Genomic DNA, 144,179 nt, shown 5'->3' with positions numbered 1-144,179 from the left:
CTTGAGTTATAAAGAGAGATTGGACAGGCAGGGTCTGTTTACCCTGGATCGAAGGAGGCTGAGAGGGGACATGATCGAGGTATATAAAATTATGAGAGGCATAGATAGGGTAGTTAGCCAGAGTCTGTTTCCCATGGTAGGGGTGACTAAAACTAGAGGGCATAGATTTAAGGTGAGAGGGAGGAGGTTTAAAGTGGATCAAAGGGGTACATTTTTCACACAATGAATAATGGGTATCTGGAATGAGCTGCCTGAGGAGGTGGTGGAGGCAGGAACAGTAGCAACATTTAAGAGGCTTCTGGACAGGTACTTGAATGAGCAAGGCATAGAGGGATATGGAATTAATGCAGGCAGGTGGGATTAGTATAGATAGGCATTATGGTCCGCATGGACGTGGTGGGCCGAAGGCCCTGTTTCTATGCTATACGACTCTATGACTCCATTTTCACGACGACTGACGTCAGGTTAAATGGCCTGTCATTCCGTGTTTTCTCTTTCCCTCCTTTCTTGAATAGTGGAGTTATGTTTACAAACTTCCCATCTGCTTGAATCGTTCCAGAACTATGGAATTTTGGAAAATCATAACCAGCGCATCCACTATCGTTGCAGCTATCTCTTTTACAACCCGAGGATGTAGGATATCAGGTCCTGGGGATTTGTCAGATTTTAGTCCCTTGTGTGTTTCCAGTACTTTTTCTTTGCTGCTCTTATTTGCCTTAATTTCTTCACTCTTATTAACGGACTGATTTAGGAAGGGAATTCCAAAGCTGCGGGCCCAGGCAACTGGAGACACGGCCAACAGTGGTGGGGCGATTAAAATATGGTTGCAAAAAAGGCTATTGATGGAGTGCAGAAATCTTGGAAGACTGTCTGGGATCGCAATGCTCTCCACAAACTCCCACATACTGAAATTACAGCATGCCACTAGTCGGCCATGTGGATCTACACATAGTTCTTTATTGAAAAGATCCATTAACTCGTGGAGCTTATTCAAGGAGCAGCGACTGCGTGTCCTTGATAAGTATGTACCTGTCAGGCAGGGAGGAAGTTGTCGAGCGAGGGAGCCGTGGTTTACTAAAGAAGTTGAAGCGCTTGTCAAGAGGAAGAAGAAGGCTTATGTTAGGATGAGACGTGAAGGCTCAGTTAGGGCGCTTGAGAGTTACAAGCCAGCCAGGAAGGATCTAAAGGGAGAGCTAAGAAGAGCAAGGAGAGGACACGAGAAGTCATTGGCGGATAGGATCAGGGAAAACCCTAAGGCTTTCTCTAGATATATCAGGAATAAAAGAATGACTAGACTTAGATTAGGGCCAATCAATGATAGTAGTGGGAAGTTGTGTGTGGAATCAGAGAAGACAGGGGAAGCGTTAAATGAATATTTTGCATCAGTATTTACAGTAGAGAAAGAAAATTTTCTCGAGGAGAATACTGAGATTCAGGCTACTAGGCTAGATGGGATTGAGGTTCACAAGGAGGAGGTGTTATCAATTTTGGAAAGTGTGAAAATAGATAAGTCCCCTGGGCCAGATGGGATTTATCCTAGGATTCTCTGGGAAGCTAGGGAGGAGATTGCAGAGCCTTTGTCCTTGATCTTTATGTCATCATTGTCGACAGGAATAGTGCCAGAAGACTGGAGGATAGCAAATGTTGTCCCCTTGTTCAAGAAGGGGAGTAGAGACAGCCCTGGTAATTATAGACCTGTGAGCCTTACTTCGGTTGTGGGTAAAATGTTGGAAAAGGTTATAAGAGACAGGATTTATAATCATCTTGAAAAGAATAAGTTCATTAGCGATAGTCAGCACGGTTTTGTGATGGGTAGGTTGTGCCTCACAAACTTTATTGAGTTTTTCGAGAAGGTGACCAAACAGGTGGATGAGGGTAAAGCAGTGGATGTGGTGTATATGGATTTCAGTAAGGCGTTTGATAAGGTTCCCCACGGTAGGCTATTGCAGAAAATACGGAAGTATGGGGTTGAAGGTGATTTAGAGCTTTGGATCAGAAATTGGCGAGCTGAAAGAAGACAGAGGGTGGTGGTTGTTGGCAAATGTTCATCCTGGAGTTTAGTTACTAGTGGTGTACCGCAAGGATCTGTTTTTGGGCCACTGCTGTTTGTCACTTTTATAAATGACCTGGAAGAGGGTGTAGAAGGGTGGGTTAGTAAATTTGCGGATGACACGAAGGTCGGTGGAGTTGTGGATAGTGCCGAAGGATGTTGTAGGGTACAGAGGGACATAGATAGGCTGCAGAGCTGGGCTGAGAGATGGCAAATGGAGTTTAATGCGGAAAAGTGTGAGGTGATTCACTTTGGAAGGAGTAACAGGAATGCAGAGTACTGGGCTAATGGGAAGATTCTTGGTAGTGTAGATGAACAGAGAGATCTTGATGTCCAGGTGCATAAATCCCTGAAGGTTGCTACCCAGGTTAATAGGGCTGTTAAGAAGGCATATGGTGTGTTAGCTTTTATTAGCAGGGGGATCGAGTTTCGGAGCCACGAGGTCATGCTGCAGCTGTACAAAACTCTGGTGAGACCGCATGCAGTTCTGGTCACCGCATTATAGGAAGGATGTGGAAGCTATTGAAAGGGTGCAGAGGAGATTTACTAGGATGTTGCCTGGTATGGAGGGAAGGTTTTTTATGAGGAAAGGCTGAGGGACCTGAGGTTGTTTTCGTTGGAGAGAAGGAGGAGGAGAGGTGACTTAATAGAGACATATAAGATAATCAGAGGGTTAGATAGCGTGGATAGTGAGAGTCGTTTTTCTCGGATGGTGATGGCAAACACGAGGGGACATAGCTTTAAGTTGAGGGGTGATAGATATAGGACAGATGTCAGTGGTAGTTTCTTTACTCAGAGAGTAGTAGGGGCGTGGAACGCCCTGCCTGCAGCAGTATAGACTCGCCAACTTTAAGGGCATTTAAGTGGTCATTGGACAGACATATGGATGAAAATGGAATAGAGTATGTCAGATGGTTTCACAGGATGGCGCAACATCGAGGGCCGAAGGGCCTGTACTGCGCTGTAATGTTCTAATTCTAATTCTAGTTGTATTTGTTTATACATTGAATTGTTTATTTTGTTTTCATTAATGAATTGGTTTATCTATTTTAAGTTATTTACGTAATAAAGAAAATGCTGAGGTCAGACGTCACGTGAGGAGAGAAGGGAGCAGTTAATGTCGGAGGTGTGGATCCTGCTGAAGGAGCAGCTGCTCAGAAACCTCAGGCCCTCTGTTCTCTGCCTGAAACATGAACTCTTCAGTTCTCTCCCCGGACGCCGTCAGACCTGCCAAGTGTTTCCCGTTTTATTTTTGTTTTCAAATCCCAACTTCAATTGCATTTAAATTTGATTCTGTTCATATATGTGACGCTGTTGAGACAAACATCACCGGATGGTGTTCGGGTTAAGGTTTAATTTTGATGCATCAATGTGCAATGATGTAAGTGGAGTATAGAGAAGTGAGTCGTTGGCTGCAGAGCAGCAGTTCAGGACACTTTTAAAACACTCAATGAATGGTGAACTATGCAATATAAATAAATGAGGATTCTGGAGCGCGACTATTTGCACCGATTTGCATTCGTTTGTAGTACACAAAGGTTCCAACACACTCTGGAAAACGGCCGCAAAAACTGCCTTCTGTAAATAACGGTTCAGCGTCGAACTCACTGAGATCGCTCCGCCCGATGATGGGGTCTTGTTATCGGAGAGACGCAGGGTCATAAGTGACCACTGCAGAATCGGGGAGTTCAGCGCCCAGGTCATCAAGACTTCGCTTCCGGACGGCAGTGACTGTGCACACTTCTGGAGAGGAACAGGGTCACAAGAGACTACTAAATAATAGGCCCTCATCTTTCACGCAGAATCTACTTTGAGAGGAGGGTCGAATAACACTCTTTGGTAAAAGTAAAATCAATACCACGTATTTCATCAAGAGAAATGACCAAACTACTTCACTTCATGCTCACATGGTGTCTGAGTGTTTGACCTGGAGTGTAACAATGGACGTGTCTTGGTTGGTAACTGGCCAATCATTACTCATTGTCCTTCCTGTTCATTAAACCCATGTGACTTTGCGAATTTCCCCTCGCTCCCCCCAGAATGACAAAGATATCAGGGAAGGACACAGCGATCGACTCGGAAAGGGGCGATTAATCAAGGAAATTAAACATGGAATGAATGACATTGTTATGAAGCAATAAATGGCCCGCTGTTCACAGAATGAACCAGCCATTTCTAGGAGGAAATCAAATGTTTGACAGAAGCAAAATACTGCAGATGTTGGAAATCTGACATCAAAATAGTCAATGCTGGAAATAATCAGCAGGTCAGGCGACATCTGTGGAGGGAGAAACAGAGTTAATCATTCAGGTCATTATTCTTTCATCAGAATAGGCACTGCACCAAACAAAAGATATGTGGGCCATGGAGGGAGTGCGACAAATATTCACTGAAATGACATCGTGGTTGCATTATGAGGATTGGTTGCATCGGCTAGATTTGCATTTCCTTGCATATAAAGGTCTAAGTGATGAACCAAATGCTTAAAGGATTTGATGGGACAAAATGGAGATAAACTATTTTCTCAGGCTGTGAGTTCAGAACAAAGGGACCTCACCTTAAATTTAGAGCTCGGGCATGAGACATGTTGTCAGAAAGTACTTTTTCACAGAACGTCGTGCAAATATACACTTCAGCATCCCCCAAAAGGCACTTGAAGCGATTTTAAAGCTATGGGATATGGAACCAAGGTGGGTGAATGAAGTTGACATGACAATCTGCTATGAAGGAACTGCATTTCGGAACAGGATAAAGTGATGAATGACTTCGAACTGTTACTATTTTCCGATGCAACGCCAAATATGACGGTATCCACAACAAATTCACACGTCATTCCCCAGTTAAATACCATATCCTCTATATTTGAAAAGAGTTAAGGCCTCTGTTAAAGCAATGCTCGACCGCATCTTCCTGGGGTCAGGATCACAATCACTGCCAAGTTAGCTGTAACAGAGAGAGAAAAGGCTGACAGAAAGCAGGAGATTGTATGCGTGTGAGCGAGCAAGAAAAGGACAGTTTTTGGTTCAAACCCAGCAAAATTTGCCGTTTTACAGGATTCTGTGTGAAATTCACAACTTTGATAAGTGATCTTGAGTTGGGCCCTGCTGCTTTAGCTACAGGCAATTATTTCTGTATCTATATCAATCAAGCAGATTAAAAACAAGACAGATCAATGACATCAGAATGTAACATAATTTAATGAAGCAGAATGGAAAGAAGGCATCGAAAACACCTGGACATCAAATAGACAGGAATCTGACATCAGCAACACGTCAGAAGACACAAAAGAGGATAAATAGCACAAAAACCGTGGAAAAGAGTGGGAACTAACAGGAGAGTAGGGCAAAAAACTTGCATTTGAAATAGGCTGTATCCCAATAAGGACCAAAATTGCCTCAACACATCCTCAGTACTGCACTGTGTTATCAAGAAATGTAATCGGCTTTGTCATATAGGAGGAATTGAACTTCAAAACTTTAGACTCATTAGAGATGACATCGGATCAATGGCCTCACTCACTGTGAAGAAAAGTGTGCAGACGGAAACACTGGAGCACACTGTCAGGTTCCAGGAGCAGAAGAAACACTTGGACTCAGCAGCAGTCACTCTAGAACAGTCAGCAGCAGCTAATATGGAAGATGAGAGCTGGGGTGAAACATTGAGAGTTAGTGACTGAGAGCAGAACTCTGTGAATTTAGGATAAATGCAGGCCACTCTGAATGGGGAGGGTGAACAGCCAGAGGCCATTGTCCATATTGGTACCAATGACGTAGGTTGAAAGAGGGATGACAGTGTTTAATCTGATTTGGGGAGCGAAGAATGAGACTAGCAAGCAGAACCTCAAGGGAATCAGAGTCATTGAATATTTTTAAGGCAGAGGTAGATAGATTCTTGATAAGCAAGGGGGTGAAAGGTTATCAGGGGTAGTTGCAAATGTGGAGTCATTATTTCAGCCATGTACTTATTGAATGGTGGAGCAGGCTCGAGGCTTCGAGTAGCCTATTCCTGGTCCTAATTCGTATGTTTATATGTTCGAAGACAGAGCAATGGCAAACCAGCAATAGATGCTTTAACCTATGAGCATTATTAAGACGTGGTTGCATGGTGATCATGGTTCGGTAATACGTATTCCAGGGTACTTGGTATTTCGCAAAGACAGATAAAATGAAAAATGTGTTAATTAGCCCTGATAATAAAGGACCACGTCAAGGCGTAGTTAGGAAGGATCTTGGCTCAAAGAGTGGGACATAAAATCAGTATGCGGAGAGTTACAAAATAGCTTGGAGAAGCTAAGACATGTGAGAAGAATTTGCAGGCGTCCTAGTAGCAGATATACTGTTGGATATGATATTATTCTAAGACAATTAGGATGGGCAACAAAAATGTCTGCCTTACCAGCGATGCACATGAAGAAATAAAAGGACTCTGTAACAATGGTTGATATTCATCAGCCAACACCTAACTGGACCAGCCATATAAATACTGTGGCTACAAGAGCAGGTCAGAGGCTGGGATTTCTGTGGCGAGTAACTCACCTCCTTTCTCCCCAAAGCCTGTCCAGATTGAATGCAACCTCACCTAACTGGATCTCTACATACTAAATGTAAGCATGCTGAACTAGTCCTGTTCACACTGAATGACACCGTTAGACATTGACTGTTTCTGCAGTAAATGTATTGCTGAAGAACTTTACTTCTCCAAATTGAAAGTAATGTATAGTACCGGATCTGCACACGCCAGTAATAACCGTGCTCATCTAGCCATCTGCATGTGAACATAAGCACGTTGACCCCCTGAGCAAGATCACTTTGGCAATAACCGTGTTGATTGTAACTGTCCACATTCACTGGAACCGGTGGAACTGAAGCTGCCGTCACTGAAAGTAACAGTGCAAAACTGGATCCATCCACTCAGAATTTGAGTGTGTTGAACTGGAACTTTTGACACTGAATATTATCGTGCAGATGTGAACCAGTCCACACTAAGTATCACCGTGCTAATTGTCCTTGTCTCTACCAAACGCAACTGCACTGAACTTGACCAGTCAATACTGAATGCAAATTGGACCCGTGTACGTGGAATGTAACTGAGAAGAACACGTTATCAATGAAAGTAACTGTGCTGAACTAAACTTCTGTACCCTGAATATAACCGTGTTTAATCAAACCTGTGCACACAGATTGTGACCGGGTTCAACCTGACCTGATGACACTGCATATAACTGCGTCACCCTCCACCAGTCCACACGAATTTTAAATGCACCCAAATGAACATGTCTCCACTGCAGATAACAGTACTGAATTTGACCACGAATACCGAATGCAAGTGTGCTCAACTGAACGTTTCCACACAAAACGTTAGCATGCACAGGTGCACCTATGCACACTGAAAGTACCATGATGATCTCGAGTGGTTCGCACTGAATACAGTCAGCTGCGTTGAAGTGAATGCACCATCGAGAGGGATTTGGAGTCAGGTGCATGTGCTCTGGGATCACAGACTGGAGGTGCATACTGATCAGAAGTGAGGTCTTGACTGCAGGTTCCTTCAGGCCAAGAGTATCTCTGGTCAGTTATGCCTTGTGCTGAGGGCATTTAACTCAGCATTAAAGGGTTTATAACTGGAGATTCCTGTTGCACAACGTTTACTTTCACCATTGCAACCAATCTTAAACTTTTCATTAACATAGCTGTAACGAGGATCAGATTGTATTCTCTGGGTATTTCACTTTACAGCTGTGCCAGTTCCCTTGAAAAATATTTCATTCCATCAAAACAAAAACACGAGTCCAGCAGCAGCTGTACAAATCTGTTTCAATTAATATAATTCATGTAAACCACCAAACCATCTAATTATCTCCCTGGAGCCTGACATCAGGTACAAATATGTCAATCTTTCACAGTAGTTCAGGGCATAATCAGAGCTTCTGATAGAAATGCACGCAACAGCCAAAGGTCTGGTGTTTGCCATTTACTATCCCGTCCTTGCAGCTATTGGGGTTCCAGGTAAAGTATTTTACTCAGATATTTGTTCGGGAAATCATTGATTAGCTTTGTCACTGTTCTCATTTACCAATAGCATGCCTCCATGTTTTGGAAACCTTTTCTCTTGTTTAATAGGACATTTTCTCTACTGGAATGGGCCCCTCCAATTGTTATAAATTCGCCCCTTTTAACATATCATTTTTTCTCTTTATATTAATTCTCCATTTTAATAACATAGTTTCTTCCATTTACTGATAATTTGTCGTCAAAATTTATAATTTATTCCTTTTAGAAGTATCATTGCTCCCCATAACTGTCATAATTTCTTTGAATTTGCAGTGTAATTTTGCCCACTTTCCAATATCACTTTCCACTTTGGCGGCATAATTTCTGCTCTTCAGTGATAACACTTTAGCATTGACTGGTGTAATTTATTCTGCTTGAAAGTGTAACTTACGGCTTCTAACTGTATAATTTTACCCCTTTATTTGTGCCACTTCATGATGTAAATTTAGATATGCTCTGTTATTGACACTGTCGGTGTGTATGAATTATCGCACTGTTATACTGGTAGAAATGTAATTCTATCGTGTTATTGACACTCTTAATGTTGGTGAATTATCGCACTGTTATGCCAGTGTAAATGTAGTTATATTGTATTATTGACACTTTTACTGTGAGTGAATTATCACACAGTTATCACAGTGTAAATGCAGTTCTATATAGCTATTGAAAATGTTACTGTGGATAAATTATCGCTGTCCCCACAGTCTACACGGAGGTCCACTGTGTTAATGACATTGAAAGCGGCTGTCTGATTTTCACAAATGATTCAGAGATTGAAATTATTCAATAATTAAGTAATTCCTGACTGAATTTAATGATTGAATTTATTGATGGGACATTATTAGGAATCGAGTTATTAACAGAAATATAAGCAATGCAACAAGTGGACATTGTATGACTGAATCTGGATTTACCCTAAACCCAGAGGGCAGTGCTTCTGCTGTCAGCTTCAAACTCTAACTGCTTCAGCCAGCTCTCCTCTCAAAGGTTAGATACTGCGAACTGATTAGCAGTGAAGTTTGCTGAGTCTGAATGTTTCTTCTGTTCTACGCCCCTGGTAATCCTCTGGATTGTTCCCACCATCATTCTTTTCTCCATATTTTGTGGCCTCTCTCATATCTGAGTCAAAGCGTTTTAATTTCAATACCCACTATAGGGCTAAGCTCATCATCTGTGCTGAAAGTGCAGTACTGAGGAAGTACTGCATTTTAGGAGGGACCGCTCCTCAAATGAGACGTGAAAATCTGCCACTTCCGCCAGCACTGTTCCACACAGAAATTCCCAGCTGACCTATTGGAGACGTGATAGGAATTATCTCCGCGTCTTCAACAACATCCCCTCCGTAAAGTCAGAAAACACTAATTGTCCATTCAGTTCTCTCTATTAGTGGATCTTTTCAAACATTTTGACAGTAGAATTTCCCAAAAGTGAATCATTTTACAGTAATTCATCGGATCAGGGCCTTTTTGTTCCCCAGCAGGATATAATCCGCTCTAAATGCAAGTGTTTTCTAATTGACTGTTAGTTTATATTTTTATTGTCAGTTGTTGTATTATTTACCCTCTTAAATATCGTCCAGAAGATGTTACTGAGGTTATTTTTCTTGTCTGGTGGATGTTCCCATTTTGGTTTCAATGGGTTTCTGATGCCTTTTTGTTCTCCATTATCTTTTATTAAAAGATTTTACATTCCAATGATAATGAACAATCTTATTTTTAATTCAAATTATCTTAAACACAGAAACAAGTGACCGGAGGTTAAGCAGTCATTTTCCACTCAGGATCAGGTTTCAAAGCTATGAGTTTCACACAGACTTCTGTAAAACAGCTGAGTTCGTCAGGAGTCAGACCAGTAATTTTTATGTTTTGGTTCGATAACACACATACACTCTCCCTCTTCCTCTGAGTCTCTCTGTCTCTATTACAGCTAACCTAGCAGTGATTGTGATCCTGGCCCGAGGAAGATGCGGTCTCTCCAGATGTATTACTTGCTACCTGATGTCCATGGCAGTGACGGATCTTCTGGTCGTTATCGCCGTTGTGATACTAAACCGGATCGTTGATATTTATTTCCCAGTCAGTTTCATGTTCATCACACCGGTATGCAGCCTCCGTTCTGTCCTAAGCTTTGCGATTCTGGACTGTTCTGTCTGGTTAACGGTCACTTTCACCTTTGATCGATTTATGGCCATTTGTTGCCAAAAGCTGAAAATAAAATATTGCACCAAAATAATGGCGATGCGGATTATAGGAACTGTGTCCACACTCAGCTGTTTAAAAAATACCTTCCGGTATTTTATATATGAACCTTTGCATATAATTAACAATGTACCCTGGTTATGCAGCATAAAACCAATATTTTATACGTCACCTGCATGGGTGACATATGATTGGATTCACCGCATTTTAACCCCTTGTCTCCCATTCATTCTGATTTTACTGCTCAATGCTCTGACTGTCAGACACATTCTAGAGGCCAGTAAAGGCCGCAGGAGACTCTGGGCTCACAGCAATGGGGAGACTCAGAGCGACCCAGAGATGGAGAAGCGGAGAAACTCCATTGTTTTACTCTTCTGCATCTCAGGCAGTTTCATCCTGTTATATTTGGTACTTCTTATAAATTTCCTTTATATCCGAATCGCAAAACTTAAGTATTTCTCTGGTTCCAATTTCAATGAATCAAATTTTATTCTCCAGGAAGCCGGATATATGCTTCAGCTTTTGAGTTTCTGCATCAATCCGTTTATTTATGCAGGGACCCAGAGAAAATTCAGAGAGGAGTTAAAGAATGGAGTGAAATATTCACTAAGTCTAATTGTTAAATTGTTTAAGTGTTGAAAAAATACAATCCAACATGAACTGCACGTTATCTTGCATGCATTGTTGTTCTTGTCCATGTCACACACCGCCTCGACTCTGAGAAAAATAGTTACTCGCTTGGAGATCCTTACCCATTGCGTGAAACAAAGAATACATAAGCAGCACTGCATCACTGCACAATCCAGTGTTGCAGCATGCTCTCATTCAGTTTTCAGTTCTCTTCTCCATGCTGATTTATGCTTGGTACATTCCCATTAGCACGGAGGGCCCAGCAGTATCCTTACATTCATATGGGTGACAGAGTGACCGACCTCTGATCTGTTATTAGATAGCAATTTTAAGTGTTCAATGAACGGACATCAATATCCCTGCTGGGAGTGATTTGTTCATAAGGGTAGAATAGGCTCTGAAATGGAAACCAGTAATGCCCCATGCATTATTCTCCAATCCATGGGCACCGCACTACAGCTGCAATCTTGTGCCCATAAACGTAGGAACAGAGGAAATGCTCGAGGAAAAAGACAAAAACTAGTTCGTCTTCTACTTTGTTCATTGACTAAATTAGGACAAAAACCACTGTGTCATCAAACAAAATAAAATTACTCGAGCAAAAGTGCCCTCTTTTTAAAATAACCAATAAGCACCCAAATCATAAAAAAGAAACTTATCAAAGGAGGATATTATCCTCGCTATCGACTATGCACTTCAGTCACTTTGCCGAACACCATCCTGGTAGTCCCATGATACAACGTTAGTGGAGTCTTGGACTGATCACAGCAATCGCTAGAAACTAGACTACAACAGACCGAGACATGAGGCGAGGAAAACGTTAGTGACAGAGACTTTTAAATGCTCCAGGATATGCTCTATCTCCAGGGCTGAAATATTCTATTTAGTCATCACAGCTACATATTCTCCTTTCTTTCCATTCGAATCTTGACTGAATATTTTGGATCCAGTAATATTTGTTTCCCAGTCCTCCCTTTTTGAGTCAGGTCATAGAGTTATCGAGTCATTTACAGCACAGAAGGAGCCCATTCGGTCCACGGAGTCCATGCTGGCTCTCTACGGAACTATGCAGTCAGTCTTATTCCCTGGCTCGTTCCTCTTTGCCCTGCAAGTCGATTTCTCTCGGATGGTCATCCAACTTCCTCTTGAAGTCATTTATCATCTCTGCATCCACTACCCTTGTGGGCAGCTGCTTAAACATTGCTTCCTCATATTCCCTCTGCATCTTTTGCCTAAACCTTTCAATCTGTGTCTCCTAGTCCTTGCAACATTTGTTGATGGGAACAGTTTTTCCTTGTCTTACTTATCTGAACTTGTCATAATCTTGTATACTTCTATTAATCTCCCCTCAATCTCCTTAATTCTAAGGGGAACAAACCCAGATTTTCCAACCTAACCATGTAACTAAAATCCTTCATCCCTGGAACCATTCTGGTAAATCTCCTCGGTACCCTCTCCTTTGACATCTTTCCTGAAGTGTGGTGACCAGAACTGGACAAATACTCTCGTTGGAGCCTAACCAGGGCTTTATAAAGGTTTTGCATAATTTCCCTGTTTTTATACTCAATCCCTATATTTATGGATCTCAAGATCCCATATGATTTACCACTATCTCAATACATCCAGCCACCTTCAAAAATTGATGCGCATGCACTCACAGGTCCCTCTGTTCCAGCACACTCTTTAGAACTGTGCCATGAAGTATATGTTTCCTTTCCCTATTCCATCTGCCAAAATGCATCACCTCATATTTGTCATTGCTAAATACATCTGCCACCTCTCTGCCCATTCTGTTAGCCTATATACATCCTGTTACAGGTGCTTCATACCATACTCACTATTTACCGCACTTCCAAGTTTGGTTTAGTCAGTAAATTCTGAGAGTCTACTCTGTTTCCAAGAGTGATCCCAGCACTGCCCATTGGGGAACACCACTGTCTACCATCCTCCAATCTGAAAAGCAACCATTTACTACAACTCGCTGTTTTCTGTCCATATGTTTTTTTTACTTACTCAATTTTTATCCATTTCATTGTTATCGCCACATCATATTATCATATGTCTCTTTGCACCTGCAATTTTATGAACTAATATACCATGCTCCATGGGACCGATAGAGGCCGGATGGGTTGCAACTCCACAGAGCCGGGATCACAGCTCTGGAGATTGACGTACAAGCACAGTAAACATAAATTAGACCATATTGCATTGCCTCTTACTCTGCCCACATCTAATGCCTTGTCGTTTCTTACTCTCGTGTTATCTGCTTCTCCTAATCCTTTGTGCACCTTGTTTATCAGACCCAATGCTACATCGTGGTTCCCAACTCCCATACCAATCTAGTTTAAACCCTCTCCAACAGCATTAGCAAACTAAAACTTCCAGTTCATTTACCCTGGCTCTGTGAAGATACAACCTATTTGGTCTCTAGAGCTCCCACTTCCACCAGAATCAGTCCCAAGGTGCCAGGAATCTAAAGACCTTCCTCTTCAACACCTCCAGCCACACATTCATCTGCTCCTTCCTCCTATTTCTATACTCACCAGCGCAATACACCTGAAGCAATGAGGAGATTCCTTCCTTTGCGGTTCTGTTTGCTAGTCTCTTTTCTGTCTCCTTAAAATCAGACTGAAGGACGTCATTCCCCTTGCAGCCTCCGTCGTTGGTACCAATATAGGCAACAACTTCTAGGTGTTCATCCTTCCCATTCAAAGTTGTCTGCACTTACCCTAAAGTTACAGAGTGCACTGCTTCTACTCTCAGTCTCTAACTCTCAATGGTTCAGCCTGGCTCTCCTCTTCCACATTAGCTTCTCCTGACGATTCTACAGTGACCACTGCCGAATTCAAGTGTGACTTCTGCTCCTGACATCTGACAATGTTCTGGAGTGTTTCCATCTTCACTCTTTTCTCCACAGTTTGACAAAACTGTTCGAGTTTTTGAGGATGTAACTGGCAGAACAGATAAGGGGGAACCAGTGAATATGGTGTATTTGGATTTTCAGATGGCTTTTCAGAAGGCTTTCGATAAAGTTCAACACAGGAGCTGAGTAAGCAAAATTAGAACACATGGGATTGGGGGTAATATTCTAGCATGGGTTGCGAAATGGTTAATGGGCAGAAAAGAGAGAGTCAGGTTGACAGACTGTGACGAGTGGGTGCCACAAGGATCAGTGCTTGGGCCCTATCTATTCACAGTCTATATAAATGGTTTTGATAGGGGGAACAAATGTAATGTTTCCAAGGTTGCTGAAGAAATAAAACTAGGTGGAAATGTAAGTTATGAGGAGGAAGCAAAGAGACGTCTAGGGATTTAGACAGACTAGGTGAGTGGGCAAGTGCATGGCAAATGGAATATAATGTGAACAAATGTGAAATAAGCTACCCTGGTAGGTAAAACAGAAATGCTGAGAATTTCTTAAATGTTGAAATATTGGGAAGTGCTGATTTCCAAAGGGATTCGGATGTCCTTGGACTGAAAGCTAACATGCAGGTGCAGCAAACAATTAAGAAATCAAATGGTACTTTGGCCGTATTGCAAGCGTATTTCAGTACAGGATTAAAGAACTCTTGCTACCAGTACAGAGCGCCTTGGTGAGACCGCACCTGGAGTACTGTGTAGTTTTGCTTTCCTTACCGAAAGAAGGATGCCCTTGCCAAAGAGGAAATGCAACGAAGGTTCACCAGGCTGATTCTGGGATGGCGGGATTGCCCTATGAGGAGAGATTCAGGAGATTCTATCTATATTCTCTAGAGTTCGGAAGAATGAGAGGTGATCTCAATGAAGCATAGAAAATTCTTACTTCTGAGACCTACCCAGACTATATACCCCCGTTATTTCTCTGGACTCTAATTTGACCAGTCTCCCCTTCCCCACTCTGTAAACAATTTGTATGTATGTGTGTGTATGTGTGTGCGTGTGTGTGAAAGTCGGAGCATATTTTATTATGTTACTTAGTTCAGTTTAAGTCCAACCAAGATAACCCATTTCCTTGTTGAGCTCAAGAAAACCTGTTCGATTGGTTTGTTTTATCATCACAGCGTGTAAACAGTTATTGGCAAGCATATTCTTTTCAAAAAGAAATAAACCTGTTGCGGTCAAAAAAGGAGAGGGATAAGAGGGGAGCGCTTCGACACCTCCTCACCTGATCGTAACACATGCCATTTTTAAAAAAAAAACTTCTTTTCTATTCTTACGTCCAACATGAATTAACCCCACTTTATAAACCATATGTCATCATGTTGCTCGCTCACTTAACCTGTCTATATCTCTTTCAGCCTCTTTGTGTCCTCTTCACAGCTTGCATTACCACCTACCTTTATAGCGACATCAAACCTGGACAGATTACTGTCTGTCTCTTCCTCTAAGTCATTAATATAGATTGTAAATAGCTGAGGCCCCAACGCTGATCCTTGTCTCACTCCACTAGTCACAGCCTGTCAACTTGAAAATGTCCCATTTATCCCTTCTCTCTGCTTCCAAAATGTTAAGCAATACTCAATTCATGCTAATATATTACCACTGGCTCCAAGAGCCTTTAGCTTGTGTATTAACCTTTTATGTGGCGCCTTATCGAATTTTTTACTTGGAAATTTAAGTATACTACATCCGTTGCTTCCCCTTTATCTCCCCCACCAGTTACTTTTGTAAACCTCCAATGAAATTGTCAAGCAGGATTTCCCTTTCGTAAAACCATGTTGTCTTTGTGTACTCACACAATGCTTTTCGAAGTGCATTTGTAATGCTTCCTTAATAATACATTCCAGCATGTGGATGGCCCTACTAGAGAAGGGGCTACACTCGACCTCGTCTTAGGAAATGAGGAGGAGCAGGTGGTTGATGTGTCAGTGGGGAAGCACTTTAGGACCAGTCACCATAACTCTATTAGCTTCAAGATAGTTATGGAAAAGGATAGGACTGGTCCTCAGGTTGAACTCCAAAATTGGAGGAAGGCTAAATTCGATGACATCAGACAGGAACTCTCAAAAGTTGAACGGGAGAGGCTGTTTACAGGTAAAGGGACATCTGGCAAATGGGAGGCTTTTAAAAGTGAGATAGGAAGAGCTCAGGGCCAGTATGTTTCTGTTTGATGGAAGGGCAAGGCTGGCAAGTTTAGGGAACCTTGTTTGATGAGGGATATTGAGGGTCTGGTCAGGACAAAGACGGAGGCATATGTCAGGTAGAGGCAGCTGGGATCAAGCGAGCTCCTCGAGGAGTATAGGGGATGTAGGAGTACACTTAAGAAGGAAATTAGGGGGGCGAAAAGGGGCCATGAGATTTCGCTGGCAGATAAGTTAAAGGAGAATCCTAAAAGATTCTATAAGTATATTAAGAGTAAAAGGGTAGCTAGGGAGAGAGTAGGTCCCCTCAAGGATCAGTGTGGCAATCGATGTGTGGAGTCACGGAAAATGGGCGAGGTCTTAAATGAATACTTCTCGTCAGTATTTGCCATGGAGAAGGTCATGGAAGATAGTGAGTTCAAGGGAGGGAACAGCGATAGCCTGGAGCATATCAACATTACAAAGGAGGAGGTGTTGGAGGTTTTGAAGTGCATTAAGGTGGATAAATCCACAGGGCATGACCAGGTGTATCTTAGGATGCTATGGGAAGCAGGGGAGGAGATTGCTGAGGCCCTGGCAGAGATTTTTGTATCATTGCTAGCCATGGGCGAGGTACCAGAAGACTGGAGTATAGCTAATGTGCCTTTATTTAAGAAGGGCAGCAGGTATAAGCCATGGAACTATACGCTGGTGAGCCTTACATCAGTGGTGGGAAAATTATTGGAAGGGATTCTGAGAGACAGGTTTTCTATGCATTTGGAAAGGCATGGTCTGATTAGGGATAGTCAGGTTGGCTTTGTGCATATGAAATCATGTGTGACGAATTTGATTATTTTTTTCGAGGAGGTGACCAAGAGGATTGACGAGGGCAGGGCGATGGACGTTGTCTACATGGACTTTAGCAAGGCATTTGACAAGGTCCCGCACGGTAGGCTGGAGCTGACGGTTTGAACACATGGGATCCAGGGTGAGCTAGCAAATTAGATACAAAATTGGCTTGGTGATAGGAGGCAGAGGGTGATCGTGGATGGTTTTTTTCAGATTGGAGGCCGGTGACCAATGGCGTGCCACAGCGATCGGTGCTGGGCCCTCTGTTGTTTGTCATACATATCAATGACTTGGATGTGAATGTGGGGGGCATGATTAGTAAGCTTGCAGATGACACCAAAATTGGTAGTTTAATGGACAGTGAAGAAGGTTGTCTGAGGTTACAACAGGATATAGATCAACTGGGAAAGTGGGCAAGGGATTGGCAAATGGAATTTAACGCAGACAAGTCTGAAGTGATGCATTTTGGGAAATTAAACTACGGCAGTACATATACAGTGAATGGCAGGGCCCTGGGGAGTGTTGATGCGCAGAGAGACCTTGGGGTACAAGTACATAGTTACCTGAAAGTGGCAACACAGGTAGACAGGGTGATGAAGAAGGCATATGGCATGCGTGCCTTCATCGGCTGTGACATTGAGTACAAGAGTTGGGATGTCATGTTACAGTTGGACATAACGTTGGTTCGGCCGCATTTGGAGTACTGTGTGCAGTTTTGGTCGCCACACTGCAGGAAAGATGTGATTAAGCTAGAGAGGGTGCAGAAAAGCTTCACAAGGATGTTGCCTAGTTTGGAGGGCTTGAGTTATAAAGAGAGATTGGACAGGCAGGGTCTGTTTACCCTGGATCGAAGGAGGCTGAGAGGGGACATGATCGAGGTATATAAAATTATGAGAGGCATAGATAGGGTAGTTAGCCAGAGTCTGTTTCCCATGGTAGGGGTGATTAAAACTAGAGGGCATAGATTTAAGGTGAGAGGGAGGAGGTTTAAAGTGGATCAAAGGGGTACATTTTTCACACAATGAATAATGGGTATCTGGAATGAGCTGCCTGAGGAGGTGGTGGAGGCAGGAACAGTTGCAACATTTAAGAGGCTTCTGGACAGGTACTTGAATGAGCAAGGCATAGAGGGATATGGAATTAATGCAGGCAGGTGGGATTAGTATAGATAGGCATTATGGTACGCATGGACGTGGTGGGCCGAAGGCCCTGTTTCTATGCTACACGACTCTATGACTCCATTTTCACGACGACTGACGTCAGGTTAAATGGCCTGTCGTTCCGTGTTTTCTCTTTCCCTCCTTTCTTGAATAGTGGAGTTATGTTTACAAACTTCCCATCTGCTTGAATCGTTCCAGAACTATGGAATTTTGGAAAATCATAACCAGCGCATCCACTATCGTTGCAGCTATCTCGTTTACAACCCGAGGATGTAGGATATCAGGTCCTGGGGATTTGTCAGATTTTAGTCCCTTGTGTGTTTCCAGTACTTTTTCTCTGCTGCTCTTATTTGCCTTAATTTCTTCACTCTTATTAACGGACTGATTTAGGAAGGGAATTCCAAAGCTGCGGGCCCAGGCAACTGGAGACACGGCCAACAGTGGTGGGGCGATTAAAATATGGTTGCAAAAAAGGCTATTGATGGAGTGCAGAAATCTTGGAAGACTGTCTGGGATCGCAATGCTCTCCACAAACTCCCACATACTGAAATTACAGCATGCCACTAGTCGGCCATGTGGATCTACACATAGTTCTTTATTGAAAAGATCCATTAACTCGTGGAGCTTATTCAAGGAGCAGCGACTGCGTGTCCTTGATAAGTATGTACCTGTCAGGCAGGGAGGAAGTTGTCGAGCGAGGGAGCCGTGGTTTACTAAAGAAGTTGAAGCGCTTGTCAAGAGGAAGAAGAAGGCTTATGTTAGGATGAGACGTGAAGGCTCAGTTAGGGCGCTTGAGAGTTACAAGCCAGCCAGGAAGGATCTAAAGGGAGAGCTAAGAAGAGCAAGGAGAGGACACGAGAAGTCATTGGCGGATAGGATCAGGGAAAACCCTAAGGCTTTCTCTAGATATATCAGGAATAAAAGAATGACTAGACTTAGATTAGGGCCAATCAATGATAGTAGTGGGAAGTTGTGTGTGGAATCAGAGAAGACAGGGGAAGCGTTAAATGAATATTTTGCATCAGTATTTACAGTAGAGAAAGAAAATTTTCTCGAGGAGAATACTGAGATTCAGGCTACTAGGCTAGATGGGATTGAGGTTCACAAGGAGGAGGTGTTATCAATTTTGGAAAGTGTGAAAATAGATAAGTCCCCTGGGCCAGATGGGATTTATCCTAGGATTCTCTGGGAAGCTAGGGAGGAGATTGCAGAGCCTTTGTCCTTGATCTTTATGTCATCATTGTCGACAGGAATAGTGCCAGAAGACTGGAGGATAGCAAATGTTGTCCCCTTGTTCAAGAAGGGGAGTAGAGACAGCCCTGGTAATTATAGACCTGTGAGCCTTACTTCGGTTGTGGGTAAAATGTTGGAAAAGGTTATAAGAGACAGGATTTATAATCATCTTGAAAAGAATAAGTTCATTAGCGATAGTCAGCACAGTTCTGTGACGGGTAGGTCGTGCCTCACGAACTTTATTGAGTTTTTCGAGAAGGTGACCAAACAGGTGGATGAGGGTAAAGCAGTGGATGTGGTGTATATGGATTTCAGTAAGGCGTTTGATAAGGTTCCCCACGGTAGGCTATTGCAGAAAATACGGAAGTATGGGGTTGAAGGTGATTTAGAGCTTTGGATCAGAAATTGGCTAGCTGAAAGAAGACAGAGGGTGGTGGTTGATGGCAAATGTTCATCCTGGAGTTTAGTTACTAGTGGTGTACCGCAAGGATCTGTTTTGGGGCCACTGCTGTTTGTCACTTTTATAAATGACCTGGAAGAGGGTGTAGAAGGGTCGGTTAGTAAATTTGCGGATGACACGAAGGTCGGTGGAGTTGTGGATAGTGCTGAAGGATGTTGTAGGGTACAGAGGGACATAGATAGGCTGCAGAGCTGGGCTGAGAGATGGCAAATGGAGTTTAATGCGGAAAAGTGTGAGGTGATTCACTTTGGAAGGAGTAACAGGAATGCAGAGTACTGGGCTAATGGGAAGATTCTTGGTAGTGTAGATGAACAGAGAGATCTTGATGTCCAGGTGCATAAATCCCTGAAGGTTGCTACCCAGGTTAATAGGGCTGTTAAGAAGGCATATGGTGTGTTAGCTTTTATTAGCAGGGGGATCGAGTTTCGGAGCCACGAGGTCATGCTGCAGCTGTACAAAACTCTGGTGAGACCGCACCTGGAGTATTGCATGCAGTTCTGGTCACCGCATTATAGGAAGGATGTGGAAGGTATTGAAAGGGTGCAGAGGAGATTTACTAGGATGTTGCCTGGTATGGAGGGAAGGTTTTTTATGAGGAAAGGCTGAGGGACTTGAGGTTGTTTTCGTTGGAGAGAAGGAGGAGGAGAGGTGACTTAATAGAGACATATAAGATAATCAGAGGGTTAGATAGCGTGGATAGTGAGAGTCGTTTTTCTCGGATAGTGATGGCAAAAACGAGGGGACATAGCTTTAAGCTGAGGGGTGATAGATACAGGACAGATGTCAGAGGTAGTTTCTTTACTCAGAGAGTAGTAGGGGCGTGGAACGCCCTGCCTGCAGCAGTAGTAGACTCGCCACCTTTAAGGACATTTAAGTGGTCATTGGATAGACATATGGATGTAAATGGAATAGTGTAGGTCAGATGGTTTCACAGGACGGCGCAACATCGAGGGCCGAAGGGCCTGTACTGCGCTGTAATGTTCTAATTCTAATTCTAGTTGTATTTGTTTATACATTGAATCGTTTATTTTGTTTTCATTAATGAATTGGTTAATCTATTTTAAGTTATTTACGTAATAAAGAAAATGCTGAGGTCAGACGTCACGTGAGGAGAGAAGGGAGCAGTTAATGTCGGAGGTGTGGATCCTGCTGAAGGAGCAGCTGCTCAGAAACCTCAGGCCCTCTGTTCTCTGCCTGAAACATGAACTCTTCAGTTCTCTCCCCGGACGCCGTCAGACCTGCCAAGTGTTTCCCGTTTTATTTTTGTTTTCAATTCCCAACTTCAATTGCATTTAGATTTGATTCTGTTTATATATGTGACGCTGTTGAGACAAACATCACCGGATGGTGTTCGGGTTAAGGTTTAATTTTGATGCATCAATGTGCAATGATGTAAGTGGAGTATAGAGAAGTGAGTCGTTGGCTGCAGAGCAGCAGTTCAGGACACTTTTAAAACACTCAATGAATGGTGAACTATGCAATATAAATAAATGAGGATTCTGGAGCGCGACTATTTGCACCGATTTGCATTCGTTTGTAGTACACAAAGGTTCCAACACACTCTGGAAAACGGCCACAAAAACTGCCTTCTGTAAATAACGGTTCAGAGCCGAACTCACTGAGATCGCTCCGCCCGATGATGGGGTCTTGTTATCGGAGAGACACAGGGTCATAAGTGACCACTGCAGAATCGGGGAGTTCAGCGCCCAGGTCATCAAGACTTCGCTTCCGGACGGCAGTGACTGTGCACACTTCTGGAGAGGAACAGGGTCACAAGAGACTACTAAATAATAGGCCCTCATCTTTCACGCAGAATCTACTTTGAGAGGAGGGTCGAATAACACTCTTTGGTAAAAGTAAAATCAATACCACGTATTTCATCAAGAGAAATGACCAAACTCCTTCACTTCATGCTCACATGTGAAGAGTGTAACAATGGACGTGTCTTGGTTGGTAACTGGCCAATCATTACTCATTGTCCTTCCTGTTCATTAAACCCATGTGACTTTGCGAATTTCCCCTCCCTTCCCCAGAATGACAAAGATATCAGGGAAGGACACAGCGATCGACTCGGATAGGGGCGATTAATCAAGGAAATTAAACATGGAATGAATGACATTGTTATGAAGCAATAAATGGCCCGCTGTTTACAGAATGAACCAGCCATTTCTAGGAGGAAATCAAATGTTTGACAGAAGCAAAATACTGCAGATGTTGGAAATCTGACATCAAAATAGTCAATGCTGGAAATAATCAGCAGGTCAGGCGGCATCTGTGGAGGGAGAAACAGAGTTAACCATTCAGGTCATTAATCTTTCATCAGAATAGGCACTGCAACAAACGAAAGATATGTTGGCCATGGAGGGAGTGCGACAAATATTCACTGAAATGATATCGTGGTTGCATTATGAGGATTGGTTGCATCGGCTAGATTTGCATTTCCTTGCATATAAAGGTCTAAGTGATGAACCAAATGCTTAAAGCATTTGATGGGACAAAATGGAGATAAACTATTTTCTCAGGCTGTGAGTTCAGAACAAAGGGACCTCGCCTTAAATTTAGAGCTCGAGCATGAGACATGTTGTCAGAAAGTACTTTTTCACAGAACGTCGTGCAAATATACACTTCAGCATCCCCCAAAAGGCGCTTGAAGCGAGTTCAACTGAACATTTTAAAGCTATAGGATATGGAACCAAGGTGGGTGAATGAAGTTGACATGACAATCTGCTGTGAAGGAACTGCATTTCGGAACAGGATAAAGTGATGAATGACTTCGAACTGTTACTATTTTCCGATGCAACGTCAAATATGACGGTATCCACAACAAATTCACACGTCATTCCCCAGTTAAATACCTTATCCTCTATAGTTGAAAAGAGTTAAAGCCATGCTCGACCGCATCTTCCTCGGGACAGGATCACAATCACTGCCATGTTAGCTGTAACAGAGAGAGAAAAGGCTAACAGAAAGCAAGAGATTGTATGCGTGTGAGTGAGCAAGAAAAGGACAGTTTTTGGTTCAAACCCAGCAAAATTAGCCGTTTTACAGGATTCTGTGTGAAATTCACAACTTTGATAAGTGATCTTGAGTTGGGCACTACTGCTTCAGCTACAGGCAAATGTTTCTGTATCTATATCAATCAAGCAGATTAAAAACAAGACAGATCAATGACATCAGAATGTAACATAATTTAATGAAGCATAATGGAAAGAAGGCATCGAAAACACCTGGACATCAAATAGACAGGAATCTGACATCAGCAACACGTCAGAAGACACAAAAGAGGATAAATAGCACAAAAACCGTGGAAAAGAGTGGGAACTAACAAGAGAGTAGGGCAAAAAACTTGCATTTGAAATAGGCTGTATCCCAATAAGGACCAAAATTGCCTCAACACTTCCTCAGGACTGCACTGTGTTATCAAGAAATGTAATCGGCTTTGTCATATAGGAGGAATTGAACTTCAAACCTTTAGACTCATTAGAGATGACATCAGATCAATGGCCTCACTCACTGTGGAGAAAAGTGTGAAGACAGAAACACTGGAGCACACTGTCAGGTTCCAGGAGCAGAAGAAACACTTGGACTCAGCAGCAGTCACTCTAGAACAGTCAGCAGCAGCTAATATGGAAGATGAGAGCTGGGGTGGAACATTGAGAGTTAGTGACTGAGAGCAGAACTCTGTGAATTTAGGATAAGTGCAGGCCACTCTGAATGGGGAGGGTGAACAGCCAGAGGCCATTGTCCATATTGGTACCAATGACGTAGGTTGAAAGAGGGACGACAGTGTTTAATCTGATTTGGGGAGCGAAGAATGAGACTGGCAAGCAGAACCTCAAGGGAATCAGAGTCATTGAATATTTTTAAGGCAGAGGTAGATAGATTCTTGATAAACAAGGGGGTGAAAGGTTATCAGGGGTAGTTGGAAATGTGGAGTAATCAATTCAGCCATGTACTTATTGAATGGTGGAGCAGGCTCGAGGGGTCGAGTAGCCTATTCCTGGTCCTAATTCGTATGTTTATATGTTCGAAGACAGAGTAATGGCAAACCAGCAATAGATGCTTTAACCTATGAGCATTATTAAGACGTGGTTGCATGGTGACCATGGTTAGGTAATACGTATTCCAGGGTACTTGGTATTTCGCAAAGACAGATAAAATGAAAAATGAGTTAATTAGCCCTGATAATAAAGGACCACGTCAGGGCATAGTTAGGAAGGATCTTGGCTCAAAGAGTGGGACATAAAATCAGTATGCGGAGAGTTACAAAATAGCTTGGAGAAGCTAAGACATGTGAGAGGAATTTGCAGGCGTCCTAGTAGCAGATATACTGTTGGATATGATATTATTCTAAGGCAATTAGGATGGGCAACAAAAATGTCCGCCTTACCAGCGATGCACATGAAGAAATAAAAGGACTCTGTAACAATGGTTGATATTCAACAGCCAACACCTAACTGGACCAGCCATATAAATACTGTGGCTACAAGAGCAGGTCAGAGGCTGGGATTTCTGTGGCGAGTAACTCACCTCCTTTCTCCCCAAAACCTGTCCAGATTGAATGCAACCTCACCTAACTAGATCTCTACATACTAAATGTAAGCATGCTGAACTAGTCCTGTTCACACTGAATTACACAGTGCGACAATGACTGTTTCTGCAGTAAATGTATTGCTGAAGAACTTTACTTCTCCAAATTGAAAGTAATGTATAGTACCGGATCTACACACGCCAGCAATAACCGTGCTCATCTAGCCATCTGCATGTGAACATAAGCACGTTGACACCCTGAGCAAGATCACTTTGGCAATAACCGTGTTGATTGTAACTGTCCACATTCACTGGAACCGGTGGAACTGAAGCTGCCATCACTGAAAGTAACAGTACAAAACTGGAACCATCCACTCAGAATTTGAGTGTGTTGAACTGGAACTTTTGACACTGAATATTATCGTGCAGATCTGAACCAGTCCACCCTAGGTATCACCGTGCTAATTGTCCTTGTCTCTACCAAACGCAACTGCACTGAACTTGACCAGTCAATACCGAATGCAACAGTGTTGAATTGGACTTTTCAACACTGATAATTAGCGTGCAAAATTGGACCCGTGTACGTGGAATGTAACTGAGAAGAACACGTTATCAATGAAAGTAACTGTGCTGAACTAAACTTCTGTACCCTGAATATAACCGTGTTTAATCAAACCTGTGCACACAGATTGTGACCGGGTTCAACCTGACCTGATGACACTGCATATAACTGCGTCACCCTCCACCAGTCCACACGAATTTTAAATGCACCCAAATGAACATGTCTCCACTGCAGATAACAGTACTGAATTTGACCACGAATACCGAATGCAAGTGTGCTCAACTGAACGTTTCCACACAAAACGTTAGCATGCACAGGTGCACCTATGCACACTGAAAGTACCATGATGGTCTCGAGTGGTTCACACTGAATACAGTCAGCTGCGTTGAAGTGAATGCACCATTGAGAGGGATTTGGAGTCAGGTGCATGTGCTCTGGGATCACAGACTGGAGGTGTATACTGATCAGAAGTGAGGTCTTGACTGCAGGTTCCTTCAGGCCAAGAGTATCTCTGGTCAGTTATGCCTTGTGCTGAGGGCATTTAACTCAGCATTAAAGGGTTTATAACTGGGGATTCCTGTTGCACAAAGTTTACTTTCACCATTGCAACCAATCTTAAACTTTTCATTAACATAGCTGTAACTAGGTTCAGAGTGTATTCTCTGGGTATTTCACTTTACAGCTGTGCCAGTTTCCTTGAAAAATAGTTCATTCTATCAAAACAAAAACACGAGTCCAGCAGCAGCTGCACAAATCGGTTTAAATTAATATAATTAATGTAAACCACCAAACCATCTAATTATCTCCCTGGAGCCTGACATCAGGTACAAATATGTCAATTTTTCACAGTAGTTCAGGGCATACTCAGAGCTTCTGATAGAAATGCACTCAACAGCCAAAGGTCTGGTGTTTGCCATTTACTATCCCGTCCTTGCAGCTATTGGGATTCCAGGTAAAGTATTTTACTCAGATATTTGTTAGGGAAATCGTTGATTAGTTTTGTCACTGCTCTCATTTACCAATAGCGTGCCTCCATGTTTTGGATATCTTTTCTCCTCTTTAATAGGACATTTTCTCTACTCGAATGGGCCCCTCCAATTGTTATAAATTCTCCCCTTTTAACATATCATTTTTTCACTTTATATTAATTCTCCATTTTAATAACATAGTTTCTTCCTTTTACTGATAATTTGTCGTCAAAATGTATAACTTATTCCTTTTAGAAGTATCATTGCTCCCCATAACTGTCATAATTTCTTTGTATTTGCAGTGTAATTTTGCCCACTTTCCAATATCACTTTCCACTTTGGCGGCATAATTTCTGCTCTTCAGTGATAACACTTTAGCATTGACTGGTGTAATTTATTCTGCTTGAAAGTGTAACTTACTGCTTCTAACTGTATAATTTTACCCCTTTATTTGTGCCACTTCATGATGTAAATTTAGATATGCTCTGTTATTGACACTGTCAGTGTGTATGCATTACCGCACTGTTATACTGGTAGAAATGTAATTCTATCGTGTTATTGACACTCTTAATGTTGGTGAATTATCGCACTGTTATGCCAGTGTAAATGTAGTTATATTGTATTATTAACACTTTTACTGTGAGTGAATTATCACACAGTTATCACAGTGTAAATGCAGTTCTATACAGCTATTGAAAATGTTACTGTGGATGAATTATCACTATCCCCACAGTGTACACGGAGGTCTACTGTGTTAATGACATTGAAAGCGGCTGTCTGATTTTCACAAATGATTCAGAGATTGAAATTATTCAATAATTAAGTAATTCCTGACTGAATTTAATGATTGAATTTATTGATGGGACATTATTAGGAATCGAGTTATTAACAGAAATATAAGCAATGCAACAAGTGGACATTGTATGACTGAATCTGGATTTACCCTAAACCCAGAGGGCAGTGCTTCTGCTGTCAGTTTCAAACTCTAACTGCTTCAGCCAGCTCTCCTCTCAAAGGTTAGATACTGTGAACTGATTAGCAGTGAAGTTCGCTGAGTCTGAATGTTTCTTCTGTTCCAAGCCCCTGGTAATCCTCTGGATTGTTCCCGCCATCATTCTTTTCTCCATATTTTGTGGCCTCTCTCGTATCTGAGTCAAAGCATTTTAATTTCAATACCCACTATAGGACTAAGCTCATCATCTGTGCTGAAAGTGCAGTACTGAGGAGGTACTGCATTTTAGGAGGGACCGTTCCTTAAATGAGACGTGAAAATCTGCCACTTCCGCGAGCACTGTTCCACACAGAAATTCCCAGATGATTTATGGGAGAAGTGGTCGGAATTATCTCCGCGTCTTCAACAACATCCCCTCCGTAAAGTCAGAAAACACTAATTGTCCATTCAGTTCTCTCTATTTGTGGATCTTTTCGAACATTTTGACAGTCGAATTTCCCAAAAGTGAATCATTTTACAGTAATTCATCAGATCAGGGCCTTTTTGTTCCCCAGCAGGATATAATCCGCTCTAAATGCAAGTGTTTTCTAATTTACTGTTAATTTATATTTTTATTGTCAGTTGTTGTCTTATTTACCCTCTTAAATATCGTCCAGGAGATATTACTGAGGTTATTTTTCTTGTCTGTTTGATGTTCCCATTTTGGCTTCAATGGGTTTCTGACGCCTTTTTGCTCCCCATTATCTTTTATTATAAGATTTTACATTCCAATGATAATGACCAATCTTATTTTTAATTCAAATTATCTTAAACACAGAAACAAGTGACCGGAGGTTAAGCAGTCGTTTTCCACTCAGGATCAGGTTTCAAAGCTGTGAATTTCACACTGACTTCTGTAAAACAGCTGGGTTCGTCAGGAGTCAGACCAGTAATTTTTATGTTTTGGTTCGATAACACACATACACTCTCCCTCTTCCTCTGAGTCTCTCTGTCTCTATTACAGCTAACCTAGCAGTGATTGTGATCCTGGCCCGAGGAAGATGCGGTCTCTCCAGATGTATTACTTGCTACCTGATGTCCATGGCAGTGACGGATCTTCTGGTCGTTATCGCTGTTGTGATATTAAACCGGATCGTTGATATTTATTTCCCAGTCAGTTTCATGTTCATCACACCAGTATGCAGCCTCCGTTCTACCATAAGCTTTGCGATTCTGGACTGTTCTGTCTGGTTAACGGTCACTTTCACTTTTGATCGATTTATGGCCATTTGTTGCCAGAAGCTGAAAATAAAATATTGCACCAAAAGAATGGCGATGCAGGTTACAGGAACCGTGTCTACACTCAGCTGTTTAAAAAATACCTTCCGGTATTTTATCTATGAACCTTTGCATATAATTAACAATGTACCCTGGTTCTGCAGCATAAAACCAATATTTTATACGTCACCTGCATGGGTCACATATGATTCGATTCATCGCATTTTAACCCCTTGTCTCCCATTCATTCTGATTTTACTGCTCAATGCTCTGACTGTCAGACACATTCGAGTGGCCAGTAAAGGTCGCAGGAGACTCTGGGCTCACAGCAATGGGGAGACTCAGAGTGACCCAGAGATGGAGAAGCGGAGAAACTCCATTGTTTTACTCTTCTGCATCTCAGGCAGTTTCATCCTGTTATATTTTGTACTTCTTATAAATTTCCTTTATGTCCGAATCGCAAACCTTAAGTATTTCTCTGGTTCCAATTTCAATGAATCAAATTTTATTCTCCAGGAAGCCGGATATATGCTTCAGCTTTTGAGTTTCTGCATCAATCCGTTTATTTATGCAGGGACCCAGAGAAAATTCAGAGAGGAGTTAAAGAATGGAGTGAAATATTCACTAAGTCTAATTGTTAAATTGTTTGAGTGTTGAAAAAATACAATCCAACATGAACTGCACGTTATCTTACATGCATTGTTGTTCTTGTTCCTGTCACACACCGCCTCGACTCCCAGAAAAATAGTTACTCGCTTGGAGATCCTTACCCATTGCGTGAAACAAAGAATACATAAGCAGCACTGCATCACTGCACAATCCAGTGTTGCAGCATGCTCTCATTCAGTTTTCAGTTCTCTTCTCCATGCTGATTTATGCTTGGTACATTCCCTTCAACACGGAGGGCCCAGCTGTATCCTTACATTCATATGGGTGGCAGAGAGTCCGACCTCTGATCTGTTATATTTAGCAATTTTAAGTGTTCAATGAAGGGACATCAATATCCCTGCTGGGAGTGATTTGTTTTTAAGGGTAGAATAGGCTCTGAAATGGAAACGAGTAATGCCCCATGCATTATTCTCCAATCCATGCAGCACTACAGCTGCAATCTTGTGCCCATAAACGTAGGAACAGAGGAAATACTCGAGGAAAAAGAGAAAATCTAGTTCGTCTTCTACTTTGTTCATTGACCAATTAGGACAAAAACCACTGTGTCATCAAACAAAATAAAATTACTCGAGCAAAAGTGCCCTCTTTTTCAAATAACCAATAAGCACCCAAATCATAAAAAAGAAACTTATCAAATGAGGATATTATCCTCGCTATCGACTATGCACTTCAGTCACTTTGCCGAACACAATCCTGGTAGTCCCATGATACAACGTTAGTGGAGTCTTGGACTAATCACAGCAATCGCTATAAACTAGACTACAACAGACCGAGACATGAGGCGAGGAAAACGTTAGTGACAGAGACTTTTCAATGCTCCAGGATATGCTCTATCTCCAGGGCTGAAATATTCTATTTAGTAATCACAACTACATATTCTCCTTTCTTTCCATTCGAATCTTGACTGAATATTTTGGATCCAGGAATATTTGTTTCCCAATCCTCCCTTTTTGAGTCAGGTCATAGAGTTATAGAGTCATTTACAGCACAGAAGGAGCCCATTCTGTCCATCGAGTCCATGCCAGCTCTCTACGGAACTATGCAGTCAGCCTTATTCCATGGCTCATTCCCCATTGCCCTGCAGGTCGATTTCTCTCGGATGGCCATCCAACTTCCTCTTGAAGTCATTTGTCGTCTTTGCACCCACTACCCTTGTGGGCAGCTGCTTAAACATTGCTTCCTCATATTCCCTCTGCATCCTTTGTCTAAACATTTCAATCTGTGTCTCCTAGTTCTTGCAACATTTGTTGATGGGAACAGTTTTTCCTTGTCTTACTTATCTGAACCTGTCATAATCTTGTATACTTCTATTAATCTCCCCTCAATCTCCTTAATTCTAAGGGGAACAAACCCAGCTTTTCCAACCTAACCATTGAACTAAAATCCTTCATCCCTGGAACCATTCTGGTAAATCTCCTCGGTACCCTCTCAAGGACAGTCAGATCTTTCCTGAAGTATGGTGACCAGAACTGGACAAATACTCTACTTGGAGCCTAAACTGGGCTTTATAAAGGTTTCACATAATTTCCCTGCTTTTCTGCTCAATGCCTATATTTATGGATCCCAAGATCCCATATGCTTTACCACTATCTCAATACGTCCAGCCAACTTCAAAAATTGATGCCCATGCACTCACAGGTCTCTCTCTTCCTGCACACTCTTTAGAACTGTGCCATGAAGTATATGGTTCCTTTCCCTATTCCATCTGCCAAAATGCATCACCTCATATTTGTCATTGCTAAATACATCTGCCACCTCTCTGCCCATTCTGCTAGCCTATATACGTCCTGTTGCAGGTGCTTCATACCAGATTCACTGTTTACCGCACTTCCAAGTTTGGTTTAGTCAGTAAATTTTGAGAGTCTACTCTGTTTCCAAGAGTGATCCCAGCACTGCCCATTGGGGAACACCACTGTCTACCATCCTCCAATCTGAAAAGCAACCATTTACTACAACTCGCTGTTTTCTGTCCATAAGTTTTTTAAAATTACTTAATCAATTTTTATCCATTTCATTGTTATCGTCACATCATATTACATATGTCTCTTTGCACCTGCAATTTTTTGAGCTAATATACCATGCTCCACGGGACCGATAGAGGCCGGATGGGTTGCAACTCCACAGAGCCGGGATCACAGCTCTGGAGATTGACATACATGCACAGTAAACCTACCTTAGACCATATCGCGTTCCCTCTTACTCTGCCCACCTCTAATGCCTTGTCGTTTCTTACTCTAGTGTTATCTGCTTCTTCTAATCCTTTGTGCACCTTGTTTATCAGACCCAATGCTACATCGTGGTTCCCAATCCCCATGTCAATCTAGTTTAAACCCTCTCCAAAAACATTAGCAAACCAAAACCTCCGGATCATTTACCCCAGCTCTGTGAAGATACAACCTATTCGGTCTCTAGAGCTCCCACTTCCCCCAGAATCAGTCCCAATGCGCCAGAAATCTAAAGACCTTCCTCTTCACCACCTCCAGCCACACATTCATCTGCTCCCTCCTCCTATTTCTATACTCACCAGCGCAATACACCTGAAGCAATGAGGAGATTCCTTCCTTTGCGGTTCTGTTTGCTAGTCTCTTTTCTGTCTCCTTAAAATCAGACTGAAGGACGTCATTCCCCTTGCAGCCTCCGTCGTTGGTACCAATATAGGCAACAACTTCTAGGTGTTCATCCTTCCCATTCAAAGTTGTCTGCACTTACCCTAAAGTTACAGAGTGCACTGCTTCTACTCTCAGTCTCTAACTCTCAATGGTTCAGCCTGGCTCTCCTCTTCCACATTAGCTTCTCCTGACGATTCTACAGTGACCACTGCCGAATTCAAGTGTGACTTCTGCTCCTGACATCTGACAATGTTCTGGAGTGTTTCCATCTTCACTCTTTTCTCCACAGTTTGACAAAACTGTTCGAGTTTTTGAGGATGTAACTGGCAGAACAGATAAGGGGGAACCAGTGAATGTGGTGTATTTGGATTTTCAGAAGGCTTTCGATAAAGTTCAACACAGGAGCTGAGTAAGCAAAATTAGAACACATGGGATTGGGGGTAATATTCTAGCATGGGTTGAGAAATGGATAACGGGCAGAAAATAGAGAGTCAGGTTGGCAGGCTGTGACGAGTGGGTGCCACATGGATCAGTGCTTGGGCCCCATCTATTGACAGTCTATATAAATGATTTGAATTTGGGGAACAAATGTAATATTTCCAAGGTTGCTGAAGAAATAAAACTAGGTGGAAATGTAAGTTGTGAGGAGGAAGCAAAGAGGCGTCTAGGGATTTAGAAAGACTAGGTGAGTGGGCAAGTGCATGGCAAATGGAATATAATGTGAACAAATGTGAAATAAGCCACCCTGGTAGGTAAAGCAGAAATGTTGAGAATTTCTTAAATGTTGAAATATTGGGAAGTGCTGATTTCCAAAGGGATCTGGATGTCCTTGGACTGAAAGCTAACATGCAGGTGCAGCAAACAATTAAGAAGGCAAATTGTCCTTTGGCCGTATTGCAAGCTTATTTGAGTACAGGATTATAGAAGTCTTGCTACAAGTATATAGCGCCTTGGTGAGACCGCACCTGGAGTACTGTGTAGTTTTGCTTTCCTTACCGAAAGAAGGATGCCCTTGCCAAAGAGCAAATGCAACGAAGGTTCACCAGGCTGATTCTGGGATCGCGGGATTGCCCTATGAGGAGAGATTCAGGAGATTCTATCTATATTCTCTAGAGTTTAGAAGAATGAGAGGTGAGCTCAATGAAGCATAGAAAATTCTTACTTCTGAGACCTACCCAGACTATCGACCCCCGTTATTTCTCTGGACTCTAATTTGACCAGTCCATCCTTCCCCACTCTGTAACCAATTTGTATGTATGTGTGTGTTTGCGTGTGTGTGTGTGTGAAAGTCGGAGCATATTTTATTATGTGACTTAGTTCAGTTTAAGTCCAACCAAGATAACCCATTTCCTTGTTGAGCTCAAGAAAACCTGTGCGATTGGTTTGTTTTATGATCACAGCGTGTAAACAGTTATTGGCAAACATATTCTTTTCAAAAAGAAACAAACCTGTTGCGGTCAAAAAAGGAGAGGGATAAGAGGGGAGCGCTTCAACACCTCCTCACCTGATCGTAACGCATGCCATTTTTTGTTTTAATTCTTCTTTTCTATTCTTACATCCAAAATGAATTAACCCCACGTTATACTCCATATGCCATCTTGTTGCTCACTCACTTAACCTGTCTATATCTCTTTCAGCCTCTTTGTGTCCTCTTCACAGCTTGCATTACCACTTACCTTTGTATCGACATCAAACCTGGACAGATTACTGTCTGTCTCTTCCTCTAAGTCATTAATATAGATTGTAAATAGCTGAGGCCCCAACGCTGATCCTTGTGTCACTCCACTAGTCACAGCCTTGAAAATGTCCCATTTATCCCTTCTCTCTGCTTCCAAAATGTTAACCAATACTCAATCCATGCTAATATATTACTTCTGGCTCCAAGAGCCTTTAACTTGTGTATTAACATATTATGTGGCGCCTTATTGAACGTGTTTTTATGGGAAATTTAAGTATACTACATCTGTTGCTTCCCCTTTATCGACCCCACCAGTTACTTTTGAAAAACTCTGATGAAATTGTCAAGTAGGATTTCCCTTTCGTAAAACCATGTTGTCTTTGTGTACTCATGCAATGCTTTATGAAGTGCATTCGTAATGCTTCCTTAATAATAGATTCCAGCATGTGGATGGCCCTACTAGAGAAGGGGCTACACTCGACCTCCTCTTAGGAAATGAGGATGGGCAGGTGATTGATATGTCAGTGGGGGAGCACTTTAGGACCAGTGACCATAAATATATTAGCTTCAAGATAGTTATGGAAAAGGATAGAACTGGTCCTCAGGTTAAAGTCCGAAATTGGGGGAAGGCTAAATTCGATGGCATCAGACAGGAACTTTCAAAAGTTGAATGGGAGAGGCTGTTTACAGGCAAAGGGACATCTGGCAAATGGGAGGCTTTTAAAGTGAGATAGGAAGAGTTCAGGGCCGGCATGTTCCTGTTAGATGGAAGGGCAAGGCTGGCAAGTTTAGGGAACCTTAGTTGAGGAGGTATATTGAGGGTCTGGTCAGGACAAAGAAGGAGGCATATGTCAGGTATCGGCAGCTGGGATCAAGCGAGCCCCTCGAGGAGTATTGGGGATGTAGGAGTACACTTAAGAAGGAAATTAGGGGGGGCGTAAAGGGGCCATGAGATTTCCCTGGCAGATAAGATAAAGGAGAATCCTAAAAGATTCTATAAGTATATTAAGAGTAAAAGGGTAGCTAGGGAGAGAGTAGGTCCCCTGAACGATTAGTGTGGCAATCTATGTTTGGTGTCATGGGAAATGGGCGAGGTCTTAAATGAATATTTCTCGTCAGTATTTGCCATGCAGAAGGTCATGGAAGATAGTGAGTTCAAGGGAGGGAACAGCGATATCCTAGAGCATATCAACATTACAAAGGAGGAGGTGTTGGAGGTTTTGAAGAGCATTAAGGTGGATCCACAGGGCCTGACTAGGTGTATCCTAGGATGCTTTGGGAAGCAAGGGAGGAGGTTGCTGAGGCCCTGGTAAAGATTTTTGTATCATTGCTCAGCACGGACGAGGTACCAGAAGACTGGAGGATAGCTAATGTTGTGCCTTTATTTAAGAAGGGCAGCAGGGATAAGCTAGGGAACTACAGGCCGGTGAGCCTTACATCATTGGTGGGAAAGTTATTGGAAGGGATTCTGAGAGACAGGATTTATATGCATTTGGAAAGACATGGTCTGATTAGGGATAGTCAGGTTGGCTTTGTGCATGGGAAATCATGTGTCACGAATTTGATTAAGTTTTTCGACGATGTGACCAAGAGGATTGACGAGGGCAGGGCGATGGACGTTGTCTACATGGACTTTAGCAAGGCCTTTGACAAGGTCCCGCATGGTAGGCTGGTCCAGAAAGTTCGAACACATGGGATCCAGGGTGAGGTAGAAAATTGGATACAAAATTGGCTTGGTGAGAGGAGGCAGAGTGTGGTAGTGGAGGGTTGTTTTTCAGATTGGAGGCCAGTGACCAATGGCGTGCCACAGGGATCAGTGCTGGGCCCTCTGTTGTTTGTCATATATATTAATGACTTGGATGTGAATGTGGGGTGCATAATTAGTAAGCTTGCAGATGACACCAAAATTGGTGGTTTAGTGGACAGTGAAGAAGGTTGTCTGAGGTTACAACAGCAGAAAGATCAACTGGGAAAGTGGGCAAAGGGATTGGCAAATGGAATTTAACGCAGACGTGTGAAGTGACGCATTTTGGGAAATTAAACCACGGCAGGACATTTACAGTGAATGGCAGGGCCCTGGGGAGTGTTGTTGTGCAGAGAGACCTTGGGGTACAAGTTCATAGTTCCCTGAAAGTGGCAACACAGGTAGACAGGGTGATGAAGAAGGCATATGGCATGTGTGCCTTCATCGGCTGAGGCATTGAGTACAAGAGTTGGGACGTCAAGTTACAGTTGTACATAACGTTGGTTAGGCCGTATTTGGAGTGTTGTGTGCAGTTCTGGTCACCACACTACAGGAAAGATGTGATTAAGCTAGAGAGGGTGCAGAAAAGATTCACAAGGATGTTGCCTAGTTTGGAGGGCTTGAGTTCTCAAGAGATATTGGATAGGCAGGGTCTGTTTACCCTGGAGCGAAGGAGGCTGAGAGGGGACATGATCGAGGTATATAAAATTATGAGAGGCATAGATAGGGTAGTTAGCCACTATCTGTTTCCCATGGTAGGAATGACTAAAACTCGAGGGCATAGATTTAAGGTGAGAGGGAGGAGGTTTAAAGTGGATCAAAGGGGTACATTTTTCACACAAAGAATAGCGGGTATCTGGAATGAGCTGCCTGAGGAGGTGGTGGAGGCAGAAACAGTAGCGACATTTAGGAGGCATCTGGACAGGTACTTGAATGAGAAAGGCACAGAGGGATATGGAATGAATGCAGGCAGGTGGGATTAGTATAGATAGGCATTATGGTCGATATGGACGCGGTGGGCCGAAGGGCCTCTTTCTATGCTTTACGACTCGATGACTCTATTTTCATGAGAACTGACGTCAGGTTAACTGGCCTGTAGTTCCGTGTTTTCTCTTTCCCTCCTTTCTTGAATAGTGGAGTTATGTTTACAAACTTCCCATCTGCTTGAATCGTTCCAGAACTATGGAATTTTGGAAAATCATGACCAGCGCATCCACTATCGTTGCAGCTATCTCTTTTACAACCCTAGGATGTAGGATATCAGGTCCTGGGGATTTGTCAGATTTTAGTCCCTTGTGTGTTTCCAGTACTTTTTCTTTGCTGCTCTTATTTGCCTTAATTTCCTCACTCTTATTAACGGACTGATTTAGGAAGGGAATTCCAAATCTTAGGGCCCAGGCAGCTGGAGACACGGCCAACAGTGGTGGGGCGATTAAAATATGGTTGTAAAAAAGGCTATTGATGGAGTGCAGAAATCTTGGAAGACTGTTTGGGATCGCAATGCTCTCCACAAACTCCCACATACTGAAGTTACAGCATGCCACTAGTCGGCCATGTGGATGTACACATAGTTCTTTATTTAACTAGTTATTTTTGTTTATACATTGAATCGTTTATTTTGTTTTCGTTAATGAATTGGTTTATCTAGTTTAAGTTATTTACGTAATAAAGAAAATGCTGAGGTCATCAAGACTTCGCTTCCGGACGGCAGTGACTGTGCACACTACTGGAGAGGAACAGGGTCACAACAGACTACTAAATAATAGGCCCTCATCTTTCACACTGAATCGACCTTGAGAGGAGGGTCGAATAACGCTCCTTGGTAAAAGTAAAAGTAAAATCAATACCACGTATTTCATCAAGAGAAATGACCAAACTCCTTCACTTCATGCTCACATGTGAAGAGTGTAACAATGGACGTGTCTTGGTTGGTAACTGGCCAATCATTACTCATTGTCCTTCCTGTTCATTAAGTCTTTGCTCGAGTCGCTCTGAACAGGCTCCAGAAGCTGGCCGAGCGCGTCTACCCTGAGGCACAGTGTGGCTTTCGTGCAGAGAGATTGACTATTGACATGCTGTTCTCCCTTCGTCAGATACAGGAGAAATGCCGTGAACAGCAGATGCCCCTCTACATTGCTTTCATTGATCTCACCAAAGCCTTTGACCTCGTCAGCAGACGTGGTCTCTTCAGACTACTAGAAAAGATCGGATGTCCACCAAAGCTACTAAGTATCATCACCTCATTCCATGACAATATGAAAGGCACAATTCAACATGGTGGCTCCTCATCAGAGCCCTTTCCTATCCTGAGTGGTGTGAAACAGGGCTGTGTTCTCGCACCCACACTTTTTGGGATTTTCTTCTCCCTGCTGCTTTCACATGCGTTCAAATCCTCTGAAGAAGGAATTTTCCTCCACACAAGATCAGGGGGCAGGTTGTTCAACCTTGCCCGTCTAAGAGCGAAGTCCAAAGTACGGAAAGTCCTCATCAGAGAACTCCTCTTTGCTGACGATGCTGCTTTAACATCTCACACTGAAGAATGCCTGCAGAGTCTCATCGACAGGTTTGCGTCTGCCTGCAATGAATTTGGCCTAACCATCAGCCTCAAGAAAACGAACATCATGGGGCAGGATGTCAGAAATGCTCCATCCATCAATATTGGCGACCACGCTCTGGAAGTGGTTCAAGAGTTCACCTACCTAGGCTCAACTATCACCAGTAACCTGTCTCTAGATGCAGAAATCAACAAGCGCATGGGTAAGGCTTCCACTGCTATGTTCAGACTGGCCAAGAGAGTGTGGGAAAATGGCGCACTGACACGGAACACAAAAGTCCGAGTGTATCAGGCCTGTGTCCTCAGTACCTTGCTCTACGGCGGCGAGGCCTGGACAACGTATGCCAGCCAAGAGCGACGTCTCAATTCATTCCATCTTCGCTGCCTTCGGAGAATACTTGGCATCAGGTGGCAGGACTATATCTCCAACACAGAAGTCCTTGAAGCGGCCAACATCCCCAGCTTATACACACTACTGAGTCAGCGGCGCTTGAGATGGCTTGGCCATGTGAGCCGCATGGAAGATGGCAGGATCCCCAAAGACACATTGTACAGCGAGCTCGCCACTGGTATCAGACCCACCGGCCGTCCATGTCTCCGTTATAAAGACGTCTGCAAACGCGACATGAAATCGTGTGACATTGATCACAAGTCGTGGGAGTCAGTTGCCAGCATTCGCCAGAGCTGGCGGGCAGCCATAAAGACAGGGCTAAATTGTGGCGAGTCGAAGAGACTTAGTAGTTGGCAGGAAAAAAGACAGAGGCGCAAGGGGAGAGCCAACTGTGCAACAGCCCCAACAAACAAATTTCTCTGCAGCACCTGTGGAAGAGCCTGTTACTCCAGAATTGGCCTTTATAGCCACTCCAGGCGCTGCTTCACAAACCACTGACCACCTCCAGGCGCGTATCCATTGTCTCTCGAGATAAGGAGGCCCAAAAGACAAAAGAAACCCATGTGACGTTGTGTATTTCCCCTCCCTTCCCCAGAATGACAAAGATATCAGGGAAGGACACAGCGATCGACTCGGATAGGGGCGATTAATCAAGGAAATTAAACGTGGAATGAATGACATTGTTATGAAACAATAAATGGCCCGCTGTTTACAGAATGAACCAGCCATTTCTAGGAGGAAATCAAATGTTTGACAGAAGCAAAATACTGCAGATGTTGGAAATCTGACATCAAAATAGTAAATGCTATAAATAGTTTGCAGGTCAGGCGGCATCTGTGGAGGGAGAAACAGAGTTAACCATTCAGGTCATTAATCTTTCATCAGAATAGGCACTGCAACAAACGAAAGATATGTTGGCCATGGAGGGAGTGCGACAAATATTCACTGAAATGATAATCGTGGTTGCATTATGAGGATTGGTTGCAGAGGCTAGATTTGCATTTCCTTGCATATAAAGGTCTAAGTGATGAACCAACTGCTTAAAGGATTTGATGGGACAAAACGTCGTGCAAATATACACTTCAGCATCCCCCAAAAGGCACTTGAAGCGAGTTCAACTGAACATTTGAAAGCTATGGGATATGGAACCAAGGTGGGTGAATGAAGTTGACATGACAATCTGCTATGAAGGAACTGCATTTCGGAACAGGATAAAGTGATGAATGACTTCGAACTGTTACTATTTTCCGATGCAACGCCAAATATGAGGTATCCACAACAAATTCACACGTCATTCCCCAGTTAAATACCTTATCCTCTATATTTGAAAAGAGTTAGGGCCTCTGTTAAAGCCATACTCGACCGCATCTTCCTCGGGACAGGATCACAATCACTGCCATGTTAGCTGTAACAGGGAGTGAAAAGACTGAGAGAAAGCAGGAGATTGCACGCGTGTGAGCGAGCAAGAAGAGGACAGTTTTTGGTTCAAACCGTGCAAAATTAGCCGTTTTACACAATTCTGTGTGAAATTCACAACTTTGACACGTGATCTTGAGTTGGGCACTACTGCTTTAGCTACAGGCAATTGTTTCTGTATCTAAATCAATCAAGCAGATTAAAAACAAGACAGATCAATGACATCAGAATGTAACATAATTTACTGAAGCATAATGGAAAGAAGGCATCGAAAACACCTGGACATCAAATAGACAGGAAACTGACATCAGCAACACGTCAGAAGACACGAAAGAGGATAAATAGCACAAAAACCGTGGATAAGAGTGGGAACTAACAGGAGAGTAGGGAAAAAAACTTGCATTTGAAATAGGCTGTATCCCAATAAGGACCAAAATTGCCTCAACACCTCCTCAGTACTGCACTGTGTTATCAAGAAATGTAATCGGCTTGGTCATATAGGAGGAATTGAACTTCAAAACTTTAGACTCATTAGAGATGACATCGGATCAATGGCCTCACTCACTGTGGAGAAAAGTGTGTAGACGGAAACACTGGAGAACACTGCCAGGTTCCAGGAGCATAAGAAACACTTGGACTCAGCAGCAGTCACTCTAGAACAGTCAGCAGCAGCTAATATGGAAGATAAGAGCTGGGGTGGAACACTGAGAGTTCGTGACTGAGAGCAGAAGCAGTGCACTCTGTGAATTTAGGATAAGTGCAGCCCACTCTGAATGGAGAGGGTGAACAGCCAGAGGCCATTGTCCATATTGGTACCAATGACATAGGTTGAAAGAGGGACGACAGTGTTTAATCTGATTTGGGGAGCGAAGAAGGCAGCATTTGACTGAGTATGGCATCAAGCAGCCCCAGCAAAAGTGAGGTCAATGGGAATCAGTGGGAAACCCCTCCGCTGGCTGCAGTCATACCTAGTGCAAAGGAAGATGGTTGTGGTTGTTGGAGGTCAATCATCTGAGTTCCAGGACATCACTGCAGGAGTTCCTCAGGGTAGTGTCTTAGGCACAACCATCTTCAGCTGCTTCATCAATGACTTACCTTCAATCATAAGGTCAGAAGTGGGGATGTTCGCTGATGATTGCACAATGTTCAGCACCATTCATGACTCCTCAGATACTGAAGCAGTCTGTGTAGAAATGCAGCAAGACCTGGACAATATACAGGCTTGGGCTGATAAGTGGCAAGTAACATTCGTGCAACACAAGTGCCAGGCAATGACCATCTCCAACAAGAGAGAATCTAACCATCTCCCCTTGACATTCAACGGCATCACCATCGCTCAATCCCCCACTATCAACAGCCTAGGGGCTACTGTTGACCAGAAACTGAATTGGAGTAGCCATATAAATACCGTGGCTACAAGAGCAGGTCAGAGGCTTGGAATCCTGAGGCGAGTAACTCACCTCCTGACTCCCAAAGCCTGTCCACCATCTACAATGCACAAGTCAGGAGTGTGATGGAATACTCTCCACTTGCCTGGATGGGTGTATCTCCAACGACACTCAAGAAGCTCGACATCATCCAGGACAAAGCAGCCCGCTTGATTGGCACCCCATCTACAAACATTCACTCCCTCCACCACCGACACACAGTACCATCTACAAGATGCACTGCAGCAATGCACCAAGGCTCCTTCGACAGCACCTTCCAAACCCGTGACCTCTACCACCTAGAAGGACATGGGCAGCAAATGCATGGGCACACCGCCACCTGCAAGTTCCCCTCCAAGTCACACACCACCCTGACTTGGAACTATATCGCCGTTCATTCACTGTCGCTGGGTCAAAATCCTGGAACTCCCTTCCTAACAGTACTGTGGGTATCCCTGCTCCAAATGGACTGCAGCAGTTCAAGAAGGCAGCTCACCACCACCTTCTCAAGGGCAATTAGGGATGGGCAGTAAATGCTGGCCTAGCCAGTGACACCCACATCCCTGAATGAATAAAATAAAAGAAAAAAAATAAAAGAAAGAGACTAGCAAGCAGAACCTGATTACTTGCAATACCATATGCTGTTGAGTGTAGAAATAGGAGGATAGAACAGATGAATGTGTGGCTGGAGGTGGTGAAGGAGGATGGTCTTAAGAATCCTGGGACATTGGGACCGGTTCTGGGGGAGGTGGGACCTACACAGGCTGGACTGATTACATCTCAACAGAGCCAGAACCAATTCCCTCGAGGTGCAGTTTGGTAGTGCTGTTGGGAGGATGTAAAGTGGTTTGGCGTTGGGGGCGGGGTGGGGGGGGGTGGTGCGGGTGCGGGGGGTGGGGGGGTGAAGCTGGAGCGAGGTCGGTGTGGGTCAAGATGTAGCACTAGGAGTGACAGACAAGGTGCACAAAGAATTAGGAGAAGCAGATAGCACTAAAGTATGGAACAGCAAGGCATTGCTGGGCTGGGAGTAAGAGGGACCACAATAAGATCTGAATTAAGTTTACTGTACATGTATGTGAACACATGGACCATGGTACATTGGGTTGGAAAGTTGAAAGTAGCCAGATGGGAATATGATGTCATGACGATCCGAAAACCTGGCTCAAAAAGGGGCCGGGGCCGGGGTCTGTGGGGAGGTAGTGGGAAGGAACTGGTCACCAAATATTCCTGGATACAAAATATATAGCAAAGATAAGGATGGTGAGAAAGGAGGATTAGTAGCTGAAATTAGTAAGGAGAGTATTTCATACCTGCAGAGAGAGTATGTCTTGGAGCATTTAAGCTCTCCACTACTAACGTTTTCCTCGCCTCATCACTTAGTCTGTTGTAGTCAAGTGTATAGCGATTACTGTGATTAGTCAAAAACTCGATTAACATTGTATCATGGGACAACCATGATGGTAGAAGGCAAAGTGACTGGAGTGCATAGTCGACAGTAAAGATAATATCCTCATTTGATAAGTTTATTTTTATGATTTGGGTGCTTATTGGTTATTTTTAAAAGGGGCATTTTTGTTCGAATACTTTTATTTTGTTTGATGACACAGGGGGTTCTTTTCATGTGGACACAGTTATGGGAAGGGGAAACGCTGGAAGTGGATATAATTCATCTTGTTTTCTTGGATCCCCTTGCTGTCATGGGGCATCTCTGCCAGAGGCAGTTCCAATAGGCAATTGCCTAGGAAGCTCCTAGATGTGAGCAGCGGCAGCCACCAAAGCAAAGAGGAGTCCAGATGCGCCAGCGAGTCTATAGGATTCATATGACATACCGGCAGATGTCTGAGCGCCAGTGCCATCACACACCTCTGCACACTGCTGAATGTTGATCTGCACCCAATGTGTTTTGGTGGTCACCCTATGCCTGTGGCCCTCAAAATTACGATGGCCCACACTTTTATGCCTCTGGATCATTCCAGGGATCGACTGGCGACATGTGTGCAGTCTCTCCATCTGTAGCACATCATTGCAACAAGGAGGTGACTGGTGATCTGTTCAAGAGCGCCGGCGACATGTCCACTACAGGACAGATCCTGAGAGTCAGGCCGAGAGGGCCATTGGGTTTGCGGCCAGAGCAGGATTCCCACACATCCAAGGTGACACATATGCGGCCATCAAAGCTCCCATGCACAAACCAGTCACCTTAAAAAAAACAGAAAGAGGTTTCATTCAATCAATGTCCAAACAGCTTGCAGCAAGAGAAAGCGCTTCTTGCAAGTGTGTGCTCGCCTCCCGGGCAGCTCCTACATACTTCACTAGTCCCAGGTGCCACTGCTTTTCATTCTATCCCGCTCACCTTCATGGGTGGATTTATGGGGATAAGGGCTACCCCTCGATGACATGGTTTCTGACACTAGTGAGAAACCACACCAATGATGCTGAAGAGCATTACAATGCCTGCCATGGCTCCACCCAAGCAAGCAATGAGCAAGCCATTTGGTATGTTGAAGATCCAGTTCTACTACCTCGATAGATCTTATATGTCCTACAATATGCACCAGAAAGGGTTGCACGCATTGTTGTAGTCTGCTGTCGTCTGCACAAAATTGCACGACAGACAGAGGGGGGAGGCCTTGCAAGATGAAGAAGTAGGGGAGCATGAGGCATCATCTGACAAAGAAGTCGCAGAGGGCACACAAGGCCAACCCTTTCAACAGACAGAATAATGAGCGAATGTGTATATTGGCAGAACAGGAATACTCCCACGCCATTTAAAATTATCAATCACTTTTTAAAGTAAGCTTCCTGTTCACAATGATCAAGTGAAAAGATGTTTCTCTCTATTTACCCTACTAATTTATTTTCTAATCCTAAAATACTCAATCAAATCACCCATTAACTTCTTATAATCCAAGGAATGCAGGCCTACTTTAATTAATCGCACCTCACAGTTTAACTATTAGAGCCTTGGCTACGTTCAGGAGAATTTTCACTGCCCTGCTTCCAGGGGGGGAAGGAGGTGTGGGAGAAGGGGCTGCAGGGGGAGGGGTGGGGGAAGGGGTTGCAAGGGGGAAGGGGGTGGGGAGAAGGTGGTGAGTGGGGGAAGAGGGTTCGGAGGGGTGGGGTGGAAGGGGGTGCGAGGGGGAAGAGGCTTGGGGAAGGGGGTGCAAGGGGGAGGGGGTGCGGGGAAGGTGGTGAGTGGGGGAAGGGGGTTCGGAGGGGTGTGAGGGGGAGGGGAAAGGGAGTGCAAGGGGGAGGGTTTTAGGGGAACAGGGTGTGAAGGGGAAAGGGGGTGCGGAGGGTTGGGAGGAAGGAGGGGAAGGCGGGTGCGAGAGTGGAGGGGGTGGGGGGAAGGAAGTGCGAGATGGGAGGGGGTAAGGGGTGCAAGGGTGGAAGGGATTGGGTGCAAGTGGGGAGGGGGTTGGGTGCAAGGGGGAGGGATTGGGGGAAGGGAGTGCAAGAGGGAGAGGCGGCGGAAGTGGGTGCGAGGGGTCGGGGCTGGAGGGAAAGGGGTGCAAGGGGGAGGGGGTGGGGGAAGGTGGTGAGTGGGGGAAGGGGGTGTGGACGGGTGCGGGGAGGTAGGGGAAAGGGGTGCAAGGGGAAGGGTGCTTGGAGAAGGGGGTGTGGGAGGAAAGGAGGTGCGGAGGGTTGCGAGGATAGAGGGGGAAAGTGGGTGCGATGGTGGAGGGAGTGAGGGAAGGGGATGTAAAGGGGAGGGAGTGGGGGAAGGGCAAGGGGGGAAGGGGGTGCATGGGGGGAAGGTGGTGCGAGGACGGTCTCCTTGATGTCATCGTCCTCCAGGACCTCTGGGCTATCGCTGTGCTCGTGGTCACCATCTAAAGGTTTAGGGCCTAGGAAACATGCTCCGGCTGGTGTCGGGATTCTGGCTCACAATCTGCCGCCTGGCGAGGAATACCAGTCCCTTACCACCCTGCAGGTCCATCCGATTAATGTAGAGTCTTAGTGATTGACCCATTTTATAACAATGGAAGCACCTTTGTATGTTGGTTCATTCATGTTGGTTTTAACAATGAGACAGCCAGAGTTCACTGTTGGAAAGGGGGAGCAGTCCAGACCAAGGTTAAGGGAGTGAACCCAAACAGAAAATCCGGAGTGGAACCCCTATGGCGGTCATGTGTCACCTTTGGCATGTTTCTGGCAGTTCCTGCAGCCAAAATGGTGCCAAACGTCATGCTCTGCATTCCTTTGGACCCCACTAGGAAGGCTGAGAGGGGGTTTTTGATGATTGGGCAAGTCACAACCTCCATACATTCCGCCCAGGCATGCATCATGGAGAGGTCACTACATAGTCGCCTCACAGCGACCAAAACAACACAGAAGGCAGCAGTTACGGGTTATAAGTCCAGCTCAATTGGCATAGAGATTGGGTGCCACGGGTTGCCTTTGTCGGTGGGAGAGGTCATCGCATCTCACCGGACAGTTACCTCCCGCCTCAAACCGGGCAGCCGCTGGTCAGTAAGGTTCTGGCCCGCCACAGTCCACCTGTTTCAATGGGTGGTTGCAAGTCAGGGTCGTTGCCCGACAAGTGGACTGTAACACCGCACCAAACAGCATGACAAAAAAAGGAAAGAAGGTACCAGCCCTTCGTTTTGCAAGTTGGAACATCAGAACTATGTGTCCTAGCCTGTCAGAAGACCTTACACAAATCAACGACTCTCCGAAGACCACCAACATTAACAACGAGCTCAGTAGACTCAATGTAGACATTGCAGCACTTCAGGAGACATGCCTCCCTGTGTGCGGATCTCTAAGAGTGCAAGACCTCACCTTCTACTGGCAGGGTAGGGATCCTGAAGAACCAAGACAGCATGGAGTAGGCTTCACCATCAGAAACTCTTTGCTCAGCATGATAGAGCCACCTTCAATTGGCTCAGAACTCATATTGTCCATCCGACTGCTCACTGCTCTGGTCTAGTACACCTACTCAGCATCTATGCTCCAACACTCTGCTCCCCATCTGAAGTTAAAGACCAGTTCTACGAGGAACTCCATAATATCATCAGTAGCATCCCCAATACTGAATACCTGTTCCTACTGGGGGACTTTAATGCCAGGGTTGGGGCCGACCATGACTTATGGCCCTCCTGCCTTGGGCGCTATGGCATTGGAAGGATGAATGAGAATGGACAGAGACTGCTTGAGTTGTGTACCTATCATAACCTCTGCATCACCAACTCGTTCTTTCACACTAAACCCTGTCACCAGGTTTCATGGAGGCACCCAAGATCACGTCGTTGGCACCAACTGGACCTCACTGTCACAAGGCGAGCCTTTATAAACAGTGTCCAAATCACACACAGCTTCCACAGTGCGGACTGCGACACCAACCACTCCCTGGTGTGCAGCAAAGTTAGACTCAAACCAAAGAAGCTGCATCACTCCAAGCAGAAGGGCTGCCCGTGCATCAAAACTAGCAGGATTTCCAATCCACAGCTGTTGCATAAGTTTCTAAATTCACTTTAAAAAGCCCTTCAAAACATTCCTACAGGGGATGCAGAGACCAAGTGGGCCCACATCAGAGACGCCATCTATGACTCAGCAATGACCACCTTTGGCAAACGTGAGAAGCAGACTGCAGACTGGTTTCAATCACACTTTGAAGAGCTGGAACCTGTCATAGCTGCTAAGCGCACTGCACTGCTGAACTACAAGTAAGCCCCCAGCGAGTTAACATCCCTAGCACTTAAAGTAGACAGAAACGCTGCACAAAGAACAGCCAGGCACGGGGCAAATGACTACTGGCAACACCTATGCAGTCGTATTCAGCTGGCCTCCGAAATCAGAAACATCAGAGGAATGTATGATGGCATTAAGATAGCATTTGAGCCAACCATCAAGAAGATCGCCCTCCCTGAAGTCTAAATCAGGGGAAACAATCACTGACCAATACAAGCAAATGGACCGCTGGGTGGAACACTACCTAGCACTATACTCCAGGGAAAATCTTGTCACTGATACTGCCCTCAATGCAGCCCAGTCTCTGCCAGTCATGGATGAGCTGGACGAACAGCCAACAAAATCAGAACTGAGTGATGCCATTGATTCTCTAGCCAGTGGAAAAGCCTCTGGAAAGGACGGCATTACCCCTGAAATAATGAAGAGTGCCAAGCCTGCTAAACTCTCAGCACTCCATGAACTGCTTTGCCCGTGCTGGGATGAGGGAGCAGTAACACAGGTCATGCGCGATGCCAAAATCATCACCATCTATAGGACAAGGGTAACCGCGGTGACTGCAACAACTACCATGGAATCTCCTTGCTCAGCATAGTGGGGAAAGTCTTCGCTGGAGTCATTTTAAATAGACTCCAGAAGTTGGCTGAGCATGTCTACCCTGAGGCACAGTGCGGCTTTCGTGCAGAGAGATCCACCATTGACATGCTGTTCTCCCTTCGCCAGCTACAGGAGAAATGCCGTGAACAACAGATGCCCCTCTACGTTGCTTTCATTGATCTCACCAAAGCCTTTGACCTTGTCAGCAGACGTGGTCTCTTCAGACGACTAGAAAAGATCGGATACCCACCAAAGCTACTAAGTATCATCACCTCATTCCATGACAATATGAAAGGCACAATTCAGCATAGCGACATCTCATCAGACCCCTTTCCTATCCTGAGTGGCGTGAAACAGGGCTGTGTTCTCGCACCTACACTTTTTGGGATCTTCTTCTCCCTGCTGCTCTCACATGCATTCAAGTCTTCAGAAGAAGGAATTTTCCTCCACACAAGATCAGGTGGCAGGTTGTTCAACCTTGCCCATCTAAGAGCGAAGACCAATGTACGGAAAGTCCTCATCAGGGAACTCCTCTTTGCTGACGATACTGCATTAACATCCCACACTGAAGAGTGTCTGCATAGACTCATCGACAGGATTGCGGCTGCCTGCAACAAATTTGGCCTCACCATCAGCCTCAAGAAAACGAACATCATGGGGCAGGATGTCAGAAATGCTCCATCCATCAATATCGGCGACCACGCGCTGGAAGTGGTTCAAGAGTTCACCTACCTAGGCTCAACTATCACCAGTAACCTGTCTCTAGATGCAAAAATCAACAAGTGCATGGAAAAGACTGCTATGTGCAGACTGGCCAAGAGAGTGTGGGAAAATGGTGCACTGACATGGAACGTAAAAGTCTGAATATTTCAAGCCTATGTCCTCAGTACCTTGCTCTATGGCAGCGAGGCCTGAACAACGTATGTCAGTCAAGAGTGACATCTCAACCCATTCCATTTTTGCTGCCTCCAAAGAATCTTTGGCATTAGGTGTATCTCCAACGCACAAGTCCTCGAGGCGGCCAACATGCCCAGCTTATACACCCTACTGAGCCAGCGGTGCTTGAGATGGCTTGGCCATATGAGCTGCATGGAAGATGGCAGGATCCCCAAGGACACATTGTACAGTGAAATCATCACTCGTTTCAGACCCACCGGCCGTCCATGTCTCTGCTTTAAAGACGTCTGCAAACGCGACACAAAGTCCTGTGATATTGAACACAAGTCGTGGGAGTCAGTTGCCAGCGATCGCCACAGCTGGCAGACAGCCATAAAAGCGGGGCTAAAGTGGCAAGTCGAAGAGACTTAGTAGTTGACAGGAAAGAAGATAGAAGTGGAAGGAGAGGGCCAACTGTGTAACAGCCCCGACAACCAATTTTATCGACAGCGCCTGTGGAAGTGTCTGTTACTCTAGAATTGACCTTGATAGCCACTCCAGGCTCCGCTTCACAAACCATTAATCACCTCTAGGCACTTACCCATTGTGTCTCGAGACAAGGAGGCCAAAGAAAGAGGAAAGAATAGAATCATAAAATTGATAAAGCAAAGAAGGAAGTCCTTCGGCCCTTAGTATCGGTGCCAGTCCAACATTTACTGCCCATCCCTAATTGCACTTGGAATGGTGCTGGTGAGCTGCCTTCTTGAACCACTGAAGTCTATACAGTGAGGCACACACACAGTGCTATTAGGGAAGGAATTCCAGCATTTTGACCCAGCAACATAGTTCCAAGTCAGGATGTTGTGTGACTTGGAAGAAGGTATGCAGGTGCCGGTGTTCCCATGCATCATTTTTTTATTCATGCAGGGATGTGGGCGTCACTGGCCAGGCCAGCATTTATTGCCCATCCCTAATTGCCCTTGAGAAGGTGGTGGTGAGCTGCCTTCTTGAACCGCTGCAGTCCATTTTGGGTAGGTACACCCACAGTGCTGTTCGGAAGGGAGTTCCAGGATTTTGACCCAGCGACAGTGAACGAACAGTAATATAGTTCCAAGTCAGGGTGGTGTGTGACTTGGAGGGGAACTTGCAGCTGCTGGCGTTCCCATGCATTTGCTGCCCTTGTCCTTCTAGGTGGTAGATGTCGTAGGTTTGGAAGGTGCTGCCTAAGGAGCCTTGGTGCATTGTTGCAGTGCATTGTGTAGATGGTACACACTGCTGCTACTGTGTGTCACTGGTGGAGGGAGTGAATGTTTGTAGATGGGGTGTCAATCAAGCGGGCTGCTTTGTCCTGGATGATGTCGAGCTTCTTGAGTGTTGTTGGAGCGGCACCCATCCAGGCAAGTGGAGAGTATTCCATCACACTCCTGACTTGTGTCTTGTAGATGGTGGACAGGCTTTGGGGAGTCAGAAGGTGAGTTACTCACCTCAGGATTCCAAGCCTCTGACCTGCTCTTGTAGCCACAGTATTTATATGGCTACTCCAGTTCAGTTTCTGGTCAATGGTAGCCCCTAGGATGTGGGTAGTGAGGGATTTCGCGATGGTAATGCCATTGAACGTCAAGGGGAGATGGTTAGATTCTCTCTTGTTGGAGATGGTCATTGCCTGGCACTTGTGTGGCGCGAATGTTGCTTGCCACTTATCAGCCCAAACCTGGATATTGTCCAGGTCTTGCTACATTTCTACATGGACTGCTTCAGTATCTGAGGAGTCACGAATGGTGCTGAACATTGTGCAATCATCAGCGAACATCCCCATTTCTGACCTTATAATTGGAGGTAGGTCATTGATTTAGCAACTGAAGATGGTTGGGCCTAGGACACTACCCTGAGGAACTCCTGCAGTGATGTCCTGGAGCTCAGATGATTGAACTCCAACAACCACAACCATCTTCCTTTGCGCTAGGTATGACTCCAACCAGCAGAGGGTTTCCCCCTGATTCCCATTGACCTCAGTTTTGCTAGGGCTCCTTGATGCTATACTCAGTCAAATGCTGCCTTGATGTCAAGGGCAGTCACACTCACCTCACCTCTTGAGTTCAGCTCTTTTGTCTGTGTTTGAACCAAGGCTGTAATGAGGCCCTGGCGGAACCCAAACTGAGCATCACTGAGCAGGTTATTGCTAAGCAAGTGCCACTTGGTGGCACTGTTGATAACATCTTCCATCACTTTACTGATGATTGAGAGTACGCTGATAGGGTGGTAATTGGCCAGGTTGTACTTGTCCTGCTTTTTGTGTACAGGACATACCCGGGCAATTTTGCACATTGCAGGGTAGATGCCAGTGTTGTAGCTGTACTGGAACAGCTTGGCTAGGGGCGCGGCAAGTTCTGGAGCACAGGTCTTCAGTACTATTGCCGGAATATTGTCAGGGCCCATAGCTTTTGCAGTATCCAGTGCCTTCAGTCGTTTCTTGATATCATGCAGACTGAATCGAATTGGCTGAAATCTGGCATCTGTGATGCTGGGGATTTCAGGATGAGGCCGAGATGGATCATCAACTCGGCACTTCTTGCTGAAGATTGTTGCAAATGCTTCAGCCTTATCTTTCGCACTGATGTGCTGGGCTCCGCCATCATTGAGGATGGGGATATTTGTGGAGCCACCTCCTCCAGTTAGTTGTTTAATTGTCCACCACCATTCACGGCTGGATGTGGCAGGACTGCAGAGCTTAGATCTGATCCATTGGTATTGCATGCTGCTTACGCAGTTTGGCATGCAGATACGGGTGTAGCAGGGACAAGAGTGATTACTGCAGCAGAGTCCTTAAATAGTGAGGGAGAGCACGGGTGGGGGTTATAGTGGACTATGGACAGTCTGTTAAGCTGTCTGTTTGATGTGACCAGTTTTCCTTCTGTTAAGAAATAGCCTCCTGTAGCCCAGTGACACAAACAGCTCATTAAGCTCCACCAATGTCCTTTGGTCTGGTAAGGTCTCCCTTTTTGAAACATCGACTGTTGTTAAAGCTTTTCATTTTGACACACTCACATTGTGAAATGAGCTGCAGAACTGCCGACATCATCAGCTTTAAGAAGTTGTTTCCCTTTGGAGATTGCTCATTGAGTTTGATGAGGGGGATATTGGACAGGAAGCACACAGCACGGACATAATACTGCAGCTGGGATATGTGAGAATGTTACAGTGAGGCTTTCAGGCACTTTATTAAGCACACACACAGCAGACGCACATTAATCTAATAAGAGATCACTTGCACATGAGCAGCCAGCGGTGTGGAGCCTCCTGAGAGTCTGATCTCTTCACAGTCAGTATTTACAGCAGCTGGAACATGGAAAAGAGTCTCAGTAATTCAGGGATATATTTGTTCACACAAACCAACCTCCCAAAAATACTGAGTTATTTCTCCTTCATTTACAGAATTGCTGACTGCCGTGTGATTGACAGGAGCGCTGGACCAATAGGAAGAATAGGATGGGGCTGGAGGACCGAGCAGAAGGTTGGTCCTCCAGATTAAGGGGTGGGGCCTGAGGCAAGTGGGCGGGGCTGAGTCCAGACCTCTGTCATTGGCTGAAACTCTTCATCGTTTTGAAAGTTGATTTTTCTCAAGCTCCAGGAGTAAACTCGCCCTTTCAGTTGTGACAGGACAGGTTCAGAGCACAGTCAATAAAGCAGTTCACATCCAGCTGCTTTATTAATAGAAGGTTAGAGTACAAAAGCAAGGAAGTTATGTTAAACTTGTATAGAACACTGGTTCGGCCGCACCTGGAGTACGGTGTCCAGTTTTGGGTGCCATACTTTAGGAAAGATATGAATGCATTAGAGAGAGTGCAGAAAAGATTTACGAGAATAGTTCCATGGATGAGCAATGTCAGTTATATAGATAGATTGGGGAAGTTGAGACTGTTTTCCTTGGAGAAGAAAAGATTGAGAGGAGATCATGAGGGGTCTGGACAGAGTCGATGGGGAAAAACTGTCCTCATTGGTGGAAGGATTGAGAACAAGAGGCCACCGATTTAAGTTAATTGGAAAAAGAAACAATGGCAACCTGAGGAGAAACTTTTTCACACCGGGTCTGGAATGCAGTGGCAGAGAGTGTGGTGGAGGTAGGTTCGATCGAGGCATTCAAGAGGAAATTGGATTGTCATGTGAAAAGGAAAATGTGCAGGGCTACGGGGAGAAGGTGGGAGAGAAAGAAGAGGTAAATTGCTCCTTCGGAGAGCCAGTGCAGCCTCGATGGGCCGAATGGTCTCATCCTTAGCAGTAGTAATTCTGTGAATACCCCTCACTAGAATAAAACTAAATTCTTAAACACTATTAAGATATAACCAAAATTTAAAACAGAAAAAATAGTGTCCTTGCAGATTTACGCTCCTGCCAAAGTGGAATCTTCCAATGTGGAACTGTCCAAGGTTGCTTGAATCGTCACAATCGTCCAATGGTGGGGCGGGGGGGGGGGGGGGGGGGCGGAAAGGTTCTTCAACAGGAGGACTGTTAGTAGTCTAGTTCCAGTTGAAGTGATGCTCTTCTAGTGATAAATTCAGCAATTGCAGTTCAGTAGTTAAAGTAATTGGTTATTTTCTTATAAGAAATTCATCTGGCTTGACATATCAGAATTCTGAGAGTATAATAAATAGGGTTTAAATAAACCGAGGGAGAGATCTCTTACCTTCAGTATATGCTGGCAGAACAGCTGCCTGTGTCTGTGTGTCTCAACAAAGCAGTTAGCCAGTTTTTCAAAAGGCAATTGGCAACATTGTATCTTTCGATCCTCAGACTCTGAGTGGTTGTATCCAACTGCAACCAGAATGCACTAGCTGAAATTGGTTGGTTTCCTCTCCATATGGTTGTTGCCTGCTAACCAATAATGCACTTTGGCTCACAGTACCTGGAGCTAGTTGCCTTAAAGGCACACCACAGATTTCAAGAAAAAAACTACAGGATCATAGCACCATCTAAGAGGACAGATGGGGTCTTGGTCTCACCTGACAGTGCAGCACCTCCTCAGTACTTCATTGGAATATCAGTCCAGATTTTGTGCTCAAGTCCCTGGATATAGATTTGAACCCACAACCTACTGACAGAGACGTTCTACCTTATAATTGTTGGAGCAGGACATGCTTTTTATACAGAAGGAAAGTACTAGATGGTTCGATCTGAACATGCACGGTCAAGGCATTGTGGTTCTACTGTACTTGAAGGTAACAAAAAAGTAAAACGTCCAATTTTGCAGCTGTATCAGGTCTTCAGAATTTTTTTTAAACAAATCTTTGCATGAGAGAGTGCAGCAAAGATTTACATGTTTGTTTTGTCTTCCTTCCCCATTAGCGCCAAGAAGTAAATGTTCTCGTGTTACTCTCCAAATTACTTCTTAAGATATAGACAGTAATTTTCCTTAAAGCAGCTTCCCGCTGAGAACTGTCTGCTTCAGCAGTAATTGTATTGCAGTTACAATCCGTGATGCTATATTTGGATTCAGAATGCAATCTTGAACTTTGATCTTACAGTTTAAAATGTCATTTGAACTGTTCTATTCGTTTATGGGATGTGGGCATTGCTGGCAATGCCAGCATTTATTGCCCATCCCTAATTACCCTCGACAAGGTGATGGTGAAACACCTTCTTGGACCACTACAATCTGCAGTGTAGATACACCCACTGTGCTGTTACAGAGGGAGTTCCAGAAGATTTTGACACAAAAGCTGTGAAGTAATGATGATATTTCCTAGTCAGCATGGTGTGAGACCTGGAGGGGAACTTGCAAGTGGAGATGGTGAATGGCATTATGGTTTTTATGACACCAATTAATTGTGTTCAATACTGTGTCATGGTCCTTAGTTGTTTTTTGTTTTTTTTTGTCCATGGAAATATGTGGTGTGTCTTTAAGGCTTGCAAATGATCAGTACTGCTTTAAGAACAAGCATGCCTCTGGAGTCAGAGAAAATACATTTTTAGTTGCCGTTGGATACAGACATTCAGAGACTGTGAATCAAAGGGTGCATTCTCATTACCTTGGATACAGCTATTTGGACTGAGCATCATGCGATACATTTATTACAATTCAATTTTGAACTGGCTATTTAGTTGAAGACAGTCTGTTCCAACAGAGAACACAGAAAGACAGATGGTGTTAGCACCTGAAAAAAGAGCTCTCAACCATTTAAACTGAAGGAAGAGAATTTTGTCTGTTTAATTGTTATTCTCTCTCAAAATTCTAAAAAGAAAGTCAAGGCAAAACAGAGATCTTTGCTAATTTAAATTGAAGGAAGGGAAGTTAGACTGTGACAATCTTTTATCACTCAAAAACTCGAAAGTCAGATTGATTCTATTGAAAGTGTTTGCAAGTTGTTAATGGTTGAAATCCATCGCTGAAGGAAGGACAGCATCACTTACTGCTGGTATTAGACTACGGACTGTTCTACTGTGGAAGAACCTTTTTTTCCCCATCGGACGGGTGTGAGGACTTCAAGCAACATTGGACTGTAAATTTGCAAGGACTCTATTTTTTTTCTATTTAAAATGTAGTTTCTATCTTCATAGTGTTGAAGAATTTAGTTTTTCTAATTAAACAGTTAATTTGTTGAATTAAAGACACCTGTTTTGGTTCACCTCCTTTGGGGGTTAATAGATGGTACAATTTGGCTGGGTCTTTCTTTAATTTGGAAAATTTAAAATGATATGTTTAGGTGATCTGTGGAGGGACTTGATTGAATTAACAGTGCGTTTCTCCCACCACAATCAGAACCGTGTATTTTGATTGGGGGTTTTGACTGGAGCAATTGGTCGTAACATCTGTAATGTAATTACAAGATACTGATGACCTCCAAACCACAAAAGAATCTCTATGTCACTACACCATTATCTGAACTCAAGAGTCGTTGTAATTCATAATGCCCTTCAGCTGTGTTGTTACAGTAGCTGTTGTTTTGTTCTGTGAGTGATGAAGCTACTATCTGCACTGTTGTGATGAACACAAGAAATAGGAGCAGGATTAAACCATATTTCCCATCGAGCCTGTTCTGTCATTCAAAATAATCATGGCTGGTGAGCTTTGATGAGTTGAATAACTTGTCTTGGCTCTTGTCTTTTCTACTGTTCTCATTGACATTTTCTAAGGTTTAAAGACACAGCATTAGTTAAGACAAGTCTTGCATGACCTGGTTGAAGAAACCAGGGATGCAGAGTGATGGTAGAGAATAGAGCTACTACATAATTGTGTAGCATTCAAATGGATGCAAAACAGGTTTATTGTTGAGACTAAAGAAATAAATTGCTGCTATTAATTATGTATGCTGTCAGGCAAACCCCGCCTCCCCTCACCTGCCAAGACTGAGGCACAGATGGTTTTGCCACATGAACAATAAAACTTAAAATTGCAAACCCTTGACTGGAAAGACATTTGCATAGTAACAGACAGTGTTGGAACAAAGAGACCCAGTTGTTGCTTCCCCAATACACAGAAGAAGTGGGCAGACCAGTTTTAGTAACATGACTGACTGACTGTTGGAGTTTCTTTGACTTTGAACTTTCAACAGGGAAAGAAATCAGAAAGCACTTTTCTTCTGGACTAAGAAGACCTCTCTCCTGTCTGCTCTCATCTCACTCTCACCAGCTTCAGAAACCATTGAAGACACATGAACCCCAAGAGAGAAAAGTCTCGTACAGTGAACAAGGGTTAAGAATACTCGGCCCCAATGAAAAGTAAGAGCTGTCTACAATCAAGGACACTACGGCGAGCTGGAAACACAGAAACAGTAACAAGAAACCCCCTTTAGAAACTGCCTCAAACCTCTCCATTTTATTTTTCTTCGCTTTTCTGCCTTATTTGCATGTGTGTATCACATGTACATGCTAGAGTGGGCAGGTTGTATATCCGTAGGTGTCAACCGTGTTAGAGTTTAAGTTTAAGGTTTAATAAATTTCACTTTTCTACTTTAAACCAAAGAAAGCCTGTTTATGCTCACTTCTTTGCCTTATAATGGGAAAGCTGTGAACAAGGATTCACAAAGGAGGAGCTCAAAACACAGTGTGTTTAAAAATAAAACCCTGTTACACTAAGATCAGGTGAAGACAGCAAAAGACCCTGAGACACTTTTCTCCCCTGGTCATAACAATACCTGATCAAATTATTATTCCGCCTTTTTGTGTTATCTATAATTATTTTTAGCACTTCTCATTTGTGAAAGATCATGGAATATCATGCCTGGACAAATGGATGAAGCAATGATGAGTTCTGATGAAAGGTCTCTGACCTGAAACGTTATCTCTGATTCTCTCTCCCCAGATGCTGCCAGATCAGCTGAGTATTTCCAGCACTTTCTGTTTTTATTTCAGATTTCCAGCATCTGCAGTATTGTATTTTATTTTGGATGAAGCAATGTTCGTTCATGTCATAAAAACAAGAAATGCTGGAGATACTCAGCAGGTCTGGCAGCATCTGTGGAAAGAGAAGCAGAGTTAACGTTTCGGGTCAGTGACCCTTCTTCAGAACTCAGTTTTTTTTAAAAAAAATTTAATTTCAGATTTCCAGCATCCGCAGTATTTTGCTTTTATTCGTTCATGTCATTCTCTCTTGCAAGTGTGAGTTCAGTGGATACCAAGGAGTGGTAGAAAACAGTAAACATACCTTGTGGTATATCTGAATTGTAAACAGCATGAGTTTTGGCTTTTTCTAATTTGTCAGCCTTTTAAACGTTCTGTGTGATTTTACAACAACACTCCCCCAACAGTGTTTAATAAATCGTGCAGCAAAGATTATCAAATCAGTAATCCTATATAAAATCGGTGTTTGTGCAGGGTGTGTGTTCGCTCAATTGTAACAAACAGATGAAGAATCCTGTGAATGGGTCAAATTTAAATAATGGGGATTTTTGAGCAGCTTTGCAGAAATGCACTGGCCTCAGTCCCGTCCCCTCTTGCTATTGGTCCGGAGCTGCCGTCAATCACCTGGACATTGTGAGGTCAGAGGTCGCTGCAGCGGGCTTCAAGTACCGTATGCGCAGGCGCATTGTTTGAAGCATGCGCAGTGCGAGTAGGATCTGCATCCAGTCAGCGGGAGCGGTGGAGCCGGCGGGTGAAACACCCGGTGTCGGCCTCAACACCCCCAGTAAGAAGCTCCCGGTCCTGCGTTTATCCCGAGTGGGGCGGCAGCTGCGGGGTTTTTCACGATAACAGGCCCGAAGTTAACGGCCGCCAAATTTCCAGCTCATTTGGAGGAATTAAAGATTAATGAAGTGTAACATCAAAGGAGAAAACTTTAAAGGAAACTGAGCTCAGTTACAAAGGGGCCTGGGGGAGGGGAGGGAGGAACCATTTGGGACACAGCACAGGGCAGGAGGTCCCCCCTCCCCCCCTCCCCGGTTCCACAAAGACTCCCCTTGGACTGGGCCACACCTGGGCAGGGCTGGCTCAAGGTGCAGGAAGCTGATAGGCTGAGCTGTGGACTGGGAGGAGTGGGGGGTTTGACTGACAGGCCTGGGGAGGGGGATATCAGGGCAGGTACACACACTGCTCCCCCTTTTCCTCCTGGGATCTTTTACTGGAGTCGTGTTGCTGAGTGTTTCTAAACTCTGTCTCCCTATCCTGGTAATGTCGGTAGATTGTAGGTTGCTGTGAGTGTTGAACACAAGAAATCGGAGCAGGCGTAGAGCATATGGCCCATTGAATCTGTTCCACCGCTCTAAACGATTATGGCTGATCTTAGGATTCAACGCCTCTTGCCCACCCGCTCGCCATATCCCTTGATTCCCTGGGAGACCAAAAATCTGTATCCCAGCCTTAAATATATTCAATGATGGAGCATCCACGACCCTCTGGGGTAGGGAATTCCAAAGAATTCGAATGAAATAATTTCTCCTCTATATTGCCTCTTGGGGCAATGTGCAGCAGCGCGCATGTGTGACCATTCTGGGTCAGTAAGCAGGAAGAGAGAATGTTGCGAATTTCTATCCTGGACTGATAGTGATGGCTTTTGTAAACTCCTTTCACAGGACCTTAGAAGAGGAGGATTTGCAGATAAGAAGCTCAAACCAAGCATCGCACCAAGATTTGGCAGAGAGACTCGATTCATCAGGACCTGAACATCATTGGCCTTTGAACGTCTGTTCTGTCTGTGGGAAAAGATTTCAGGTATCAGTGTGACTGGAAAAGCACTGAGATACACAAAGCCCTGGTTAGACCACACCTGGAGTATTGTGTTCAGTTCTGGGCACCACAACTTAGGAAGGATATAATGGCCTTGGAGGGAGTGCAGTGTAGATTTACCTGAATGATACCTGGACTCCAAGGGTTAAATTACAAGGAGAGATTACACAAATGAATCATAGAGTCATTACAGCACAGAAGGAGGACAGTTGGCCCATCGAGTCCATGCCAGCTCTCTGCAGACCAGTTCAGTCAGTCCCATTCCCCCACTCTTTCCTCAAGTGCCCATCCAATTTCCTTTTCAAATCATTGGTTGTCTCTGCTTCCACCATTCTCTTAGGCAGTGAGTTCCAGGTCATTGACACTTGCTGAGTAAAAAAGCTCTTTCTCATTTCCCCTCAATCTCTGGCCAAAAGCCTTAAATCTGTGTCCCTCAGTCCTTGTACCATCAGCTCACGGGAACAACTTATCTAAACCTGACATAATCTTGTACACCTCTATCAGATCTCCCCTCAACCTGCTTTCCTCCAAGGAGAACAATCCCAGCTTCTCCAAGCTAATCTTGTAGCTAAATTCCCTCATCCCAGGAACTATTCTGGTAAATCTCCTCTGCACCCTCTCAAGAAGCTTCACATCCTTCCTAAAGTGTGGTGACCAGAACTGGATGCAATACTCTAGTTGTGGCCTCACCAGAGATTTATAAAGGTTCAGCAAAACATCCCTGCTTTTGTACTCAATACCTCTATTTATGAAGCCAAAGATCTCATACGCTAACTACTCACTCAATAGGGCCTGCCACCTCCTTGGATTTATGCACATGAACCCCCTCAGGTCCCTCTGTCCCTGCACAAATGTGCCATTACGTATATGTCGCCTCTCCCTATCACTTCTGTGAAAATGCATCACCTCACTATGATGGTTGAATTCCCTGGTATTTAGAAGTTTAAGGGTCGATTTGATCAAAGTTTTGAAGATATTAATTGGAACTGATAATTTCTCTCTATCTACCCTATTTCCACTGGTTGGGGAATCTCGGATTAGGGGGCATAGTGTAATATTTAAAGCTAGACTTTTCAGCAGTGAAGTTAGGAAACACTTCTACACACAAAGGGTGGTAGAAGTTTGAAACTCTCTTCCACAAACAGCAGTTGATGTCAGATCAATGTTAGTGTTAAATCTGACATTGATAGATCTCTGTTAACCAAAGGTATTAATGGATATGGGACAAAGTCAGGTATATAGAGTTAGATCACAGATCAGCCATAATCTCATTTCCTGGTGGAACAGGCTCGAGGGGCTAAATGGCCAACTCCTAGAATCATAGAAACTTACAGCACAGAAGGAGACAATTCAACCCTTTGTGCTGGCCCTTTGAAAGAACAGTCGTGCTTAGTTCCACACACCCAGTTGTTGTTTGTAAGCCTGTAAGTTCCTCATTCTCAAATACCTGTCAGCTGCCTTTGAAAATGACTCATAGAATCAGGTTCAACCACCTTTTTCAGGTGGAGCGTTCCAGATCCCGACAACTCTCTGTTGGTGCAGAAACTGCTGAACTCAATGTTGAATCCAGAAGGTTGAAAAGTGTCCAATTGAAAGATGAGCTGCTGTTCCTCGATCTCCCATTGAGCTTCATTGGAACAGTGCAGGCGGCCGAGGACAGAGGGATCAGAGTGGGAGTGGGACAGAGAATTAAAATGGGAAGTGACCGGAAACTGAGGGTCATGCTTGCAGACTGAACGGAGATGTTCCTCAAATTGATCACCCAGTCTGTGTTTGGTCTTCCCAATATAGAACAGACCACATTGTGAACAGTCAATATAATATACTAAATTGCAAGAATTACAAGTAAATCACTGTTTGTTTCATCCTACAAAACCCTGAGAATAGCCCAAAGGAAGATACTTTATTTGAAGATTAAAGGTTACAAAGTAAAGCAATTGACAGAATATTAAACTCTTTCCCAGCAGATATAAACCCACTGTCAAAATGAACGTGGTTCAGTCCTGGATGTGAATAACAGCAGCAATAACAGCAACATCCAACCCCTGCAGTCACTTGTGAACTCGATGGTATCCCATCAGGTTGGATGACTGAGTGAATCCCTTCCCACACACTGAGCAGGTTAACAGCCTCTCCACAGTGTGACTGCGCTGATGGTTTTCCAGATCAGATGGGTAATTGAATTCCTTCTCATTCCCCACATTCCACAGTTTCTCCCCAGTGTGACTGCGCTTGTGTATCGACAGGCCAGATGATCAGCTGAAGCCTCGTCCACACGTAGAACACGTGTACAGTTTCTCCCCACTCTGATCGCTGCTTTATCCTTCCATGTTCAAAATCCTATGGTATTCAGGTTACGATAAATTGTACGACTCCATCAGATCCTGATCTGATGTTTAGTTTGATTTTATCTATAACAATTCAGTGAGAGGTAAACAGAACCTTAACAGTAACACAGACGAGCACCTTCAGGAGAGATGGTGAGAAACCCCCCTGTGTGCAGAGTGAGAACAAAATCAATGTGTCTGAATCCTCTCCTAATCCCCTGTAAAAGGAGGTAATAAAAGTCATCACTGTCAGTACAGGATAGAAATTCAGAACAGACAATTCGAGATCCTATGGAACATTTTATTCCTCTCTTGTTCCCCCAAAGCTGTAAATCGCAGTCCCACACACTCTCCCTCCTCCCTGTGCTGAAATCCAAACCCATGTCACCTTCTGCACCATTTCTTTCCTCCTCTGCCAGTTTTCTCCCTCCCTCTACTGTGGCTGGGTTCAGTTCTCCAGCCCCTGTGTGCAGAGTGAGAATCAAATCAATGAGTCAATGATTTTTTCTCCTGGTCACTGGGACCCTGAAGCCCCACCCACTCTCTGTTCTGGTCCCACAAATTACCAGATTCATTCAGCTCAATTTCACAAATGCCTTTGTGTTTTTTGTGGATTCTCTCTCACTCCCTTTTTCTTGTTTGAAATTCATTTTACAGGGTATTAGAAGGGGAGGATTTGCAGACAGCAAACTCAAACTAAACATCACATCAGGATCTGACAGTCACTTCGATTCATCAGGATCTGAATGTCATCGACCTTTGACTATGGAAGCAAAAAGCCTCGTTCACACTGTGGAGAAAGTAGACATGTGTTCCATGTGTGGACGAGACTTCAACCGATCATCTGGCCTCTCGAAACACAAGCGCAGTCACACTGGGGAGAAGCCGTGGAAATGTGGGGACAGAGAAGGAATTCAATTACCCGTCTGAGCTGGAAACTCATCGACACAGTCACACCGGGGAGAGGCCATTCACCTGCTCTGTGTGTGGGAAGGGATTCACTCATTTCTCTTCCCTGCAGAGACACCAGTGAGTTCACACTGACGAAAGTTTAAATGCTCTGACTGTGAGAAGAGCTTTAAAAGCCCTCATGCACTGAGGGAGCATCAGGGACTTCACACTGGGGAGAGGCTGTTCACCTGCTCTGTGTGCGCAAAGGGATTCACTCAATCATCCAACCTGCTGAGACACCAGCGGGTTCACACTGGGGAGAGGCCATTCACCTGCTCAGAGTGTGGGAAGGGATTCACTCAGTCATCCGCCCTGCTGACACACCAGCGAGTTCACACTGGGGAGAGGCCATTCACCTGCTCAGAGTGTGGGAAGGGATTCACTCAGTCATCCGCCCTGCTGAGACACCAGCGTGTTCACACTGTGGAGAGGCCGTTCACCTGCTCTGAGTGTGTGAAGGGATTCACTCAGTCATCCGCCCTGCTGAGACACCAGCGAGTTCACACTGTGGAGAGGCCAGTCATCTGTTCCGCGTGTGGGAAGGGATTCACTCGGTTATCAAATCTGCTGACACATCAGCGGGTTCACACTGGGGAGAGGCCGTTCTCCTGCCCTGACTGTGGGAAGGGATTCACTCTGTCCTCCACCCTGTTGATACACCAGCGACTTCACACTGGCGAGAAACCTTTTAAATGTTCTGATTGTGGGAATTGCTATAAAAGTTCCCGGGAGCTGATATCCCATCAACGTGTTCACACGAATGAGAAACCATTCAGGTGCTCTCACTGCGGGACTGGATTCAGGCAATCAGGCAACCTCACCGTACACCAGCGTATTCACACTGGGGAGAGACCGTTCACCTGCTCAGAGTGTGGGAAGGGATTCACTCAGTCATCCAAGCTGCTGAGACACCAGCGAGTTCACACCGGGGAGAGGCCGTTCACCCGCTCTGTGTGTGGGAAGGGATTCGCTCGTTCATCCAACCTGCTGAGACATCGGCAGCTGCACGCTGATGAGAAACCTTTTTAAATGCCCAGACTGTGAGATTTGTCGAATCTCATGTGCAGTCACACTGAGGGAAAAGCCATCAAAATGTGGGACTGTGGAAAGAAATTCCGTTACCCGTCAGCTGGAAACCCATAAGCGCAGCCATAGTCATACAGCGCTGAAACAGGCCCTTCGGCCCACTGAGTCTGTGCTGACCATCAACCACCCATTTATACTAATCCTACATTAATCCCATATTCCCTACCACATCCCCTCCGACATTAATCCCATATTCCCTACCACATCCCCTCCGACATTAATCCCATATTCCCTACACTAGGGGCAATTTACAATGGCCAATTTACCTATCAACCTGCAAGTCTTTGGCGGTCACACTGGGGAGAGGCTGTTCACCTGCTCTGTGTGTGTAAGGGGATTCACTCAGTCATCCAGCCTCTACACACCAGTGAATTCACACCCGGGAGAGGCTGTTCACCTGCTCTGTGTGTGTAAGGTGATTCACTCAGTCATCCAGACTCTATACACCAGTGAGTTCACACTGGGGAGAGGCTGTTCACCTGCTCTGTGTGTGTAAGGGGATTCACTCAGTCATCCAGACTCTATACACCAATGAGTTCACACTGGGGAGAGGCTGTTCACCTGCTCTGTGTGTGTAGAAAGGGATTCACTCAGTCATCCAGCCTCTGTACACCAGTGAGTTCACACTGGGGAGAGGCTGTTCACCTGCTCTGTGTGTGTAGAAAGGGATTCACTCAGTCATCCAGCCTCTGTACACCAGTGAGTTCACACTGGGGAGAGGCTGTTCACCTGCTCTGTGTGTGTAAGGGGATTCACTCAGTCATCCAGCCTCTATACACCAGTGAGTTCACACTGGGGAGAGGCTGTTCACCTGCTCTGTGTGTGTAAGGGGATTCACTCAGTCACCCAGCCTCTATACACCAGTGAGTTCACACTGGGGAGAGGCTGTTCACCTGCTCTGTGTGTGTAGAAAGGGATTCACTCAGTCACCCAGCCTCTATACACCAGTGAGTTCACACTGAGGAGAGGGTGTTCACCTGCTCTGTGTGTGTAGAAAGGGATTCACTCAGTCATCCAGCCTGCTGCCACAGCAGTGAGTTCACTGTAGGGGGTTGGAGTCTGCAGTTTTTGCTGCTGTTAATCACATCCAGGACTGAACCATGTTCATTCTGACAGTTGGGGTTTATTTCTGATGTCAGTTGCCCCTCTTGGACTGAGCGTGTGCCCCACAGCGTCTCTCATTCATGTGTGAATAGACCATCATGTCTTCAAACCTCGTTTTCAATTTAAATCCACTCAGTAAATGTACTGAACAAAAGATGAACAATAAACAGATCACAGGCCAATCCTGCAGCTCTATATTGACAGGAGAAAGTCTGTTCTTTAGCTCGAGAACGAGACTGTTTAAGCTCTGTGTGTTTGTAAGCACCAGCAGACTTGAGCTGTTTGATAGACAGGCTGTTCACAGCTGTTAACATGTCAGATATTGAAGGAATTACTCTTAAAATAAAGTCACCAATTTATAACCTCAGACTCCGGTCCCTGCTGTAATTAATACTCAGCATCCATTAGTGCTGATTTAGTCAATCACTGAATCGCCAGGTTAACCTTTGTTACTTGTTTTGTGAAATACTCTCCCTATTAGTGCTCAACTGCTGGATAACTCTGATTACATTTATATGTGTTTATACATGTTTATAAAGTGTCTGTGTGTCCAGATTTAACTAAATTGTGGTTTGTAACCAATAAATGATGTTTTGGCCATGACTTGTAGTCTGGTATCTTGGTGATTTGTTCAGAAAGATTTAATTCACTCACCCAGCAGCTTGAGAGGAACCAGACTGAGGTTTAATGAACATAAGAAATAGGAGCTGGAGGAGGCCATTTGGCCCTTCGAGCCTGTTCTGCCATTCACCAAGATCATGGCTGATCTTCTACCTCAACTCCACCTTCCCGCACTATCCCCATATCCCTTAATTCACTCAGTACCCAAAAATCTATCAATCTCTGTCTTAAATATACTCAACGACTGAGCATCCACAGCTCCCTGGGGAAGACAATTCCAAAGATTCACAACCCTTTCAGTGAAGAAATTTCTCCTCATTTCAGTCCTAAATGGCTGATCCCTTATCCTGAGACTGTGACTTGGTGTTCTAGATTCCCCAGACAGGGGAAACATTTTCTCAGCATCTACCCTGACAAGTCCCTTAAGAATTTATGTTTCAGTTAGATCACATCTCCTTCTAAACCCCAGGGAATATAGGCTTATCTACTCAATCTCTCCTCATCGGAGGAGATGGAGCACAGTGGGGGTGCAGTAGCATAGTGGTTATGTTACTGAACTAGTAATCCAGAGGCCTGGACTAATGATGCAGAGACATGAATTCAAATCCCACCAGGGCAGTTCAGGGATTTAAACTCAATTACTTAAATAAATCTGGGATTTAAAAAGCTTGTATCAGTAAAGGTGACCATAAGACTGCTAAATTGTCCTAAAAACCCACTTGGTTCACTAATGTCCTTCAGGGAAGGAAATCTGCCGTCCTTACCCGATCTGGCCTCTTTGTGAGTCCAGACCCACAGAAATGTGGTTGATTTAACTGCCCTATGAAATGGACTGAGATGGACCAGGTGGCCTGGGAGGCGGGAGGAGATTGTGGGCACAGGGAGGAATTAGAGCCGAGGGTGCGCTTCATAGACACCTGGGGTAGGCCAGAAGCCCCGTGTTTACCTCATGGTAACAAGCCTGGGGGAAAGGTGTCACTGGCTGCCACCTTGGACAGGGCGGGGTCAGGGCGCATGTGCAGCCATCTTGGTGAGGGCACAGAAAGTGGACGGGACTTCACAGACTCTGTTCCCACCCGGGTCCTAGTGCCCAGGAGATGGAACATGCTGGACAACAGGGTTTTCAGCAGCTTCACCCACTCCCAGGCTGCATGTGATGTTTGCAGCCGGGAGGAGTCCATGGGCTATGTATATATTCAGTGTGAGAGGTTACAGTCCCTGTATAGTTACCTGAAGGGGCTGCTCCTCAACTTAGAATCATAGAAATTTACAGCATGGAAGGAGGCCATTCAGCCCATCGTGTCCTCACCAGTCGACAAGGAGCCATCCAGCCTAATCCCACTTTCCAGCTCTTGGTCTGTAGCCTTGTAGTTTAGGGCACTTCAAGTGTCTAGCCAAGTGCTTTTTGAATGTTATGAGGGTTTCTGCCTCTACCACCCTCCCAGGCAGTGAGTTCCAGATCCCACCATCCTCTGAATGGGAACGTTTCCCCTCGAATCCCCTCTAAACCTTCTATCTCTTATTCAAAATCTATGCCCCCTAGTTATGGATCCCCTCAACCAAGGGGAATAGGGCCTTCCTATCCACTCTATCTGGACCCCTCATCATTTTCCAGCTGCGTTTGCTGACAATGCAACCACTAGGTGGTGCAGTACTTGCACATGCACAAATGCAGGCTCTTCAACTGGAAGGTCAGTGTCTGCGACCTTCAGGCAGCTGCCAGGATTAAAGATGGCGCTGCTCAATTTATCACAGGAAATGCTTATGGCTCGTTTGTTCTAGCAAACTAACCTTACATGAAGTTGGATCGAAGCCCAATAATATGCTACTATGTTGTTATTGGATACTAACTTTAATCCTCAGATCCATTTAATATTCCAGTAATCCTATTAAATAAAAAAGGAATTTTATGATTGACTTTCCATTGGAAGATTGTGAATTGACATCCCGATCGATGGAAAAGAAAATCGGGCAGAGTATAAAATGTGCTGCCAATTGGTTATTGGTTATCAGGACTGATTTCACCCAAACGCAGCTACGAGCCCCCGCTCCACTGGCCACTCTCCCCCCTCGGCAACTCACTTCCCCTCCCTCAGCCGCTAGCTCCAGACCTCAGTGCTTCCCCCTCCCGCACTTCCCTGGACGATTGTTCCCTGTTGACGCCACCCCGCTCTCCGGCCACTTGCTCCCGGCTTCCCCGCCCCAGCCGCTGTCTCTAGGCCGCGTCGCTTCCCTCCTCTTGGCCACTTGCTCCCACGGTTCATCAGTCACCGGGTGCCACCAGAAGGTCTAGAGTGAGCAGCTGAGGGGAGGAAGCGTCGAGGCCTGGAGCGAGTTGCCAAGGGGGGAGAGCTCCAGCCTCAAAGTCTCCCATTCAGCCGGTTCCTCCAGCCGAGCTTTATCGCACATGCGCAAAGATGGACCTGGCACGGATACACGATGACGTTTCCGCTGCGCGATGATGTCATTCCGCGCATGCACCTCTAAGTCCTGGCAAGATGTAGCTGCGCATGTGCACAGCTTGGCGCACTCTGATGCCGTCAGTGGGCTGGTGCGTTGTCAGGAATCACTTTGTAATTTAATACACTTCAATTCAGTCTCCCCTCCACCTCCTCTGTTCCAAAGAAAATAACCCTCACCTATCCAATCTTTCCTCATAACTCAAATTCTCCAGTCCAGGCAACATCCTCGTAAATCTCCTCTGTTTTCTCTCCAATACAACCACATCTTTCCTATAGTGTGGTGACCAGAACTGCACGCAGTATCCAGCTGTGTCCTAACCAGTGTTTTATACATTTCCAGCACAAACTCCCTGCTCTTATATTCTCTGCCTTGGCTAATAAAGGTAAGGATCCTGAATGCCTTCTTGACCATCTTATCTACCTGCCCAACTACTTTCAGGGATCTATGATCATGCACATCATGGTCCCTCTGTTCCTCTATACTTCTCATTTACTGTGTATTCCTTGTTAGCTGTCTCCAAATGCATTACCTCACACTTCTCCAGATTGAATTCCATTTGCCACTATTCTGCCCACCTGACCAGTCCATTGATATCTTCCTTCAGTTTACAGCTTCCTTCATCATTATCAACCACACGGTCAATTTTTGTAACATCTTCAAACTTCTTAATCAAACCCCCTACATTCAAGTCCAAATCATTGATATATAGAACAAAGAGCAAGGACCTAGTACTGATCCCTGTAGAACCTCACTGAAAACAGCCTCCAGTCACACAAACACCATCGACCATTACCCTTTGCTTCCTACCTCTGAGTCAATTTTGGCTCCAATTTGCCACTTTGCCTTGGATCCCATGGGCTTGTCGTTCATGACCAGTCTGTCATGTGTGACCTTATCAACAGCCTTGGTTACAGTTTAGCCTCATTCTCCTAATCTCTGGCCACTCGGTGTGGAGGTGGGGTGGGGAGGTTGGAGGATCTTTTCCTGGACCTGCTCTTGGGCCTGGTTAAAACACCACCCACACCCACAGCCCTTTCACCGACCTCCTCTTCCCAGGCCCCCAATGCCCTCCTCTCCCTCACCTCATCCACCCCAAACCCACCCAGGTTTGTATCTGTCTTGTATATTTAAACACTCAGTTCTCACCTTCTCCATCTCACTCTCCCTCTCGCTCAGGCTGAGAAACAATGTGTAGGTCCAGGATGTGCAGGGACCATGTTCGGAGTGGGTGTGTCACTCTGGCTGCTGCCCTGTCTTCCGTGGTCTTGTCCGTGCCGGGGTGGCCTTCTGTAACCGGTGGACACCTCAGGATACAGAGTGTCTCGTGGACACTGGGAGCAATGTTCTGGTTTAGTTGGGAAGGTTCCCTTTGCTTCTGTTACAATTTGCTGCTTATTTTGGCTTCTTTTAGTTTGAATGGACAACATGTTTGGGGGAAACGAGAGAGGAAAGAATGTTCCATCGAAACTAGAACTGTCTGTTCTGAATTTCTACCCTGGACTGACAGTGCTGACTTTTGTAAACTCCTTTTACAGGGTATTAGAAGGGGAGGATTTACTGACGGGAAATTCAAACCAAACATCACATCAAGATCTGACAGAAACACTCGATTCATCAGGACCTGAATATCATCGGACTGAGAATGTGGAAGGAGAAATGTTTGTCTGTTCTGCCTGTGGGAAAAGATTTCAAACATCAGTGTGACTGGAAAAGCACCGAGACACACACACCCGAGTGAGAGTGTTCCAGTGACTGACTGTGGAAAGAGCTTTAACCAGTTACACAGCCTGAAAAAACATCACCATTCACAGCGGGGAGAAACTGTACACGTGTTCTGTGTGTGGACGAGGCTTCAACTGATCATCCAACCTGGAGAGACACAAGGACACCCGCACCATGGAGAAACCATGGAAATGTGGGGACTGTGGGAAGGGATTTGGTTCCCCATCAAAGCTGGATATTCATTAACGCAGTCACACTGGGGAGACACCATTCACCTGCTCCATGTGTGGGAAGGGATTCACTCAGTTATCACACCTACTGAGACACCAACTTGTTCATTCTGGTAAGAGATGTTTTGTAAGATCTGAATGTGAGAAGAGCTTTAAAAGAAGTGATGATCTCCTGACACACCAACGCACTCACACTGGGGAGAGGCCATACACCTTCACTTGGAGGAAGCTCCATAGTCAGGGGAACAGACAGGCGTTATTGTGGCCACAGACATGAATCCAGGATGGTGTGTTGCCTCCCTGGTGCCAGGGTCCAGGATGACACTGAGCGGCTGCAGAACATCCTGAAGGAGGAGGGTGAACAGCCAGCAGTCGTGGTCCACATCGGAACCAATGACATCGGTAGAAAGAGGGAAGTGGTCTTGCAGTCAGAATTTAGGGAGTTAGGTCAGAAATTAGCAAGCAGGACCTCAAAAGTAGTAATCTCCCGATTGCTCCCAGTGCTATGCGCAAATGAGTATAGGAATATAAGGATAAGACAGATGCATGTGTGGCTGGAAAGATGTTGCAGGAGGGAGGGCTTTAGATTCCTGGGACATTGGGACCAGCTCTGGGGGAGATGGAACCTGTACAGGTCGGATGGGTTGCACCTGAACAGAGCCAGGACTGAGTTCCTTGTGGAACATTTTGCTGGTGCTGTTGGGGAAGGTTTAAACTAGTTTGGCAGGGGGATGGGGACCTGAGGGTAGACTCAGCTGGGACAAAATCAGAAATGAAAATGGAAGGCAGAAAATTAATGGATGAGTCTGGAAGACAGAGGAAACAAAGTTAGAAAATAAAAAAAAGAGTTTGGCAGTGCTCAAGGGTATCAATTTCAATGCAAGGAGTATAGCAAATAAAGCAGATGAGCTGAGGACACAGATAGACACGTGGCAGTATGACATCATAGTTATTACAGAAACATGGCTTAAGGAGGGACAGGAACGGCAGCTCAACGTTTCTGGTTATGGGGTTTTCAGACTCGATCGCGAGGGGATAAGAAAGGATGGGGAGTGGCAATTTTGATCACGGAAACTATTACAGCTGTGAGAAGGGATGATATTTACATTTTTTTTTGATTGAGATTTTTGATTTAGAGATACAGCACTGAAACAGGACCTTCGGCCCACCGAGTCTGTGCCGACCATTAACCACCCATTTATACTAATCCTACACTAATCCCATATTCCTACCACATCCTCACCTGTCCCTATATTCCCCTACCACCTGCCTGTGCAGAGTTTGCAAGTTCTCCCCGTGACCGCGTGGGTTTCTGCCGGGTGCTCCGGTTTCCTCTCACAGTCAAAGACTTGCAGGTTGATAGGTAAATTGGCCATTGTAAATTTTCCCTAGTGTAGGTAGGTGGTAGGGAATATGGGATTAATGTAGGATTAGTATAAATGGGTGGTTGATGGTCAGCACAGGCTCGATGGGCCGAAGGGCCTGTTTCAGTGCTGTATGACTATGACCAGGGTAGCAGGTGTATGTGAACACCATCATCTCCAAGATCCCCCTCCAAGTCACACACCATCCTGACTTGTCTGACATCCAGTACTGGATGAACAGAAATTTCCTCCAATTAAATGTTGGGAAGTCTGAAGCCATTGCCTTCAATTCCTGCTACAAACTCCACTCCCTCACCACCAACTCAATCCCTCTCCATGGCAACTGTCTGAGGCTAAACCAGACCATTCATAACCTTGGTATCATATTTGACCCCGAGATGAGCTTCTGACTGCATATCAGCACCATCACTCAGACTGCCGATTTCTACCTCAGTAACATCACCAGACTTCGCCTGGGAATTTGAAACTTGCTTCCATTTACACAGCAGTGTGTGTCTGAAATAATTTCTGAAAACTCTGCACAAACTGGTTACTGAATGTGAATATCCTGCAGTGAACATGAACTGTATAAACTTAATATGTCCTGTGCTTTGCAGCAACTGAAGTGATCTGGAATTTCCACTTATCGGTTTGCTCAGGTGTATGGCTGAATTCCATTCATTGTTCATCTCCACTTTCACTGTCTACTGCCCCAGTCACACTGTAAACCTGGAGTCAGTGTGAAGCTGTCTTTTACACCATAGTGATGGAAGACAAGGAGTATAACTCTGGTCATCTTTCTTCAATGTGTGGTTTGACATTGCTTAAGATTATCTGGAAAAGGCTGTCCTGCATCACAAGTGCTGTGTATTGGCTACAGTGCAACTATCCTGTGAGCTCTCTGCAGTCACTATAAATGGTCACTGGGTTTCTGAGGCTGATGGCACAATACTCTGTACATGTATGAATATGTACATACAGAGTGCTGCCTTTCTCCAAGTCAACACAATAGTTATGATTTTCAGCTCACCTTGCTGTTAAATGCAGCTTTCACTGGACCAATTGATGCAGGAGAACAGGAGCCAGAAGTGTTCATCACTGTTGGGATATACAGCTGTCCATTGGACCTGCTGCATTGTCACAGGGCCATTACCAAACATTTGAGCCTGATTTGGGGATGATGCAACAGAACCTCAAACTTGTTACTGTAGAGGTCGTCATCGGCTGTCCCTCGATTCGAGGATGACGTCCACTCAAAGTTTCTGCCATGGGACTTCACGTCACTGAACAGGCCGATTTTCGACCTGCAGATCTTTGGGCACATGGGGCAGGATGTCCCACCAGGTAGTGGGACCCGGAGTGCAGGAATTGCTTCCTAGAGGTACAACATTAGTCTCATTACTTTTCCACTGTCACTAGCAAGGTTTGGGACAACTTGTATGTTGCATAATATTTGAACCCTTTGAAGAGGAAAACCACATTTTTCATTAGTTTTCATTGAGATTATAATGAGATCTGCACTGCAAACAAGATTATTTTAGTTTAGAATCTTTATAATGTGACTAATTATATTAAATTATAAATTCTACCATGAGTCATGATATTTAAAAACAAGCAATTCTATCTATAGAGACACCACATTTGCTAAAGTTAATAAGGTTATTTTCCTCTTTTGTGCTTGGAGGTAAATAATTGCCTAAAAGAAAATTGGATCAGGAGTATCACATGCTCCTAACAGAATGTATGTGATATTCCTGTCCATTTAAGTTAATGGACAGTAAATTGGACAGGCTGTATAACTGGTATACAATCCTCCCTACCTGGTTTTACTTTCTGCTTCGTTCAGGTGATTATGTCATAGCACAAAATAAGAACAATTACCCTGCTTATGTTCAAGTTTCTGGATTGTCAATGTCTCATAAATGTTTACTTTTTATTAATTTATACACCTACTAATTTGTGCACATCACTTACCAAGGTTCCAGAATGTGCCATCTGGTATGCTTATATATGTTGTTTTCCATAGATCCAAGACCAGTATTTTAAACTTAAATAAGGGAAATTATGAGGGCATGAAAGCAGAGCTAGCTAAAGTGAAGTAAAGCTGAAGCTAGCAAATTAGGTTAAGTGACAGGTCAATAGAGATGCAGTGGCAGACATTTAAGGGGATATTTCAGAATACACAGAATAGATAGATTTCAACGAGCAAGAAAAATTCCAAGGATGGGACCCGCCATCCGTGGTTAACTAAAACAGTTAAAAATAGTATCAAACTTAAAGAAAAAGCCTAAAATTGCACTAAAATGGGAGGCAGGTCAGAAGATTGGACAGAATATAAAAAAACAGCAAACAGCGACTAAAAGATTGATAAGTAAGGTAAAGATTATGATTTAGATTAGAGATACAGCACTGGAACAGGCCCTTCGGCCCACCGAGTCTGTGCCGAACATCAACCACCCATTTATACTAAGCCTACACTAATCCCATATTCCTACCAAACATCCCCACCTGTCCCTATATTTCCCTACCACCTACCTATACTAGTGACAATTTATAATGGCCAATTTACCTATCAACCTGCAAGTCTTTTGGCTTGTGGGAGGAAACCGGAGCACCCGGAGAAAACCCACGCAGACACAGGGAGAACTTGCAAACTCCACACAGGCAGAAATTAGAGTACGAGAGAAAGCTAACTAGAAATATAAAGAGTTTCTATAGATACTTAAAGAACAGAGTTAACAAAGTGAGTGTTGGTCCTATCGAATTGCCTCCCACTGGTTTGCCACTAATTTTCCTTCAAGTAGCTGTAACCAGTCCACTTTCACCAGGTCATCTCTCAGTTGCATAAGATTTGCCTTCCCCAATTTAGAACTTTTACTCCTGTTTTATCTTTGTCCTTTTCCATGATTTTGTCCCCTCTGTGCCCTTCACACTGTTTGTATCCCAGTTGATATTGGGATCGTTGAAATCCCCAACTAATATTGCCCTATAGTCAGAAATTTGCCTCCATATTTGTTCTTCTACCTCCCTCTCACTATGTGGGGGTCGATAGTACACTCCTAGTAGTGTGGCTACATCCATATGGCCTCATTTGATGATTCATTTAGCATATCATCCCTCCTCAAAGCTGTTATTGATTCCTTAACTAACAATGCTACACCCCCTCCTTTTTTATCCCCCCCTCTCTCCTACCTGAAAACTCTATATCCAGGGAAGTTGAGCTGCCATTATTGCCCCTCTTTAAACCAACTACAATATAACTTAAAGCAGAGTGAGTAATAGAATAGATTAGATTGGAATGTGATTTTTATATCTATAATTGTGAAACTAAGAAATAGCAGAATTAAAGTAGGCAGAGTAGTTTAGGGATAATGAGAAAATTACTAAAGAAAAGTAACTGCTGGGAACCAGGGAATGTGTCCTTGTAAATCACAGGTTAGAGAAGTTCCAGCTCTCTTTTCCTCACTTCCTGACAACCCAGCAGAGAAGGCAGAGTCAGGTGCCAGACTTGGATCACCACAGGATCACGCCCACTCTCACAGGCCCTGCCCCTCATTCACTCCGATTGGTCGGAGGACCAACAGCCTGCTCAGTCCTCCAGACCCTCAACCCTCTTCTGATTGGTTGGGAGCTCATGTCAATCGTCCAGGCAGTTGGCATGTCAGTAAATGAAGAAGAAAATAACTCAGTATTTTTAGGAGTTGGTTTGTGTGAACAAATATATCCCTAATTTTACTGAGACTCCTTCCATGTCCTAGCTCCTGAAAATCCTGGCTGTAAAGGGGCTTTACTGTCAGAAGACTCCACACTGCTGGCTGCTTGTGTGCAAGAGATCTCCTATCAGATTAATGTTCTTCTGCTTTGTGTGTGTTTAATAAAGTGCCTGAAGCCCTTATATGAACATACGAATTAGGAGCAGGAGTAGGCCACTTATCTCCTTGTGCCTGCTGCACCATTCAAAAAGTTCATGGCTAATCTGATTGTAACCTCAACTCCACATTCCTATCTACCCCCAATAACCATTCACCCCCATGCTTATGAAGAATCAATTTACCTCTGCCTTAAAAATATTCAAAGACTCTGCTTCCACTGCCTTTTGAGGAAGTGAGTTCCAAAGACTCTCAACCTTCTGAGAGAAAAAAAACTCTCCACATCTCTGGCTAAAATGGGCGACCCCCTTATTTTCAAACAGTGACCTCTAGTTCTAGATTCTCCTACAAGAGGAAACATCCTTTTCACATCCACCCTGTCAAAACCCCTCAGGATTTTATATGTTTCAATCAAGTCGCCTTTTACTCTTCTAAACTCCAGTGGATACAAGCCGAGCCTGTCCAACTTTTCCTCAAAAGACAACCTGCCCATTTCATATATTAGTCGAGTAAACCTTCTCTGAACTGCTTCCAATGTGTTTACATCCTTCCTTAAATAAGGAGACCAATACTGTACACAGTACTCCAGATGTGGTCTCAACAATCCAGTGCATAACTGAAGCATAACCTCCCTACTTGTGTATTCAATTAGACAGGATCAGTTCACATGGAGGGTGAATTAGACAGGGTCTGTTCACAGGGAGGGGGGAATTAGACAGGGTCTGTTCACAGGGAGGGGGAGTTAGACAGGGTCTGTTCACAGGGAGGGGGGAATTAGACAGGGTCTGTTCACAGGGAGGGGAGAATTAGACAGGGTCTGTTCACAGGGAGGGCGGAATTAGACAGGGTCTGTTCACAGGGAGGGCGGAATTAGACAGGGTCTGTTCACAGTGAGGGCGGAATTAGACAGGGTCTGTTCACAGGGAGGGGGGAATTAGACAAGGTCTGTTCACAGGGAGGGGGGAATTAGACAGGGTCTGTTCACAGGGAGGGGAGAATTAGACAGGGTCTGTTCACAGGGAGGGCGGAATTAGACAGGGTCTGTTCACAGGGAGGGGGGAATTAGACAGGGTCTGTTCACAGGGAGGGGGAGTTAGACAGGGTCTGTTCACAGGGAGGGGGAATTAGACAGGGTCTGTTCACAGGGAGGGGGGAATTAGACAGGGTCTGTTCACTAGGAGGGGGAATTAGACAGGGTCTGTTCACATGGAGGGGGGAATTAGACAGGGTCCGTTCACAGGGAGGGGAGAATTAGACAGGGTCCGTTCACAGGGAGGGGAGAATTAGACAGGGTCTGTTCACAGGGAGGGGAGAATTAGACAGGGTCTGTTCACAGGGAGGGGGAATTAGACAGGGTCTGTTCACAGGGAGGGGGGAATTAGACAGGGTCTGTTCACAGGGAGGGGGGAATTAGACAGGGTCTGTACACAGGGAGGGGGGATTAGACAGGGTCCGTTCACAGGGAGGGGATAATTAGACAGGGTCCGTTCACAGGGAGGGGAGAATTAGACAGGGTCTGTTCACAGGGAGGGGAGAATTAGACAGGGTCTGTTCACAGGGAGGGGGAATTAGACAGGGTCTGTTCACAGGGAGGGCGGAATTAGACAGGGTCTGTTCACAGTGAGGGCAGAATTAGACAGGGTCTGTTCACAGGGAGGGGGAATTAGACAGGGTCTGTTCACAGGGAGGGCGGAATTAGACAGGGTCTGTTCACAGGGAGGGGGGAATTAGACAGGGTCTGTTCACAGGGAGGGGGAGTTAGACAGGGTCTGTTCACAGGGAGGGGGAATTAGACAGGGTCTGTTCACAGGGAGGGGGGAATTAGACAGGGTCTGTTCACTGGGAGGGGGAATTAGACAGGGTCTGTTCACATGGAGGGGGGAATTAGACAGGGTCCGTTCACAGGGAGGGGAGAATTAGACAGGGTCCGTTCACAGGGAGGGGAGAATTAGACAGGGTCTGTTCACAGGGAGGGGAGAATTAGACAGGGTCTGTTCACAGGGAGGGGGAATTAGACAGGGTCTGTTCACAGGGAGGGGGGAATTAGACAGGGTCTGTTCACAGGGAGGGGGGAATTAGACAGGGTCTGTACACAGGGAGGGGGAATTAGACAGGGTCCGTTCACAGGGAGGGGATAATTAGACAGGGTCCGTTCACAGGGAGGGGAGAATTAGACAGGGTCTGTTCACTAGGAGGGGGAATTAGACAGGGTCTGTTCACATGGAGGGGGGAATTAGACAGGGTCCGTTCACAGGGAGGGGAGAATTAGACAGGGTCCGTTCACAGGGAGGGGAGAATTAGACAGGGTCTGTTCACAGAGAGGGGGGAATTAGACAGGGTCTGTACACAGGGAGGGGGGATTAGACAGGGTCCGTTCACAGGGAGGGGATAATTAGACAGGGTCCGTTCACAGGGAGGGGAGAATTAGACAGGGTCTGTTCACAGGGAGGGGAGAATTAGACAGGGTCTGTTCACAGGGAGGGGGAATTAGACAGGGTCTGTTCACAGGGAGGGCGGAATTAGACAGGGTCTGTTCACAGTGAGGGCAGAATTAGACAGGGTCTGTTCACAGGGAGGGGGGAATTAGACAGGGTCTGTTCACAGGGAGGGCGGAATTAGACAGGGTCTGTTCACAGGGAGGGGGGAATTAGACAGGGTCTGTTCACAGGGAGGGGGAGTTAGACAGGGTCTGTTCACAGGGAGGGGGAATTAGACAGGGTCTGTTCACAGGGAGGGGGGAATTAGACAGGGTCTGTTCACTGGGAGGGGGAATTAGACAGGGTCTGTTCACATGGAGGGGGGAATTAGACAGGGTCCGTTCACAGGGAGGGGAGAATTAGACAGGGTCCGTTCACAGGGAGGGGAGAATTAGACAGGGTCTGTTCACAGGGAGGGGAGAATTAGACAGGGTCTGTTCACAGGGAGGGGGAATTAGACAGGGTCTGTTCACAGGGAGGGGGGAATTAGACAGGGTCTGTTCACAGGGAGGGGGGAATTAGACAGGGTCTGTACACAGGGAGGGGGAATTAGACAGGGTCCGTTCACAGGGAGGGGATAATTAGACAGGGTCCGTTCACAGGGAGGGGATAATTAGACAGGGTCCGTTCACAGGGAGGGGAGAATTAGACAGGGTCTGTTCACTAGGAGGGGGAATTAGACAGGGTCTGTTCACATGGAGGGGGGAATTAGACAGGGTCCGTTCACAGGGAGGGGAGAATTAGACAGGGTCCGTTCACAGGGAGGGGAGAATTAGACAGGGTCTGTTCACAGAGAGGGGAGAATTAGACAGGGTCTGTTCACTAGGAGGGGGAATTAGACAGGGTCTGTTCACAGGGAGGGGGGAATTAGACAGGGTCTGTTCACAGGGAGGGGGGAATTAGACAGGGTCTGTACACAGGGAGGGGGAATTAGACAGGGTCCGTTCACAGGGAGGGGATAATTAGACAGGGTCCGTTCACAGGGAGGGGAGAATTAGACAGGGTCTGTTCACAGGGAGGGGGGAAATTAGACAGGGTCTGTTCACAGGGAGGGGGAAAATAGACAGGGTCCGTTCACAGGGAGGGGGGAATGAGACAGGGTCTGTTCACTGGGAGGGGGAATTAGACAGGGTTTGTTCACAAGGAGGGGGGGAAATAGACAGGGTCCGTTCACAGGGAGGGGGGAATTAGACAGGGTCTGTTCACAAGGAGGGGGGAAATAGACAGGGTCCGTTCACAGGGAGGGGGGAATTAGACAGGGTCTGTTCACAGGGAGGGGGGAATTAGACAGGGTCTGTTCACAGGGAGGGGGGAATTAGACAGGGTCTGTTCACAGGGAGGGGGAAATTAGACAGGGTCTGTTCACAGGGAGGGGGAATTAGACAGAGTCTGTTCACAGGGAGCGGGGAATTAGACAGGGTCTGTTCACAGGGAGGGGGGAATTAGACAGGGTCTGTTCACAGGGAGGGGGGAATTAGACAGGGTCTGTACACAGGGAGGGGGAATTAGACAGGGTCCGTTCACAGGGAGGGGATAATTAGACAGGGTCCGTTCACAGGGAGGGGAGAATTAGACAGGGTCTGTTCACTAGGAGGGGGAATTAGACAGGGTCTGTTCACATGGAGGGGGGAATTAGACAGGGTCCGTTCACAGGGAGGGGAGAATTAGACAGGGTCCGTTCACAGGGAGGGGAGAATTAGACAGGGTCTGTTCACAGAGAGGGGAGAATTAGACAGGGTCTGTTCACTAGGAGGGGGAATTAGACAGGGTCTGTTCACAGGGAGGGGGGAATTAGACAGGGTCTGTTCACAGGGAGGGGGGAATTAGACAGGGTCTGTACACAGGGAGGGGGAATTAGACAGGGTCCGTTCACAGGGAGGGGATAATTAGACAGGGTCCGTTCACAGGGAGGGGAGAATTAGACAGGGTCTGTTCACAGGGAGGGGGGAAATTAGACAGGGTCTGTTCACAGGGAGGGGGGAAATAGACAGGGTCCGTTCACAGGGAGGGGGGAATGAGACAGGGTCTGTTCACTGGGAGGGGGAATTAGACAGGGTTTGTTCACAAGGAGGGGGGGAAATAGACAGGGTCCGTTCACAGGGAGGGGGGAATTAGACAGGGTCTGTTCACAAGGAGGGGGGAAATAGACAGGGTCCGTTCACAGGGAGGGGGGAATTAGACAGGGTCTGTTCACAGGGAGGGGGGAATTAGACAGGGTCTGTTCACAGGGAGGGGGGAATTAGACAGGGTCTGTTCACAGGGAGGGGGAAATTAGACAGGGTCTGTTCACAGGGAGGGGGAATTAGACAGAGTCTGTTCACAGGGAGCGGGGAATTAGACAGGGTCTGTTCACAGGGTGGGGGAATTAGACAGGGTCCGTTCACAGGGAGGGGGGGAATGAGACAGGGTGTGTTCACAGGAAGGGGGGAATTAGACAGGGTGCGTTCACAGGGAGGGGGGAATTAGACAGGGTGCGTTCACAGGGAGGGGGGAATTAGACAGGGTCTGTTCACAGAGAGAATCGGCAGGGCCTCGCTGAGACAAGCAGGGTCGGTTAGGGGGACGGGGGGAGTGATGTGCGTTGGGGATTCAGGAACAGCCCTCCGTGGGGCACAGGCCACCCAATCAGGAGCCCCCTCACACCCAGCAAGAAGGCCGCTGGTTTTACCAGGCGGGGTTCTTGGGGCCTTTACAATCAGGCCACTGAAGGTAAAAAAAAAATCCTGTGGCGGTGGGAAGAGATTCTTCAGTGCCAGGTAATTGGCCACTTCAGGACCTTGATTGGTCTGGGGGGGGTGGGGGGGGGAGGGGGAGGGGCGGCTCTTTCTCACCATCCCACATAAACTTGCAGTGAGGTGGAAATGGTTTCCCACCCCCCGCTTCCCACTGAAATTTACATCTCTTCCCCAACCCCCCCGGCCCTCCCCCCCACCCCCCAACAACACCACACCTCTCATTTGGGGTCTGTAAAATTCCAGCCGTTAACCCTGTTTCTCTCTCCACAAATGCTGCCTGTCCTGCTGAGTATTTCCAGCACTTTCTGTTTTCAGTTCAGAATTCCAGCATCCACAATATTTTGCTTTTATTCCATTTGCCTTTGTTGGGATTTTGTTGCTTATTTGGACTTCTCTTAGTTTGAATGGGCGGCACGGTGGCGCAGTGGTTAGCACCGCAGCCTCACAGCTCCAGGGACCCGGGTTCGATTCTGGGTACTGCCTGTGTGGAGTTTGTAAGTTCTCCCTGTGTCTGCGTGGGTTTTCTCCGGGTGCTCCGGTTTCTCTAATCTAAAAAAAAAAAAACATGTTTGTTGGGGGGCGGGGGGGGGAACATGAGGAAAGAATGTTCCATAGAAACTCGAATTAGATTAGAGATACAGCACCGAAACAGGCCCTTCGGCCCACCGAGTCTGCGCCGAACATCAACCACCCATCCATACTAATCCTACACTAATCCCATATTCCTACCAAACATCCCCACCTGTCCCTATATTTCCCTACCACCTACCTATACTAGTGACAATTTATATTGGCCAATTTACCTATCAACCTGCAAGTCTTTTGGCTTGTGGGAGGAAACCGGAGCACCCGGAGAAAACCCACGCAGACACAGGGAGAACTTGCAAACTCCACACAGGCAGTACCCGGAATCGAACCCGGGTCCCTGGAGCTGTGAGGCTGCGGTGCTAACCACTGCGCCACTGTGCCGCCCTAATTGTCTGTTCTGAATTTCTATCCTGTACTGACAGTGATGACGTTTGTAAACTCCTTCTACAGGGTATTAGAAGGGAAGGATTTACAGACAAGAAACATCACTTCAAGATCTGACAGTCACTCGATACTTCAGGATCTGAATATCATCGGCCTTTGAATGTGGAAGGAGAAATGTTTGTCTGTTCTGTCTGTGGGAAAAGATTTCAAACATCAGTGTGACTGGAAAAGCACCGAGACACACACACACCCGAGTGAGAGTGTTCCAGTGACTGACTGTGGAAAGAGGTTTAACCAGTTACACAGCCTGAAAAAACATCACACCATTCACAGCGGGGAGAAACTGTACACGTGTTGTGTGTGTGGACGAGGCGTCAACTGATCATCCAACCTGGAGAGACACAAGGACACTCGCACCACGGAGAAACCATGGAAATGTGGAGAGTGATTCAATTACCATCTGAGTTGGAAATTCATCGACACAGTCTTGCTGGGGAGAGGCCATTTACCTGCTCCATGTGTGGGGAGGGATTCACTCAGTCATCCAACCTCTTTCCACACCAGCGACTTCACACTGGGGAGAGACCACTCACCTGCTCCGAGTGTGGGAAGGAATTTACTTGTTCATCAGGTCTGCTGAAACACAGGAACATTCACAGTGATGAGACCTTTTAAATGTTCTGAATATGAGAAGACTTTTGAACGCTGACGTGGCATGGTGACACACCAACGTACTCACACTGGAGAGAGGCCGGTCAACATTGAACGGAAAGCTTTCTTGGACAGTGTCGATCACCGGCAGTTTGAGCGAGAACGTGACATTCGGCTCAGTAACATGAAGCCGTGACATTATTTTAACAGCGAGAAGTCCGTTGTTTAATGTAAATGTGCATCTGAACTTCACAGCACAGATTACCAGTGTCCCAGGAGGTGATGGTTTGTCACTGTCCCGCAAGTACTGTAAGCAATGTTCAGACTTTCTTGTGGATTCCATTGCTTTTTTATTGTTGACCTTATGTTAAAGATCAATGTTTTTTTTAAAGAAAAGATAGGTAGAGACTTGGATAGTGACTAATACTGCTTCTCGGAACTTTTGTTTCTTTTTTAATGACTGCAACAAGTTCAATGAGGTGACAAAAGATCATTGCATGTTTTAGAACTTAATACTCAGCTAGACCCTCACATCGATGTTATTTCGTGACAGTACTGTTAGCTTTTGTTCGACAAGGACAAAAAAAAATTGTACTTTAGTTCTGTGAATACTTTTAATATCTGCGGCACAGTGGCGCAGTGGTTAGCACCGCAGCCTCACAGCTCCAGGAACCCGGGTTCGATTCCGGGTACTGCCTGTGTGGAGTTTGCAAGTTCTCTCTGTGTCTGCGTGGGTTTTCTCCGGGTGCTCCGGTTTCCTCCCACAAGCCAAAGACTTGCAGGTTGATAGGTAAATTGGCCATTATAAATTGTCACTGGTATAGGTAGGTGGTAGGGAAATATAGGGACAGGTGGGGATGTTTGGTAGGAATATGGGATTAGTGTAGGATTAGTATAAATGGGTGGTTGATGTTCGGCACAGACTCGGTGGGCCGAAGGGCCTGTTTCAGTGCTGTATCGCTAATCTAAAAAAAAATTCTGAATCATGACGTTGCCAATGTGTCTATACAAATTAAAATGAAAATTAATTGAAAAAAAAAGTGTGGGGAGAGATTTGCTCGTTTATCCACCCTGCTTAAATCACAGTGAGTTCACACTGTGGAGAGGCCGTTCACCTGCTCCGTGTGTGGGAAGGGATTCACTCAGTCATCCACCCTTCTTAAACACCAGTGAGTTCACACTGTGGAGAGGCCGTTCACCTGCTTCGTGTGTGGGAAGGGATTCACTCAGTCATCCACCCTTCTGAGACACCAGTGAGTTACACTGTGGAGAGGCCGTTCACCTGCTTCGTGTGTGGGAAGGGATTCACTCAGTCATTTACCCTTCTTAAACACCAGTGAGTTTACACTGAGGAGAGGCCGTTCACCTGCTCCGTGTGTGGGAAGGGATTCACTCAGTCAGTCATCCAACCTGCTGACACACCGAGTTCACAATTGACTGCAGGGGTTGGATTCTGCTCTTGCTGCTGTTAATCACATCCAGGACTGAACCATGTTCATTCTGATGGTTAAAGAAAGATCTGCATGTATACAGCACCTTCCACTACCTCAGGACATGACAAAGTGCTTTACAGACAATGAGGTGCGATTGAAGTGTAGTCACTGTTATAATGTAGGAAACACAGCAGCCAATTGCACACAGCAAACTCTCTGGAGTGGGACTTGAACCCACAACCTTCTGACTGAGAGGTAACAATGGTAACAACTGAGTCACAGTCAGGGTTCATTTCTGTTGATGTGAACTGGTGTTAGGATCACTGGACCTTGTAACATGATTATATCTTATAGATTGTGATTTTTGTTTTGAAGTTCAAGATGAAATCCAGGAGGTCAGCTGACCTCACCTCCACTCCTGTAAAAGGTTACCAGGACAACAGAGGGAACAGATCAAAGACTGTTTTCTGAAGAACAGAGACTACAGCACTAACACCTGATGAACAATGGGTTTCACCCTCCCAGACTTTTGGATTGTAAAACAAGGAGTCAGCCATTGAGAACATGTAAATGAACCGGCAGGTGGTAACACCTGGGGGCAATGGAAAGGCCGAGTAGCTTTGTGAAACTAGACTTCTGGTCTTTGTATTTTGGAGAAGAACAGTCAACTATTGAATTCTAGGACCAGATAAATTTAACCGACTTTCTGGAGTAAAACAGGCTGTAAGGAATGAACCATCACGTTGTGGCCTCAAGCAGGCTGTAAAAAGAGAATCCATCGGGGTGAGGCCTCAAGGGAAGCTGCAAGAGACGAGCACCCAGCAGGGGCAGCTGGAGAGAGAGAGAGAGAGAGAGAGAGAGAGTGAACACCTCTCTGAAGATATACAGCGAAAGGCTGTGGAAACCAGAACCTGTTTTTTCAGAGTGGAAGTTTGTGGAGGAGTAAAGGGCCCACAGGATCACCGGAAATCACGTTCACAGATCTCCAGGTCAGAAGTGCTTGGAGAAGTGAGCGAAGGAAAATATTGTTTCTTTTTTTTAAGAAGTCTGGGAGATCCAGTCCATTGAACTGGGAGAATTTAAGACTTTTAACCACAAAGGATTTCATCATCAAAAAGGACTGTGTAATGTATCAGTGTGATGTGAGATATTCAAGTGTTGAATAAGTAAAGAAAATTCCTTTGATTGTAATTTGGGGTGTCAACTATTTACAAAGTGCTATTTAGTTAATTGGGGATTTCTTTTAGTTCAGTTGTTATAAAATACAAGATATGAAGCCCAGACCAAATTAAAAACAATTAAAACATGCAATCTAGTGTAATTTGTTAATTTGGTCTGGGGTTCATATCTTGCATTTTTCACATTGATTTCTCCAAGGTCATCACAACTGGAATGTGGGATGAAGCTGGATACATGTTTTTCAACTGCCACAGACACAATGGGCTGAATGGCCTCCTTCGTGTCATAAATTTCCTGTGTTTCTATTCCAACAGTTGGGTTTTGTTTCTGCTGATGTTAATAACCTTATAACATGGCTGGAGTTTAATATTCTGGATAAATGTCAAATAAATCAGCTTTATATTAAACACATTGTTGTAGATTTTTGTCTTTCCCACCTGACTGTTTAGCCTCACCTGGCTGGAGCTCAGAAAGGACAATCTGGGGGAGGATCGTACAGCAGGAACAGAACTTCAGCCTGAACACAGTCCTTCAGGATCACACTGAGAGGGACAAACGGCACTTTGTTCTTTCTCGTCTCTCTTCACTGACAGCAAAGTCCCCGTCTGGGTTAATCCTGAGGCCTGTAAGAAATGTGTCCCAGCCGCTCTCTTCCATGGTTCAGAGCTCCTGGGCACGGAACAGAAGGCTCCTTTACAACAGTGTTTAGAGTCAGGAAGAACAACAGTGAATGCTGGAAACGTGCTGTCAAATCAGAGATTGGTGTAAAACTGGGATCTGTTCCTGACTGAAAGTGAAACGGCAGGTTTAAATTTCCAACCTGAAAATGTCTTTGGTAATAATTTTACACAAGTTTAACATGTCCTGAGTCAATAATTTTAAGGCAAGCATTAACTCATTTCAAATATTCTAGTTGAAAATACATTGGTTACATTCAGCATGTTAACTGCTGGTACAATTATACAACAGTCATTTAATCTCCAGATAAAGAAGGATCTGTCGTGTTTCCAAGAATTCCCTACTGATGTGTTCGTGTGATCAGAGCCATGGCTGCTGAGGAGATTTACTAGAATGATACCAGGGATGAGGGGTTTCAGTTCTCTGGAGAAGCTGGGATTGTTCTCCTGAGAGCAGAGAAGGTTAAGGGGAGATTTAATAGACATGTTCAAAATGATGAGGGATTTTCATTGAGTAGAGAGGGAGACACTGTTTCCACTGGCAGGAGGGTCAGTAACCAGAGGACAGAGATTTAAAATAATTGACCAATAAAGCCAGTGGGAGGAAGTGAGGAGAAATGTTTTTAGGCAGTGAGTTGTTCTGATCTGGAATTCACTGCCTGAAAGGGTGGAGGAAGCAGATTCAATAATAACTTTCAAAAGGGAATTGGATAAAAACATCAGAGGGAATTTTTCCAATGCTATGGGGAAAGTGTAGGGGAGTGGGACTAATTGGATAGTACTTTCAGAGAGCCAGCACAGACATGATGGACCGAATGGCCTCCTTCTCTGCTGTATGATTATATGAAATGGTGACATTCAGGGAGCATCTGCATAAGAAGGAGAAATGGAGAGTGGTCAGTGAGAGCCCATCACCAGAACTGGAAGATGCTACAATGGACAGGGAGGGCCAGAGTGTCGGGGGAGGGAGAGAGAGAGCACGTACCTACAGACAGAGTCAACACCTTCAGGAGAGGAGAGAGAGGGGGAACCAGTGAGTGTAGAACTGAACCCAGTCAGAGTCAGCACCTTCAGGGGAGGAGAGAGAGAGGAACCAGTGAGTGTAGAACTGAACCCAGTCAGAGTCAGCACCTTCAGGGGAAGAGAGAGAGAGGAACCAGTGAGTGTAGAACTGAACCCAGCCAGATTCAGCTGATACACTCACAGAAGGAGCCAAGGATGAAAAATGAAGTGAACTGGAGCAGTTATGAACTATAAAAAATGACCTGGTGAGTTAAACTCCAAAACATGGACACCTTGCTGCAGACAAGATTGGGTAGGGGTCAGGTGACTCCCCTCCTGTAATACAAAATACATCTGGGTTGTTGGAGACCAAAACCCATCATCACATCTGGTCCAACCCTGGGAAGACATTAAAATGGGAAACAGGCAATTCAAAGCAAAGCAGCTCCTATCTTCAACAATTGTGTTATCAAAGACCCTGGCAGAGAGGGAGACTGTGGATTCAAAACCAAAATAATAGGTGTGACCTAACACCACGGTATCATGATGAGCCATCTTCAAACCCCATTTTTAACAATGGTGCACGTTCAAAGACATTGTATAAACCCTTGAAGGGGAGAGAATACTTTGATCACATGACAAACCAAACTGATAAGACTTTTTCTTAAAGAGAGAGATAGAGACTGAAGGCCATACTTCCAGTCAGAGAAGCTGTGAGGTTGACCAGCTGAGCAAAGGTGCCCTGTCTGCAAAAACAGTTTCAAACCAACTTTGAACAACTGAGGCAGAGAGAAATTGCAAGATGTCTTTGAATTCCCCACCAGTGGAAGTAAACCAGAAATCTGCAACACTTCAGCAAGATCAAGACGACAAACATCCAGGCCTGCACCTTTGAAAAGACTTTCCTCCCAAGATGACTCAACAAGTTTTTTGCAAACCACAAAACTCTTACATCACTTGGGACTTTAACTGCATCTTACCTTTTCCTTTCAATCTATCTTTATGTTTCTTTGTGTGTGTGAATGCAGGAGTGGGTGAAGTTTGCAAACAATTCAGTCATTGTGGAAAAAGATAAATCTTTACATTTCTTTCTTTAAACCTATGAGAAAACCTACCATTGGTCTGTTTATTTGACCCTTAAAACACTCAGGGCCTGAAACACCAGTTTTAACAAGAACACTATCTGTGGTCAGTCGGGAGGTGAAAAGTAGAAGCCAGTCACCCCATTTCCTACCTGTCTGTAACAGGGGACTGAGTGTAATGTATCCAGGTTTACTGATGATGCAGAGTTAGGTGGGAAAGTAAGTAGTGAGGAGGACACAAACAGACTGCAGAGGGATATAGACAGGTTTGGTGAGTGGGCAAGAACATGGCAGATGGAATATAATGTGGCAAAGTGTGAAATTATCGACTCCGATAGGAAAAATAAATTTAAAAATCACTGTTTTTCATGAACTGTGACTGAGAAATGTTTACATTCGGAGGGACCTGGTGTCCTCGTACATGAATCACAGAAAGTTAACATGCAGGTACAGCAAGCAATTAGGAAAGCAAATGGTATGTTAGCTTTTGCTACAAAGGGATTGGGGTGTGAAGGTAAAGAAGTCTTACTACAATTATACAGGACATTGGTGAGGCCACACCTGGAGTACTGTGTGCAGTTTTGGTCTCCTTACCTGAGCAGGGACATACTTGCCCTTGAGGGAATGCAATAAAAGTTCACTAATCTGGGTCCTGGGATGAGGCGATTGTTGTATTTATTCACAGAATGTGGGTATTGCTGGAAAGGCCAGTATTTATTGCCCATTCCTAATTGCCCTTGAGAAGGTGGTGGTGAGCCACCTCCTTGAATATAACTGAGTGGTTTGCTAGGCCGTTTCATACAGCAGTTAAGTCAACCACATTTCTGTGGGTCTGGAGTCACGTATAGGCCAGATCGGGTAAGGACGGCAGATTTCCTTCCCCAAAGAAAATCCGTGAACCAGGTGGGTTTGAGGACAATCTGGAAATTTCTTGGTCACCATTGCTGATACTAGCTTTTTTTTAAAATCCCAGGTTTATTTCATTAATTGAGTTTAAATCCCTGAACTTCCCTGGTGGGATTTGAATTCATGTCTCTGCATCATTAGTTCAGGCCTCTGGATTACTAGTTCAGTAACATACCCACTATGCTACAGCACCCCCGCTGTGCTCCGTCTCCTCCTATGAGGAGAGATTGAGTAGACTAGGCCTGTATTCCCTGGGGTTTAGAAGAATGAGAGGTGATCTGACTGAAACATAATAAATTCTTAAGGGACTTGTCAGGGTAGATGCTGAGAAAATGTTTCCCCTGTCTGGGGAATCTAGAACACCGGGTCACAGTCTCAGGATAAGGGATCAGACATTTAGGACTGAAATGAGGAGAAATTTCTTCACTGAAAGGGTTGTGAATCTTTGGAATTGTCTTCCCCAGGGAGCAGTGGATGCTCAGTCGTTGAGTATATTTAAGACAGAGATTGATAGATTTTTGGGTACTGAGGGAATTAAGGGATATGGGGATAGTGCGGGAAGGTGGAGTTGAGGTAGATGATCAGCCATGATCTTGGTGAATGGCAGAACAGGCTCGAAGGGCCAAATGGCCTCCTCCAGCTCCTATTTCTTATGTTCATTAAACCTCAGTCTGGTTCCTCTCGAGCTGCTGAGTGAGTGAATTAAATCTTTCTTGACAAATCACCAAGATACCAGATTACAAGTCATACCCGAAACATCATTTATTGGTTACAAATCACAACTTAGTTAAATCTGGACACACAGACACTTTATAAACATGTATAAACACATTTAAATGTAATCAGAGTTATCCAGCAGTTGACACTAATAGGGAGAGTATTTCACAAAACAAGTAACAAATACAGGGGGTGAGTGGCCAAAGATCAAAAGGTCTGAAAATTAGTGGCCGAAGACTAAAAAGTCTGATTTTTTTGACAAGGAATCATGTAATTATAGCACTGTTACTGAAGCAAACTGGGTTAGACATGGCAATTTCATACAAGTTTGTATATGTGATGAAAAAAATTACACTGGTCTCAGAATACAATTTCATGAGACTTACCTGACAGCTGATAATTGGTTTTACAGAGCTTCATCTTCTCAATGTCCTGCTTCTGCCTATTTATAGCTTGTTCATGTAAAAGATGTTCTGTGAAGATGTGTCAACTTTAATGAAAAGCAATGTATATAAGCATACCAGATGGCACGTTCTGGTGCCTCGGTAAGCAATTTGATCAAATCAGTCGGTATATAAAGTCATAAAAAGTAAACATATATGAGACATTGACAATTCAGAAACATGAACCAAAGTGGGGTCATTGTCCTTACTTTGTGCTGTGACATTAAGAGTAAGAGGATAACTAAGGAGAGAATGGGGCCCAAAAGGACCAAAAATGGTGACCTATGTGTAGGGGCAGATGCTGTTGGTATTGTTCTTAATGAATACTTTGTGTCTGTCTTCACAAAAGTGAGGGACGATGTAGATATTGTCGTTAAGAAAGAGTATTGGATGTTATAAACAGAGGGAGAGAGGAAGAATTAATGGGATTAGCATCCTTGAAAGTTGATAAATCACCAGGGTGGCTGGGTGAAATGTACCCCAGGCTGTTAAAAGAAGCAGGAGAGGAAATAGCGGAAGGTCTGACCATCATTTTCCAATTCTCACTGGATACAGGTGTGGTGCCAGAGGACTGGAGAACTGCTAACATTTCGCCTCTGTTTAAAAAGGGAGCGAGGGAGAGACCGAGTAATTACAGGCCAGTCAGTCTAACCTCAGTAGTGGGCAAATTATTGAAATCCATTCTGAAAGACAGGATAAACTGTCACTTAGAAAAGCACAGAATATTCAAGGATAGTCAGCATAGATTTGTTAAGGAAAGATTTTGTTTGAACAACTTGATTGAGTTTTTTGACATAACAAGGAAGATAGATGAGGGTAGTGCAGTTGATGTGGTCTCCATGGATTTTAGCAAAGCTTTTGACAAGGTTCCACATGGCAGACTGGTGAAAAAAATAAAATCCCAAGGGATCCAGGGAAATGCAGCAAGGGGGATACAAAAGTGGCAGGAAACAAAGGGTAATTGCTGACGGCTGTTTTAGCGACTGGAGGGCTGTTTCCAGTGGTATTCCACAGGGCTCAGTACTGGGTCCCCTGCTTTTGAGGTATATATTAACGATTTGGACGTAAATGTAGTGAGCATGATCAAGAAGTTTGCAGACGACACAAAGATTGGCCGTGTGGTAGATAGTGAGGAGGATAGTTGTAGGCTGCAGGAAGGTATTAATGGTCTGGTCAGATGGGCAGAAAAGTGGCAAATAGAATTCAACCCGGAGAAGTGTGAGGTGATGCATTTGGGAAGGTCAAACAAGGCAAAGGAATACACGATTAATGGGAAAATACTGAGAAGTGTAGAGGAAGTGAGGGACCTTGGAGTGAATGTCCACAGATCCCTGAAGGTAGCAGGACAGGTCGATAAGATGGTTAAGAAGGCATATGGAATCCTTTCCTTTATTAGCTGAGGTACAGAATACAAGAGCAGGGAGATTATGCTGGAACTGTATAAATCATTAGTTAGGCCACAACTTGTGTGCAGTTCTGGTCACCTCATTACAGAAAGGATGTAATTGCACTAGAGAGGGTACAGAGGAGATTTACGAGGATGTTGCCAGGACTGGAAAAATGCAGCTATGAGGAAAGATTGGATAGGCTGGGGTTGTTCTTTATTAGATTAGATTAGAACATTACAGCGCAGTACAGGCCCTTTGGCCCTCGATGTTGCGCCGACCTGTGAAACCATCTGACCTACACTATTCCATTTTCATCCATATGTCTATCCAATGACCACTTAAATGCCCTTAAAGTTGGCGAGTCTACTACTGTTGCAGGCAGGGCGTTCCATGCCCCTACTACTCTCTGAGTAAAGAAACTACCTCTGACATCTGTCCTATATCTATCACCCCTCAACTTAAAGCTATGTCCCCTCATGTTTGCCATCACCATCCGAGGAAAAAGACTCTCACTATCCACCCTATCTAACCCTCTGATTATCTTATATGTCTCTATTAAGTCACCTCTCCTCCTCCTTCTCTCCAACGAAAACAACCTCAAGTCCCTCAGCCTTTCCTCGTAAGACCTTCCCTCCATACCAGGCAACATCCTAGTAAATCTCCTCTGCACCCTTTCCAAAGCTTCCACATCCTTCCAATAATGCGGTGACCAGAACTGCACGCAATACTCCAGGTGCGGTCTCACCAGAGTTTTGTACAGCTGCAGCATGACCTCGTGGCTCCGAAACTCGATCCCCCTACTAATAAAAGCTAACACACCATATGCCTTCTTAACAGCCCTATTAACCTGGATAGCAACTTTCAGGGATTTATGTACCTGGACACCAAGATCTCTCTGTTCATCTACACTACCAAGAATCTTCCCATTAGCCCAGTACTCTGCATTCCTGTTACTCCTTCCAAAGTGAATCACCTCACACTTTTCCGCATTAAACTCCATTTGCCATCTCTCAGCCCAGCTCTGCAGCCTATCTATGTCCCTCTGTACCCTACAACATCCTTCGGCACTATCCACAACTCCACCGACCTTCGTGTCATCCGCAAATTTACTAACCCACCCTTCTACACCCTCTTCCAGGTCATTTATAAAAATGACAAACAGCAGTGGCCCCAAAACAGATCCTTGCGGTACACCACTAGTAACTAAACTCCAGGATGAACATTTGCCATCAACCACCACCCTCTGTCTTCTTTCAGCTAGCCAATTTCTGATCCAAAGCTCTAAATCACCTTCAACCCCATACTTCCGTATTTTCTGCAATAGCCTACCGTGGGGAACCTTATCAAACGCCTTACTGAAATCCATATACACCACATCCACTGCTTTACCCTCATCCACCTGTTTGGTCACCTTCTCGAAAAACTCAATAAGGTTTGTGAGGCACGACCTACCCTTCACAAAACCGTGCTGACTATCTCTAATGTACTTATTCTTTTCAAGATGATTATAAATCCTGTCTCTTATAACCTTTTCCAACATTTTACCCACAACCGAAGTAAGGCTCACAGATCTATAATTACCAGGGCTGTCTCTACTCCCCTTCTGGAACAAGGGGACAACATTTGCAATCCTCCAGTCTTCCGGCACTATTCCTGTCGACAATGACGACATAAAGATCAAGGTCAAAGGCTCTGCAATCTCCTCCCTGGCTTCCCAGAGAATCTTAGGATAAATCCCATCTGGCCCAGGGGACTTATCTATTTTCACACTTTCCAAAATTGCTAACACCTCCTCCTTGTGAACCTCAATCCCATCTAGCCTAGTAGTCTGAATCTCAGTATTCTCCTCGAAAACATTTTCTTTCTCTACTGTAAATACTGACGAAAAATATTCATTTAATGCTTCCCCTATCTCCTCCAATTCCACACACAACTTCCCACTACTATCCTTGATTGGCCCTAATCTAACTCTAGTCATTCTTTTATTCCTGATATACCTATAGAAAGCCTTCGGGTTTTCCTTGATCCTATCCGCCAATGACTTCTCGCGTCCTCTCCTTGCTCTTCTTAGCTCTCCCTTTAGATCCTTCCTGGCTAGCTTGTAACTCTCAAGCGCCCTAACTGAGCCTTCACGTCTCATCCTAACATAAGCCTTCTTCTTCCTCTTGACAAGCGCTTCAACTTCTTTAGTAAACCACGGCTCCCTCGCTCGACAACTTCCTCCCTGCCTCACAGGTACATACTTATCAAGGACACGCAGTAGCTGCTCCTTGAATAAGCTCCTTGGAACAGAGAAGGCTGAGGGGAGATCTGATTGAAATGTACAAAATTGTGAGGCGCCTGGATAGAGTGGAGGTCAAGGGCCTATTTACCTTAGCAGAGGGGTCAGTGACGAGGGGGCATAGATTTAAAGCGATTGGTAGAAAAATTAGAGGAGAGATGAGGAAACATTTTTTCACCCAGAGGGTGGGTGAGGGTCTGGAACTCACTGCCTGAAAGGATAGTTGAGGCAGAATCCCTCAACTCATTCAAAAGGAGTCTGGATATGGACCTCAAGTGCAGCAATCTGCAGGGCTACAGACCAAATGCTGGAAGGTGGGATTAGAATGGGTGGATCGTTTTACGGCCAGCACAGACACGATGGGCCAAGTGGCCTCTTTCTGTGCCATAAACTTTCCATGATTCTATGATGACACACACAATCACCTGAACGAAGCAGAGAGCAAAACCAGGTAGGGAGGATTGTATACCAGTTATACAGCCTGTCCAATTTACTGTCCATAAACTTCAATGGACAGGAATATCACCTACATTCTGTTAGAAGCATGTGATAATCCTGACCCAATTTTCCTTTAGACAATTATTTACCTCCAAGAACAAAGGAGGAAAATAACCTTATTAACTTTAGCAAATGTGCCTCTAAAGATAGAATGCTTGTTTTTAAATATCATGACTCATGGTAGATTTTATAATTTAAAATAGTCACATTATAAAGATTCTAAACTAAAATAATCTTGTTTGCAATGCAGATCTCATTGTAATCTTAATGAAAACTAATTAAAAATGTGGTTTTCCTCTTCAAAGGGTCCAAATATTATGCAATGTAAAAATTGTACCAGATCTTGCTAGTGACAGTGGAAAAGTAATGAGACTAGTGTTGTACCTCTAGGAAGCAAATCCTGCACTCCGGGTCCCACTACCTGGTGGGACGTCCTGCCCCATGTGACCAAAGATCTGAGGTCGAGAATTGGCCTGTTCAGTGACCTGAAGACCCATGGCAGAAACTCGCGACCTGGAATAGACGTCATCCTCGAGTCGAGGAACAGCCGATGACAACCTCTACAGTAACAAGTTTGAGGTTCTGTTGCATCATCCCCATATCAGGCTCAAAAGTTTGGTAATGGCCCTGTGACAATGCAGCAGGTCCAATGGACAGCTGTATATCCCAACAGTGATGAACACTTCTGGCTCCTGTTCTACTGCATCAATTGGTCCAGTGGCAGCTGCATTTAACAGCAAGGTGAGCTGAAAATCATAACTATTGTGTTGGCTTGGAGAAAGGCAGCACTCTGTATATATATGTTCATGTTCTCAGGTGGTCTCTGCTAAGATATCCCATGAAGGTAAAAACAAACATTGGGAATTGGTCTGTGTATACACACACACATCCTTTTTGGCCATTTGCAGAAGACTGACAACACTGAAGTTGTGAAGGAGTTTGTCGTTCAATCCACTTGCTTTCCTGGTTGAAGTTCATTTCCACCGAGGTGGAAGATTATAAAAAATAAAGATGACTGAAAAACAGGTAAAAAGACTTCCGGGCAGCTTTGTGGTTGGACGGCTTTAAAGAGAAAATCAAAACTGACAATTCCAATTTTTTTTTTGAAAAAGGCTGTCTTTTGGTTAAGGTCAGAAAGGGAGAAGCCCCTGGTGGATTTCCAAAACCCCAATGTCAGAAATCCGTTATTTGGCGAAAATTTCTCATCCCTGAGTTACTTGTGAACTCGCTGGTGTTTCAGAAGGCTGGATGAAGTAGTGAATCCCTTCCCACACTCTGAGCAGGTGAATGGCCTCTCCCCAGTGTGAACTCGCTGGTGTGTCAGAAGGCTGGATGACTGAGTGAATTCCTTCCCACACTCTGAGCAGGTGAACGGCCTCTCCCCAGTGTGAACTCGTTGGTGTTTCAGAAGGTCGGATGAAGTAGTGAATCCCTTCCCACACTCTGAGCAGGTGAACGGCCTCTCTCCAGTGTGAACTCGCTGATGTCTAAGCAGGTTGGGTGAAGTAGTGAATCCCTTCCCACACTCTGAGCAGGTGAATGGCCTCTCCCCAGTGTGAACTCGCTGGTGTGTCAGAAGGCTGGACGACTGAGTGAATTCCTTCCCACACTCAGAGCAGGCATACGGCCTCTCCCCAGTGTGAACTCGCTGGTGTTTCAGAAGGTCGGATGATTTAGTGAATCCCTTCCCACACTCTGTGCAGGTGAACGGCCTCTCCCCAGTGTGAACTCGCTGGTGTGACAGCAGGTTGGGTGAAGTAGTGAATCTTTTCCCACACTCTGTGCAGGTGAACGGCCTCTCCCCGGTGTGAACTCGCTGGTGTGCTAGAAGGCCGGATAAATGAGTGAATCCTTTCCCACACTCACAGCAGGCATACGGCCTCTCCCCAGTATGAACCCGCTGGTGTATCAGCAGGTTGGATGAAGTAGTGAATCCCTTCCCACACTCTGTGCAGGTGAACGGCCTCTCCCCAGTGTGAACTTGCTGATGTCTCAGCAGGTCGGATGATTGAGTGAATCCCCTCCCACACACAGAGCAGGTGAACGGCCTCTCCAGGATGTGACTGCGTGAATGTGTTTCCAGCTCAACTGGATAATTCAATCCCTTTCCACAGTCCCCATATTTACATGGTTTCTTCCCAGTGTGACTGCACTTGTGTCTTGACAGGCCCGATGATCGGCTGAAACCTCGTCCACACACAGAACACGTGTACAGTTTCTTCCCACTGTGATCGCTGCTTTTTCCTTTCATGTTCAAAATCCGGTGATATATGAGTTACGATAAATTGGGAGACTCCTTCAGATCCTGATCTGACATTTGCTTTGCATTTCACGGCTGCAATTCCTCCCCTTCTAAAACCCTGTGAAATTGATTTAAAACAGAAAAAGAGTGTGTGAGAGAACCCACAAAAACACAAAGGCAGGTTGTGAAATGGAGCTGAATGAATCTGGTAATTTATTGGTTGACACTTGGAAAAAGTGACCATGAAAGCCGCTGGATTGATGTACAACCCCAACTGGTTCACTAATGTCCTTCAGGGAAGGGAACCTGACACCCAGTCTGGACCTACACAAGACTCTGCCCTCTATGGGAGGAAAAAGAGAGAAAGAGAGAGAGAGAAAGAGAGAGAGACAGAAAGAAAGAGAGACAGAGAGACAGAGAGAAAGACAGAGAGAGACAGAGAGAGACAGAGAGAGACAGAGAGAGACAGAGAGAGACAGAGAGAGACAGAGAGAGACAGAGAGGGACAGAGAGGGACAGAGAGGGACAGAGGGACACAGAGAGACACAGAGAGACACAGAGAGACACAGAGAGAAACAGAGAGACACAGAGAGACAGAGAGAGAGCGAGAGGGGCAGAGAGCGAGAGGGGCAGAGAGCGAGAGGGGCAGAGAGCGAGAGGGGCAGAGAGCGAGAGGGGCAGAGAGCGAGAGGGGCAGAGAGCGAGAGGGGCAGAGAGCGAGAGGGGCAGAGAGCGAGAGGGGCAGAGAGCGAGAGGGGCAGAGAGCGAGAGGGGCAGAGAGCGAGAGGGGCAGAGAGCGAGAGGGGCAGAGAGCGAGAGGGGCAGAGAGCGAGAGGGGCAGAGAGCGAGAGGGGCAGAGAGCGAGAGGGGCAGAGAGCGAGAGGGGCAGAGAGCGAGAGGGGCAGAGAGCGAGAGGGGCAGAGAGCGAGAGGGGCAGAGAGCGAGAGGGGCAGAGAGCGAGAGGGGCAGAGAGCGAGAGGGGCAGAGAGCGAGAGGGGCAGAGAGCGAGAGGGGCAGAGAGCGAGAGGGGCAGAGAGCGAGAGGGGCAGAGAGCGAGAGGGGCAGAGAGCGAGAGGGGCAGAGAGCGAGAGGGGCAGAGAGCGAGAGGGGCAGAGAGCGAGAGGGGCAGAGAGCGAGAGGGGCAGAGAGCGAGAGGGGCAGAGAGCGAGAGGGGCAGAGAGCGAGAGGGGCAGAGAGCGAGAGGGGCAGAGAGCGAGAGGGGCAGAGAGCGAGAGGGGCAGAGAGCGAGAGGGGCAGAGAGCGAGAGGGGCAGAGAGCGAGAGGGGCAGAGAGCGAGAGGGGCAGAGAGCGAGAGGGGCAGAGAGCGAGAGGGGCAGAGAGCGAGAGGGGCAGAGAGCGAGAGGGGCAGAGAGCGAGAGGGGCAGAGAGCGAGAGGGGCAGAGAGCGAGAGGGGCAGAGAGCGAGAGGGGCAGAGAGCGAGAGGGGCAGAGAGCGAGAGGGGCAGAGAGCGAGAGGGGCAGAGAGCGAGAGGGGCAGAGAGCGAGAGGGGCAGAGAGCGAGAGGGGCAGAGAGCGAGAGGGGCAGAGAGCGAGAGGGGCAGAGAGCGAGAGGGGCAGAGAGCGAGAGGGGCAGAGAGCGAGAGGGGCAGAGAGCGAGAGGGGCAGAGAGCGAGAGGGGCAGAGAGCGAGAGGGGCAGAGAGCGAGAGGGGCAGAGAGCGAGAGGGGCAGAGAGCGAGAGGGGCAGAGAGCGAGAGGGGCAGAGAGCGAGAGGGGCAGAGAGCGAGAGGGGCAGAGAGCGAGAGGGGCAGAGAGCGAGAGGGGCAGAGAGCGAGAGGGGCAGAGAGCGAGAGGGGCAGAGAGCGAGAGGGACAGAGAGCGAGAGGGACAGAGAGCGAGAGGGACAGAGAGCGAGAGGGACAGAGAGCGAGAGGGAGAGAGAGCGAGAGGGAGAGAGAGCGAGAGGGAGAGAGAGCGAGAGGGAGAGAGAGCGAGAGGGAGAGAGAGCGAGAGGGAGAGAGAGCGAGAGGGACAGAGAGCGAGAGGGACAGAGAGCGAGAGGGACAGAGAGCGAGAGGGACAGAGAGCGTGAGAGAGAGCGAGAGAGAGAGCGAGAGAGAGAGCGAGAGAGAGAGAGCGAGAGAGAGAGCGAGAGAGAGAGCGAGAGAGAGAGCGAGAGAGAGAGACAGGCAGAGAGCGAGAGAGAGAGACAGGCAGAGAGCGAGAGAGAGTCAGGCAGAGAGCGAGAGAGAGTCAGGCAGAGAGCGAGAGAGAGTCAGGCAGAGAGCGAGAGAGAGTCAGGCAGAGAGCGAGCGAGAGTCAGGCAGAGAGCGAGCGAGAGTCAGGCAGAGAGCGAGCGAGAGTCAGGCAGAGAGCGAGCGAGAGTCAGGCAGAGAGCGAGCGAGAGACAGGCAGAGAGCGAGCGAGAGACAGGCAGAGAGCGAGCGAGAGACAGGCAGAGAGCGAGCGAGAGACAGGCAGAGAGCGAGCGAGAGACAGGCAGAGAGCGAGCGAGAGACAGGCAGAGAGCGAGCGAGAGACAGGCAGAGAGCGAGCGAGAGACAGGCAGAGAGCGAGCGAGAGACAGGCAGAGAGCGAGCGAGAGACAGGCAGAGAGCGAGCGAGAGACAGGCAGAGAGCGAGCGAGAGACAGGCAGAGAGCGAGCGAGAGACAGGCAGAGAGCGAGCGAGAGACAGGCAGAGAGCGAGCGAGCCAGACAGAGGGCGAGCGAGCCAGACAGAGGGCGAGTCAGACAGAGGGCCAGCCAGACAGAGGGCCAGCCAGACAGAGGGCCAGCGAGAGAGACGGACAGCGAGAGAGACGGACAGCGAGAGAGACGGACAGCGAGAGAGACAGACAGCGAGAGAGACAGACAGCGAGAGAGACAGACAGCGAGAGAGACGGACAGCGAGAGAGACGGACAGCGAGAGAGACGGACAGCGAGAGAGAGACAGACAGCGAGAGAGACAGACAGCGAGAGAGACAGACAGCGAGAGAGACAGACAGCGAGAGAGACAGACAGCGAGAGAGACAGACAGCGAGAGAGACAGACAGCGAGAGAGACAGACAGCGAGAGAGACAGACAGCGAGAGAGACAGACAGCGAGAGAGACAGACAGCGAGAGAGACAGACAGCGAGAGAGACAGACAGCGAGAGAGACAGACAGCGAGAGAGACAGACAGCGAGAGAGACAGACAGCGAGAGAGACAGACAGCGAGAGAGACAGACAGCGAGAGAGACAGACAGCGAGAAAGACAGAGAGAGAAAAAAAGAGAGACAGACAGAGAGAGAGACAGACAGACAGAGAGAGAGACAGACAGCGAGAGAGACAGACAGCGAGAGAGACAGACAGCGAGAGAGACAGACAGCGAGAGAGACAGACAGCGAGAAAGACAGAGAGAGAAAAAAAGAGAGACAGACAGAGAGAGAGACAGACAGACAGAGAGAGAGAGTGACAGACAGAGAGAGAGAGAGTGACAGACAAAGAGAGAGAGACAGAGAGAGAGAGAGAGAGAGAGAGAGAGAGAGACCGACAGAGACAAGAGAGAGAGACACAGACAGACAGAAAAAGAGAGACAGAGACACAGAGTCAGAGAGAGAGAAAGAGAGAAGGAGAGAGAGAAAGAGAAAAGGAGGAGAGAGAGAGAGAGAGAGAGAGAGAGAGAGAGAAAAAGAGATTTTGTACATCTACAACTCGACCAGAACTTTGACAAAACCTCCCAAACCCTCGACTTCTATCATCTAGAAGGACCAGGTGTATGTGAACACCATCACCTCCAAGTTCCCCTCCAAGTCACACACCATCCTGACTTGTCTGACATCCAGTACTGGATCAACAGAAATTTCATCCAATCAAATACTGGGAAGTCTGAAGCCATTGTCTTCAGTTCCTGTTACAAACTCCACTCCCTCGCCACCAACTCTATCCCTCTCCCTGGAGGTTAAACCAGATCATTCATAACCTTGGTGTCATATTTGACCCCGAGATGAGCTTCTGACTGCAGATCATCGCCATCACTCAGACTGACTATTTCCACCTCAGTAACATCACCAGACTTCACCACTGTCTCAGCTCATCTGCCTCTGAAACTTACATCCATGTATTTGTTACCTCTCAACTTGACTATTCTAACACATTCCTGGCCGGCCTCCCACATTCTACCCTCTGGAAACTTGAGATCATCCAAAACTCTGCTGCCTGTGTCCTTACTCGAACCCAGTCCTGTTCACCCATCACCACTGTGCTCACTGGCCTACACAGGCTCCCAGTTAAGCAGCACCTCAATTTTAAAATCCTCATCCTTTCTTTCAGTCCCTCCATTCCCTCACCCCTCACTATCTCTATAATCTCATCCAGCCCTACAACCTTCCGAGAGATCAGGTTTCATCTAATTCGGGAATCTTGAACATCCCTGATTTTCATTGCTCCATCACTGGTGGCCGTGCCTTCAGCTGCCAAGGTCATAATCTTTGGAAATCCCTCCCTAATCCTCTCCGCCTTTCTACCTCACCTTCCGTGATTCAGACACTTCTTAAAACCCACCTGTCTGATCAAGCTTTTGGTCATCTGCCCTAATATCTCCTTATATGGCTCAGTGTCAAATGTTACTTTATAAACACTCCTGTGAAACACCTTGGAACATTTTATTACATTAAAGATGCTGTATAAATACAAGTTGATGTTAACTTGGACATATATCACCGTTCCTTCATCATCACTGGGTCAAAAATCCTGTAGCTCCTTCCCTCACACCATTGTGGGAGCACCTTCACCACACAGACTGCAGTGGTTCAAGAAGAAGGCCCACCATCACCTTCTCATTGGGCAACTGGGGATTGGCAATATCTGCTGGTCGGGCTAGTGATGCCCATATCCCAAGATGAAGTACAAAAATTCCTATCTGTAAAATGGATAAAAGCCTCTCCAGAAATCCTGGTTAGTAAAATAACATGCTTTTACATTGAGTGGTTGGTGTCCGTTTAGCAACCTCATCTCCCCTGGAATCTACCTCCTTTAAAGTCTCACATTGGAAATCGATGGACCCGACTGGGCACAAAGTACTCGGGATTAAACCCAGCAGCTGCTCTTCCATCTCCACTCCAGATCAAATTGATGCAACAAAAAAGACCTACACAGGTCAGGAACGGACTGCAGCATCAACACCCACCCCGATACAAACAGGATTTTAATTGCTCTGTTTGTGTTTCCCAACTCAGTTCTGTGAGCAACTTCTGCAATAAGACAAAAACAAAATACGGCAGATACTGGAAATGTGAAATAAAAGGAGAAAATGCTGGAAATGCTCAGCAGGTCAGGCAATATCTGTGGAGCGAGAAACAGCGTTAACGTTTCAGGCGCATCGACCCACCAGCCTGGAACTCGGAGTGGGAGAAGGAGGAAGAATGAGGAGAGGCAATATAGTCCAACCTACAATCCATCTACATTACTGGGATAGGGAGACAGAGTTTAGAAACACTCAGCAACACGACTCCAGTAAAAGATCCCAGGAGGAAAAGGGGGAGCAGTGTGTGTACCTGCCCTGATATCCCCCTCCCCAGGCCTGTCAGTCAAACCCCCCACTCCTCCCAGTCCACAGCTCAGCCTAGCAGCTTCCTGCACCTTGAGCCAGCCCTGCCCAGGTGTGGCCCAGTCCAAGGGGAGTCTTTGTGGAACCAGGGAGTGGGGACCTCCTGCCCTGTGCTGTGTCCCAAATGGTTCCTACCTCCCTCCCCTCCCCCAGGCCCCTTTATAACTGAGCTCAGTTTCCTTTAAAGTTTTCTCCTTTGATGTTACACTTTATTAATCTTTAATTCCTCCAAAAGAGCTGGAAATCTGGCGGCCGTTAATCCCGGGCCTGTCACCGGGAGAAGCCCCGCAGCTGCCGCCCCGTTCGATGCAAACGCGGGACCGGGAGTGTCTTAATGAGGGTGTTGAGGCCTACACCGGGTGTTTCTGAAGCCTCCCCGCCCACCCGCCGGCTCCATCGCTCCCGCTGCCGCTTACCGGATGCAGATGCACTTCAGCTCGTTCTGGGCACTGCGCATGCTCTAAAGGGTTCTTGAAACTGCGCATTGAAATCACCGAGAATGCTGGGTAAGGGTCATTGACCGCCTCAATCTGAGCAGCAGGAAGGAGCGCCGAGTAGTTGGGAATGGCGAGAAGACGGGCGCAGGAGCGTCAACTGAATCGGGGATCGAGGGAGGTAGTGGGGACCTGAATCCGGCGAGTGAGGTGGCGATCCCGATCATTAAGGCGGTTTGGGTTTATATGTTTTTTGTGTCAAATTGAGCAGCGCCATCTTTATTACTGGCAGCTCCGAGTGACGTCACAGACACTTTTCAGTCGATCAAGCTGCATTTGCGCATGTGCAAATCGTGCACCACCTAGTGGTTGCATTGCCAGCAAACGCGCGTTCTTAATATATGTTCAGTGTTTTATACTGTTGTATTTTTCTGAGGATGAAACATGAACTTTCCATTCATTCTATTGCGAGTAAATGGCAGACTATCTTGCCCAGAATGCTCGGCGCGAAGGAATATGGCCTATCTCCATGAGAACGGTCGCAACGCGCAGGTGCGGGAAGACCCGCCCCTGATCCAGCCAGTCTGCTCGGAGCATGCGTGTTGCGGCTCCAGGAAGCAGAGGCGGGCGAAGCGCAGCGTCAGTAACACGGAGTCTCAGCGGCTCTCAGGCCTCGATATCGAGCTGCCGGGCCGAGCGGCGAAGACCCCGGGGGCAGCATTAAAGTGATGGTGCAGCGCCTCCCCCATCCGAGCCGCCGCTTCCTGGTTTCTTCTCCCGTTTCCACTGAGTCAGGAAGCCTGGATGTTGATTGGTTGGTAAATATTGTAGCTTTGTTTCCCTTTCTCCAAAGTTAGGAAGTTAGTCCAAGGAGCTGGAAATTAAACATTCCAGTTTCCATCAGAATAAGGGGCAGCTTCCCGAGATTTAAGTGACGCCTGGAGGTGAGATACTGTCAACAATAAGGAAAGCGGTGAGGATGGAGTCAATCAGCAAGTGTTGCCAGGATTTTGTAACCTGATGGTGTTTAAATAAATAGCTGATTGTATTGGAGATTAATTGATGCAGGATGTGTGAACTTTAACACATGAGGCAAGGCGATATCACAAGTTTTGGACAAAGCTGTAACGTGTTGGATACTAGGGTCGGAACGCCTTGTGTGGTTATGGGATTCCTCCCTCCGCTGCTTTGATTGAGACATTAGCTGGGTTCGAATAACAGAGGAAGACATGTCTTTGGGATACTTTAAGCATTATACCGCTACATGACACAGTAAGAATTAAAAGTAATTAAGGAAACTAATGAAGGAAATAAACTTGTAGGCCTAGTGAAATCTAGCGGGGGAGTGGGACTGATTGGATAGCTCCGTGGAGAACTGGCCTGGATTTGATGAGCCAAATGGCCTCCTTCTGTGCCATAAATGATTCCGTGACTCGATAACAGAAGGGAAGTGAGTAGCTGAAGAGTCTTCTTTCATTTTTATGTAGTAACGTCTATTAGTCGTAGCAATGTTTATTATTGAATAGCTAGAGGAATGGCAGGGCTGCTCCAACTTAGTGCACATCCTATGCCATGTGGGAGATCTAGGATACTTCCTGTGCCCTGGATAACCATTTATGCAGGAAGTATCGTCAGTTGAAGCAGCTCCGGGTCTTGGTTGCAGAGTATGAGCAGCAGCTGGCGTCACTGCAGGGCATCCGTGAGGTTGAGAGCTTTGTGGACAGCATGTTTATAGATGTGGTCACCCTGCAGCTTAAGGTTATGCAGGGTGAGAGGGTGGCCAATAGACAGTTAAGAAGAAACAGGCAGGTAGCAAAGGAGACCCCTGAGTGCATCCCACTCTCCAAACAGTGTTCAGCTCTGAGTACTAATGAAAGTAATGGTTCTCTAGAGAGTGCAGCCAAGCCATGGCACCATGTGTGGTTCAGCTGCACAGGGGGGCACAAACAAGGTTGGAGGAGCCATCGTCATAAGTGATTCTATTGTCAGGGGAACAGACAGGCATTTCTGCAGCCACAGACGTGAATCCAGGATGGTGTGTTGCCTCCCTCGGGACAATGTGAAGCAGGGTGCATGTTCAACCATCCTGGGCCAGGAAGCAGGAGGAGGGAATGTTGTGAATTTCTATCCTGAACTGATAGTGATGGCTTTTGTAACCTCCTTTAACAGGGGCTTGGAAAGGGATAATTTGCAGATGGGAATTTCAAACTAAACATCACATCAAGATCTGACAGAGTCACTCAATTCATCAGTACCTGAATATCATTGGCCATTGAATGTGGAAGGAGAAAGGTTTGTCTGTTCTGTCTGTGGGAAAAGATTTCCAGTATCAGTGTGAGTGGAAAAGCACTGAGATACACAAAGCCCTGGTGAGACCACACCTGGAGTATTGTGTTCAGTTCTGGGCACCACATTTTAGGTAGGATATATTGGCCTTGGAGGGAGTGCAGTGTAGATTTACCTGAATGATACCTGGATTCCAAGGGTTAAATTACAAGTAGAGATTACACAAATGAATCATAGAGTCATTACAGCACAGAAGGAGGACATTCAGCTTTTTGATTCCATGCTCGCTCTCTGTAGAGCAATCCAGTCAGTCCCATTCCCCCACTCTATCCCCGTAGTCCTGCAGGTTTATTTCCCTCAAGTGCCCATCTAATTTCCTTTTGAAATCATTGATCATCTCTGCTTCCACCACCCTCGTAGGCAGCGAGTTCCAGGTCATTACCACTGACTGCGTTAAAAAAACTTCTTCCTCACATCCCCGTGTATCTCCTGCCCAAAACTTTAATCTGTGTCCCCTAATCCTTGTGCCATCAACTAATGGGAACAGTATTTCTTAGTATACCTTATCGAAACCTGTCATCATTTTGAACTCCTCTATCAGATCACCCCTCAGTCCTCTTTGTTCCAAGGAGAACAACACCAGCTCCTCCAACCTAACCTTGTAGCTAAATTCCCTCATCCCTGGAACCATTCTGGTAAATCTCCTCTGCACCCTCTCAAGGACTCTCACATCCTTCCTAAAGTGTGGTGACCAGAACTGGACATAACACTCTAGTTGTGGCTAATTAGAGCTTTAGAAAAGTTCAGCATAACTTGCTTCCTTGTGCATTCAATATCTCTATTTATGAAGCCCAAGATCCCATTTACTTTGCCAATTACTCTCTCAATATGTCCTGCCACCTTCAGTGATCTCTGCACATGAACCCTCAGGTCCCTCTGCCCCTGCGCACTCTTTAGAACTGTACCATTAAGTGTATGTTGCCTCTCCCTATTCCTTCTGTCGGAATGTATCACCTCACTGTGAAGGTTGTATTTCCTGGAATTCAGAAGATTAAGGGGTGATTTGATCAAAGTTTTCAAGGTATTAATTGAAACTGATAGGGTAGATAGAGAGAAACTCTTCTCCATCACCTGCAGTACTCGGCAGCATCGTCTAAAACATAGAGCCAGAACTTTCATTAATCCACCCCTGGGCCCAGTGAACCTGAGCATTAATCCACCCAGGCTGAACGTACGCAGAATTACAGGCCAGAAACAGGCCATTTGGCCCCACTAATCTGTGCTGTTGTTTTTAATCCACTTGAGCCTCCCCTCAATCTAATTACCTCGTTCCACTCTGCCCCCATATCCCTCTATTCCCTTCTCCCTCAAATGTATTGAGCCTCCCCTTAAACACATCATTGTTATCAGCTTCATCCACTCCACGTGGCAGTGAGTTCCACATTCTCACCACTCTCTGAGTAGAGAAATTCCTCCTAAGTTCTCTATTTGACCTGTTAATGTCTGTATTATATTGCTGTCCTCTTGTTCTGACTCACTGATAATTTTAAAGACCTCTATCAGATCTCCTCCTAGTCTTCTCTTTTCCAGAGAAAGGAGCCCCAGCCTGCTCAATCTTGCTGGATAGTAACATCCTCTCTGGTGACATCTTTGTAAATCTATTCTGCACTTTCTTCAGTCTTCAATATCCTTTTTTAATCTGGAGACCAGAACTGCTCACAGTCCTTCTAAGTGAGGTTCTCTATAAATTTAACATTCCCTCCCTGCTGTTACATTGTATTCCTCGAGAAAAGAACATCAGCTCTTTCTTTGCTCTCTTATTGACTTGTGTTGCTCCTTTTAGTGATTTATGTGACTCTGTTCCCAGATCTCTTTGCTCCTCTGCTCCATTTAATTTCTTACATTCTAACCGTTAACTGGCCTCCTTATTCCTCCTCCCAAAATGAACCAGCTCACATTTCACTATGTTGAATTTCATTTCCCATTTATCTGTCCAGTCTGCCAGCCTGTCATCTTACATATCCCGATTTTTATTTTTTTTTACTTTCTTCTCAGGATATGGGCATTGAAGCACTGCAATCTCCTGTTGGATAGCCTTATATGTGAGTTAAAGGTTTGCAAAGGAAACCTGACCGAGCCTGAATGCTGTCGGGTCCCGTCGAGGTCAGGTCGCAGGCCTTTACCCGTCTACTGATGTAAAGGCCTGCTACCCAACCCGGCCCGACGGCATGTGTCGGGTTCGGGTCAGGTTGCACTTCCGGGTCCGGCATTTGGGCTCCGGTGGGTTTCCTTTGCAGACCTTTAATGGGAATCACTGTCCAGACCAGCATATATTACCAATCCCCAGTTGCCCATTGAGAAGGTGATGGTGGGCCTTCTTCTTGAACCACTGCAGTCTGTATGGTGAAGGTGCTCCCACAATGGTGTTGGGGAAGGAGTTACAGGATTTTCACCCAGTGATGATGAAGGAACGGTGATATATGTCCAAGTTAACATCAACTTGTATTTATATAGCATCTTTAATGTAATAAAATGTTCCAAGGTGTTTCACAGGAGTGTTTATAAAGTAACATTTGACACTGAGCCACATAACGAGATATTAGGGCAGATGACCAAAAGCTTGATCTAAGAGGTGGGTTTTAATCAGTGTCTGAATCAGGGAAGGTGAGGTAGAGAGGATTAGGGAGAGATTTCCAAAGATTATGGTCTTGGCAGCTGAAGGCACGGCCACCAGTGGTGGATCAATGAAAATCAGGGATGTTCAAGATGCCAGAATTAGATGAACCCTGATCTCTCGGAGGGTTGTAGGACTGGAGGAGATTATAGAGATAGTGAGGGGTGAGGGAACGGAGGGATTGGAAAACAAGGATGGGGATTTTAAAATTGAGGTGCTGCTTAACTGGGAGCCTGTGTAGGCCAGTGAGCACAGTGGTGATGGTGAACAGGACTTGGTTCGAGTAAGGACACAGGCAGCAGAGTTTTGGATGATCTCAAGTTTACAGAGGGTAGAATGTGGGAGGCCGGCCAGGAGTGTGTTAGAATAGTCAAGTTGAGAGGTAACAAATACATGGATGTAAGTTTCAGAGGTCGATGAGCTGAGGCAGTGGTGAAGTCTGGTGATGTTACTGCGGTAGAATTAGTCAGTCTGAGTGATGGCACCAATATGCAGTCAGAAGCTCATCTCGGGGTCAAATATAACACAAAGGTTATGAACGGTCTGGTTTAACCTTCGACAGTTTCGAGAGAGAGGGATAGAGTTGGTGACTAGGGAGTGGAGTTTGTAACAGGATCTGAAGACAATGGCTTCAGACTTCCCAATATTTAATTGGAGGAAATTTCTGTTCATCCAGTACTGGATGTCAAACAAGTCAGGATGGTGTGTGACTTGGAGGGGAACTTGGAGGTGATGGTGTTCACATACACCTGCTACCCTGGTCCTTCCAGATGATGGAAGTTGAGGGTTTGGGAGGTTCTGTTCAAAGTTCTGGTCAAGTTGTTGATAAGTAAAATCTCTCTCCTCTCCCGGCTCCTTCCACCTTTCCCTTTCCCCCTCCCTCTCTCCTCCCATAGAGGGCAGACTCTTGTGTCGGCCCCGACTGGGTGTCAGGTTCCCTTCCCTGAAGGACATTACTGAACCAGTTGGGGTTGTACATCAATCCAGCAGCTTTCATGGTCACTTTTTCCTAGTGATGGCCCCATAAATTACCAGATTCATTCAACTCCATTTCACAACCTGCCTTTGTGTTTTTGTGGGTTCTCTCACACTTTTTTTTTCTGTTTTTAAATAATTTCATAAGAATTTAGAAGGGCAGAATTTGCAGCTGTGAAATGCAAAGCAAACATTTGATCCGGACCTGAAGGAGTCGCCCACTATATTGTGGCTGGAGTCTCATCAGATTTTGAATGTGGAAGGAAAGGCCACCAATCACAGTGGAGAGAAACTGGACACGTGTTCTATGTGTGGATGAGGTTTCAGCCGATCATCTGACCTGTCAAAACGCAAGTTCAGTCACACTGGGAAGAAACAATGTAAATATGGGGACTGTGGAAAGGGATTGAATTATCCATTTAAACTGGGAAATCATCCATGCAGTCACACCCTGGAGAGGCCGTTCACCTGCTCAGAGTGTGGGAAGAGATTCACTAAATCATCCAACCAGTTGAAAAAGTTAACTAGTAATTCAGTGATAAATGTCTGCCAAATTGAATTTCTGACATTGGGCTTTTAGATATCCATCATTCGCTTTTTTCCTTTTCGACCTTGACCAAAAGATTGGTCAGCTTCAAAAAAAATCAGAACTATCACCAAGCTGCCCGGAGGTCTCTTTATCTAATTTTAAGTCATCTTTATTTTTATCGTCTTCCACCTTGGTGGAAATGAACTTCAAACAGGAAAGCGAGTGGGTGGAACTGCATCCTCCTTCACAACTTCAGTGTGTCAGTCTTCTGTAAATGGCCAAAAAGGAGGTGTGTGTATACACAGACCAATTCCCATTGTTTGTTTTTGCCTTCATGGGATATCTTAGCAGAGACCACCTGAGAACTGACACAGCTCATTTGACATGGTTTAAAATTAATGGTGCAGGATCAGTAGCTGGCAAGTCGCTGGTCTGCAGCAAAAACATTGGTCTGTCAATAGGAATTTGAAACTTGCTTCCATTTACACAGCAGTGTGTGTCTGAAATAATTTCTGAAAACTCTGCACAAACTGGTTACTGAATGTGAATATCCTGCAGTGAGCATGAACTGTATAAACTGAATATGTCCTGTACTTTGCGGCAACTGAAGTGATCTGGAATTTCCACTTATCGGTTTGCTCAGGTGTACGGCTGAATTCCATTCATTGTTCATCTCCACTTTCACTGTCTACTGACCCAGTCACACTAAACCTGGAGTCAGTGTGAAGCTGTCTTTTGCACCATAGTGATGCAAGGCAAGGAGTGTAACTCTGGTCATCTTTCTTCAATGTGTGGTTTGACATTGCTTAAGATTATCTGGAAAAGGCTGTCCTGCACCACAAGTGCTGTGCATTGGCTACAGTGCAACTATCCTGTGAGCTCTCTGCAGTCACTATAAATGGTCACTGGGTTTCTGAGGCTGATGGCACAATACTCTGTACATGTATGAATATGTATAGACAGAGTGCTGCCTTTCTCCAAGCCAACACAATAGTTATGATTTTCAGCTCACCTTGCTGTTAAATGCAGCTGTCACTGGACCAATTGATGCAGTAGAACAGGAGCCAGAAGTGTTCATCACTGTTGGGATATACAGCTGTCCATTGGACCTGCTGCATTGTCACAGGGCCTTTACCAAACTTTTGAGCCTGATGTGGGGATGATGTAACAGAACCTCAAACTTGTTACTGTAGAGGTTGTCGTCGGCTGTCCCTCGATTCGAGGATGACGTCTACCCGAGGTCACGAGTTTCTGCCATGGGTCTTCAGGTCACTGAACAGGCCAATTCTCGACCCGCAGATCTTTGGGCACAGAGGTCAGGAAGTCCCACCAGGTAGTGGGACCCAGAGTGCAGGATTTGTTTTATGGAGGCACAACACTAGTCTCATTACTTTTCCACTGTCACTCGCAAGATCTGGTACAATTTTTACATTGCATTTGAAGAGGAGAACCACATTTATAATTAGTTTTCATTAAAATTATAATGAGATCTGCACTGCAAACAAGATTATTTTAGTTTGGAATCTTTGTAACGTGACTATTTAAAATAAAATCTACCATGAGTCATGATATTTAAAAACAAGCATTCTACCTTTAGAGGCACCACATTTGCTAAAGTTAATCAGGTTATCTTCCTGTTTTGTGCTTGAAGATAAATAATTGTCCAAAAGAAAATTGGGTTGGGCGAATCACATGCTCCTCACAGAATGTATGTGATATTCCTGTATAACTGGTATACAATCCTGCCTACCTGGTTTTACTTTTTGCTTCGTTCAGGTGATTATGTTATTGCACAAAATAAGAAAATTGACCCCACTTATGTTCAAGTTTCTGGATTGATATATATTGCTTTCTGCTAAAGTTGACACATCTTCACAGAACACCTTTTACATGAACAAGCTATAAATAGACAAAAGCAGGACACTGAGAACATGAAGCTCTGTAAAACCAATTATCAGCTGTCAGGTAAGTCTCATGAAATTGTATTCTGAGTACAGTGCAATTTTATTCATCACAGATGCAAAATTTTATGAAATTGCCATGTCTCACCAAGTTTGCTTCAGTAACAGTGCTATAATTACATGATTCCTTGTCAAAAAAAAAATCAGACTTATTTACTCTTCGGCCACTAATTTTCAGACCTTTTGGTCTTTGTCCACTCTCACCCCCTGCATTTGTTACTTGTTTTGTGAAATACTCTCCCTATTAGTGGCAACTGCTGGATAACTCTGATTACATTTATATGTGTTTATACATGTTTATAAAGTGTCTGTGTGCCCAGATTTAACTAAGTTGTGATTTCTAACCAATAAATGATGTTTCGGGCATGACTTGTAATCTGGTATCTTGGTGATTTGTCAAGAAAGATTTAATTCACTCACTCAGCAGCTCGAGAGGAACCAGACTGAGGTTTAATGAACATAAGAAATAGGAGCTGGAGGAGGCCATTTGGCCCTTCGAGCCTGTTCTGCCATTCACCAAGATCATGGCTGATCATCTACCTCAACTCCACCTTCCCGCACTATCCCCATATCCCTTAATTCCCTCAGTACCCAAAAATCTATCAATCTCTGTCTTAAATATACTCAATGACTGAGCATCCACAGCTCCCTGGGGTAGACAATTCCAAAGATTCACAACCCTTTCAGTGAAGAAATTTCTCCTCATTTCAGTCCTAAATGGCCGATCCCTTATCCTGAGACTGTGACCCGGTGTTCTAGATTCCCCAGACAGGGGAAACATTTTCTCAACATCTACCCTGCCAAGTCCCTTAAGAATTTATTATGTTTGTCAGATCACCTCTCATTCTTCTAAACTCCAGGGAATATAGACCAAGTCTACTCAATCTCTCCTCATAGGAGGAGATGGAGCAGAGTGGGGGTGCTGTAGCATAGTGGTTATGTTACTGAACTAGTCATGCAGGTGCGTGGACTAATGATGTAGAGACATGAAATCAAATCCCACCATGGCAGTTCAGGGATTTCAACTCAATAAATTAAATAAATCTGGGATTAAAAAAAAACTCGCCTCTGTCATTTTGACCATGAAATACTGGATTGTCCTAAAAATCCACGTGATTGACTAATTTCCATGAGGAAGGAAATCTGCCATCCTTACCCGATCTGGCCTATATGTGACTCCAGACCCACAGAAATGTGGTTGACCCTTAACCACCCTATGAAACAGCCCAGCAAGACAGTCAGTTATATTCAAGGAGGTGACTCACCATCACCTTCTCAAACACAGTTCAAAATGTGCAATAAATACTGGCCTTTCCAGCAATGCCCACATTCTGTGAATAAATACAACAATCGTCTTATTGCAGGACCCAGACCAGTGAACTTTCATTGCATTCCCACAAGGGCAAGTGTTTCCCTCAGGTAAGGAGACCAAAACTGCACACAGTACTCTAAGTGGGAACTCCTCAATGTCCTGTATAATTGTAGTAAGACTTCTTTACTCTTATACCCCAATCCCTTTGTAACAAAAGCTAACATACCATTTGCCTTCCTAATTGCTTGCTGTACCTTCATGTTAACTTTCTGTGATTCATGTATGAAGACACCAGGTCCCTCTGAATGCAAACATTTCGCAATCTCTCACCATTCATTAAAAAAACTGGTATATTTACTTTTCCTATCAAAGTGGATGACTTTCTGCTTTACCACATTGTATTCCATCTTTCATGTTCTTGCCCACTCACCCAACCTGTCTATATCCCTCTGCAGTCTGTTTGTGTCCTCCTCACTACTTACTTTCCCACCTAACTCTGTATCATCAGTAAACCTGGATACATTACACTCAGTCCCCTGTTACAGACAGGTAGGAAATGGGGTGACTGGCTTCCACTTTTCACCTCCCAACTGATAACAGATAGTGTTTTTGTTAAACGAGTGTTTCAGCCCCTGAGTGTTTTGAGGGTGAATAAACAGACCAACGACATGTTTTCTTGTAGGTTTAAAGAAAGAAAGATAACTATTTTTTCCACAATAACTGAATTGTTTGCAACCTTCACCCACTCACTCATTCACACGTAAACAGACATAAAGATAGATAGAAAGGAAAATATAAGATGCAGTTAAAGTCCCAAGTGATGTAAGCGTTTTGTGCTTTGCAAAAAAAACCTGTTGAATCAACTCAGGAGGAAAGTGTTTTCAAAGGTGCAGGCCTGGATGTTTGTAATCTTGAACTTACTGAAGTGTTGCAGATTTCTGGTTTACTTCCACTGGTGGGGAATTCAAAGTCACCTTGCAATTTCTCTCTGCCTCAGTTGTTCAAAGATGGTTTGAAACTGTTTTTGCAGACAGGGCACCTTTGCTCAGCTGGTCAGCCTCAAAGCTTCTCTGGCTGGAAGTATGGCCTTCAGTCTCTCTCTATCTCTCTCTTTAAGAAAAAGTTTTACCAGTTTGGTTTCAGTCATGGCACATTTGGAGAGACCACACCTGCCTCGAGATGGGATCAAAATCGTCACTAAGTTCACTAAGGAAGAAAAGAAAAAGGAACTTATATTTCAGACTGAGAGCGACAGCAGCCGTCTGATAGAATTCTGGGTCAAATGTGCAGCATTATAATTGAATCCAGGGACAGAATCGAATTACTTTACCAGTGACTGATCTTTCAGCAGGAGACAGGGTTTATAGTAAAGCACAGCTCTGTTACAGCAGCAAACCAAAACCACCAGCAGGTCTCAGCACCATTTCCCAGCTTCTACCATTTGGCAGTTGGACTCTACAATGTCCTTAACGACCTTGGCATTGAAGGGGAAATAACTCAATTTTTCTAGTCCTGATCAATATCCTGTGAACCTGTAGCAAACTGCACACATCTGATATAAGAACATAAGAAATATGAACAACAGTAGGCCATTCAGCCCCTCGAGCCCGCTCCGCCCTTCAATAAGATCATGGCTGATCTGGTCATGGCCTCAACTCCAGTTTCCTGCCTGCACCCACTAACTCTTGACTCCCTTGTAGCTCAAAAATCTGTTGAACTCAGCCTTGAATATATTCAATGACCCAGCCTACTCTGCACTCTGGGGAAGAGAATTTCAGAAATTAACTGCCCTCTGAAAGAAGAACTTCCTCCTTCTTGTCATCTTAAAAGGGGAGACCCCTTATTTTGAAACTGTGCTGTCTCGTTCGCGATTCCCCAGGAGGGGAAACATCGTCTCAGCATCTACCCTGTTGTGTCCCCTCAGAATCTTATCTGTTTCAGTCAGAAAACTTCTCATTCTTCGAAACCTCACTGTGTATAGGCCCAACATGCTCAACCTTTCCTCATAAGACAACCCCTTCATCCCAGGAATCAGCCTAGTTCAGAACCTTCTCTGAACTGCCTCAAATGAAAGTATATCCCCCTATAAATAAGGAGCACAAAACTGTACACAGTACTCTAGGTGTGTTCTCATCAATGCCCTGTTTAGTTGTAGCTAGCTAGATAGATAGAGAGAAAGAAAGGCAGATAAATATAGAGTATGGTAGTCAGGTGAGAAGATAATCAGACAGGCAGTGACCCACACGAGGTTATCAATTTTTTGCACAATTTCTCTCTTTATCACTTCATCTCTCTATTCTTCATATAGAATCACATTTTAAAGCTGATGAAGTATTTATCTGTTAACTTGGAGTTTTTCCACAACTCTAGGATCAGAGAAGTTTAGGGAGTGAATCCCAGAATTTAGGGCCAAGGCTGAAGACACGGCCATCAGGGGAGGAGTGATTAAAATCAGGGACACACACAAGCTTCAAGATTGGAGGACTGCAGAGATTGCAGAGGTTTGTATATCTGTTAAAAAAAAAAAGCTACAGAGATTGGATAGGGTGAGGCAATGGAGGGATTTGAAAACAAGGATGAGAATTTTAAAATTGAGGTGATGCTGAACAGAAGGTGGTGAGCATAGCGCTAATGGGTGAACTGGATTGGTGTGAGATTGGAAACATGCAACAGGTATTTGGATAAGCTCAGAATCATACAGGGTAGAAGATGAGAGGCCGGCCAGGAGAGAATTGGAATAGAGAAGTCTAGAATGAACAAAGACATGGATCAGGGTTTCAGTAGCAAATGAGAAGATGCAAACAGTGTTCATTTATGATTCATTCATGGGATGTTAGCGTCGCTGGCAGGACCAGCATTTGGTGCCCATCCCTAATTGTCCCTTGAGAACATGTTGGTGAGCCACCTTTTCCAACCACTGTAATCTATGTGGTGCAGGTACGTCCACACTGCTGTTAGATGGGAATCTGCAACATATCGATACAGCAACAGTAAAGAAATAGCAATATAATTCCAAGTCAGGATGGTGAGGGTATTTGTTGAGAACTTGCAGGTGATGGTGTTCCCATGCATCTGCTGCCTTTGTTCTTGTAGGTAGAGGTCACGGTTTAGAAGGTGCTTGCAAAGGAGCCTCGTCAAGTTTCTGCACTGCATCTTGTGGATCGTACATACTGCTGCCACTATGTGCAGTTTGTGGAGGGAGTGAATGTTTAAGGTGGTGGATGAGGTGCCGATCAAGTAGGTTGCTTTGTACTGGATGGTGTCGAAGGTCTTGAGTATTGTTGGAGCTGTACTCATTCAGTCACTGGAGAGTATTCCATCACACTCCTGACTTGGGCCTTGTAGATAGTGGACAGGCACTAGGGAGACAGGAGGTGAGTTACTCACCATTGAATTCCCAGCCTCTGACCTCCTGTTGTAGCCACAATATTTATATGGCTGGTCCAGTTTGGTTTCTGATCAATGATCACCCACAGGAGGCTGACAGTGGTGGTGTGAGGGAGTCAGCGATGGTAACGGCATTGAACATCAAGAGGACATGGTTAGAGATATTTTGTTTGAGATGGTCATTGCCTGGTAATAATGTGGCATGAATATAACTTGCCAATTATCAGTCCAAGTCAAATGTTGTCCAGTTCTTGTTGTATATGGCCATGGACTGCTTCAGTATCTGAGGAGTTGTGAATGGTACCGAACACTGTGCAATCATTAGTGAACATCCCCACTTCTGACCTTATGATGGATAGAAAGTCATTGATGAATAACTGAAGCGATAAAGAAACATCTGTAATTATGGGTGAGTTTAATCTGCATATAGATTAGGCAAATCAAATTAGTCATGACACCATAGAGGAGGAATTCTTGGAGTGTAAACGGGATGGTTTTCTGGACCAATACGTTGAGGAACCAACTCGAAAACAGGCCGTCCTAGACTGGGTATTGTGTAATGAGAGGGGAATAATTTACAATCTAGTGGTGCGAGACCCCTTGGGGATGAGCGACCATAATATGATAGAATTCTTCATCAAGATGGAGAGTGACGTAGTTGATTCTGAGACTAGGGTCCTGAATCTTAGTAAAGGAAACTGTGAAGGTATGAGGCGCGAGTTGGCTATGACGGATTGGGAAACGTTACTTAAAGGGATGACGGTGGATAGGCAATGGCAAACATTTAAAGAGCGCATGGATGAACTGCAACAATTGTTTATCCCTGTCTGGTGCAAAAGTAAAAGGGAAAGGTAGCCAAACCATGGCTTACAAGGGAAATTAGAGATAGCATTAGATCTAAGGAAGAGGCAAATAAATTCGCCAGAAAAAAACCCGTGACCTGAGGATTGGGAGCAGTTTAGAATTCAAAAAAGGAGGACCAAGGGATTGGTTAAGAAAGGGAAAATAGAGTACGAGAGAAAGCGTGCGGGGAACATAAAAACTGACTGTAAAAGTTTCTATAGGTATGTGAAGACAAAATGATTGGTGAAGACAAATGTGGGTCCCTTACAGTCAGAAACAGGGGAATTTATTATGGGGAACAAAGAAATGGCTGACCAACTAAATGCATACTTTGGTTCTGTCTTCACAAAGGAGGACACAAATATCATACCAGAAATGTTGGGGAACGCAGGGTTTTGTGAGAGGGAGGAACTGAAAGAAATCAGTATTAGTAAAGAAATGGTGTTGGGAAAATTGATGGGATTGAAGGCCGATAAATCCCCAGGGCCTGATGGAATGCATCCCAGAGTACTTAAGGAAGTGGCCCTAGAAATAGTGGATGCATTGGTGGTCATCTTCCAAGATTCTATATACTCTGGAACAGTTTCTACAGATTGGAGGGTAGCTAATGTAACCCCACTATTTAAAAAGGGAGGTAGAGAGAAAGCAGGGAATTATAGACCAGTCAGCCTGATGTCGGTAGTGGGGAAAATTCTAGAGTCCATTATCAACGATTTTATAGCAGAGCACTTTGAGAACAGTGGTAGAATAGGACAGAGTCAGCATGGATTTATGAAAGGGAAATCATGCTTGACAAATCTATGATAATTCTTTGAGGATGTAACTAGTAGAGTTGATAAGGGGGAGCCAGTGGATGTGGTTTATTTGGACTTTCAGAAGGCTTTCAACAAAGTCCCACATAAGAGGTTAATGTGTAAAATTCAAGTACATGGAATTGGTGGTCGTATTGTGATGGATAGAAAATTGGTTGGCAGACAGGAAACAAAGTGCAGGGATAAATGGGTCTTTTTCCAAATGGCAGGCAGTGACTAGAGGGGTACCGCAGAGATCGGTGCTAGGACCCCAGCTATTCACAATATATATGAATGATTTAGATGCAGGAACTAAATGTAATATCTCCAAATTTGCAGATGACACAAAACTGGGTGGGAGGGTGAGTTGTGAGGAGGATGCAGAGAGGCTTCAGGGTGATTTGGACAAGTTGAGTGAGTGGGCAAATGCATGGCAGATGCAGTATAATGTGGATAAATGTGAGGTCATCCACTTTGGTAGCAAAAACAGGAAGGCAGATTGTTATCTGAATGGCTATAAACAGAGAGAGGGGAATATGCAGCGAGACCTGGGTGTTCTCAGACACCAGTCGTTGAAGGTAAGCATGCAGGTCCAACAGGCAGTGAAAAAGTCAAATGGTATGTTGGCCTTCATAGTGAGAGGATTCGAGTACATGAGCAGGGATGTCTTGCTGCAATTATACAGGGCCTTGGTGAGGCCACATCTGGAATATTGTGTGCAGTTTTGGTCTCCTTATCTGAGGAAGGATGTTCTTGCTATAGAGGGAGTGCAGCAAAGGTTTACCAGACTGATTCCTGGAATGGTGGGACTGACGTATGAGGAGAGATTGAGTCGGTTAGGATTATATTCGCTGGAGTTCAGAAGAGTGAGGGGAGATCTCATAGAAACCTATAAAATTCTAACAGGACTTGACAGGGTAGATGCAGGAAGGATGTTCCCGATGGTGGGGGAGTCCAGAACCAGGGGTGATAGTCTAATTATACAGGGTAAACTTTCAGGATGGAGATGAGGAGACATTTCTTCACCCAGAGAGTGGTGAGCCTGTGGAATTCACTACCAGAGAAAGCAGTTGAGGCCAAAACACTCTGTTTTCAAGAAGGAGCTAGATATAGCTCTTGGGTCTAAAGGGATCAAAGAGTATGGGGCAAAAGCGGGAACAGGTTACTGAGTTGGATGATCTGCCATGATCATAATGAATGGTGGAGCAGGCTCGAATGGCCTACTCCTGCTCTTATTATCTATGTTTCTATATTTCTATGAATGTGTTTGGGCCTAGGACACCCTCCTGCAGTGATGTCCTGGGGCTGAGATGATTGACCTCAAACAACCACAACCATCTTCCTTTGTGCTAGGTATGACTCCAACAAGTAGTGAGTTTTCCCCCGATCGCCATTGACTCCATTTTTCTAGGGCGTATTGATGCCATAAATGGTCAAATGCTGCCTTGATGTCAAAGGCAATCATTCTCACTGCACCTCTTGAATTCAGCTCTTTTGTCCATGTTTGGACCAATGCTGTAATGAGATCTGGAGCTGAGTGGCCCTGGAAGAACCAAAACTGTGTTATGATGACCGGGTTAATACTGTGTGAGTGCCAGTTTGATTTGTCACTGTCATTGATACCTTCCATCACTTTACCAATGATTGAGAGTAAACTGATGGGGCGGTAATTGACTGGATTCAATTTGAGTTGCTTTTTTGTGGATAGGATATCTCTGGGCAATATGCCACAGTCTCGGGTAGATAAGTGTTGTAGCTGTACTGGAATAGCTTGGCTGGGGGTGCAGCTAGTTATGACCTTCAGCTGTTTCTTGGTATCATGTGGAATGAATCGAATTGATTGAAGACACCAGGATCTGTCATGGTGGAGACCTCAGGAGGAGGCTGAGATGGATCATCCACTCGGCAGCTCTGCCTGAAGATTGTTGCAAATGCTTAGGATTTGACTTTTGGATTGCCGTGCTGGCCTCCCCCATCATTGAGGATGGGACTGTTTGTGGAACCTCCTTCTCCAGTTGGTTGTTTAATTGTCCACCACTATTCACAACTGTAACAGAGATGGAAAGAGATGGTCTTGTTGATGGCATGAATATGTGGTGGGAAGCTCATCTCTGGATCAAATACGACCCCAAATTTGTGAACAGTCTGGTTCTGCCTCAGATATTTTCCGGCAAGCAGATGGAGTCCGTGGCAACGGAATAGAATTTGATTTTGGGACTGAAGAAAACGGCTTCCACTTCCCAATATTTAGTTGGAGGAAGTTTCCATGCATTAAATACTGAGTGTCAGACAATCATTGTGACAAATCAGAGATGGATGCTTGCGAGACTCCAGAGATAGAGATGCAGGAGGGTGAAGAGAAACATTGTCTATGACTGGATCGATAAGAATTGAACCAGACCAAGGGACTCCCACCCAGCTGCGCAATGAAGATGATGTGTTGGAGTGGGAATGTGTGATGAACCATGTCAAAGCCTGAAGACATGTCGAGAAGGATAAGGAGAGACAGTTTATCATTGACATAGTCACATAGGATATAATTTGTGTCTTTGATAAAGGCTGTTTAAATATTGTGGCAAGAGTGGAAATATGCTTGGAGGAATTCAGGCATGATGTTGGGGAAAGATGGGCAGGGGTTTGGGAGACTACAGTACATTCTATGGCTTTGGAGAGGAAAGGCAGGTTGGAGATGGGGTGGTCATTTACAAGGACTGAGGGGTTAAGTGTGGGTTATTCGAGGAGAAGGGTGATGACAGCAGATTTGAACGGGAGGGGAACAGTGGCTGAGCAGAGGGAACCATTAACTATATCAGCAAACATGGAAAGCAGGGAAGGAATTTGGTGGGAGTAGGCTTAATGGAGCAGGAGATGGGCCACGTGGACGAAGTGAGGGCATGAGGGAGAGAAACGAAGGAAAGATGAAAGTTCAGGATAGGTCTTAGGTTTGGTCTCATTGGCTAGGGAAAGGGAGAGGATTGGCAGTAGCAGCTAAATGGTCTCAATCCTCGTGACAAAGTAGTTCATGAGTTCTTCACACTTGTTTTTGGAGGTGGTGCTGGATGAGACAGTGCAGAGGGTTTTAGGAGCTGGTTTAAAGTTCTGGTGTTGACTGGTAAAAACAGTCCTTTGCCATGGACTTTAACTCTGTGTACCTGTACTATAGGGAGCGGAGATGAGGGCCATGTCAGGAAGAACCGCCAGGGTGAGAGAGAGTATTGGCAAAGGGCATCAAAGGTGGAGATAAGGGGCTGAATGAGCAGCTGGGAAGCTGCAGAAATGCTGTAGTGAATGGCCCATAGACTAGTCAGTCAGGAATTGGAAATACAGAGCTAGCCACTCCCACTCACCCAGCTGCTCGGATGATGAAACTAGCATATACAAAACAAGGTGAAAGATTGCTTCACTTTATCCTATCACAGACAAAAGTCAACATGTCATCAGAAAAGTGATTGAGCTTTGAGTAGTGCCATAAAATCATGTCCATTCACCAATACCTTGGTCACTGATACGTAGATTGGGCTCTACCAGAAGCACCCGGATGCAAACCTCATCACAGTCTTGATGTCGACATCATTTCAAGAGGAGTCAAAGGGGAAAATTTCCAATGGCTGAGATTCTAACTGCAATAAGGGAAGTGGATTTTGTTTCACCTGATGGAAGTGTCCTCAGAGGAATCATCATCAACTGCCTCATCAATGAACTTCAACCATCATCAGATCATTCTCTCACTATTCTCCCATTGCAGGATCTGCCTAACACCCGGGCTTGAAGTGGTACCCGGCAAGTAACTTCCCACCTTCATAAGTACCAAGTATATTGATCAAAACACCCACCTCTGCTTGAATCTCACCCAGTCCCCAACATTAAACACCTGGTGATTACTATTGACTAAAAGTTGAACTGTACCAGGCACATCAGCACTGTGATTGCTAGAACAGGGCAGAAGCTGGGCACTCATAGAACATTACAGCGCAGTACAGGCCCTTCAGCCCTCGATGTTGCGCCGACCATCTGACCTACACTATTCCATTTTCATCCATATGTCTATCCAATGACCACTTAAATGCCCTTAAAGTTGGCGAGTCTACTACTGTTGCAGGCAGGGCGTTCCACGCCCCTACTACTCTCTGTGTAAAGAAACTACCTCTGACATCTGTCCTATATCTATCACCCCTCAACTTAAAGCTATGTCTCCTCGTGTTTGCCATCACCATCTGAGGAAAAAGGCTATCACTATCCACCCTGTCCAACCCTCTGATTATCTTATATGTCTCTATTAAGTCACCTCTTCTCCTCCTTCTCTCTAACGAAAACAACCTCAAGTCACTCTGAGATGAGTGACTCACTACCCGATTACCCCAAGGCTTATCAAATGCCTAGATGTCCCAGGTGATGGGATATTAGTTCAGTTTAGTTTAGAGATACAGCACTGAAACAGGCCCTTCGGCCCACCGAGTCTGTGCTGACCATCAACCACCCATTTATACTAATCCTACACTAATTCCATATTCCTACCACATCCACACCTGTCCCTATATTTCCCTACCACCTACCTATACTAGGGGCAATTTTATAATGGCCAATTAGCCTATCAACCAGCAAGTCTTTGGCATGTGGGAGGAAACCGGAGCACCTGCAGGAAACCCACGCAGACACAGGGAGAACTTGCAAACTCCACACAGGCAGTACCCAGAATTGAACCCGGGTCACTGGAGCTGTGAGGCTGCTCACCACTGTGCCGCCCTATTCAACACAATAACACACAATAAGCTCAACACAGCAGTTTGTTTCATCAGTGTATCATTAGACTCAATATTCACCTTCTCCACCACTGTGGATACAGTAAGTATGACTTCAGAATGAACTGCAGCAAAACATCGAAGTTACTTCAACAACACTTCCCTCCCCTGCGAGCTGAACAGCGAGAAGGAGAAGAACAGAAATTCCTTAAGAACCATCAGGTCTAACAGATCATCCTGACTTGACATATATCGCCGTCCCTTCATCAGTGCTCAGTCAGAGTCGAGAATTCCCTGACACCATGCAGGAGCACCATCAGCAAAAAGATTTATTCAGCTCAGGGAGAAGACCCATCACCAGATCCTCAGCTCAGATCGGGATGGACAATAAATGTAACCTTGCTGGAGTTACCCACAACCCAGAAACACACTTAGACTAATAATTAAATGGGAGTGGAATTATGAACTGCAGTTGTGAATAAACTGAGAGTTGGCCAGGGAAGGAATGCAGTCTGTGGATGGAAGGGAGAACAGAGTCTGTGGGCAGGAAGTGGAATGGAGTCTGTGACCAAGGTAGAGGAAAGAAGTGTTTGGTCAGGGAGAGAACGGGAGTCTGTGGCCGGAATGGGGAATAGAGCCTGTAACCAGGATGTAAAATAGCGTCCGTGACCAGGGTGGACAGTAGGGCCTGTGACGAGGGTGGGTAATAGATTCTGTGGGCAGGGTGGACAATAGGGTCTGTGGGCAGGGTGGACAATAGGGTCTGTGGGCAGGGTGGACAATAGGGTCTGTGACCAGGGAGGACAATAGGGTCTGTGACCAGGGTGGGTAATAGATTCTGTGAGAAGGGTGGACAGCAGGGTCTGTGACCAGGGTGGGTAATAGATTCTGTGGGAAGGGTGGTCAATAGGGTCTGTGACCAGGGAGGACAATAGGGTCTGTGACCAGGGTGGGTAATAGATTCTGTGAGAAGGGTGGACAGCAGGGTCTGTGACCAGGGTGGGTAATAGATTCTTTGAAAAGGGTGGACAATAGGGTCTGTGACCAGGGTGGGTAATAGGGTCTGTGAGAAGGGTGGACAATAGGGTCTGTGAGAAGGGTGGACAATAGGGTCTGTGACCAGGGAGGACAATAGGGTCTGTGACCAGGGAGGACAATAGGGTCTGTGATCAGGGTGGACATAGGGTCTGTGATCAGGGTGGGGAATAGAGTTTGTGGTCAGGGAGGAAAATAGAGTTTGTGGAAAGGGAATAATTCAATTATTTGCTGAAACCAGAATCTTCACAACCAATGTATTGAATGCACACATTGTTAAAAGGAGAACTTTCCGAGTACATTACAAGTTACTTTTAACAAATGGACCATTGATTTATGACTGAAATTACGAGTGACAATATAAGATGTCATGGTGGTTTTATAAACTGTTTGAACACATTTCTAACAGTGTTAATCTTTTGCCTTTCACCTCCTTGTGAGAACTGAGCAGATCAATAATTGATAGAGTAATTATCAGACAGGAAATATCTACTGATTTCACTAGTCACAGTCCTCTGCTTCCAATCAGCAGGAATAATTTCCACCAACTGGAAAGTTCAAATAGAACTGATAAACATTTTCCTGGAATATGTGTTACAGTTTTACTCCTGTCCTGACCGTCTAGAATCAGTGACTGTAAGGTAGAGTGGGAGACAGTGGAAAGTAAGACAGCTGCTTGGAGCTGAATTGTTAGTGGATATTGTCTCACACTTCACAGTATATTTGTGATATCTCTGTCAGTGCTGGTTTTTACAGGTCAATGTTATTAATTATATCCAGTAGATTTTAAAACTCCTACCTCTGAAAACATATTTCTGATTGGATACTAGGATTCAGTGAAGGGAGCAAACTCCTGACAGCTATCCAATAAAGAGAATTTATCACTCACATGTTTTTGTGTAAGCAATTCAAATAATAGTTAAATTCTAAAACAGACTATCAGTGGATGCAAATCATGAAAAATGCAAACTGTTCATTGAAGCTGGGACCAGTGAATAAGCAACTGAGCCAAACATTACACAACAGAAACACAGCACACTATTAGATACAGAACAAAAAAACTACACAGAATGAAATTAATAATGGGGTCTAAAGAACAAGGTCAGTAAATGTAGTGAAACATGGTTTACAGAACAAATAGCTGAAATAGTGACTCACCAGGAACACCAACAGCAGCAAGGAATGAGTAATAAACTATTTGTATATTATTAAAGACGTTATAGCAGGGCATTTAGAAAAATTCAAAGTAATCAGGCAGAGTCAACATGGTATTGTGAAAGGGAAATCATGTTCAACCAATTTATTGGAGTTTTTTGAGGGAGTTATATGTGCTGTGGATAAAGTTAAACTGGTGGATGTACTGTATTTAGATTTCCAGAAGGCATTTGATAAGGTGTCACATCAAAGGTTATTGCAGAAAGCAAAATCTCATGGTGTAGAGCAGGGGTCCCCAAAGTATGGCCCATGGGCCAAGTGTGGCCCAATTAATTTTTCTGACCGGCCCCCGACAAGTGCTTAAAAGAAAATCAACTGCACAGATCAATTTAATAAGCATTAAGGTATGGCCTATGCTATGGAAAGGGGTATAAATTTGATGATGCACAACAGAAAAAAACGCTAGCCCATGATGCATTGATGTCTCTCTGCTGTCATTGGTTCAATTGTAAAGTGCACAACTATTGAGGCCAGCCAATCAAAGGCAAATAGCGAATAGACCTACGAAACAGAATGCATTGCAATGGTTCCCACTCGACATCAGACTTCAGTATTTTTGTTGTCATCCTTTTCATGTACCGCATCGAATGTCGCAAATTTAATTAATAGTGGTCAGACGAATATTTTTGTATCCCTCACATAGATAGAATTATTTGCTTGATATGCCAAGAAACCATTGTGATTTACAAGCAATATAACATTAGAAGGCATTACGAGACAAAACACCAGGACAGGTTCTCTGAATATACGGGTGAACACAGGAAGGAAAAATTGAGCAGTTGAAAAAATCCCTCCCAGGCCAGCAAAACCTCTTCAAAAGGAAATTTGAGGAAAACATTGCCTCTGTTAGAGCCAGCTACCGAGTATCTCAGCTAATAGGAGCGGGTGGCAAGCCTTTTAAAAAGGGAGCGTTTATCAAGCAGTGCATGCTACAAGTAGTCGAGGAAATATACCAAGAAAAGTGAGACCTCTTTGAAGCAGTGAGTATGCCAGCTAGCACAGATACTACAAGAGTAGAGGACTTAGGTGACGACCTGTTGACACAATTACAAGGTTATGCCCAAAATTCTGATGTTTTTTCTGTTGCTTTGGACGAGAGTAATGACACTGTTGACACAGCTCAGTTGCTTGTATTCATTCGTGGTATTGATGAATCGTTCAACATTACCGAGGAACTGGCAGTGCTGCATAGTATGAAAGACACTACTGCAGGGGCAGACATTTTTACGAATGTCTGCAAAACATTCGAGCGTCTTGATTTAAAGTGGGGAAATCTGAAGTGTGTTACCACTGATGGGGCAAGGAACATGACGGGGAAAATTGCTGGGTTTATGAGTAGAATTAACAGCCATGTAGAATCAATGGGCATAGCAAAACCAATTGGATTACCCTGCATTACCCATCAACAGTCACGTTGTGGAAAGGCACTAGACTTTGATGAGGTTATGAAAGCCATAGTGTCAATGGTAATTTTCATCCGGTCTCGTGCACTCAACCACAGACAATTCCAAAGTTATTTGGAAGAAATTGATGCACTTAACAGCGATGTGCTCTACCACAGTGACGTTCAATGGCTCAGCCGTGGCAGAGTGCTCAAAAGATTTTTGGAGCTGCGCACCAAAATCAACACATTCATGACTGAAAAAGGCAGGCCTGTGAAAGAACTTTTTGATAGCCAGTGGCTATGGAAGCTCACTTTTCTAACTGATCTGACTCAGCACATAAATGATCTCAACATTAAATTGCAGGGCAAATGGAAGCTAATCTGCCATTTATAGAGCTATGTGAAAGGGTTTGAGATGAAGCTGCAGCTGTTTACTAAGCAGTTAGCTGAGGGCAAACTCAATCATTTTCCAGCTTGTGTAACTCTCAAACAGAGCCAAACTCTGGGAATGGAATTTCCATTGCATTGCTACAAGAACAGTTTTCAGAGAGATTCCAAGATTTCCACTGACATGATGCTGATGAACAGCTTTTTGAAAATCCGTTTGCTGTCAGTGTTGATTCAGCGCCAGTATATCGACAAATGGAACTCATTGATATCCAGACAGACAGTGCTTTGAAGAACAAATACAATTAGGGTGATTTGATTGCAGTCTACAAGCACCTCCCAAGTGACAATTTTTCGTGTTTGAAAAAAATTGCATGGGGCTTCATTACTATGTTTGGCAGCATGTACATTTGTGAACACTCATTTTCAAAGGTGAGGATTGCCAAATCAAGGTTCAGATCAAAACTATCCGACGATCATCTGCACACTGGAGTGTGCATTGCTGTCTCCAATATGAACCCAGACATTGGCCACTAACCAGTGAGAAGCAAGCGCATAAATCACACTGAGGGTTTCAGAGAATGATTCCACCATCAGGCCCAGGAGGGTGTGTACATGTTTGTTAAAGGCCGTTTGGTAAAAATAAGTTTGGGGACCCCTGCTGTAGAGGGTAACATATTGGCATGGATAAAAGATTGGTTAGCAAACAGGAAACAGACAGTAGGCGTAAATGGGTCATTTTCTGGTTGTCAAGATGTAACGAGTGATGTGCCACAGGGATATGTGATGGGGCCTCAACTTTTTATAATTAATATAAATGATTTAGATGAAGGGACCGAATGTATGGTTGCTAAATTTCCTGATGACACAAAGTTAGTTAGGAAAGTAACTTGCGAAAAGGACATAAGGAGGCTACAAAGGGATATAAATATGTTAAGATCTGGCAAATGGAGTATAATGTGGGAAAGTGTGAAATTGTTTACTTTAGCTGGAAGAATAAAAAAGAAGCATATTATCTAAATGGTGAGAGATTGCAGAGCTCTGAGATGCAGAGGGATCTGTGTGTCCAGTACCTTGCTCTACGGCAGCGAGGCCTGGACAACGTATGCCAGCCAAGAGCAACGTCTCAATTCATTCCATCTTCGCTGCCTTCGGAGAATACTTGGCATCAGGTGGCAGGACTATATCTCCAACACAGAAGTCCTTGAAGCGGCCAACATCCCCAGCTTATACACACTACTGAGTCAGCGGCGCTTGAGATGGCTTGGCCATGTGAGCCGCATGGAAGATGGCAGGATCCCCAAAGACACGTTGTACAGCGAGCTCGCCACTGGTATCAGACCCACCGGCCGTCCATGTCTCCGTTATAAAGACGTCTGCAAACGCGACATGAAATCGTGTGACATTGATCACAAGTCGTGGGAGTCAGTTGCCAGCATTCGCCAGAGCTGGCGGGCAGCCATAAAGACAGGGCTAAATTGTGGCGAGTCGAAGAGACTTAGTAGTTGGCAGGAAAAAAGACAGAGGCGCAAGGGGAGAGCCAACTGTCCAACAGCCCCAACAAACAAATTTCTCTGCAGCACCTGTGGAAGAGCCTGTTACTCCAGAATTGGCCTTTATAGCCACTCCAGGCGCTGCTTCACAAACCACTGACCACCTCCAGGCGCGTATCCATTGTCTCTCGAGATAAGGAGGCCCAAAAGAAAGAAAGTGCATGAATCACAAAAGGTTATTATGCAGGTACAGCATGTAATTAGGAATGCTAATAGAATGTTATCATTTATTGTGAGGGGAATTGAATATAAAAATAGGCAGTGTTCCAATGAACATCAATGTAAGCTCGAGGAACAGCATCTCATTTACCGAATAGGCACACTACAGCCTGCCGGACTGAATATTGAGTTCAATAATTTCAGAGCATGACAGCCCCCCACTTTACTTATATTTTTAGTTATTTTTTCTTTTTCCTTTTATTTATATATATATATATATATTTTATGTTGATTTTATTTTATTTCATCTTAGTTTGTTCAGTTTGCTTATCCACGGTTTTTTTCATGTTTGTACTTGCGGCTGTTCAATTTTCAGTCTGTTAACACCCTTTCTGTACTAATGCTTTGTCTTTCAACACACCATTAACATATCTTTGCTCCATGACCATCTGGTCAGCTATTCTGTGACCTTGTCCTATCTACACCTTCTCCTTTGTTATCAATTGCCCCACCCCCACTTTAGTTGCTTATAACCTTTTACATTTCTAATATTTGCCAGTTCTGAAGAAAGGTCACTGACCTGAAACGTTAACTCTGCTTCTCTCTCCACAGATGCTGCCAGACCTGCTGAGTGTTTCCAGCATTTCTTGTTTTTATTTCAGATTTCCAGCATCTGCAGTATTTTGCTTTTAGTAAAAGTAGGGAGGTTATGCTTCAGCTATACAGGGCATTGGTGAGACCACATCGGGAGTATTGTGTACAGTACTGGTCTCCTTATTTAAGGAAGGGTGTAAATGCATTGGAGGCAGGACAGAGAAGGTTTACTTGACTAATATCTGGAATGGGTGGGCTGTCTTATGAGGAAAGATTGGACAGGCTAGGTTTGCATCCGCTGGAATATAGAATAGTATGAGGTGACCTGATTGAAAGATATAAGATCCTGAGGGGTCTTGACAGGGTGGATGTGGAAAGGATATTTCCCCCTGTGGGAGAATCGAGATCCAGGGGTCACTGTTTAAAAATAAGGGGTCGCCCATTTATTTCAGAGATGAGGAGAATTGTTTTCTCTCAGAGGGTCGTGAGTCTTTGGACTTCTCTTCCTCAAAAGGTGGTGGAAGTAGAGTCTTTGAATATTTTTAAGGCAGAGGTAGATAGATTCTTGATAACAAAGGGGGTGGAAAGATATCAGGGGTTGGTGGAAATGTGGAGTAATCAGTTCAGCCATGAACTTATTGAATGGCGGAACAGGCTCGAAGGGCCAAGTGGCCTACTCCTGCTCCGAATTCATATGTTTGTACACGCTGTAAGCTTGAACACTCGAAGGAGATTACTTTTGAATCTTCCAATCGTAATAGAACAAAGAACAAAGAACAGTACAGCACAGGAACAGGCCATTTGGCCCTCCAAGCCTGCGCTGATCTTGATGCCTGCCGAAACTAACACCTTCTGCACTTCCGGGGCCCATATCCCTCTATTCCCTTCCTATTCATATATTTGTCAAGACGATTATTAAACGTCGCGATCGTATCTGCTTCCACCACCTCCCCTGGCAGCAAGTTCCAGGCACTCACCACCCTCTGTGTAAAAAAAATTGCCTCGCACATCCCCTCTAAACTTTGCCCCTCGCACCTTAAACCTATGTCCCCTAGTAACTGACTCTTCCACCCTGGGAAAAAGCTTCTGACTATTCACTCTGTCCATGCCGCTCATAACTTTGAAAACCTCTATCATGTCACCCCTCCACCTCCGTCGTTCCAGTGAAAACAATCCGAGTTTTTCCAACATCTCCTCATAGCTAATGCCCTCCAGACCAGGCAACATCCTGGTAAACCTCCTCTGTACCCTCTCCAAAGCCTCCACATCCTTCTGGTAGTGTGGCGACCAGAATTGCACACAATATTCTAGTCACATCCCTCCATTCATAAAAACACCCATCCACTGATACCCTCTGTCTTCTATGACTGAGCCAGTTCTGTATCCATCTTGCCAGCTCACCTCTGTTGCCTGGTCTGGAGGGCATTAGCTATGAGGAGCATTTGGAATAACTCGGATTGTTTTCACTGGAATGACAGAGGTGGAGGGGCGACATGATAGAGGTTTACAAAGTTATGAGCAGCATGGACAGAGTGGATAGTCAGAAGCTTTTTCCCAGGGTGGAAGAGTCAGTTACTAGGGGACATAGGTTTAAGGTGCGAGGGGCAAAGTTTAGAGGGGATGTGCGAGGCAAGGTTTTTACACAGACGGTGGTGAGTGCCTGGAACTTGCTGCCTGGGGAGGTGGTGGAAGCAGATACGATAGCGACGTTTAAGAGACATCTTGACAAATACCTGAATAGGAAGGGAATAGCGGGATATGGGCCCCGGAAGTGCAGAAGGTGTTAGTTTAGGCAGGCATCAAGATCGGCGCAGGCTTGGAGGGCCGAATGGCCTGTTCCCGTGCTGTACTGTTCTTTGTTCTTTGTTTTGTTCCTTTCAATGCTAATTTGTTCAAGTATATCACAATCTTTGCTGGGGAAAGGTATAACATTTCCACCAGACAGCGCATTGAATGCTAAAGTTTTAGTGAATGGTATTGGTGGGGAGTATATACCCATACCTTTGTATCAAGTGCACCTGGAGTGTGACCTAATGTCTGGGGCAGCAACTTTAGGAGTTGTCCATAAGTGTTCCAGTAGATGGAATTGACCTACTCTTTGGGAATGATTTGGCTGGAGCAAAAGTATTAGCTTCTCCCGTAGTCACAGAGAAACCAAGTGAAGTTAAAGAAACACAACAATTACCGGAAAAGAAGTTCCAGGAATCTTTCTTTCATGTACAGTAACCCGAGCAATGACTAAAGAAGTTCCATTGTCAGAAGTACTGTTTGCACCGCAGACAGCCAAATATCTGAAACTTTCTTTGGGGATTTAGACAATCCAAATGAGATGTTTAGCAAATGTTCTCTAATCACAGCACAACAAGCTGATCCAGAGTTAACTAAAATGGCACAATCATTGTGACAGAAGCTGAGGCAAAATGAGTTCCAGAAGGTTCTTAAAGATGGGGTCCTTATGCAGAAATGGAGACTGCTTGGTCGAAGATTGGATGGTTTTTTGACAGGTATTAGTACCACATAATTATCACTGGGAATGATTAAGGTTAGAGCATGAAATTCCTATAGCAGGACATATGGAGATCTGGAAGACCAAATCACATATAAGTAAACATTATTATTGACCAGGACTTGCCAAGGACATGGTGCAGTTTTGTAAAACATGCCATACGTGCCAGATTGTGGGAAAACTGAAACCTACCATAAAACCAGCACCTCTAATTCCCATACCAGTTACGGGGCAACAATTTAGTAGGAAGAAGGGTCACTGACCCAAAACGTTAACTCTGCTTCTCTTTCCACAGATGCTGCCAGACCTGCTGAGTGAATCCAGCATTTCTTGTTTTTGTTTCAGATTTCCAGCATCCGCAGTATTTTGCTTTTATATTACCATTTAGTAGGTGTTGGTAGACTGTGTAGGACCTTTACCGAAAACAAAAGCATGACACCAATATATACTCACTATCATGGATATGGCTATTCGATTTACAGAGACCATTCCTTTGAGAACAGTTACTGCTAAGGTAGCAGTAGAGAAGTTAACATAATTCTTTACAAGATATGGATTACCAACGGAAGTTCAATTGGATCACAGTTCCAATTTTATATCTGATATTTTTCAAGAAATTATGGGTAATTTAGGGATCAAACAATTAAGATCTCCAGCATATCTGCCACAGACACAGGGAGCTTTAGAAAAGTACTATGAAACTCTCAAAACAATGATTAGGGCATACTGTCATGAACATCCTCGTGATTGGGATAAAGGGCTAGACTTTCTTTTATTTTGCACTAGAGATTCGCTTAATGAGCCTACGGGTTTTAGTTCCTTTGAATTAGTTTATGGACATGAGATAAGAGGTCCACTAAAACTAATCAAATAATGTTTTATAGAATGAAGGGATGTATCTTTTGTACTAAACCATATACCCGTGTTCCGGGAAAGGCTCACGAAAACTTGCAATGTGGCTCAGGAACCCATTAAGGTATCTTAAACCACTAAGAAAAAATGGGCAGACAAGTGCACAAAGACCCAAACATTTCAAACAGGGGATGAAGTATTCGTATTATTACCTTTACAGGGTGAACCATTAAAAGCACGGTTCAGTGGTCCGTATAAAGTGGTCAAAAGAACTGGTCAAGTAAATTATTTGATTGACACCCCAGATCTCAGGAAAAAAGAGTCGACTGTGTCATATCAATATGCTATAACAGTATTATTGCAAGGAGCAGGATAGGCAAGCATAGGTATGACATGTAGTAGGGACCATGAAGAATGAAAGGGATAGTGAGGATGAGGCAGAAGGAGACCTATATATTTCTCAGATTGAACCTGCTACTGTCCAGTTAGCTAATACAGAATGGCTAGGAGGATTGGACACCATGCTTTCATTTTTAGATGCAGAAAAACAATAGACCTAACAAGGCTACTCACAGTATTTAAAAGAGTCTGTAGGGATAGGATGACTGTATCGGTGCCGTTTCCTGCTCCTGCCCTGAATGGGAAACTTTATCAACTTTGCTTCTAATCTCCACCCTTTACATGGTCCATCTCTGACACGTCCCTCCCCTTCCTTGACTTCTCTGTCTCCACCTCTGGGATAGGCTGTCTACTAATATTCATTATAAGCCCACCAACTCCTACAGCTACCTCGACGACACTTCTTCACACCCTGCCTCCTGTAAGGACTCTATTCCATTCCCCCATTTTCTCTGTCTCCGACGCATCTGCTCTGATGATGCTACCTTCCATGACAGCACTTCTGATATGTCTTCCTTTTTCCTTAACCGAGGATTCCCCCCCACTGTGGTTGACAGGGCCCTCAACCGTGTCCATCCCATTTCCCGCACCTCTACCCTCACCCCTTCCCCTCCGTCCCAGAACCGCGACAGGGTTCCTCTTGTCCTCACTTTCCACCCCATCAGCCTCCAAATCATCATCCTCCATCATTTCTGCCACCTCCAGCACAATGCCACTACCAAAGGCATCTTCCCCTGTCAGCGTTCCAAAGGGCTCATTACCTCCGCGACACTCTGGTCCACTGCTCCATTACCCCCACCACCTCGCCCCCTTCCCACAGCACCTTCCCCTGTAATCAAAGGAGGTGTAATACCTGCCCATTTATCTCCTCTCTCCTTACTATCCAAGGCCCCAAACACTCCTTTCAGGTGAAGCAGCAACTTACTTGTACTTCTTTCAATTTACTATACTGTATTCGCTGCTCACATTGGGTAGACCAAATGCAGACTGGGTAACGGCTTTTCAGAACACCTCCTCTCAGTTCAAAAGCATGACCCAGAGCTTCCAGTTGCTGGCCATTTCAACACACCCCCTGCTCTCATGCTCACATCTCTGTCCTAAGATTGTTGCAGTGTTCCAGTGAACATCAACACAAGCTCGTGGAACAGCGTCGCATTTACCGATTAGGCATGCTACAGCCTGCTGGACTGAACATTGAGTTCAATAATTTCAGAGCATGACTGGCCCCCATTTTACTTTTATTTTTAGTTCTTTTTTTCTTTCTTTTTTGTGTTTATTTTATTTTAATTTGTTCAGTTTGTTTCTACTGTGCCTACCCACTGTGGGTTTTTTTTCATGTTTGTACTTGTGGCTGTTCAGGTTTCTGTCCATTAACACCCTATCTGTACTAATGCTTTGTCTTTCAGCACACCATTAACATATTGTTTGCCTTTGCTCCATGACCTTCTGGTCAGCTATTCTGTGACCTTGTCTTATCAATACCTTCTCTTTTGTTATCTCTTGTCCCACCCCCACTTTACTTACTTAAAATCTTTTACATTTCTTATATTTGTCAGTTCTGAAGAAGGGTCACTGACCTGAAACGTTAATTCTGCTTCTGTCTCCACAGATGCTTCAGACCTGCTGAGTATTTCCAGCGTTTCTTGTTTTGATTATAAGATAGGGTCTTGATTGAAACGTATAAGATCCTAAGGCATCTTGACAGGATGGATATGGAAAGGATGTTTCCCTCTGTGGGAGAATCTTGAACTAGGGGTCGCCTATTTAAGATAGAGATGACGATTTCTTTTTCTCTCAGAGGGTCGTGAGACTTTGGAATTCTCTTCCTCAAAAGGCGGTAGAAGTAGAGTCTTTGAATATTTTTAAGGCAGACGTAGATAGATTCTTTGTAGCAAGGGGTGGAAGATGATCAGGGGTAGGTGAAAACATGGAATAATCAGTTCAGCCATGAACTTATTGAATGGCGGAGCCGGCTTGAAGGATCGAGTGGCCTACTCCTGCTTGCAATTTGTATGTTTGTAAGTCAGGATGTACAACAGGATGTAGGGGAGTCCATTCCTATAAAACAACATCCTTACCGCTTAAGTCCAGACAAACAGGCTCAAATAAAAGCAGAAATCAAACATGCTGGAAAATAACTTAATTGAACCTAGGCAAAGCAGCTGGAGTTCACTAATAGTATTACTGCCTAAACCTGATGGCTCAGCCAGACTTTTGATAGACTACAGAAAAGTCAATGCAGTAACAAAGGCAGACTCTTCCCTAATTTCTTGCTTGGAAGACTGTATTGACAGAGTGGGCAGTGCCATGTTTCTTACAAAGATAGATTTTTTAAAGGGATCCTAGCAAGTTCCTGAGCTAAAGAAATATCAGCTTTTATCACACCAGACAGTCTTTACAAATGTCAAGTGATGTCATTTGGGCTAAAAAAAAATGCCCCAGTAACCTTCAGTGACTAAAGAATCAAGAGGTAGCCAGTGTTGCTAACTGTGTAGTGTATCTTGATGATGTGCTAATATACAGTAACACTTGGATGGAATACTTGTAACAGCTAGAAACTGTTTTAAGAAATTACAAACAGCTGATTTAGTGGTGAGTCTGTAAAAAAAGCAAATTCACAAATAAGAGAGTGACTTACCTTGAGCATATAGTGGGGCAAAGACAAGTGTTGCCAAGAACGGCAAAAGTGCAAGCATTGGTGGAGCTCCCTATCTCTAAGACTAAGTGTGAAATCATGAGGTTCTTGGGGATGTGTGGTTTCCACAGAAAGTTTGCACCAAATTTCAGTCCTGTAGTTGCTCCACTAACATATTTGCTCCACTAACATATTTGCTACAGAAAAAGAAAACCAAGGTACTGTGGTTACGGGTGTGCCAGGCATCTTTTGAAAAGCTGAAGGCGATTTTGACTAATGAACCAGTGTTGGCTGCTCCAAATTTTACTAAGCCCTTCAAGATAGAGATTGATGCTAATGACCTGGGATTGGTGCAGTCCTGTTACATGATGATGAATCAGGCCTTGAAGGACCAGTGGGATACTTTTCAAATAAACTAAATCACCAGCAAAGAAAAAATCCACCATGGAAAAAGAAACGGTAGGTCTATTATTGGTTATTAAATATTTTGAACTATATGTCTGCCACAACCACAGAGAAACACTGATAATATACTGACCATAACCCATTCATCTTTGTGGAAAAATTTAAAAGCCTCAATGCCAGAATATTCTGATGGAGTTTACTGTTGCAGCCTTGTCACTTAAAGATGGTTCACATTTCGGCAAGTAAAAACAATGTTATTGCAGGGGCTCTGTCGCGAATTTAACTTTGTTGAGTTACATGAGTAAAGATGGTACAAAGCAAACTAATATTAATTCCAAGTAGTGTGATTGGGGGGCATGAGTGTGAGAATGTTTAAAATGTTTTCAACTTCTGTTTTTATTACATTGCAATAAAGCGCATTCAAGGGCAGAGGTGTCACAGAACGCCCATATTTTCTGAGAAACTTGGAATCTGTATTTTTAAAAACTAAGAAGAAACGATTTCATAGTTATTGAAACATCTGGAGATAGCTGAACTTTATAGATGCTTCCTTTTTGTTTAAAAAAAAAAGCAAGGTCAACCAGAGGTTCCTGGTTTTGACCAGTAAACAAATACTGGAAACCAGGTAATTTCGAGAAAACCAGTAGGGAGTTTGACCGAATAGCTACCCTCTGTTGTGACAAGAGACAATTTATGATTGCCATGGGACATGGTTGGAAAATTGTCATTTCATTTTTTGAACTTTAAAAACCAGTGGTTTCGGACTAAAGCAGGCAATTGGAATTTGATGGACCTGCCAGGAGATCAGAAGAACCAGTAAAGAATCCTTGCTCTTGAAAAGCAAAAGCTTGTATGAAGTGGCACTGTTGCCTCCTGCATTTTAGAAGAAACCCTGATTTTGCAGAAACCTTGAATCTTTAAAGGGACTTTTGCATCGAATGTGAGAACTGACACCTGTTGCTACACCCCTGATGGAAAACCTATGTGAAGCCTTCTACAGTTGAATATCTTTGCCTACCCAACACCGAGACTGTTCATCAACCTTGCCTGGAAAGACTTTGAATGGCAGCCAACTGTTTGGCTTTAGGACACCTCACCAAACCAAAGAACTTCCTTCCAGATTATTGCAGTCCAAGTTTTTTTTTCTTTTATTTCTTTGAAACAACTGGAAACAAAAATCCCCTTTATCCCAGTTAACCATTTTTTGGATGCATATGCATTGCATGAGGGCTAGGGAAAAATGAGTTTTAATATCTCAATTCGTATATAAATTGACTTCATTATTGGTTAAGACTTGGTTTTATAAGAAATGGATCATTTTGTTGTTTATTAAAGGAACCTGGTAGGTGTGCTTTATTCTGGGGACAATGTAGTCTTTAATTGTTTCGGTAAGAGGGGAAATTTATTGATATCTTTTGACCTGTGGAGGTGTGGGACTGAATTAACAGTGTACTCCTCCCGCCTTGGTCGTAACATTTTCTCACAGCAGTTTTACTATTGCTGTGGGCTTTTTAACTTACTTTTTCTCCTCCTGGCCATTCGTATTGCCCTCCTGCACAATCATTAAAGACAACTGACAGCATTTGGTGTCAGTCTAAATGATGGTTTCATTTCCTCAAAGTTTTTTTTTTAAATTATCCACTCTAACTCATTTTGATCCTCACTCTGGGTATTATTTTATTGCCGGTTGCCTTTGAAATCTATTTTTAATTTCCCAAATTTTCAATTTACACTGAGTGTGGTTCACCTCTCTGTGGGGTTGATGAAATCACCATGCACATGCTGTTGTTGTTGGTATACGTCAGTGTAGGAACAATTAATTTAATTCCTGTTTCAATTGATGTCCTCGATGTATCCCTGTCTAGCTTGGAAAGCTGTCAGGTCCTGTTGTTGTTTGACTGTGGACGAGGTAGTCAATCTGTCCTGCAGCTTCCCAATGTTTTGTTTCTGGTGTTCAATAGTATTTTCTAATTTCCCACATGCACTGTTGCATACAGTTCAATTTTGTTCACCCATCCTTGGATGAAAGCAATTACTTCCTCAAATGTGATGTGTGTTTTCTGGGTTAGACATTCAGAAATGAGGATCTGAATTTCCTTCCCACTACACAACCCCCAGACCTTGTCCTGATACCTAGTCAATAACGTTTTTCCTGCCATTTCATCTATTGGAAGAGGAAACACCTATTGAGGCTATCCAAGGACCACCCACTCCCCATAAACACTTATACAGATTTCCTCTCTCAGTTAGTTCAATGGAAACAACCCACTGGCCAGGCAGGCAGCAGAGAGTCCCTTAATCAAAAATGAGAGTCCGGTTTTCACTTGGTCAATTGTCCCATCTGGGGTGCCATCTGTAAGTTTCAGGTCGATGTTATCTGAATAGAGGTGAAACAGAGGATACCCAAACATCTCGCCTTGGGATTCTTGACCAAGATATATCTACAAGTATGGACTCAAGTTCTGTGGTCAAGTCAGAGGGCTTATTAGGTTTAACTAAGATATACAAAGTTAATACTTAACAACGGCAATAGGTATACAGCAACACTCAGCTCTTGCTTCTGCTGGGGCACAGACTTCTCTCCTCCATAATCTATCATCTTCTATTTGTGCCAACAATATTCTGTTAACTCCTCTCTAAATGTGCTACTGAGGTCCCAAACTCTCCCCTTATATCCGTCTTAGGGGGTCTCTGTCTTGCCATATTAGGCCATGATCTAATTCAGTCAATATGATTGGGTTAAGACTACATCATTGTTTACTCCTAGTCTCAGGCTGACTTAGCAGATAGATCCTCATAGATGGTTCTTGTTTTTAACCCTTGCCAGATAGCTCTATCTCTGCAGCTTTACAGTTTTTAATGACTAGACTCATTGATATTTTTTATCCTTGTTCTTACAGAAGTGCAGAAAAACATGTTTTCTCAACTCTCCAAATGTCAATTCAGCATCAAACAGCCTGCCATTGACCTATTTCAGTCAAGCCTATCCATCATGCCTTGCAGTCAAGCCTTGATACAAGTTTTTTGCTGCAAGTGTATTACAAAGCTATTCATCAAAGTAAGCTATGAAAATGTTCTAAACTTTACAAATTTCGTCCAGGCCTCAGGATTAACCCACGTGGGGACTTTGCCGTCAGTGAAGAGAGACAAGAAAGATCAAAGAGCCGTTTGTCCCTCTCAGTGTGATCCTGAAGGACTGTGTTCAGGCTGAAGTTCTGTTCCTGCTGTATGATCCTCCCCCAGATTGTCCTTTCTGAGCTCCAGCCAGGTGATGCTAAACACTCAGGTGGGAAAGACAACAAATCTACAAGTGTGTTTAAAATAAAGCTGATTTATTAAACATTGAACCAGAATATTAAACTCCAGCCAAGTTATAAGGATTATTCACATCAGCAAAAACAAACTCCAACTGTTATAATAGAAACAGAGAAGTTCTGGCACAGAAAGAGGCCATTCAGCCCATCATGTCTGTGCTGGCCATTAAGAGTTATCCAGCTTAATCCCACTTTGCAGCTCTTGGTCTGTAGCCTCGTAGGTTACGCCTCCTCAGTTGCATATCCAAGTATTTTTTAAATGAGATGAGAGTTGCTGCCTCTATCACCCTTTCAGGCAGTGAGTTCCAGACACCAAACCCCAACCCTCTGGGTGAAAAGATTTCTCACTGTTTTCTAATCCTTCTGCCAATTACTGTAAATCCATGTCCCCTGGTTATTGACCTCTCTGATAATGGAAATAGTTCCTTCCTATCCACTCTATCTCAGCTCCTCATAATTTTATACACCTCAACCTCCTCTGTTCCAAAGAAAACAACCCCAGCCTAACCAATCTTTCTTCACAGCTAAAATTCTCCAGTCCAGGCAACATTTTTGTAAATCTCCTCTGTACCCTCTCTAATAATCACATCCATCCTGTAATGCAGTGACCAGAACTGCTCACAGTATTTCAGCTGTGGCCTCACCAGTGTTTTATGCAGTTTCACTATAACCTCACAACTCTTATACCTTATGCCTCAGCCAATAAAAGCAAGCATCACATATGCGTTCTTAACCACCTTATCTACCTGTCCAGCCACCTTCAGGAATTTGTGGACATGCACTCCAAGGTCCCTCTGTTCCTCTACACTGCTTAGTATCCCACCATTTATTGCATATTCCCTTGTCTTTTTAACCCTCCCCAAATTCATTATCTCACACTTCTCCGGATTAAACTCATTTGCCATTTTCTGCCCACCTGACTAATCCATTGATATCTTCCTGCAGTCTACTGCTTTCTTCCTCACTGTCAACCACACGATCACTTTTTGTCTCATCTGCAAACTTCTTAATCATGTTCCCTACATTTAAGTCTAAATAATGGTCATATTCCACAAAAAACAAGTGACCTGGTACTGAGCACTGTGGAACCCCACTGGAAGCAGGGTTCCAATCATGGTTCAGTTCTGGATGTGATTAACAGCAGCAATAACACAAGAACACAAGAAATAGGAGCAGAAATAGACCATGTGGCCCATTGAGCCTGCTCCGCCATTCAATACGATTATGGCTGATCTCAGGCTTCAAATCCACTTTCCTGCCCACTCCCCATATCCCTTGATTCCCTGTGAGACCAAATATCTATCTACCTATCCCAGCCTCGAATGTATTCAACGATGGAGCATCCACAACCCTCTGGGATGGAGAATTTCAAAGATTCACAACCCTTTGAGTGAAGTAATTTCTCCTCATCTCAGTCCTGAATGATTGACCCCTTATCTTGAGACGGTGTCCCGGTGTTCTAGATTCCCTGACCAGTGGGACCAATCTCTCAGTTTCTACCCTAAACAGTTCTTTCAGAATCTCGTATGCCTCAATTAGATTGCCGCTCATTCTTTTAAACTCCAGAGGATATAGGCCCAATTTACTCAGCCTATCATCCCAGGGACCAATTTAGTAAATCTTTGCTGCCCTGCACGGAGCAGGTGAATGGCCTCTCCCCAGTGTGAACTGGCTGGTGTGTCAGTGCAAGTATATCCTTTCTTAAATTTGGAAACCAAAACTGCACACAGTATTCCAGGTGCGGTCTCACCAAAGCCCTGTACAATTTTAGTAAGACTTCTTTATTCCTATACTCCAATTTGCAATAAAGCCCAAAATGCCATTTGCCTTCTTAATAGTCTGCTGCACCTGCATGTTAACTTTGTGTATTCCTTGTACGCGTACCCCCAAGTCTCTCGGAACATCAACACTTAGCAGAATAATTTTCAAAAGGTGTGAAACTACTAAGTGTTGATGTTCCGAGAGACTTGGGGGTACGCGTACAAGGAATACACAAAGTTAACATGCAGGTGCAGCAGACTATTAAGAAGGCAAATGGCATTTTGGGCTTTATTGCAAATTGGAGTATAGGAATAAAGAAGTCTTACTAAAATTGTACAGGGCTTTGGTGAGACCGCACCTGGAATACTATGTGCAGTTTTGGTTTCCAAATTTAAGAAAGGATATACTTGCACTGACACACCAGCCAGTTCACACTGGGGAGAGGCCATTCATTGGCTGTGTGTGTGGGAGGGAATTCAGTCAGTCATCCATCCTGCTGACACATTAGAGAGTTCACATATAATATCAGGGGTCGGATTCTGCTGTTAGCAGAATAATTTTGAAACGGTGTGAAACTGCTAACAGCAGAATCCGACCCCTGATATTATATGTGAACTCTCTAATGGGTCAGCAGGATGGATGACTGACTGAATCCCCTCCCATACACAGAGCCAATGAATGGCCTCTCCCCAGTGTGAACTTGCTGGTGTCTCAGCAAATCCTTTGTATTTTTAAACCTCTTCTCATAGTCAAAACATGTAAACGGTCTCTCATCAGTGTGAATAAGCTGGTGACTCAACAGGTGGGATGACTGAGTGAATCGTTTCCCACACTAGAGCAGCTGAATGGCCTCTCCCCAGTGTGAACTCGCTGGTGTGTCAGAAGGTGGGATAACTGAGTGAATCCCTTCCCACACTCTGAGCAGATAAATGGCCTCTCCCTGGTGTGAACTCGCTGGTGTGTCAGAAGGATGGATAACTGAGTGAATCCCTTCCCACACAGGGAGCAGTTGAATGGCCTCTCCCCAGTGTGAACCCGCTGGTGTGTCAGCAGGTTGGTTGACTGAGTGAATCCCTTCCCACACTCAGAGCAGATGAACGGCCTCTCGCCAGCATGAGTGTGTTGGTGTTTCAGTAAACTTTTGTTACTTTTAAATCTCTTCTCACAGTCAGAACATTGAAAAGGTCGGTTATCAGTGTGAACAAATTGGTGTGCATTGAGGTGGGATAACTGAGTGAATCCCTTCCCACACACAGAGCAGGTGAACGGCCTCTCCCCAGTGTGAACTCGCTGGTGTGTCAGCAGGTGGGATGACTGAGTGAATCCCTTCCCACACTCAGAGCAGGAGAACGGCATTGCCCCAGTGTGAGTATGTTGGTGTGTCTGTAGATCCCTTGTGCTTTTAAAGCTCTTCTCACAGTCAGAACATTTAAATGGCCTCTCCCCCGTATGAACGCGCTGGTGTGTCAGAAGGTTGGACGACTGAGTGAATCGCTTCCCACATTCTCGGCAGGTGAATGGCCTCTCCCCAGTGTGAACTCGCTGGTGTGTCAGAAGGTTGGACGACTGAGTGAATCTCTTCCCACATTCTCGGCAGGTGAATGGTTTCTCCCCGGTGTGAGTGCGTTGGTGTTTCTGCAGATCCCTTGTTCTTTTAAAGCTCTTCTCACAGTCAGAACATTTGAACGGTCTTTCCCCAGTGTGACTGTGTTGATGAGTTTCCAGCTCAACCAGGTGGTTGAATCCCTTCCCACAATCCACACATTTCCATGGTTTCTCTGTGGTGCCGATGTCCTTGTGTCTCTCCAGGTTGGATAATCAGTTGAAGCCTCGTCCACACACAGAACACGTGTACGGTTTCTCCCCGCTGTGAATGGTGTGATGTTTTTTCAGGCTGTGCAACTGGTTAAAGCTCTTTCCACAGTCAGTGCACTGGAACACTCTCACTCGGGTGTATGTGTCTCAGTGTGCTTCCAGTCGCACTGATGTCGATTCTGACTGTGCGAAAATATTTGAAACAAACATTTCTCTTCCCACATTCAAAAGCCGATGATGTTCAGATCCTGATGAATCAAGTGACTGTTAGATAGTGACACTATTTTTGGCTTTGCATTCCCGTCTGCAAATCTTCCCGTTCTTATACCCTGTAAAAAGGAGTTTACAAAAGCCATCACTGTCAGTCCGGATAGAAATTCACAACATTCTCCCCTTCTACTTGCTGACCCAGGATGGTCATGCATGCGCCCTGCTGCACATTCTCCTCCAATCTACCTCCCTTGACAGTCTCACATTGGAAATTGTTGGGCCGACTGGGCTCAAAAGTACTCTGAATTAAACCCAACAGCTTCTCCTCCAGCTCCACTCCTGCTCCAACTGATGCAACAAAAAAGACCTACACAGGTGGTCAGGGACCAACTTCCACATCCAACCCCCACCCTCATACAAACCTGCTCTTAATTGGTCCGTCCGTTTCTCACCTCAGTTCTGTGAACAACACCTGCAATAAAACAAAAGCAAAATACTGTGGCTGCTGGAAGTCTGAAATAAAAGAAAATGCTGGAAATACTCAGCAGGTCAGGCAGTATCTGTGGAGAGAGAAACAGAGTTAATGTTTCAGGCGCATCGAGCTGCCGGAGCCTGCAGCCAGGAACTTGGAGTGGGAGAAGGAGGAAGAATGAGGAGAGGCAATATAGTCCAACACTCCCAGCAACCTACAATCCACCGACATTACCGGGATAGGGAGACAGAGTTCAGAAACACTCACCAACACGACTCCAGTAAAACATCCCAGGAGGAAAAGGGGGAGCAGTGTGTGTTCCTTCCCTGATATCCCCCTCCCCAGGCCTGTCAGTCAAACCCCCCACTCCTCCCAGTCCACAACTCAGCCGAGCAGCTTCCTGCACCTTCAGCCAGCCCTGCCCAGGTGTGGCCCAGTCCAAGGGGAGTCTTTATGGAACCAGGGAGGGGGGACCTCCTGCCCTGTGCTGTGTCCCAAATGGTTCCTCCCTCCCTCAGGTTCCTTTATAACTGAGCTAAGTTTCCTTTAAAGTTTTGCCCTTAGATGTTACAGTTTATTAATCCTTAGTTCCTGTTATATATTGCTATACTATTTGTAAAGTGTTAACAACTAGTTCCAAGCTAATTAGTTCCTATGTGCAAGTATTTCATTGGGCGGCCACATTCACAGCTGCCCTGGGGAGTCATGTTATATGTAACATAAAAACCAGTTGAACCAGGTTCGACAGCAGACAGCATGGTGCTGTGATAAACAGACTGACTCCAGCCTTTCCTAGTTTAAAGTGTGATTATTTCCAACATCTGTGAACCAGAAAAACAACAAAAAGATGTAACATGGTGGCAGTATCTGTGAGTAAACCTGGAACATTTTTAAAAGCATCAGATTGAGAAAATTGACCCAAATTAGTGCCAGAGAGAGAGAGAGAGAAACTGAGTGACTCGTGCGAAAAAAAATGTCAGCGGGACAGGAATGAATGCACAGCTACAGCCCATCATGAATTGGGAAGCTGATGATGTCATAGAGGCATTTGAGAAATTTAAACAAAAGTGCAATTTGGCATTCAGTAGCTTCCTAAAAGGCATCAGTGAAGAGGAGAGGGTCAGTTATATCCTTCTGTGGGCTGGAGATAAAGGGTTACATTTATTTAACAGCTGGGACCTAAGCAAAGAGGACAGCAGAAACTCAAGACAAAATTTTTGAAAGATTCAGCACCCATCTCCAGGCAAAATCAAATCATCAGATATACTGATATGAATTTCAAGGCCTCAGACAGGAACTAGGTGAGCCTATTGATAATTTTGTAGCAAGATTGAAAAATGCAGCCAGAAAATGTATATTTAAGGACACAGATGAACGGCTGATAGATCGGCTCATTTGGGGTTCTGCACATCCTGAAGTACAGAAAGCTCTAATCAGACATGACAAGCTCACAATATCGCAGGCTGTAGACACTGCCAGAGCACATGAAGCCACAAGCAGACAGATGAAGACTCTGACTTCCCAAATAGCTAGCCTTCAGTTAAGCCAAGAGACAGGCAGCAGGGTTGATGCAGTGAAACAACAACTAAAGAATGTACACCAGAGAGAAAGATCTGCAGGAGCTGTGGACGACCACATGAATTGACAGACAGAAGGAACTGTCCCGTATATGGATCAATCTGCAGAGCTTGCGGAAAGACCCATCACTGGGAAAAGATGTGAACAAGGCAAGAAGGTGGTAGACGAATTAGCAGAGCCAAAGTAACAGGGTGAAGGAATAGTGAAAGAAAGCAAAACATCCATACCCTGGAAGATGACGATGGATTTGAGAACATGATAGACATAAGAACCATAGAATTACACAAAATGTCTGGATGTGACGGTTCCCAGAGAAACGAAATTCACACAACCACTCAGATCAAGAACAGGCTGAGAAATAAGCCCACGATGATAAAAATGAAGGTGAAGATTAATACTAGAGCGCAGATTAACATCATCCCGTTCAGACTATACCAGCAGATCTTCCCTGAAAATTTGGAGAAAAATGGTTATCCAAGGGAAGGTGCTCTGAAACCAAACAACATCATGTTAACAGCATACGGGGGAACTGAGATTCGACAGCTAGGAACAACACAAAGGAAAAAATGTTAACTGTATGTTCTACGTCACAGAAACAGATGGTCCAGCTAAACTGGGGTTGAGCAGTTGTGAAGAGCTGCAGATTATCTCAGTAAACCATAAGGTGAAAGAGGTGACACTGAGGGTTGAAGATAGTACACCTATTGAAAATCGCCCTCCAAAAAGCAAAGAAGATCTGGTACAAATGCACCCAGAGTGTTTTGATGAGACAATTGGAAGACTTTGAGCATCACATCACTATTAACCCAGCGATGAAACCGGTAAAGTACCAGTAGAACTAAAAGGAAAGCTTAACCAAGCAATAAAGAGGGATCACTACCCTATTCCCACACTGGAAGAAATCACACCAGCACTGGCAGGGGCAAACATGTTCAGCAAGCTTGATGCTGGAAATGGCTACCGGAATGTGAAGCTGGACACAGAATCTTCACTGTTGACAACATTCAACACACCCTTTGGATGGTACAAATTCTTGCATCTCCCCTGTGGCCTCAAAGTGAGCCAGGATGTGTTCCAACAGAATGTAGACAAGACATACAGGGAATGCAAAGGAGCAGTCGGCATAGCTGATGATATCCATATATATGGTGTAGATGGAAAATATCATGGCAACCATCTACATGGAGAGAACCATAAAAGCTGGGATTAAGCCAAAATGCAGCCCACTGCCTTATGAAAGTGACAGAATGCCAGTTCTTTGGAATGGTGTATACACCTGACGGAGTCAAGCCAAGTCCTGAAAGAATCTCAGCCATATCTCTTGGGGCTTCCATCCCCGAAAGAGTTGAGAAGTTTCCTTGGTTTGATACATGAGTTCCTTGATTCCACATGTCAGAACACACAGCAAACCTGCGGGAGCAGACGAAAGAAGATGTAGAGTACCAGTGGTCAGAGTCACATGACAGGAGTTTCAACAAACTCAAAAAGGTAGTATGAGAGCAGACAAGTCTGTCACTCTGCAAGTAGATGCTTCCACAAAAGGACTGGGAACAGCCCTGGTACAAGAGGGAAAGCCAATAGCATTTGCGTCCAAAGCTCCAACCTCAGCTGAGAACAGAAATGCCAATATAGAAAGAGAGCTTTTGGCGGTCGTGTATGGATATGAGAAGTTCCACACATATCTCTGTGGGAGAAAGTTCACAGTGGAGAGTGATCATCATCCACTAGAGCAGACCTACGAGAAAAATTCACTGACTAGGATGGGTTCAACACCATCACCTCATCATCACGCTACCCATGATGACACGGATTTATAGAAAGATACGTCCAGACAGTCAAAAAACAACTTGTAAAATGCCAAGAGACAAAGGAAGACCCAAGCCTGGCCTTAATGTCATTCCGATCCACACCTCTAAATGCTGACATGAAATCACCTGCAGAGCTGCTTAACAGAAGAAAATATAAGACAACTCTGCCAAGCAAAAAACATCCTTCAAGTGACCAGGAGGAAGTGAGACAACAACTCACTGAAGCACAGATAAGAGGCGAGCAACACTTCAACAAGTATGCTAAATCCCTACCCCTGCTGTTGAAAGGACAAACTGTACACGTACAGGATCCAATCATTAAAACCTCGAGCCCAGCAAAAGTTGTTGAAGCTGAGACTCCAAGGTCATATATCATTGAGACTGAAACCGGTAACCAAATGAGAAGGAATAGAATCCATATTCGACCTACACCTGAGCTGGAACAACAAAAAAG

At 44.9% G+C, this 144,179-nt stretch overlaps 2 protein-coding genes, 1 long non-coding RNA gene and 1 pseudogene across 4 annotated transcripts; 3 read left to right on the top strand and 1 right to left on the bottom strand.

Annotated features, from left to right (window-relative positions):
* The first annotated feature begins 27,761 nt into the window (after positions 1–27,761).
* Positions 27,762–28,595, top strand: LOC137348785 (probable G-protein coupled receptor 139). Its single transcript, XM_068014030.1, has one exon. It carries the CDS (start codon positions 27,762–27,764, stop codon positions 28,593–28,595), a length of 834 nt encoding a protein of 277 aa, XP_067870131.1.
* A 28,035-nt stretch (positions 28,596–56,630) lies between these two features.
* LOC137349312 (uncharacterized) lies at positions 56,631–83,267 on the top strand. 2 transcript variants are annotated; one of them, XR_010969322.1, is made up of 5 exons: positions 56,631–56,708; positions 57,592–57,730; positions 67,833–68,362; positions 79,733–80,626; positions 82,126–83,267. It is a non-coding gene; the product is annotated as an uncharacterized lncRNA (long non-coding RNA). The 2 variants fall into 2 exon arrangements; XR_010969321.1 differs by lacking the exon at positions 82,126–83,267 and having other exon boundaries at positions 79,733–80,899.
* Positions 60,838–63,816, top strand: LOC137348444 (zinc finger protein 226-like). The gene is made up of 2 exons (XM_068013752.1): positions 60,838–60,996; positions 61,123–63,816. The coding sequence occupies exons 1-2, from the start codon at positions 60,838–60,840 to the stop codon at positions 62,050–62,052; spliced, it is 1,089 nt and encodes a 362-aa protein (XP_067869853.1). The 3' UTR covers positions 62,053–63,816.
* Positions 83,268–91,705: 8,438 nt separating the features above from the next.
* LOC137348784 (zinc finger protein 585A-like) lies at positions 91,706–141,825 on the bottom strand (annotated as a pseudogene).
* Positions 141,826–144,179: the final 2,354 nt, after the last annotated feature.

This window comes from Heterodontus francisci, chromosome 34, assembly GCF_036365525.1.
Source record: "Heterodontus francisci isolate sHetFra1 chromosome 34, sHetFra1.hap1, whole genome shotgun sequence".
In the NCBI taxonomy this organism is placed as follows: domain Eukaryota; kingdom Metazoa; phylum Chordata; class Chondrichthyes; order Heterodontiformes; family Heterodontidae; genus Heterodontus; species Heterodontus francisci.
This window is presented reverse-complemented; position numbering and strand designations above follow the sequence as displayed.

What these genes read in the sequence shown, in the direction of transcription:
- LOC137348785 (XM_068014030.1), top strand. Translation starts at nt 27,762, where the DNA reads ATGGCAGTGACGGATCTTCTGGTCGTTATCGCTGTTGTGATATTAAAC.
- LOC137348444 (XM_068013752.1), top strand. Translation starts at nt 60,838, where the DNA reads ATGGAAGCAAAAAGCCTCGTTCACACTGTGGAGAAAGTAGACATGTGT. An exon ending in GAGAAGGAATTCAATTACCC is followed by an intron (nt 60,997 to 61,122) that starts GTCTGAGCTGGA and finishes CACTGACGAAAG; the next exon opens with TTTAAATGCTCTGACTGTGA.